The sequence below is a fragment of the Canis lupus genome, chromosome 36 (genome assembly GCF_011100685.1).
Source record: "Canis lupus familiaris isolate Mischka breed German Shepherd chromosome 36, alternate assembly UU_Cfam_GSD_1.0, whole genome shotgun sequence".
NCBI classification, from domain to species: Eukaryota; Metazoa; Chordata; class Mammalia; order Carnivora; family Canidae; genus Canis; species Canis lupus.
In genome coordinates this window covers 18,700,102-18,803,016 of record NC_049257.1, presented here as the reverse complement: position 1 = coordinate 18,803,016, position 102,915 = coordinate 18,700,102, and the positions used below count along the sequence as shown (strand labels likewise).

At 41.0% G+C, this 102,915-nt stretch overlaps 4 protein-coding genes across 6 annotated transcripts; 1 reads left to right on the top strand and 3 right to left on the bottom strand.

Moving 5' to 3' along the window:
• Positions 1-4,747: 4,747 nt before the first annotated feature.
• On the bottom strand, positions 4,748-28,061 carry SCRN3 (secernin 3). Of its 2 annotated transcripts, XR_005384750.1 has the most exons (9): positions 27,854-28,061; positions 25,114-25,287; positions 22,511-22,692; positions 21,058-21,257; positions 20,400-20,612; positions 13,298-13,460; positions 12,145-12,325; positions 10,662-10,829; positions 6,942-7,078 (listed from the first exon to the last, which is right to left on the bottom strand). XR_005384750.1 is itself a non-coding variant. In XM_038584885.1 (8 exons), the coding sequence occupies exons 2-8, from the start codon at positions 25,270-25,272 to the stop codon at positions 6,908-6,910; spliced, it is 1,269 nt and encodes a 422-aa protein (XP_038440813.1). In that variant the 5' UTR covers positions 25,273-25,287; positions 27,854-28,060; the 3' UTR covers positions 4,748-6,907. The 2 variants fall into 2 exon arrangements, 1 of the variants encoding a protein (XP_038440813.1); XM_038584885.1 differs by lacking the exon at positions 10,662-10,829 and having other exon boundaries at positions 4,748-7,078; positions 27,854-28,060.
• An 83-nt stretch (positions 28,062-28,144) lies between these two features.
• Positions 28,145-67,112, top strand: CIR1 (corepressor interacting with RBPJ, CIR1). 2 transcript variants are annotated; one of them, XM_038584883.1, is made up of 11 exons: positions 28,145-28,313; positions 32,553-32,647; positions 38,932-39,005; positions 39,820-39,830; positions 39,917-39,981; positions 40,367-40,415; positions 41,526-41,643; positions 52,326-52,421; positions 63,166-63,272; positions 64,593-64,678; positions 66,055-67,112. In XM_038584883.1, exons 1-11 carry the CDS (start codon positions 28,242-28,244, stop codon positions 66,803-66,805), a joined length of 1,524 nt encoding a protein of 507 aa, XP_038440811.1. In that variant the 5' UTR covers positions 28,145-28,241; the 3' UTR covers positions 66,806-67,112. The 2 variants fall into 2 exon arrangements, with proteins under 2 accessions (XP_038440811.1, XP_038440812.1); XM_038584884.1 differs by lacking the exon at positions 52,326-52,421 and having other exon boundaries at positions 28,147-28,313.
• A 3,556-nt stretch (positions 67,113-70,668) lies between these two features.
• LOC111094196 (collagen alpha-1(I) chain-like) lies at positions 70,669-74,906 on the bottom strand. Its single transcript, XM_038585088.1, has 5 exons — positions 74,873-74,906; positions 73,800-74,756; positions 73,171-73,319; positions 72,087-72,984; positions 70,669-71,357 (listed from the first exon to the last, which is right to left on the bottom strand). The coding sequence occupies exons 1-5, from the start codon at positions 74,904-74,906 to the stop codon at positions 70,669-70,671; spliced, it is 2,727 nt and encodes a 908-aa protein (XP_038441016.1).
• Positions 74,907-77,460: 2,554 nt separating this feature from the next.
• On the bottom strand, positions 77,461-80,132 carry SP9 (Sp9 transcription factor). The gene is made up of 2 exons (XM_038584512.1): positions 79,965-80,132; positions 77,461-78,897 (listed from the first exon to the last, which is right to left on the bottom strand). Exons 1-2 carry the CDS (start codon positions 79,983-79,985, stop codon positions 77,461-77,463), a joined length of 1,458 nt encoding a protein of 485 aa, XP_038440440.1. The 5' UTR covers positions 79,986-80,132.
• Positions 80,133-102,915: the final 22,783 nt, after the last annotated feature.

The window sequence follows — 102,915 nt, the reverse complement described above, 5'->3', positions numbered from 1 at the left end:
TCAAGGTTTTCTTAAATGGGTCTCCTGAGATTGTTCCATTCTTCATGATCTATGCATAGGGATCTATATGCACAGGATCTTGCTCAACTATTCACTCAGTAAGCACTTTTTATTAATAAAAAATGTGACAAGAGTCCTTTTCACATTTCATAATTTTTAATATGCAGGGTCACAGCTGGGAAAATTACCTGATAGAATTCTGGTTAAAATCTACCCCTTTTAGCCTGGCTGGCTCAGTCGGTAGGGCATTTGTCTCTTGATCACGGGGTAGTCAGTTCAAGCCCCAGGTTAGTTGTAGAGATTACCTAAAAAGAAAAAACTACCCCTTTTAGGCTAATATTCAGTATGGTAAGTTCTTTTCTTTGTTCTGATAAATTTCATGACTAGCTTTTATTTAAACTTCAATATTTTAAAAATAAGGTAAAGTGTGCTTGGCATTTTAAGAATAACAATTAATGACAGTAAGTTTGTAAAAGCAAGAAAAATGTAAAACTATTATTTTACATGTTTGCTATGCAGAATAGAGCTCTTATAGTTTTTGCCCCTTCAATTTTCATATGATGTAAAATATTAAATTGCCTTAGACCACTGGACACAGGTAGTCAAGTGATGTCTGATGGTTGGAACACAGTTCAGGATCAGAAGTGTTATCACCATTCTTCAGGAAAAGGTGAGATGAGAAATTTCTATGATTGGTGTGATAAAGCCTGAAGTAATTAAAGAGAGAAAACATTCACTCCATTGAATCAATTTTTGGCAAATTACACAAGTAGGAACTAAACTTCCAAAATTCTAGATTACATAATTGTTTCTGGGACAAGATTTTTGGTTGACCATGAAAATTAAAAGACAACCTACTGAATGGTGAGAAGATATTTGCAAATCACATAATTGAAAAAGAGTTAGTATCCAAAATATATAAAGAACTTCTACAACTCAACACACACACACACACACACAAATCAGTCCAATTAAAAAATGGGCAGAAGATGCAAACAGACATTTCTCCAAAGAAGACATACAGATGGTCAACAGGCACGTGAAAAGATGCTCAACATCACTCACTATCAGGAAAAATGCAAATCAAAACCACAATGAGATGTCACCTCACCTGTCAGAGTGGCTAAAATCAAAAAAAGAAACAAGTGTTGGCAAGGATATGGAGAAAAAGGAACCCTCTTACACTGTTGGTGGGAATGCAAACTGGTGCAGCCACTGTGGAAAACAGTATGGAGGGTCCTCAAAAAATTAAAAATTAAAAATAGAAAAAAAATTAAAAATAGAACTACCATATGATCTAGTAATCACACTACTAGATATTTAACCAAAGAATACAAAAACACTAATTCAAAAATCTATATGCATCCCTGTGTTTATTACAGCATTATTTGCAATAGCTAACCAATTGTCCATCAACAGATGAATGGATAAAGAAGATGTGGATAAAGAAGATATGTATATATATATATATATATATACATATATACACAATGGAATATTATTCAGCCATAAGAATGAAATCTTGCCATTTACAACAATAGGGATGGATCTAGAGAGTATAATGCTAAGCAAAATAAGTCAGAGAAAGACAAATACCATATGATTTCACTTATGTGTGAAATTCAAGAAAAAAACAAAAAAAAAAAACAAAAGACAAACTGTTAACTATAGAGAACAAACAGATGGTGGGAGAGTGATGGTGGTGGGAATTGATGGGTGAAACAGGTGAATAGGATTAAAAGTATACTTATCTTGATGAGCACTAATATCTGGAATTGTTGAATCACTATATTGTACACCTGAAACTAATGTAAAACTGTTAACTGGAATTAGAATAAAAAATAAAATTGTTTTGGTTGAAGATTAATACATAAATTGATGTTTTCACCAAAGATCAAACTATCTTTCTCTAAAGTGCTCAGTTCATTAGATTATTGATTTATTACATCATAGTAAATAATAACCACATCATTTGAGGGTTAACCAAAAACAAAACAAAACAAAAAAAAGCTTAATTTTGGCTACTATATTTTTTACTTAAGAAACACATGAATTTTAAGAAAACCTTAAATTTTCTAAAATATGCCACCAGGGATTAATTACCCACATAATTACCAAAATGCAAATACCATATCAGATTTATGAAGTGAAAGTCTCCCAAACTTTTTTTTTTCTTAAGATTTTATTTATTTATTCATAGAGACAGAGAGAGAGAGAGAGAGAGAGAAAGGCAGAGACACAGGCAGAGGGAGAAGCAGGCTCCATGCAGAGAGCCCGACATGGGACTCGATCCAGGGTCTCCAGGATCATGCCCTGGGCTGCAGGCAGCGCTAAACCGCTGCGCCACCAGGGCTGCCCCCAAACTTTTTTTTAAAGAATTTTTTTATTTTTTAGATTTTATTTATTTATTCACGAGAGACACAGAGGCAGAGACACAGGCAGAGGGAGAAGCAGGGGAGCCTGACGTAGGACTCGATCCCGAGTCTCCAGGATCACACCCTGGGCTGAAGGTGGCACTAAACCGCTGAGCCACCCGGGCTGCCCATCCCAAACTGTTTCTTAGTTAACTCATATATCCTTCTAATAATCCTTGTATTTAGGGAGCTGTTATTCCCATTTTGAATATGGAAAAAGGCAACAGGTTGACCTGTGACTTAACAAAGGTACTAAGTTGTACAGGTAGATTGTCAAGGTAATTTGCTCAACTTTACAGAGGACTATATAAATTATTTCCATGAGCACTTGAATGCTCATTTAACAAATATTTATTGAGCATCTAGCTTGTGCCAACACAATGTTGACTACTGAGCACACAATAGTGGGAACAAAGACAGTTCCTAACCTTATAAAGCTTCTATTATACTGTGAAAGACAGATGTTAGACCTATAATTACACTTGTGATCAGGATCACATGTGACTCTGAGAGTGTGTAACAACAGACTTAACCTTGTGGTGTGGAGAAAACTTTCCTGAGGAACTCATGTTTCAGCAAAATTCTAAAGGAATTTACATAAAGGAATTACATAAAGTGGAGCACATGAAATGAATGGTGCAAACAGGGTACAGCCATTGTGAAGGAGTTGGGCACATTAGAGGATTGGAAAGAGCAGCATAGGAAGAGCTTTTTAAAAGGCACCAGCTGGGGCACCTGGGTGGCTCAGTTGGTTAAGTGTCTGCCTTTGGCTTTGGTCATTATCTTAGTGTCTAGGGATGGAGCCCTGCTTTGGGCTCCCTGCCCAGTGAGGAGTCTGCTTCCCTTCTGCCCCTCCCCACCCCCACTCATGCTCAAGCGTGCTATCTCTCTCTCTCTCTCAAATAGTCTTAAAAAAAAAAAAAAAAACCGGGATCCCTGGGTGGCGCAGCGGTTTGGCGCCTGCCTTTGGCCCAGGGCACGATCCTGGAGACCCGGGATCGAATCCCACGTCGGGCTCCCGGCATGGAGCCTGCTTCTCCCTCTGCCTGTGTCTCTGCCTCTCTCTCTCTCTGTGTGTGACTATCATAAATAAATAAAAATTAAAAAAAAAAACAACAAAATTTAAAAAAAAAGGCAACAGTGTACAAGGGTTCCTTTTACACTGTCAGTGGGAATACAAATTGATGCAGGCACTGTGGAAAACAGTATGGAGTTTCCTTCAAAAGTTAAAAATAGAATTACCATAGGACCCAGTAATTCAATGACTGGGTATGTACCCAAAGAAAACAAAAACACTAATTCAAAAAGATATATGTACCCCTCTGTTTATTGCAGTATTATTTACAATAGTCAAAATGTGGAAGCAACCCACGTGTCCAATCATAGATGAATGGATAAAAAAGATGTGGTATATGTATACAATGGAACATTATTCAGCCGTAAGAATGAAATCTTGCCATTTGCACCAACATGGATGGACCCAGAGGGTATTATGCTAAGTGAAATAAGTCAGGAAGAGAAAGATAAACATCTTATGATTTCATTTATATGTAGAATTTAAGAAACAAAATAAACGAACACCAAAAAGAAGAAATGGACAGAGAACTGGTGGCTGCCAAAAGGGAGGTGAATGGGGAGATGGGTGAGGGATTAGAAAAAAAATGGATAAAAGTGTAGTAAGATATAGATGGGAAAGATCAGCAGGATCTTGTTGATAGTTGTAAAGGATTGGAACTCATCTCAATGACTCTTGAGTTTTAGACTCAACAATAAGAAAATGAACAACCTGATTTTTAAAATGAGCAAATGATCTGAACAGATTATCTCACTAAAGAAGACATACAGATGGCAAATAAGCATATTAAAAGATGCTCTGGGGACCCCTGGCTGGCTCAGTGGTTAAGTGTCTGCCTTCAGCCCAGGGCGTAATCCTGGAGTCCCAGATCAAGTCCCACATCAAGCTCCCTGCATGAAGTCTGCTACTCCCTCTGCCTGTGGCTCTGCCTCTCTCTCTCTGTCCCTCGTGAATAAATAAATAAAATCTTTAAAAAAAATGAAAGACGCTCTGCATCGTATGTTATCATCAAATTAAAACAAGGTACTACTATACACCTATGAGACGGCCACAATCCAGAACACTGACAATACCAAATGACAAGGATGTGAAGCAACAGAAACTCTCATTCACTGCTGGTGGGAATGCAAAATGGCAGTCACTCTGGAAAATAGTGTGGCCGTTTCTTATAAAACTAAACATACTCTTCCCATACCATCCAGCGCTCATGCTGCTGGGTATTTACCCAAATAAAATGAAAAACAGTCTACACAAAAACTGGCATGCAGATGTTTATAGCAGCTTTATTCATAATTGCCAAAACATGGAAGCAACTAAGATGTCCTTCATAGTGGATATCAGCAACCAAGATACCCAATGTAATATTACTTGGCACTAAAAAGAAATGAGCTCTCAAGCCATAAAAAGACATGGAGGACTCTTAAATGCATATCACTAAGTAAGTTAAAGAGCAAATCTGAAAAGGCTATATTCTGTATGATTCCAACTATATGATATTCTAGAAAAGGCAAAACTATGGAGACAGTAAAAAAGTAGTTGTCAGGGTTAAGCAGAGGGAGAGATGTATAGGTGGAACACAGATGATATTTAGAGCCGTGAAACTACTCTGTATGATACTATGATCATTAATACATATGATTATATATTCGTCCAAACCCATAGAAGGTACCATGAGTGAACCTGATGTAGACTATGGATTTGAGGTGATAATGATATGTTAGTATAGGTTCCTATATGTTAATATAGGTTCCTTGCTATATATAGCAAATATACCATTCTAGTGTGGGATGTTGCTAGCGGGGGAAATTGGAGGTGGGACAGGAGGTATGTGGGAACTCTGTACTCTCTGTTCAGTTTTGCTCTAAATCTTAAATTTGCTATAAAAAATATTTTCTTAAAAATTTCCAGGACAGCAATTCATGATTAGATTTACACTTCTAAGAGATCACCTGGGCTGCAGTGATCTGTATGAATAGAGATAAAAAACAAAAATGGGTGTAGAAAACAGCTGAAATTGTCCAAGTAAGAGATGGTGGTAGTTGAGTCTAGTTTGGTGTGGGAGGAGAAAGGGAAAACATGCTGGCCCAAGGGAGAGAGTAAGATTCAAGTATGTGTCTCTAGATAAATGAACAGCCTGCTTAGTTTCCTCATATTAAAAGAGAGATAAGAGGTGCAGGGGTTGGCCAAGGGTTTTCATGATTTGGAGAGAACCTAACACTGAACCATAACTGAGTACCTGAGATAAGTCTCTCTTTTGTAATGGCAGCCCTCAATTAAACAAGAGCAATATCAGGCAGATTATGGTTTTTATGAGGGAACTTTTTAAGAAACTTCCTGGGCACTCTTTAAATATAATGATTTACTGCTTTAGTAATAATCCTAATTACAATGATAGAAACCAGTAAATATAATATAATCAAGTACCTAAAAGAGATATTTATAGAAACCAATAAATAGTGTTATTTGGAGTTGGAATTTTCTTTTGTTTTAAATTTGCAACTTTGAGTCTTATTTGTAATCTCTATGTGACTTTAACAAAGTTTTATAAGCTTTGGGTAGATATTACTCAGTTACAATGCTTATAATACATTATACACTATAATGTTCTTAATGTTCATAATACACTAACAATTCTATTTCGTTGCCACTCTCACTCGTGTTGCTGTTTTCAAGTGAATAGAAATAAAATTTGAGAAAGATTCAAGACACAGAAAGAGTATTTCCTAAGGTCTTGGTTCCCTTAGCCATTTCCTAATCTCCAGATAAGCTCTTCTAAAAATATTAACATAAAAGCCTTTAAAGGTGCATAGCATAGCTGAAAAACTTTGATAATTAGAGGTAATCGCTCACTGGTCAGCCAAACTTTTTTTTTTTTTTTTTTTTGGTCAGCCAAATCTTGACAAAAAGCATGTTTGAGTTTAATAAAAGTGCATTTGCAGAATTAATACACTGTAATAAGACAATGTATAAACCTATAAAATTTTGCTAGATATGATTAGTATTTGCCTAATGAGAAAAAACTCATTACTCAAGAAACAATAATTTCCATTACTAAAGAAAAATCTGCTTTCTCGCTGTAATTGAGAAAATTATTTGAGGGCTATAATAAACATAAATCCATGCATTATTTCAATGTTTTATACTTTGTAGAATATTTAATTATTTTAATTTTTAAAAGGCATTATGGCTAAAAAAAACCCCACAAAATATCTGAAATACATCCTGACTATCCCATGATATATGTGACTAATTCCAATGTTTTTTTCTTTCTTAATATTTCAGCAAAGCTATATGTAGTTTTAATAGGCCATTAACATAAATTCTATTAAAGAATAATCAGATCTGCTCAAGCTAGGTTCTATCATTTACCAAAGTGATAGATTCAGACTTTGAAGATTGCTGACCATTTATATGACCACTAAGGACTAATGTTTGACTTATAAATTCTAATTTCATCTTTTACACACTGAGGAAAGAGATTAACAATTTTATCCCCATCAAGGTGCTTGTTTTGAAGAATTGATTCTATCTCTTTGAATAGTTCTTTCTCCAGTTTCCTCATGTTATCCAACAATGTTTTGGCTTTTTCCTGAAAAATTAAAAAATAAAAATAAATAAACACACACAAATGTACAAGTCTAACCAAATTCCAACTCACTTCTACAGGCAAGATTTGTTCATTCTAGTTTTCACTTCTATTTTAGTTCCCCTCCTCATATTCTTTAAATATAGAAGGAATGAAATTCTTTGGGAAAAATCATTGTTCTAGATTAAGTTAATGGATTAACCCAAATTTATTAGTTTTTTTTTTAAGATTTTATTTATTTATTCATGAGAGACACAGAGAGAGAGAGAGAGAGGCAGAGACACAGGCAGAGGGAGAAGCAGGCTCTATGTAGGGAGCCTGATGTGGGACTCAATCCCGGGTCTCTAGGATCAGGCCCTGGGCTGAAGGCAGCACTAAACCACAGAGCCACCCAGGGATACCCCTATTAGGTATTTTTAATAGAAAAGATAATAATTGTGTAGGATTAGTCTATAAGCAAGAAACCTAAAAGACAACAAGGACCATTGAAATTATGATGTTGTACATGGGGAAAGTTGCTGAAAATTGAGGCTAGGATATTTTTATGAAGTTAGATCTTCTATTTTTTTTTAAAGATTCTATTTATTTATTCATGAGAGACACAGAGAGAGAGAGAGAGGCAGAGACACAGGCAGAGGGAGAAGCAGGCTCCATGCAGGGAGCCCGACATGGGACTCGATCCTGGGTCTCCAGGATCACACCCTGGGCCAAAGGCAGCGCTAAACCACTGAGCCACCCAGGGATCCCAGATCTTCTATATTTAAAACCAGTTTTATCAGATTAAACAAAAGAAAAAGAACAGCAGTATTCAAGGCAAAGAACAACTAAAAGAAAAGACATTTTCTCTATGATTCTTCCATTTCAAGAAGTGGGGGTGGGGGAAGGCCATGGTTCTTACAGAATGAAGCAATTTTTAAGTTATTGATGAATTACCATGACCAGTTATAGGGTAGGTACTGAGAGAAAAAGTATAGAAGAAGAAAGTTATTAGAAAGTGAGCATAATTTTAAAACTGTGAACCATTATAGGGCAGAACTCCACAAAACAAAGATTCTTAACCTTAATGTATACTTTAAAATCAATTGTACCGACTTTTTCTGAAGAAATGCTACATTACATATCAGTAGGGAAAATGTATTTTGTCCACAAATGGTATTGAAATAATTGGTCAGCTCCTAGAAAACAAAGTTAGAATCCCTATTTCAGGGCAGCCTGGTGGCTAAGCAGTTTAGCGCCTCCTTCAGCCCAGGGCATGATCCTGGAGACCTGGGATGGAGTCCCTCATCTGGCTCCCTGCATGGAGCCTGCTTCTCCCTCTGCCTGTGTCTCTGTCTCTCTCTGTGTCTCTCATGAATAAATAAATAAAATCTTAAAAAAAAAATCCCTATTTCATAACATACACAAAAATAAACTTCAGACAAATTAAAGAACTAATTTTTTTTCAAATACACACATATACTAGAATAAAATACAGAAGTTATATTTATTTTGAGGTGAGGCTGGCCTTTTGAAGCATGAAATCAAGATGCCTTAAAGGTGAAGACTAACAAATATAATTGACTAGACTTAAGACTTCTGACAAAAAAGTTAATAAACTGAGATGAAAATTTTGCAGTATAACAAAGACTCAAAATTCACATATTTTTTTTCTTTTGAGGCAAAGACAAAAACAACCAAGAAACAGTTGAAAAATAGGCTATGGAAAAAAAAGCAAGTCATTTGAGAGGAAATACTAATGGCCAATAAACATATGAGAAGATTTTTAACTTCTTAGTAATCAAGAAATGTAAATTAAAACTACCAGTAGCATTAACCCTATCTAAGACATAAAAATAGAGGGACACTTGGGTGACTCAGTGGTTGGGCATCTGCCTTTGGCTCAGGACGTGATCCTGGAGTTCCGGGATCAAGTCCCTCATTGAGTCCCTCATTGGGCTCCTGGTGTGGAACCTGTTTCTCCTCCCCCTGCCTGTCTCTGCCTCTCTCTCTCTGTGTCTCATGAATAAATAAAGTCTTTTAAAAAAAAGATATAAGAGTAGAAACCGAGAAAGACAAATACCATATGATTTCACTTAGATGTGGAATCTAAAAAACATTGTAAACAAAAAGCAGAAACAGACCCATAAATACAGAGCAAACAGATTGATGGTTGTCAGAGAGTAAGGGAGTGGGCAAAATGGATAAAGAGGAGAGGGAAATAAATGTGTCCAGTTATGGAATGAAGAAGTCATGGGGATAACAGGCACATAAAGAATATAGTTAATGATACTGTAATAGTGTAGGGTGACAGATGGTAGCTACACTTGGGGTGAGCATAGTATAGGGTTGTCCAGTCACTATATTGTACACCTGAAACTAATGTTAACACTGTGTGTCAACTATAGTTCAATTAAAAATAAGTAGACTAGAACCCAGCTCTTTTACACTTCTTCCCTCAAATTCCATTGTTTTTCTACAACTTTCTGCTATCAATCAATATTTAATGCCTGCTAAATAAAGTCTAAAATAGTAACAACAGCTTTTAAATTTTAATTTCAGAATTAATTGGAAAAATGTCAATGAGCAATTTAACAAATATTTAATAAAAAAGTGTACAAAACCAACCTCCCAGAAGCAATTGTGGGGAAAAGGAAGCTGATAATTCTTGAGAGCTACAGTAAGCAATGAGTGCAGTATGGAGGCTGCTCAAGGAGGAATGAAGGAAAATCCCTCCAGAGCAGACACTCTGGAAACATATCACTCAGGAACTTGAGCAAAGGCTAGAAGAACCAGTGGACTCATCATTTTTCACAGGGGTGTGCTGAGTCTGGAGGGTAAGCCAAGCCCATGCAATGTATGACACCACGGCCACTGGAGTGGGCTCTCATCAGCACATTTAATGGGCTCCTAGAACAAATTGTTTGCCTCTCACTCCATGCCACCAGGCTACAAAAGTGTTTTGGCTCTAAGCTTCTTGTTGGTGTTGTTGTTTTAAAGATTTACTGGCTGGGTAGGGGCAGAGGGAGAAGAAGAGAAACTCTTAAGCAGACTCTGCACTGAGCAGGGGGCCCACACGTGGCCAATGCTACGCTCCATGTCAGGCTCAATCTTATGACCCTGAGATCATGACCTGAGCCAAAACCAAGAGTCAGACACTTAACTGACTGTGTCACCCAGGAGCCCCTATGCTCTAAGTTTTAAGTTAAAACAAAGATAAAACAAAAATAGTGTCAAGAATTCACAGCAAGGGGATCCCTGGGTGGCTCAGCGGTTTAGCACCTGCCTTCAGCCCAGGGCCTGATCCTGGAGTCCCAGGATAGTCCGACATCGGGCTCCCTGCATGGAGCTTGCTTCTCCTTCTGCCTGTGTCTCTGCCTCTCTCTGTGTGTCTCTCATGAATAAATAAATAAACTCTTTAAATAATAAAAAAAAAAAAAGAATTCACAGTAAATAGGTCTGGACAGAACTCTCTGCTTTAAGCATAAGGAAAGCAGGGGGGGGGGAATGGCAACCATTCTAACATACCACAGACAAAAGTAAATAAATAATTACCTGGAGGACAATTAATTTAATTCACTTTATGTGGAAAAAATGTAAATGTATATACCTTGATGAAGTTAAAGGAATTATAGGCAACAGAAATCAGGAGCTGGTATAAACAGGTGAGAAAAGGTATAAAATGGCCAATCTTTTCCTTCATTGAGGGAAATCAGTTGATAGTTCTTTAAAAAACCTTTAGGGTGCTCTTCCATTTCCTTCTAGTCTATTTTTATCTCTGGGGGAGAGAGGGAAGAGGATAAGAGGACTGAAGAGGTATGGATATTATAAAATTGTCAATCTATCCATGTATCTGTCCCCCCAAAAATGTATCTGCTTATTTCTAGAGATGAGATTTTGCATATGTTAATCTCCTATAATACCTACATTTAAAAAACACAAGCATTTATCTTTTTTTTTTTAACTCCAACTCATTATTATTATTTTAAGTCTAAGAGGTGTTAAGCACTTTGCATTAAAATTCATCTACGGCTATATGATTAAGAACGTTAACTGCCCTCCAATAGCTTTGTTAGGAGATATAAACTAAGCAAACTGCTTAAACTCCATAAGTCTCAAATTCCTTATCAGCAAAATAGACATAGTAATAGTAGTTACTCTTTTTTTTTAATTCTACAGTTTTATTTTTTTATTTTTATTTTTATTTATTTATTCATAAAGACAGAGAGAGAGGCAGAGACACAGGCAGAGGGAGAAGCAGGCATCATACAGAAAGCCTGATGTGGCACTCGATCCAGGGTCTCCAGGATCACGCCCTAGGCTGCAGGCGGCGCTAAACCGTTGCGCCACTGGGGCTACCCAGTAGCTATTCTTAAACTGGTTGTGAAGATTAAATAAAATACTCTGTGTAACAGTACCACGGTGCTGAGTGGATAGTAAATGCTCAGTAAATATTAGATACTGTTATTACACTTAATATACTAAATTTCCCTATAAGACTCAATGCATTCTTAACCATTATTTTTAACCTTTGGTTATAGCTCTCCTAGAATCTAAACTATTTTTAGCATCTAAAGCACCTAAACTTTTTTTTTTTTTGAGACAGAGAGACAGACAGACAGACAGACAGGCAGAGGGAGAAGTAGGCTCCATGCAGGGTCTGACATGGGACTCCATCCTGGGTTTCCAGGATCACACCCTGGGCTGAAGGTGGCGCTAAACCGCTGAGCCACCCGGAATGCCCATCTAAACTATTTTTAGGGATCCCTGGGTGGCGCAGCGGTTTAGCGCCTGCCTTTGGCCCAGGGCGTGATCCTGGAGACCCGGGATCGAATCCCACATTGGGCTCCCGCTGCATGGAGCCTGCTTCTCCCTCTGCCTATGTCTCTGCCTCTCTCTCTCTCTCTCTCTCTCTCTCTGTGTGACTATCATACATAAATAAAAAAAATAAAAAAATAAAAAAAATAAACTATTTTTAAACCTATTTTTACATAAAGGAAGGAAAGAAAGCTGAGATTCCAAAGTTCAAAATATGGATTGAATCACATTTGAAACTCTTCTTAATGATAAAACAGAATCTAATTTAGTCATACCTCCTTTTTATCTATTACTTCCAATGCCTGTTGATGCTTTTGGTAGAGTGGGTGCCTTCTGTCAGGCTTATGCTGGAAACGTGGCTTCTTCTTAACTGGATCTTCAAGTCCAAATGTTGGTGAACTGGTATCCAATAGTTGTGAAATATTTGGCACAAATATGAAAGGCTTAAAAACGGACCTAGAAGAAAATGTCTTCATTAAATTGGCTTGCGGTGATATAAAAGTATTAAGCATTATTCTAAATCTTTTAAGATTCCCTCTAGTTAGAAGTTTCTATTAATTTGTTACATACTAACTGTTCCTGTCATACTAGCTATACTCACATCGGTCTTTCCTGGTACACTGGGCTCTCTCCTTTGGGGCTGGGGATCGTACTTTCTTTAGCCCTGTATTTCCACGAACCTAACAAAGGGCCTGGCACAGAAACAGTGTCAAATGAAAACACAGCTCATCATTTTCTACTGCAAACTCCACAGGTGAACGGTAAGAGCAACCCACAATGTTATAGATTGAGGATTGGGATTTGGAATGAAAATCAACAGCAGTATTAATAAAGCATTCACAAGTCTCATTCCATCTTCTTGAAAATATCTTTAATAACATGAAAGACTATAACACTAGGAAATAGTGAACATAAGATCATTTCTAATGTCATGTGCATTGAGTTCTGTGGGAGACATTAATGACTAAAGATAGTCTGTATAAATCCGACTTTAGATATAACTTCAGCTACTGATAGTTTAAATTTTATATGCATGTATTTTCTAGATATGAGTAGATAAGTAACCATCTAAATCCGGCACAACTACATCATTTTATCTTTTTACTGTTATTAATCATCTAATATTGTAATGCTGAATCTGCAAAAGAAAACCATCTTCTTTTCTTGACAATTTTAAATATATTTGGAGAAAGAGAGTAGGGATAACTGCATACAAGAAACTATTAACATTTTTGTCCTATAAAAATGAGAATAGTTATGGCAATTATACACATATGGAAATGGCAGGCTACAACTTGAACAGAAAATGCTTCCAAAAATTATTGTCATTTTTGTGTAAGAAATATTTAGCCTGGCAAAATCACCAACAGACTAGTGACTACCCTACTCCCTGAGCCCTTGTTGGTTTACAGTATTTTATGACTTTACCTCTCAGGATCAGGAGTCCCTGTAAAGAAGTGAATGCAAGGAAGGCTGGAGTCTTGAGGTAAAATAGAAACCATGCTTGCAGTGGTCAGGAATTCTCCTTCCATATTAATGCCACTTGGTTTATCTCGGAGAATTTCCATCATTGTTTCAAAAGTTATATTTCCTAGGGAAATCATTTTAAAAATCACCAAATACATACGAATTTGCATACTGACGTAGTGTAAATACTAACTGCTTTCTTTCAATAATATATAACATGAGATAATGGTCTAGGTATAAATTAAATTAGAGATTGACTATAAACAAACATTGTATCATAACTATTAGTTTCATTCCACTGTCGTAGAAAGATTTTTTAGAAAAATATAAAATACAAAGTCTCAAAAACCATTACATCAAATAAAATCTGTAACTTCCTCAGAAGGAATAAAAAAATGCAAAATACATTCAATCTGGTTGCTCTTACAAAAATCTTTAAGGTGTATTTAGTTAGCATTACTGACAATATTCAGTAACTATTATCTGAGTGTATCCATTCTTTTTAAATCTTTAAAAAATTTTTTTTAGATTCTATTTATGTATTTAAGAGAGAGCGAGCACAAGCACAGGGAGTGGCAGGCAGAGGGAAAGGGAGAAAGAGGCTTCCCACTGAGCAGGGAGCCAGCCATAGGACTTGATTCCAAGACCCTGGGATCATGACCTGAACCAAAGGCAGACAACTGAGCCACCTAGGTGCCCTGCTTACCCTTGCTTCTATGGGAGAACATTTTTTTCAACCTGAAGAACGACCTTTAGTATTTCTTTATGCCAATTAGTGACAACTTCTGTTTTATTTCAACTTCATTTTTGGAGGAGATTTTCACTGGGTATAGAGCTCTAAATAGGTAATCATTGTTTTTCTTCTTCACTTTAAAGGCATCCTTTACAGTCTTCTGGATTCTTTTCCTTCTGTTGAAAAGTTATTTGTCAGTCCTATATTTGCCCCTTTGTAGCTTTCCCTCACTGCTTTTAAGATTTTCTCTCTTACTGCTTTTAAGATTTTCTCTCTATTGGTTGTTGTTTGGGTTTTTTTTTTCCTTCAGAAATCTCACTAGGATGTGCCCGGGTATGGTTTCTTTTTATTTCTTCTTGTGGTCTGTAGAGCTCGAAGCTGGGGATTAATGACTTTTATTAGTTTGGGAAAATTCTTGGCCAGTATCTCTTCAAATATTGATTTTGCCCCTTCATATTCTCTCTTTCCTTCCCTGCCGGGACTCCAACTCCATATGTGAGATCTTTTCACCAAGTCTGAGAAGGCTCTCACACACTTGTCTACATTTTCTAAACTTTTCTCTCTCCATTTCAACCAAGATAGTTTCTACTGACCTTCCAATTCACTAATTTCTTCTGCTATGTCTATTCTGTTATTAAACCAATTGGTATCTGTTGAATTCTTAACTTCAGTTATTAGAATGTTACAGTTCTATTATTTCCATTTGATTATCTTCATAAACTCCAGTTCTGTAATGAAATTCTCCATCACTTCATCTAATTTTTTGAATATCTAAAATATACTAATTTAAGTCTGTCTGATGAAGCTAGTTTATGGATACCAGTGGATCAGTTTCTACTGTCCACTTTCTCTTGGTTTTTAGTCATTTAGTCTAATACCTTGGCATGTCTGATAATTTTTTATTGAATGTTAGACACTATGGATGAAAATTTGTAGCAGCTCTTCATGTTTTCCTCAACAGAGGATTTAATTTTCTTCTGGCAAACAAACAGAATATAAGTAGATTACCTATTGGTCCAGTTGAGACTGGCCTAGTACCTGTTTCTTCTTACTCCTAAGGTGTAGCTTTCCTGGGGTGTTTCTTAGGCCTGGTTGACTATTAGATCTAAGTTTTGTCCCTAAGGCCTTGTGAGATTCCCAAATCTTACATAGCTTTTTAGACTTTTAGCAACTACTTTTGTCTTGATTTCTCAATGTCTCATTCTACATTTGTGCTACTTACAAGTCAACAATTGCTTTCAGGAGAAATTGTGACATAGAAGGTCAGGTGCTTCTCAAAGTGTAGCTAGTCATTGCTCCATCTCTTGGATCTAGGCCCTCATGTCCTGTCTTGGGTGCTCACCTATGTCTTCATATTTTATAGTTTTTATAGTTATTCTTTGGGGGGGGGGGGAGGTTAGCCTACGACCACTTATTCCTTGATAACCAGAAACAGAAATCCGGCTCAGTGCTTTTAACCACTCCACTATTGTGCCTCCCATCAGTCTCTTTTTAGCCTCAAATAGTATCAATTTTCCAATAATAGTAACAAACATGATAGGCCCATATTGTAACAAGCACAGTTAAAAAAAAATTTCCTGCCATCAGATATTTTCAGATACTTTATATTGGAAACATTTAACTACTGCATTAAAACTATTTCTAAAGAAACAAATAACTTTCATTTAACACAGTTGGTTGACCACAGGTATTTGTTTCCTCTCTCCTAATACCCTATGACAATGACTGTAAAGGAATAAAATATGAAATAACTCACAAAGACAAAGAGAGCATGAAAAGCAAGAATTTCCCCCTACCCCATTCCCATGATATATGGGAATAATTAAAAGGAAAAAAGCTTACAGGAAGTCTGTACTCAAAATGTGATTCTATGACATTTCAAATTAAAATAAAATTGACTTCCATATAAAATAATCTAATGTAACGCCCTCAATCATTACATGTTACCAACTGTTTTATGTTAATAGCAAATTTTCTGTTTCTCTTTAGGAGAGCTATGACTTCCAATTCAAGAAAAATAATTTATACATAACTTGTTATAAGAGCAAATTTTTCTGTTAATTTTGAGAAAATGCAGGGGAAAAAAAAAACAAGACTGCACCTGAAAACAGCCTTTAACTTTAAAACTAAACAATAAAGCAAAAGCCTGCCATCCACACCTATCTATCAGACATATAGCTTCTGCACCTAGTGAGATTTTAAAATGATTCAAATCTAAATTCCTGTAAATGGCAAGTTTTAATGAAAACAGTGTCAGAACCATAACACTGCGATAATACAGGTATTATGAAAATGTTTTCTGTATTCAAAACCTACAATTCTCAAAATGAAGGGAGGATTTACATGATCACTTGAGTAGGATAGCTATAAGTAATCCACTAGCAAGCATTGAATAAGTACTGAGACTGCAGTAGCAGGGTTCAGTAAAATGAATGCAAAACACAGGGTGCAATTTCACTGCAATTTAAACTAGTTATTTAAAATACATGAGTGAATACAGATACAATTTGGATATACATGCAGCACAGTTAATAGCTATCAGGTAGCTGAAAAGAAGAAAGATAGACTCTTCCATCTAGAAAAATCATAGGAAAAATTAACTATAATATGTACTAGTAGACAATTTTCTATGAAAGTATTGGAAAGACATTTATTCCTTTGGCAAGCACAGAAAGCTAGATGAACTGTACTTTATACTTGGGGAGAAAAAAGTTTCATGTCAGATGCAATTCTTGCTGTAATCACATATGCATTTCAAATCTATATATAATTCAATTATTTTGTAAATATAACAGAATTAATTATTATGATTCAGTGGCTAATTAATTTATTTATTTTATTTATTTATTTTTTTAAATTAATTTAGTTACTTCTACTTTTCTTTCTTTTGTCCAATTACTCTAAACCCTAGGATTCTTGACATTTTCCTCTCCACCTTAATTATGTGTTGTTATTCTTCATTTTTTTTTAGGAATACCTGCTAATTTATGTCCCAAGCCTCTAAGTTTATTGCCAGAAAAAAGTATACAACAGCAACCTTTGTTAAATTATTTATCTGTAAGTTACAACTTAATTTAATTCAATTAAATTTAACAATCCTGGGATGCCTGGGTAGCTAAGCGGTTGAGTGTCTGCCTTTGTCTCAGGGTGTGATCACCAGGGTCTGAGATCAAGTCCTGCATCGGGCTCCTTGCAGGGAGCCTGCTTCTCCCTCTGCCTGTTTCTCTGCCTCTCTGGTGTGTCTCTCATGAAAAAATAAATAAAATCTTAAAAAAAAAATTAACAATCCTTTGTTAACTTAATAAAAAAATACTTATTTTTTTTAAAGATTTTATTTATTTGTGAGAAATACACAGAGAGAGAGAGAGAGAGGCACAGGGAGAAGCAGGCTCCATGCAGGGAGCCGGACATGGGACTTGATCCTAGGTCCCCAGGATCAGGCCCTGGGCTGAAGGCAGCACTAAACCGCTGAGCCACCCGGGCTGCCCAAAAAAATACTTACTAAACACATGGAACATACTAATGCAAGACACTGAACTAGCTGCTGAGAGAATAGAAGCTCAAAAAAGAGAGTCTGGGGATCCCTGGGTGGCTCAGCGGTTTAGAGCCTGCCTTTGGCCCAGGGCGCAATCCTGGAGTCCCGGGATCAAGTCCCACGTCGGGCTCCCGGCATGGAGCCTGCTTCTCCCTCCTTCCGTGTCTCTGCCTCTCTTTCTCTCTCTATGTCTATCATAAATAAATGAATAAATCTTTAAAAAAAATAAAAGAGAGTCCATTTTTTTCAGTTTCATAGAGGAGATAAATGAAGAACAGTTTCCTCATTTGTGAAATGAAGGTAATACCTACTTCACATAGTTCCTTAGAGAAGATAATACAATCACTTAGCACAGTGTCTACCCATTAACAGCTTTTAACAAATGGGAATAGGTACTGCTACAATTGCTACTCAGTCTCTACTTTTACAATAATAGTAAGTCTAAAAATCCTTAGAATAATATATTTTAGCATTCTCTACATATCCATCACATGAAAACAAAAGATAGTCTAAATAATCTATTTATAAAATGACAAACTAACATTAAGAAATTTTATTTAAAAACCTTTCAAATGAAAAGACATTCTTCTGGAAAGAAAAATATAAGTAAAATACTAAATATTTTAAAACAATGATATTAAGGCATTCAAAAAACATTGTCACAAACTTTTTTCTGTCATACCAAATAACTAACATATTACTAATGTGTTTAATGAATACCTAAGAAGTAAATATCAATCATTGATCTATCTCGGAGCAGTTGCTTTCTGATTGGCTTAAAGAATCATTTTATCCTTCAAGTGAAACAGAATATATTAGTCACATATTTTGGAATACTGTGGAATGACCCATTAGTAGTTAATTGGTACCCAATAATCTTCTAAATACAAGTTACTTTGCTGGAGATATTTGGAAGCAAAGGGGCAAAGACACACTACAATTTTTTTTAAGAGTTAATAGTAAAAAATAAGTAAAATAAATAAATAAACAAACAAATAAATAAATAAGAGTTAATAGTAACTAAATTTAAAAATGGAAAAAAGACATACTAATAAAATACAATTTAAAAATTACAGCTTTTCAACAAACTTAATTCTAATTAAGAATAATTAGACAAGGGGATCCCTAGGTGGCTCAGTGGTTTAGTGCCTGCCTTTGGCCCAGGACGCCTATATCGAGTCCCACAGGCTTCTCCCTCTGCCTGTGTCTCTACCTCTCTCTGTGTGTCTCTCATGAATAAATGAATAAAATCTTTTTTAAAAAATGAAAAAATTCTAAATACATTAAATAGAATCACCTACATTATATATTGTTAACTAAAAAAAAATTATGTGCGGAAAAGTGTATATGGCATACTTCCATTTCTTTAAAAAAAGAGAAAAAAATTACATATATATTTTTTGTTTCATTAAGCATATATTATCTCTGGAAGAATACAGAAGAGATTGCCTATGGAAAAAAGAAATTAACATTTAGGGACAGGATAGGAGGAAATGACTTCACTGTATACTCCTGTGTGCCTGTGGATTTTGAATCATGAGAACATATTTCTATAAATAAAATAATGTCATGGAATATTAAATGACATAGGAAGGGGTTCTGCTTTCAATTAAGCTAAGTAAGCTCCTATCAGACCAACCCTCCCTTAGGTAGCTATAAACTTGGGACAAAAGACAGACTACCTAAAGGTTCTTTACAGTTAACAAAAGTAGGAAAATTATGGACAGGGCCTTTTGGAAGATGGGATGAAGCAGAGGATAAATTTCCTATTTTTGTTTTGGCTTCAGCCCAAGGGAAGGCCACAGTCAACAGTGTGCAATATTGTGCAATTATTTACAGAAAACCTCTGGCCTGAAGAACTAGAGGTCAACCACAGGTATTAGAAAGTGAAGGAGAAATCCCTTAAGAGACAGAGTTAGAGATAAACCCCCCAAATTCTGTGGGGGGAAAAAGCTACCCAAATTTCCATCTGTTTTGTGAATCAGGATGTGGGGTAGACTGTAAGCAGCCTGCTAAAGATAAAAGAACTGAGCTGACGTTTGAGCTGCCCACCAGTAGTTTGCAGGTTGAATACAACCAGTTGTCTAGCAGACAATTATCAAGAGTTACTCCTTTCTAGGTGAGTTTTGGTGGTTTGTGGCTTTCAAGGAATTAGTTCATTTCCTCTAAGTTTGTAATATTCCTGTCATTCTCCTAATGCCATTGGGGTTGATATTTTTCTTGCACATAACTTGTGCTGTCTTCCTTTTTTTTTTTTCAAACTGTCTAGGGTATATCAATTTTTAAAAAAGATTTTATTTATTTATTCATAAGAGACAGAGAGAGAGGCAAAAACACAGGCAGAGGGAAAAGCAGACTCCATGCAAGGAGCCCAATGTGGGACTCGATCCGGGAACTCCAGGATCATTCGCTGAGCCGAAGGCAGACACTCAACCGCTAAGCCACCAGGCCCAAAACTTATAATATTAGTTCACAAAATTTCAGTTTAGTAAAACTATGTCTTACTAAGAATAATTTCTTCAGGGACACCTGGGTGGCTCAGCGGTTGAGCATCTGCCTTCGGCTCAGGGTGTGATCTCAGGGTCTGGGGGTTGAGTCCCGCATCAGGCTCCTGTGGGGGAGTCTGCTTCTCCTTCTGCCTATGTCTCTGCCTCTCTCTGTGTGCTTCATGAATAAATAAATAAAATCTCAAAAAAAAAGAGAATAATTCCTTCAAAACCAGATTTTATCATACCAACCTTATATTCAGGCAAAATATAATTTTTCATTCTGATATTTTTTAAATGATAAAATACCTTTGTGTTTATTCAGAAGCCTGTAGCCTTCACAGTATCTGCCTGGTGAAATCTTCATCTTGGCTGTGTCAAGGTAAGAGTATGTTGCAGCAAAATCAAACTCCTTTTTACCATCCCACCAACCTTTCTGCTTAGCGTAGTTTCTCAGGTCTGGATGTTCCCGATCAATCTTGGTTGTTATAGAAAGCTGATTAGAAATATTACGAACTCCCTCTATTTTCAAAGAAGAGTGGAAGGAAAAAAAAATCACATTTAACATATTGTATTTATTTGTACATTATGATTCCTAATCACTATTTAAATGTGAATATAGACCTCTAAATTTTGTACCATATGCATTTGATGAACATCTATTACATACTCAGAAAGATAAAGAGGGTGCCTGGGTGGCTTGGTCAGTTAAGTGTCTGACTCTTGATTTAATTAATATCATAATATGAAAAAGAGAGAACACCACCTTTTTCTCTTTTTCAGAAAAGCTCTTTGTAGTACTCTTTCACTGTTACATTCTTTCAAATTTTTCATTTCCCCTGCAGTTCAACTCTGCATTACACTGGATTATAAATCTTGAGAAATAATTAAATGTAATGTCTGTAGTTAAGGGGTTATTTTTTTAATTGTAAAACAAATTTAAAAAATCATGAAAAGTAGTCCATACCTTGTACTTTTTCTGCTGCCCAGTACTTCCCTGCAGTCTCCAGAATCCAGGCTTCATTCCTATCAGCTATCAGGAAACTGTTGTGATAGCTAAATACCATCCTACCCTCTGAACAATTTCCACCCTGGCCATATTTTTCTAATAGATCAACAATGACATTGAGGGCTTTTTCAGCTGTATCAGCTCTTTCAAGGCCAAGTCTAAAATAAAAATATAAAAGTTTTCATATTAAAATAAATTTCCATCATTTTTCTTAAATAATTTCATGTACATGAGATTTTTTGTTTCTTTTTTTTTAAGATTTTATTTATTCATGATAGACAGAGAGAGAGAGAGAGAGAGAGAGGCAGAGACACAGGCAGAGGGAGAAGCAGGCTCCAGGCAGGGAGCCCGATGCAGGACTTGATCCCAGGACTCCAGGATCATGCCCTGGGCCAAAGGCAGGCAGGCAGGCACTAGACCGCTGAGCCACCCAGGGATCCCCAATTTTTTTGTTTATTTCAAAGTAAAAGTTCTTTTAAGTTAATGGATAAACTAAAATCCAACTTCTAAGCCATTCCTTCTGAAGTCAGTTTAGAATCATGAAAACAAAGTTTCTGGAGTCAAATAGATCAATGTTCAAATTCCAACTCGGCAACTTATTAGCAAGTTGCTTTATCTCAGAATCTCATCTATAAAATGATGATAATAATATGTAGTCTATGAAGTTACTGTGAGAATTAATTATGGTCTGATAAAGTATGTTAGGTATTTCATATAATTCACATAAATGAATCATAATTTTCAACTCTTTCCCTTCTCCCAATTAATAACCTTGAGTCTTCAAATTACATGCCTATATAGGCATATGTTGGAGATACTGCAGGTTCAGTTCTAAACCACTGGAATAAAACAAATAGTGAAAAAAAAATAAAATGAATTTTTTGGTTTCCCAGTGCATATTAAGTTATGTTTACACTATTCAATAGTCTATTAAGTGTGCAACAGCATTATGTGTAAAAAACAATTACATCCCTTTATTTAAAAATTAATTTTAAAATACTTTATTGTTAAAAAAAATGTTAACCATCATCTGAGCTTTCACCAAGTTATACTCACTAATCACAGATCACCATAAAAATATAATAAAAAGTTTGAAATGTTGTGAAAACTACCAAAATGTGACATAGACATGAAGTGAACAAAATCTGTTGGAAAAATGGTGTCGATAAACTTGCCTGACACAGCATTGCCACAAACCTTCAATTTGTAAAAAATGCAGTATCTATGAAGTATTATAAGGCAAAGTATAATAAGATGAGATATGTCTGTACTCTGGAGCATTTTAATACAAACTATAAAGGATCAACGTCCAAAATATGGGGAAAAACAGGAAAATAAAACTTATAAGAGTTACACCAAAATTAAAAATTTAGACAAGTTCTATACTGGAAAAATATAATTAAAAAATAACCTGACAAGGTCCATGCCCAGTAGCGCCTCTTCATCACAAACTTCTTCTCTCCCCCATACAGCTTCATTCCCAATGCAAACTCCATGCTCATTGGCTCCCATTTCTGCCCCCCATAACCAAGCTGGGCGACTAAGGACAACAGCATAGGTTTCAGGAACTTGATCAATTTCTATATAAGTACACTGTAAAGAAAGCCATAGCAACAACCAAAAAAGAAAAACTTATTAAATTCCAGAATCTTAAAAATCAAGCAGAAGACATGCCCATTATGAAATAAAGTGCAATTTAAAATTTTCAATCATAAAATCATTACCCTTTAAACATATTCAGAATTTACCCTGAAGCTTTTATTCATTGAAATCAAGCATCTCCTATCACAAAGCATTCTAAGAGATATGGTAGTTACAAAGATGAATCAGATACAGATTTCCTTTCAAGAAACTAAAACTTTTTTTTAAACAATATCTTTTTTTTAAAAGATTATATTTATTTATTCATGATAGACACAGAGGGAGAAGCAGGCTCCATGCAGGGAACCCGACATGGGACTCAATCCGGGGTCCCCAGGTCACGTCCTGGCCCGAAAGGTGGTGCTAAACCACTGAGCCACCTGGGCTGCCCTTAAAATTTTTTTTTTTTTAAGATTTTATTTATTTATTCATGATAGTCACAGAGAGAGAGAGAGAGGCAGAGACACAGGCAGAGGGAGAAGCAGGCTCCATGCACCGGGAGCCCGATGTGGGATTCGATCCCGGGTCTCCAGGATCACGCCCTGGGCCAAAGGCAGGCGCCAAACCGCTGCGCCACCCAGGGATCCCTGCCCTTAAAACTTATACATTAACTGAAATACAACAAAATATAAAGTATAAGGCCCATGAAGAAAAGTAAAATGAGGTGCTAACAGAAGCTTAAGAGAGAGATGGTTTCTAGTTGTGAAATCATGAAACATTTTTAGAGGAAGATGTATTGACTTAGGCTTAAAGAGAGTAGATCTCAATCTCAATGTCCAGTATTTCTTTTTTTTTTTTTTAATTTATGATAGTCACACACAGAGAGAGAGAGAGAGGCAGAGACATAGGCAGAGGGAGAAGCAGGCTCCATGCAACGGGAGCCTGACGTGGGATTCGATCCCGGGTCTCCAGGATTGCGCCCTGGGCCAAAGGCAGGCGCCAAACCGCTGCGCCACCCAGGGATCCCTCCAGTATTTCTTAATTAGTGACATAAGTTCCATATAGCAGCGCTTATATACAATAGAATTGCTACAGAAGCCTCTGTAACATGTGGAAGTCACCCATCTCGTGTGTCCACCATAGTGAAAGAATAAGAACCACTGGTTTACAGAACAGGAGAAATTTAAACATAAAGAGAGAAAGTGGAAATGGATTCAAGATGAAAAAATAGTCTCAGAAAATAAAAGGCCTGTATACAGAAAACATCTAATATTTAACATATTTTAGTATTAGAATATCAATAAAATGAAATCTAAAAAATATATACCTTAGCAATAAAAGCATAATATGAAACTTTTACTTTAAGTTCCGTGTTGAAAGGAGTTTTTTTGAAAGGATTTTTAATAAAAATTTTTAAAGGTCTTTTAGTTAATGAGTATACTACAAAATGACTGCATAAAATGCATGTGCTTTTTTTAAGATTTTATTTATTTATTCATGAGAGGCACATGGAGAGAGGCAGAGACACAGGCAGATGGAGAAGCAGGCTCCATGCAGGGAGCCTGATGCAGGACTTGATCCTAGGACCCCAGGATCACCACCTGAGCCAAAGGCAAACACTCAACCACTGAGCCACCAGGTGCCCCAAAATTCATGTTAATAGTGTTATCACAGGGCCCCAAAAGCCTTTTTTGAAGATAAAACTTTTATTTCCAGAGACTGTAATTACTTTCCCTTTTCTACACCAATCAGAATCCTTTCTGTCCATCAAACTCCAGCTGAAACCCTAGTTCCTGGTGAAGTCTTCCTTGATCTCTAATCTGAAAAAACTGCTTTCTCCACTGTTGTCACAACTTGTTGTTCAGAATTATTTAAATTTAGCATTTAAACCACCCTACTTTATAATGGGGTTAGTTACATGTACATCCTATTACTCTACTAGACTCTAAACTCTTAGAAGACAAAACTAATCTTGACAGCAGGCTTTAAATCCTTGCCCTATTTGACATGCTTGCATAAAATAAATATTCAAATACTTGATCAAAGAAATAACAACGGTTTTTATTGTTATTTCAGCTTCCTTCAAATCACTGAAATAAAAGACCAGATAGTATAGTTCTGATTCAAATTATTTTTCAAATTTAAATCCTTGAATTTTTAACTTCTATAATCTCTACCAAATAGCTAGCTAATGATCAATACGAAAGCTGTTTATGGGCAGCCCCGGTGGTGCAGTGGTTTGGCGCCGCCTGCAGCCCAGGGTGTGATCCTGGGGACCTGGGATCAAGTCCCACGCCTGCTTCTCCCTCTCCCTGTGTCTCTGCCTCTCTCTCTGTGTCTCTCATGAATAAATAAATAAAATCTTAAAAAAAAAGAAAGCTGTTTATTTTATTTTTAAAGAAAACTTGCTAACAAAACATGTACTTTACTTACCTGAAGATGTTCTCTCGGGTTATCATGAACTGCGGCAGGAAAATAAACTATCTCCTGTACTTCATCGCACAGTCTGTCTGAATTTTTTCCAAAAATAATCCTGTTATCAACCGTTGCCGGAGGTAATGCCACAAAAGTATCACAGGAACAAGGTTCCATTTTTTTTTTAAAAAACTATAAAAACACATAGAAAATTCAAAATAAAAAGAGAAAAACGTTTTTAGTATACACAAAATAGAAATTTCACTCGATGGCCAAGGGATGTTATACCTAATAAAGGGTATTCATTGAAGTTTTAAACTTTATGCTGTCTACAAAAATCAGTAAGAAAATGACTTAGGAATGCATTTTGTAGTACAAAAATCAGTAAGAAAATGACTTAGGAATGCATTTTGTAGTACAAAAATCAGTAAGAAAATGGCAATGACCAGTACCTTCTTCTAGTCTACAGGTCAAATTTATTCTCTAAGATCTTCCTTTCCTGATGTGTTCCCTGAATCTCCCTTCACTGTTTCCATACTCGGAAACCCCTGCACTTTACTACTATGTAGACCATATCTGTGTACACATATGCATTTCCATATCTGTGTACACGCATGAGTCTCCTTCTAGACAGTAAGGTTCTTGAGGGCTGGGAGTACGCTTTATTAATTTTTGTATTCTCACCACCTGAATTTATGAAAAGTCCCAGTATTTCCTCAAACGAGAATACCCACAGATTGTAATACTGAGAACACTGAAAGTTTAAAAGCTTTTTAAAAGCTGACTCGCTGAATCAGACAAATACAAAACCATGTCAGTAAAATTCCTAATTGTTGATACTTCCAGGAAGAAGCTCACAGAAATAATTTGTAAATCCTGACTGTAGAATTTAGTATCAAGATTGTGTCTTCATTTGTAACTTGGAAAATCTTAAACCCCTGATTTCCCATAGAACGTGTGTGCTTCCAGAGTGGACATACTGTTTTAGAGTTTCCTGCTCTCCTTTATTTTATAATGACCAAACTTTAGAATGGCTTTACACAAACAGATGCTAGCAATTTAAAACAGAATATAAATCTGGTAAATGTTTTCATTCGAAAGAGAACAGCACGACTCAAGAAAGAAACACCATGAGCCTGAAACTCTTAAAGACTTTTTTCTCTTTTCCTGTTATTGGAGGAGGGAGGTCACTAGCCGCTGGGTGAACTTCAACCTTTGTGTCCTGGATCGCCTTCTATTTGTGTTCTGAGCTTAGCTCTACCACTGCACAACCTGGGGAGGCTCCTTAATCTCCATCTAAGCCTTCCCCCTCGTAGGTAAATCCCTCAGGAGGCTCTTATTAGAATTTTTTTTTCTTATTAGAATTTAATAAGACAATGTATAAAGCTTTTTTGGATTTTTAAAAATATTTAATATTTTAAAAATATTCTATTTATTTATTCATGAAAGACACACAGAGAGAGGCAGAGACATGAGCAGCAGACTCCCTGCAAGGAACCCGATGTGGGGGACTCGATCCCAGACCCTGGGACTGCACCCTGAGCCAAAGACAGACGTTCAATCGCTGAGCCACCCAGGCTTCCCCCCGCCCGGGGGGGGTGCATATTTTATTTTATTTTAAAATAAAAATATTAAACATTTTAAAAAATATTTATTTATTTATCCAAGCTTTTTTGCATAGTGCATGGAACAAATCAATACAGGCGAGCTCGGTTCTTGTCTCTTGTAGTCCAAGAATGAATCTTGCGGACAAGAGAGCGAGCAAAGCGATGGAACTTTATTAAGCAGAGATACAGAGAAAGCTCTCAAAAGGGAGAGGGGTCCAGACAGGGTTACCACCCAGGGCTTTTAGGGTCTGTCTTTTATAGGAAAGTGACCAGGGAACTTGGTAAATTTCTTATCAATATCACGGTGGATATTTAGAAGGAACACAGTGGGGGCCTGTGAGCATCATCACAACAAGATGTTTTTGTAAATGTCACGAGCTCAAACCAGGGGTTCCCCTCTGGTTAGGATCTCCTCCATAACATCCCTCTACATCTGGATCTCTGGGATCGCTTAGCAGCCAGGTAAAGGGGGATAACTCCCTAACATTTTGGAGCTAGGGAGCTAGGTTTTGTTTTTTTTTTTTTTTCCTGTCTTCACCGTCTTATCTGTTTCCTCGGGGTGGGTAGGAGCCCGACTCTGGGGGCCTCTCCCTTATCCTTCCCTGCAAGCTGTTATTATTATTGGACAAAAGGGTAAACTGCTCCCAAGAGGTTTATTCTCGCTATCGCACCCCCCGCCTCCCTGCCAGAGGGCTTGGTTGCTGGAGCCCCTGCAGCAGTAGCAGCTCCGGGCACCCAAAACCCTGGGGTCTCGGGGCAGCCCGGGTGGCTCAGCGGTTAGCGCCGCCTTCAGCCCGGGGCGTGACCCTGGAGACCCGGGATCGAGACCCACGTCGGGCTCCCTGCGTGGAGCCTGCTGCTCCCTCTGCCTGTGTCTCTGCCTCTGTGTGTGTGTGTGTGTCTCTAATAAATAAAATCTTAAAAAAAACATGGAGCTGCACGACGGGGGTCGCAGGAGAGGCTAGGGAACAGGCCACCTCGTTGGTAGAGCAGTGGGGGAAGCTCGGGAGCCCTTGCCAGCTCCTAAATACGCATTCATCATTCAACAAATGCCTATGCACATCAGGCACACGGTACAGCCGGTAACAAAACATAAACCCTCTCGCTCCTTGTGGACCTTGGCAATTTCCAGGGCACAGGCTTTAGCTCACCGAGAGCTTTCAGAAGCATCCAGAGTTTGCACGAGAATTCGCTACTTCCACATTGCAGACGAGACAATCGGTGCGGAGACTTTAGGTAAGTCGAGTCAGAGTCCGCGGAAGGGACACCTTCGCACAGCCCTGCCCACCCGCAGCCGACCCCCTCCCGGAGCCCCCGGGCCGCCACGCAGCACCTCCCGGCTCGGCAGCTCCACTGCGCACGCGCCCTCTGACAGGGGGCGGGGCCTGCGGGGCGGGCGAAGGCGCGAGTTGCCGGAAGTGGTCACCTTTGACCGCGGAAGTTCCCGCCGCCCCAGGCGGCGCACTTCCGGTTAGGCGGCCGCGTTTGTTTACGTTGTTCTGAGACCCGGCGTCCAGCTTCCCCAGCTCGGGCTTTAAGATGGGGAAATCTTTCGCCAATTTCATGTGCAAGAAGGACTTTCATCCTGCCTCCAAATCCAATATCAAAAAAGTGAGTAAGAAAAAAAAAAAAAAAAGTGAGTAAGGGAAGCCGGGGAGGGTCCCGGCCGGGGGTGCCTGGGCTGCCCGGGGCTGCTGGAGCTGACCGTGGCGGTGTCTTGGGATTCCCGGGACAGTCGCCTCTTCCCCGGGCTGAAGCCCTGGTCTTCTCGCCCCTTCTCCTCCCCGGAGAAGCTCGCCGGCGAAGCTGGCATCAGCCAGGAGACGGGCAAGCCTTCGTCTGCTCGGTCGGCTCGTCAGCTAGAATGTAAATCTGTAAGATAACGAAGAAGTCTGATCGTAGTTACTTCCTCAAATGATTCTGGTTTTGTCTTTTCGGATCCCAGGGATCGTGGCTTCTGAGCTCTGCCATCCTGTCCAAAGGTGATTCCCTGTTTCCTTCAGATCTTGAAAGGGAAGTAAGATCACCTCTTGCTTCCCCTTTTTTAAATTTTTATTTTTTATCCCACCCGAAAATGTAGCGTCTGTCTCATCTCTTTGAAGTTGGGCTATTTTACGTAATATTTTTAAATTGAGGTGTACACAGTGTTACATTAGTTTCAGATATACAACGATGTTTGGCTTTATTTATGGAGTTAATGATTTTTTTTAAAGTAATCTCTGCACCCAACCCGGGGCTCCAGCTCACGACCCCGGAGAGGAAGAGTCACATACTCTGCGGCTGAGCCAGCCAGGCGCCCCTGTTGGGCTTTTTAAATGATCAGTTACAGGTCTACTCGGTGCAGTACGGAAAAACCCGTGCTGAATAGTATGGCCGTGGAAAGCAGAGTGGTGAAGTAGGAAATAGGAAAGTCTGACCTTTCTGGAATCCGACCAGGATTGTAATTATTTCAGTACAGTCACTTTTAAACTCCAGACCTTACACAAATATTTAAAATCCCTTATCCTCAGTCTCCTAATTTGTAAATTTAAAATGACAAGTATCCGTTACCACGAAATTGTTAGGAATAAATAAGATGGTGCAGATAAAGGCTGTGAAACAAAGCACCACCTAGCACCGGGCTCACCACATGGAGGGATTGCTCAATAAAGTATTAATTGCCCCCCCCCCCCTCCATACACACATTTATTTTTAGCCTGCTCTTAGAATACATATGTTATCCAGAGCTTCATCCTTGGCCTGTGCCTTACTTTGTTTACCTTATATGCTTTCCCAGACAGTCACATCCACTTTCATGGTTTTAACTACTACTTTACAACTCTGAAATCTGAAGTCTCACTTTTCTCCCCCAGCTCAAGGTACAAGACAACTGTATGATCTAGACAGTATCATCCTGGCACATTACAGGCATCTCAAACTCAGGATATCTGAAATGAATATGTATCGCATCCTAAATCTGCTTATCTTTTTATACTTCCTATCTCATATGGGTAGGAAATAGAGGTAGTAACACATTCCTTCATTCTGTTACCCAGGCCAGAAATTCAGATTCATCCCTTTTCCATCACCCCTTTATCTAGGTAGCTAATAAATTGTTTGTCTTACCTTCCAAATATCTTTTGAATTCATTTCTCCTCTTTGTCACTACAGCCTATTTCTTAGCTTAGACCTTCATTATCTTCCACCTAAACTTAAATTTCCTATAAATGGAATCATGCAGTATTTGGCCTTTATGAATGATTTTTTTTCTTAGTATGTTTTAAAAGTTAATCCATGTTGTAGAATGTATCGGTATTGTATTCATTTTTATTGCTGAATAATTCCATTGTGTGGATATAGCACATGTCTTACCCTGTATTTTCCTTGTCAAAATTTTGAACTTCTTCAAAACCCTGCTTAACATGTATAAAGTTACTTGTGTATGGGGTTATTTGTTGAAGCAAAGTTTATAATAGCAAAAGATTAGAAATTGCTTAAATGCCCATCAGTAGAGCGGGAGATTGGTTAAATAAATGGTGCGATAGCTCCACGGTAGAATGATATTCGGCCCCTTCTCCACCCAAAACCAAGAAAGTTTTTTTTTTTTTTAAACTAATCTAGAAATGATCTCCATAGTATTCAGTTTTATTTTATACATATTTTGTGTGCAAGTATGCAGTATATGTTACCATTTATGAAAAGATTGAGAAAAGAATGTATGTTTGTTACATATATTGGGTGTGTGTGTGTGTGTATGTGTATATATATAATCATATATATAAGATTATGTGTATATGCATTAGAACATCTTTGGAAAGATATATAAGAAATGATAACTTTGGCTACCTGAAAATATAGTTACCTAATTTAAAAATTAGCTTCTAGAGATACCTGGGTGGCTAGTTCAATATTTAACACTTGGTTTCAGCTCAGGTCATGGTTTCAGGGTCATGAGATCAAGCCTGCCATGGGGCTCTTCAGATTCTCTCTCCCTCTGCCCCTCCCCCCTCATGTGAGCATGCTCTCTCTTCTCTCTCTAAAATAAACAAATCTTAGAAAAATTAACTCTAAAAAGCAAAACTTGCTATAAAGCATTCCATTATACCAGCCTTCCTCCTGTCCTCCAGTCACTGTCTTGTTTTATTTTTCTTGTATATATTTCTATTATCCAGATATCAAACTTTATTATTATTTGCACAGTTCATTTTCTTATCGTGAAATAGTTTAAACATACAGAAGTTAACGTGATTTTTTTATCAGCATATTCTGAGCATTTTGAAGGCAAAAATGTATTTTATTTTTATTTCAGTCCATGGTACTCAAAATGTATTTAAGCACTTGAGCAATTGAGATTAGTAAAATAACTTTGTAAAATTTAGAGCTTTAAATAAATGGTAGTTATTCTGTTAGAAATAATATGTTCTCCACTTGAAAGTTATTATTAATGTGTTATTCTATGAGACAGTGACACCCTGCGTGTCTTTGTTGCAGCTGTTTTCACTTTGAGCTACAGTAAAAAATTCCAAATGTGCCTATCTTAAATGTAGGTGTTTCTTGTACTGTAACATTACATTGCTAAGTATGAAGTCAGTGGGAGAAACTTTCAGGGAACATACCAAAAGAAATTTCTGGTATATTCTGTCCCTGGAGAATTGCCTTTCCATTTCTTTTTTTTTTTTTTTTTTAACTGTATACTTTTTTTTTTTAAGATTTTATTTATTTATTCATGAGAGACACAGAGAGAGAGAGAGAGGCAGAGACACAGGCAGAGGGAGAAGCAGGCCCCATGCAGGGAGCCTGATGTGGAACTCGATCCCAGGTCCCCAGGATCACACCCCAGGCCAAAGGCCACGGTAAACCGCTGGGCCACTGGGGCTGCCCTGCCTTTCCATTTCTGTTTTTGCTTTTATTTCCATATGAATTCCTTCTTACCCACTTCTAAAACAGTGTCCCCTAGAACATTCCTATTTCATCATTATTAAAATACTGGTAACTACACCTGTTTTGCTTCTAGAATTTAGTAATGGCAGTCTTGTCCCACACTCTCCTCTGCATACCTATCTGCCCCCATATTAATAATTATAATTTTATCAATGTAAGTATTTGTCCTCCAATTTACCTTCCTAAAACAGCATATTTAGAGAGAAAGTCTTGACTTCTTGTTTACATTGAATGGTTGTCAAATACTGTGTCCTTTACTGTAAAGGCAGTAGGAAGGCACTGATACCTTTGAAACCAAGAAATAACCTGATTAAGTATTCTTGTATAAGTTGTGTGGGCTTTTTACCTCCAGTACTTTTATGATTTTGAGGATTTCACCTAGAGACACAGTCAGCCTGTGGTTTGATACCCTTGAGCAACTCAAGACATTTGACACATCTCTGTTACCTGTTTTCTCTCTTGTCTCTTTCCTTTTTTCTACAACTACCTTTCCATCTCTTTTTTTTTTTTTTTCTATTCCTTATCCTCCATTTCTCCTCTTTTGGAATGTCTGTGATACTCATGGGCATTGTTTATTCCTACTGGTTGTGCCGTAGGTGTTTTCTAGACTAGACATATTCCATATAGAGAGATGGTCATTCTCTTCTCTAGGATGATATGGAGACTGCATGCGAGAAGCTGTTGTACTACAGGTGCTCAAAGTGGTTCTTAAGTTTGATAGTTTTGCATGGAAGTTTAGCTATTTTGAATGACTAGATTTAAGGACCTGTATCAAGGCACAAATCAGACTTTTTAGCTGTTATTTTGTGGTGATGTCATTATGGCCAAAATAGGTTATGTTGTAAACCATATATGATAGCATTTTATATTTTGTTATAAAAGAAAAGAAAACTTAGTATTTAACTTAAATTTCTTACTTCACTAATTTAGGTATGGATGGCAGAACAGAAAATATCATATGATAAGAAGAAACAAGAAGAATTAATGCAACAGTATCTTAAAGAACAAGAATCATATGATAATAGGTAAGAAATTTCACTATGCTAATGTTTTTAGAATAATCAGTTGTATGAGAATAATCACTTACTAAATCATACAGTAAATGAGCTTTTTTGAATTGAATTCCCCAATGGTAGGATTCTATTTCCTGTGTACCCTCTTTACTCTTATATCTGTACATTGCCACTTTTTCCAGCCTTACCCATAATTCACATAAAACATATATTGATGTGACTCCATCACACAGTTGGTGAGCAAATCCCAACTTAGGTAAAGCTTGGAAGAACAATGAAAGTCTACACTCAAACTACTGAGATTGCTTACAAAGATACTTTTTTAGCGTACACCGAAATAAAAAGATGTACAGGACGCCTTCAAAAAGTAAAATGAAGTGTCTCTACTTGACCTGCATGTCATTGCCCTATTAATGGCAGAATCATAGTAGAGTTCTGTTTTGATGTATTCCAGCAGAGTACTTGCCCTTCATCTATTGTCATTTTATGTTTATATTAATATGTCTAACTCTGAAGCTAATTGCTCTTGATTAATTAAGCAAGTGAATGATAGTGCTTTAATTACATAGACCATACTATCTTCAGTTCATTTCTGTTTTTCATCAAACTATGGAACATAAGTGAAGTACTACTTAACTCTTACTAAATATTCTCTTTAAATATAGTATATCAAGGGGCGCCTGCATGGCTCAGTTGGTTAAGCATCTGCCTTCGGCTCAGGTCATGATCTTGGGTGCTGGGATCAAGCCCCACATTGGGCTTTCTGCTCAGCAGGGAACCTGCTTCTTCCTCTCCCTCTGCCTCCTTGTACTCTTGCTCTCTGTCAAATAAATAAAAATCTTTTTAAAAAAAGTAAAATAAAAAAATATAGTATATCAAGAGTGAAATTATAGAAATAAAACTTTTAGGTCAATTAAGTACTCTTCTCACTAATTCTATTTAATTTGGTTAACTTTTATTGAGTACCTAATTTCATGCAAGGCCATAAATAGCAGGCTGTTTAAATAGGGGCCTATACAACTGTGATATATAGTTTGTCTCTGCCCTCAGAAATATCTATGTACACATAGTTCAAAGCTGAATATAATAGCTTGACATATTAAAAACACAGTGTTTTAAAAACTATAGCATGCTAATGTAGGACAGATGATTCCATTTGGGATAACAAAGTAAAACTTCATGAAAGAAGTGACAATTGAGCTGAACTATGAAGAATGTTAAGGATTTAGATCATCTGAAGGCCATTATTTCCCCCCACTGGCCACACTCCTGCCAGGGGACATGTGACAGCATTCGGACACTTTTTTGATTGTCAGAACTCAGAGGTTGGATGCTACTAGCATCTAGCGGGTAAAGACTAGGGATGCTGCAAAATATCCTACAGTGTATAGAACAGTCCCACACAGCAAAGAATGATCTGGTCCAAAATGTCAGTAGCACCACTGTTGAGAAACCCTGATTTCCATATAGTAAAAGCTTATTAAAGATCAAAGTGGGAGAGTAGAGAGGGTGTTTGGGGAAGCAGTCAATAATTGAGTTAGGCTGATAAAAAGATAGTGGAGATGGAAAAGTAGGTTTGCAACAGACTATGCTGGCTCTTCTTCTTCTTTCTTCTGCGGATATCTTTCTTCTTCTGCGAGGAGATGGCAGCGGGAGGAGGAGGGGAGGAGGAAGAAGGGGGGGGGAGAGAATAGACGGAGAAGAAGGGAGAAGAATAAGAACTGAGGAGAAGAACGAAGGAGAGAGAAGAAAGTAAAGAAAGAAGAAGGGGAAGGGAAAATAAAGAAGAAGGGAAGAAGAGGGAGGAGAAGTAGAAGAAGAAGAGGAGACTTCGCAGGGAAAAGAAGAATTTCTCCTTCTCCTCCTCCTCCTCCTCCTCCTTCTCCTCCTCCTTCTTCTCCTTCTCCTCCTCCTCCTTCTTCTTCTCCTTCTCCTCCTCCTCCTTCTCCTTCTTCTCCTCCTTCTCCTTCTTCTCCTTCTCCCTCCTTCTCCTCCTCCTCCTTATCCTCCTCATCCTCCTCCTCCTCCTCCTCCTTCTCCTCCTCCTCCTTCTTCTTTCTTCTTCTTCTTCTTTCTACTTCTTCTTCTTCTTTTTTTCTTTTTTTTAATTAAGTAGGCTCCATGCACAGCATGGGGCTTGAACTCAGAACCCTGACATCAAGAGTCACACATTCTACCAACTCAACCAACCAGGTGCCCCCTGTTTATTCTTGATCTTAAAAAAGAGTTACTTTATTCTCTTTGTAATTAAATATTTGAAGCTATACAGATATCCTGGGTTTTTTTGAACATTTGTCCACTAAGCTAGCATTCACTGGTGGATATTGCCTGCATCAGTTATTACTGTGGTATTCCAATAATTCTATTCCTCTCATTCCCCCTATATTTTAAAATTTGAATTCCTCTGGAAAGAAGAATTTTCCCTTTCTCTCATTTAGTTATGTATGTAATTACTTCTACCAGTATGGACTCAGTGATACTTATTCAATGGATTATAATACAGTATTATTGTTACTTATTTTGTTGCTCAGATTGTGTCAGTTTTGGCCTTTGACTGCTCTACCAGCTTGGTTCCTAAATCCATTTCACATGCTGCAACCTTTTTTTTTTTTTTAAGATTTTATCTATTTATTCATGAGAGACACAGCGAGAGACAGAGAAAGGCAGAGACACAGGCAGAGGGAGAAGCAGGCTCCCTGCAGGGAGCCCAGTGTGGGACTCGATCCCAGGACTCCAGGATCACACCCTGAGCCGAAGGCAGGTGCTCAACCGCTGAGCCACCCAGATGTCCCGCTGCAACCTTTTTTTAAAACCACTTCCTGGCACCAAGATGGGCCAAACTTGTCTTTTGTTTTTCCCTGCTCTAGCATTGGAATCAACCAAGTTCCAAGGAACCTGGTTCCTTTTACTGAAGAAAGATATTTAGAAACCAGGTTCTGGATACTAGGAGTGTTCATTGCTTCTGGGTTTGGTTAGTTGAGTACAAATTTATGAGTAATTGGTGATTGCAAAGTTTTTTTTCCCCTTCATTCAAAATGGTCCTTTATAGACAATTTTATTCTTTAGTAATCTAATTTTTCTCTTTTAAGTTGTTACTGCCATAAATGATTCTTAATGTTTATGAATGTCAATTTGTACATACTTTTTTTTTAAAGATTTTATTTATTTATTCACAAGAGACACAGAGAGAGAGGCAGAGACACAGGCAGAGGGAGAAGCAGGCTCCATGCAGGGAGCCCGACGTGAGACTTGATCCCGGGTCTCCAGGATCATGTCCTGGGCTGAAGGCGACGCTAAACTGCTGAGCCACCCGGGCTGCCCTGTACAGACATATTTTTTTTTTAAGATTTTATTTATTTATTCATGAGAGACACAGAGAGAGGGGCAGAGACACACAGGTAGAGGGAGAAGCAGGCTTCATGTAGGGAGCCCGATGTGGGACTCGATCCTGGGACTCCAGGATCACGCCCTGGGCCAAAGGCAGGTGCTAAACCACTGAGCCACCCAGAGATTCCCCACCCCCCGCTTTTTTTTACATACTTTTTTTTAAAGATGACAGTCACATTTATTATTTTGACTGGATAAAAACAGATTTATTGGAATGTCAATACATTCACTCTGCATATAATCAACAGCAAAAAAATAATAATTTTTACAAGTTTTTAATTGAAATTAAAACAAAATGCCAGTATCATATCTTTACCTTTTATTTTGTTTACTTGTTGAATTTTACATGAAGTGGAAATTGGATTTTCCAGTTTTTATTTTATGTTATTTTTGTTTCAGTATAAACTAAATGTTTTTTTTTGTTTTGTTTTTTTTTGTTTTTTGTTTTTTGTTTTTTGTTTTTAAGATTTTATTTATTTATTCATGATAGTCACACAGAGAGAGACAGAGAGGCAGAGACACAGGCAGAGGGAGAAGCAGGCTCCATGCACCAGGAGCCCGATGTGGGATTCGATCCCGGGTCTCCAGGATCACGCCCCGGGCCAAAGGCAGGCGCCAAACCGCTGCGCCACCCAGGGATCCCCTAAATGTTTTTTTGCAGGGGTAAAATATATAGAACATTTTTAAGTGTACAATTCACTGCCATTAATTTCATTGACAGTGTTATGTTATCGTTACTATTTATTTCCAAAACATTTTCCGTTACACCAAATAGAAACTCTGTACCCATTAAACAATAATTCCCTATTTCCCTCTTCCTTCAGCCCCTGGTAACCACTATTTTACTTTCTGTTTCTATGAATTTGCCTATTATAGGTGCCTCCAATAAGTAGAATCCTAAAATATTTGTTTCTTTGCAACTGACTTGTTTCTCTTAGCACAGTGTGTTCAAGATTCATCCATATTGTAGCATGTGTCAGAACTTATTTTCTTCTTATGGCTATATAATATTCCATTGTGTGTATATACTGTATTTTATTTACCCATCCATCCATGAATGGACACTTAAGTTGCTTCTACCTTTTGGCCGCTGTAATGCTGCTATACACATTAGCATGCAAATATCCATCTGTTCAAGTCCCAGTTCCTTTAGATATATACTTAGGAGTAGATTTGCTAGGTCATTTGGTAATTCTGTGTTTAGCTTTTGAAGAACCACTAAATTCTTCCATAGTAGCTGCACCATTTTATATTACCACTAGTAATGCACGAGAGTTCCATTCTCTCCATGTCCTTGCCAACATTTATTATTTTCCTTTTTTTTTTTTAAATAACAGCCATCTTAATTAGTGTGAAGTGCTATCTCATGGTTTTTATTTCTTTTTAAGATTTTATTTATTTATTAGAGCACATGTGAGACAGAGTGAGCAGGGGCAGAGAGAGAGGGAGAAGTAGACCCCCCACTGAGCAGAGAGCCTGATGCTCAGTCACAGGACCCTGGGATCATGACCTGAGCTAAAGGCAGACACTTCACTGACTGAGCCACCCAGGTGCCCCTAATTTCTATTTATCTGATGACTAGTGATGTTGAGCTTTTCACGTGCTTGATTTTAACTTTTAAGATGGTGTTAATCTAAGATAAAATTTTTACAGTTGTTGAAAGTGTACATTGGCTTTAAGTATATATCATTACAGAGTTTGGGAGCCATCCTAATCTAATATCAGAACATTTTCATCATCTGAAAAAGAAATATTGTACCCGTTAGCAGTTACTTCCCATTCTTATACCCTGTGCCTTCTACTTCTCAGCCCTAAGCAACCATTAATTTCTTTTCTGTCTCTATAGATTTGCCTACTCTGGGCATGTCATATAAATGAGATTACACATATAAATGGTCTTTTGTGACTGGCTTCTTTCTCTTAGTATAATGTTTTTGAAGTTCATCTATTTTGTAGCATGTTTCAGTAGTTCATTCCTTTTTATTGCAAAATAATATTCCATTATATAGATAGAGATCCTGTCATCCTTTTGCTGTCTTTTTTTTATAGTTCCTTAAAAATTCCAATGGAAATAAGTGAAGAATTATAATTATGTAATACATCCTTTGTGATTGCCTTTTTCAAATATAAGAGGTGATTCTATTCACTCTTTAGCTTTCATCTTTATAATCAGTACTTTACTTGGATCTTATGAATTAAAACTTTAACTCAACCAGTCATTCAATTTATTGCAGAGCTTTTTAAAAAATTATATCTCTCTAAACAGAACTCAAACTGGGAACTTTCAGTGTTAGACTATAAGGAAAATGATTTTTGAGGTGCAGCAGACATTGATTCTATCATAGTGATTAACCTGTTGTAGGATCTCTTTAAACTGTTCTCTCCTCTGTGGCCTCATCAAAGAATTTGATTCTCCTATTGACTTTGACCCTTATTACAAGCACTAATTGGATTGACTTTCTAAAGAAATTCCAGAGAGACTCATTTTTCCAAATGGTTTGATCCTTCACAATTAAGAAAAAATGTTGGCACTATTTAACTTAATTCCAAATTTCTGCTGGAATATAGAATTTCAAAACTGTCATTATTTCCATAGCATTTCAGGGTTTAAAAAAAGTATGTGAGGGCGACCATGGCATTTTTCTCCTTTTCTGTTGGGAGGGCTAGGATCTCTCAGGTAATGAGAGAGTCTCAAAAATTAAAACCAGTTACTAAAGAGGCAGCACTGTTTGAATTTCCATTCATGTATTTCAGAAGTTATCTAATCAGTGAAGTAAAGTTTTGGAACTTTATCTCCAACAAAAATATTTTCTCTAAATTTCCTTAGAGTTTTAGAAGATGGAGAACAGTTATTCTGTAATTTTTTCCTCCTATATAAAATTGTTAATTTTATTTCTTGTTTTATTTAGGTTGCTTATGGGCGATGAGCGTGTAAAGAATGGCCTTAATTTCATGTATGAGGCCCCACCAGGAGCTAAAAAAGGTACTTGCCTCATTCCCTTTTTTTTTTTTTTTTTGTCTTTGATGTCTTTACAACTAAAGCTTGAACACTGTTAGAACAGACATTTTTTTAAAGTTGTTCTTCATCTTTGGGGCTCCTGGGTGGCTCAGTTGGTTGTGTCCAACTCTTGATTTTGACTCAGATTATGATCTCAGTATTATGAGATTGAGCCCCCACTTTGGGCTCTGTACTCAAGACTGCTTGGGATTCTTTCCATCTCCCTGCTTGTATTCTCTCTAAATAAATAAATACATAAATAATCTTTAAATAAGTAAATACATACATAGGTACATAAAAGTTGCTCTTCATCTTTAAAATTGCTATTTTTTCCTGTAAAGATAATCGTAAAATACTGAATTCAGTGCAATAGAATAAATACTAAAAATACCTGTCTAATCTAGTAATATTTTGTGACTTGACTTTTTTAGTGACTTGACCTTTGAGGAGGAAAAAATGTCAACATCAACAGAAGTGCATTTATTCTTTTATACTTTGTGTATACATCTTTAGTTCTTCCTGCTGAATATGCTTATAGGTAGCATAATATTTTTTCAATGAAAAATAAAAAGGTTTAAAAATTAGGAATTAATGTGTTATAACTATCTCACTCAATATTGTATTTATCCTTTTAGCAATTTGAATTTTATCTTGTGAAAGAAGAAAAAAAGTCAAACCAATAATTTCTTACAAGTTACAACTAAATACTGTGATATCATAATATATGATAGGAGACTTTAACGTTGAAGTTTTTAACTTGAGCTTTTTTTTTCTCCTATATCTTTGATATGCAATCAAGAAAACAAAGAGGTAAAGTACTATTTAATGTGCTTCAGTTTACTTGGCAGTAGATTGTAATTTTATGAAAAAATTGAAAGACTTCTTAATGTTTTTAGAAAGAAGAAACAGAAGGAGAGACTGAATACAAATTTGAATGGCAGAAAGGCGCTCCACGGGAAAAGTAAGAGCCAGTTTTCTTTTAAGATGAAATATATATCATTAACTTTATCTGATATCCCATCTTACATCGCCTCTTCGTTCACTAGAGTAGGTGACTAATGTAAAAAGATATTTTACATGATTTGTTTTATACAACTAATTTACTTGGTCATAGACTTTAATTTTACATAGTTTTCCATTTTTAAAAAATCACATATCATCAAACTGGATAATTAGTAATAAAGTGGTATTTGGAAATACTAAATATATTTCATAGTTCTGTGTATTTATTGAAGTTACACATTTTATAATGTATTTAGAACCATAAAACTATTTTCAGGATTACTGCTCTCTAATTTATTAAACTGTTCTTAATATTGTGTTTATACATATTCTCTACACAATAGATATGCCAAAGATGACATGAACATCAGAGATCAGCCCTTTGGCATTCAGGCAAGTGACCCATATTTTACTCTGTAAAAAATAATTCTTACTTAATAAATACTTCTTTATACTGTTGTCCAAAAGGTATTTCAGCTGAAACAGGGCTCTGTGGTTTTCATTTGTATCCAGATAGTAAAAGGACTCGGGGATAAAACATTAAATATAGTAGACAGATTAAAGATAGGAATCAGAAATTTCATGTCCATGTGGATTCTCTTTACATATGCCTATTAAATTTGATTTTCTCCTGGTAAAAAAAAAAGAGAGAGAGAGGAATCAAAGGTTTGTATTGAGGGTTATAATGATATGGGTCTCTGTAGTTTTCAGGAATTTGGAGAATTAGCTCAAAGTTAAGAAAAGATGTAAAACTATTTGTTTAGAATTGGGACAAAATATTACCAGAGGGCCAGGTTCTTGTTGGAAATAACATTTTTTGGAATCCTGCCTTGCTTATTCATTTACATATTGTCCGTGGCTTCCTTCTGCTACATTGGCAGAGTTGAGTAGTTGCAACAGAGACCTCTGGCCCATAAAGCCTATAATACTTACTATTTGGTGTTTTACAGAAACAGTTTGCAAACCTCTGGTTAGGCAACTAAAACTTCAAAGGTTAACTATTATAAATTAGAGAATTTAAGATTAAGCCAGGACATAATTCTTTTTTGATATTTTATCATTTCTTTTTAGATGACATTGTTCTATTGTCACCAAGTAACAGTCAAAAGGAAACAGGATTCAGGTTAGCTTTTAGGCAGAATTTATAGAAGATTTTAGTATTTATGTTAAATTACCAAATATAGTCAGGGAGTCTCTTTCCCTGGAAATCTTTTATGAATGATACTACTAAGAAGTAGGGATTTGAACATTTGTTAGATTCTTACAATCTGGGCAGCCCCGGTGGCTCAGCGGTTTAGCGCCGCCTTCAGTCCAGGGCGTGATCCTGGAGACCCCAGATGGAGTCCCACATAGGCTCCCTGCATGGAGCCTGCTCCTCCCTCTGCTTCTGTCTCTGCCTCTCCCTCTCTCTCTCTCTCTGTCTCTCATGAATAAATAAATAAAATCTTAAAAAAAAAGATTCTTACAATCTTAATAACTGAAATAATGTTCACGATTTCTCAGGTTCGAAACGTGAGGTGCATTAAATGTCACAAATGGGGTCATGTCAACACAGATCGAGAATGTCCTCTATTTGGTCTTTCTGGAATCAATGCAAGTTCCGTTCCCACTGATGGCTCAGGTAGGCACTAGACATGATTTGTTTGAGAATTTGTATCAAGGACAAACAAGGAAAGAACATTTTTCTTTTTTTAATCTCCCTGGGTGGTGGTTTCCTTTGGTTTGGTTTTTTTGGACCAAGTCATGTGCTCAAAATATGACCAGTGGGAACTCTGGTCATATATTTTGAATTTGAAATGCTGTGTATTAGAATTAAATTTAATTTTTCTAGCCAAGGGCCCTATAAGCTTGATTTTATTTATTTATTTATTTATTTATTTATTTATTTATTTATTTATTTTAAAGATTTTATTTATTTATTTATGAGTGACAGGGAGAGAGAGAGAGAGAGAGAGGGAGGCAGAGACACAGGCCAAGGGAGAAGCAGGCTTCATGGAGGGAGCCCAACATGGGACTCGATCCCGGGTCTCTAGGATCAGGCCCTGGGCTGAAGGCAGCGCTAAACCGCTGAGCCACCCGGGCTGCCCTATAAGCTTGATTTTAAAGGTAAAAGACAGATTAAGCATAATCAGGTTAGTAACCTAAAAATAGTTATTTTTCATATTCATGTCTCCAGAATTATAAATGTAGGCTAACTAGAAGACTCAGCAATTGCCTCATTTTAGTTCAGAGATAAAATCAAAACTGAATTTAAAAAGATGTTAAACATGTTAAAATTGAGTTTTACTTGAAAGTTATTTACCTTCCTGCATATTATTAACTACTTAAAAAAACTGGTCTAATTTGGTTTGGATCATTTGCACACTCAGATATTAAAGCTGAGAAGTTTTAAATTTGCAGTGCCATATTAGTATATTACTGATATAGCCACACTAATCCAACTGTAAGTCATAATAAATTATAAATAGAAATAACCAGAATAAATAGAAATAATAATACTTAACTGTAACCTTAAACAAGTTACTCCACTTTTATGAGCTTTACCTCATCTTAAAATATGGATGATAGTATAACTCAAGAGATTTTTCAGCATTATTTAAGAAACTGCAGAACCTTTTTAAAAAAGAACTCTTATGTGAAACCCCAGTATATAGAACATATATAAGGCAGAGCTGCTGTACTGAAGCAAGTGCTCTGAGCATTAAGCCCTATCCTTCTCACTAGCCCTGTGATGCACTTTTTTGGACTCCCTATGGCTTTCACTACCACCTTTGAGCCCAGGGTTCACTGTCAATCAGCATATGACCTTCAGCTTTTATTCTCTTACAAGAGATCCTGCTTCCTTCCAACAAGCCAGAGGCAGGCTTTATGATTCAAAATGCTAGTTCTCATATTAAGATTATAGGAATTTGATCCGTTGTCAAGTTTGACACTGGAGTTTTTGTTTTTGTGGATTTTTTTTTTTTTTTAAGTTTTTTTAAGGGCGAGGAGCCCAGTATGGGGCTTGAACTCATGATTAAGATCTGAACTGAAATCAAGAGTGAGAGGCTTAACCGACTGAGCCACCTGGGCGCCCCTTGATGCTGTTCTTAAATGGCATTATGGATATTAGAATGGGTAGAAGAAGTACACAGAATATTACAATTGATTTTTTTTTTAATCACTGCTCTAAAGAAGGATAAGAAACCACATTTTACATAGAGGGAAACCATTAGCTCAGTGGTGAGAGAGTATTAGTACAGACCTTGGTCTGGCAATCTCTGACAAAAGAACACTCCATGATGCCACTGTGCAGGTACTCTTATAACCCACATATTGATGTTCCCTCCCCTCCCCTGCCCCCACTAAACTGGTGAAAGAAGAGGGAGAGGTCCCAAAAGAAAGCCCCAAAGAACATGAGGGTAGACTAGGTCATATATGAAGAACCCATTGTCTCAAATATTTCTGACTACAGTTTTAGTAGTCATAGGAATCTAAGTTATTTCTGAAAAGTATATATGTTTTTTGGAAGGGGTTGCATCATTCTCGTTTTTCCTTACAACTGCATGACTTACTTCTGTATTGGCTAGGGGCAGACAGTAGTAATGGCTGCCTTTGTAATCCCTAGCCTCATTTTACTTTGATCCTGCTTCTGAGAGGATGAGTAGGATAGACTCCAGACTTAGCCTTTTATTGAGTAATCAGTAGACCTGCTTTGTCTTGATTCTATATTAGGGAATATAACAACCCCTGAAAGAACATACGCCATTGACTTAACCTCTTTTTAAGAGTATTGGATGGTGAATTCAGATACAACAAAGCTGGTTATTAGCTCTTCTCCAGCCGTCTGTTTACATTCATAGACTTTAAAGTATAATCATTCATTTTATACAAAGTTTTTGGAGCGCACTTATGGTGGGATTATACTGTAGTTCTGTTCTTCAGTCAAATGAACTTTTTCAAAATAAAGTGAACCAAGTAGAAAAATACACTATTTGTGGCTCCTACTAAGTCTTAATATATATGTAACCAAGCCTGAACTGTCTACAAATTACTATTACTCTGTATCTAAATGAATTGAGTAGTGGGTGATAGAGGTTAAAAATGTATTAACTTTTTTGAAATACTATAGTTGATAACCCTAATATATAAAATGCTCTTTCGGGATGCCCAGGTGGCTCAGTGGTTGGGCGTCTGCCTTTGGCTCAGGGCATGATCCTGGAGTCCCCGGATTGGGTCCCACGTTGGGCTCCCTGCATGGAGCCTGCTTCTCTATCTGCCTATGTCTCTGCCTTTCTTTCTCTGTCTCTCTCATGAATAAATAAATAAATAAATAAATAAATAAATAAATAAATAAATAAAATCTTTAAAAATAAATAAATGAACATACAAATGGGAAAGGAGCAAAAGATATAAATACAGGTAGCTTACAAAAGGAGGACTGCAAATGGCCATGAAACCTATAAGGACATTTTCAACAGCATTAATAACCAAAGAAACGAAAACTAAAATAATATATTATCTTTTTGCCTATCAATTTTGGCAAAGATGGATCCCTGGGTGGCGCAGCGGTTTGGCGCCTGCCTTTGGCCCAGGGCACGATCCTGGAGACCCAGGATCGAATCCCACATCAGGCTCCCGGTGCATGGAGCCTGTTTCTCCCTCTGCCTATGTCTCTGCCTCTCTCTCTCTCTCTGTGACTATCATAAATAAATAAAAATTTTTAAAAAAATTTTGGCAAAGATTTATTTTTATTTATTTAAATTCAGTTAATTAACATACAGTGTATTATTAGTTTCAGAGGTAGAGGTCAGTGACTCTTCAGTCTTATATAATGCCCAGCACTCCATTACAAAGATTTATTTTTTTATTTTTTATTTTTTTTCCATTACAAAGATTTAAAAGAAGTATACATCCACTGTTGAAGCAAGTGTGGTAAATGAACATTTTAATCCACTGTTGATAGATTGGAATCGCCTTTTTTTAAATATTTTATTTATTTATTTGAGAGGGACTGAGAGAGAGAGAGCGCACAGGCAAGGGTATAGGGGCAGAGGGAGAGGGAGAAGCATTCTCCCCTCTGAGCAGGGAGCCTGCCTGATGCAGGCCCAGTCCCAAGACCTCGGGATCATGACCTGAGCCAAAGGTCAGGATGCTTAACTAAGCCATTCAGGTGACCCTGGAATAGCCTTTTTAAAGAGTCATTTGATGATATGTATCAAAAGCCTTAAATGCATGTCCTTTTACTTAGAAATTCAGCTTCTAGGAATTTAGAAGAAAGTGATAAGAGGGGCGCCTGGGTGGCTCAGTTGGTTTAAGTGTCTGACTTGTGATTTCGGCTCAGGTCATGATCTTAGGGTTGTGAGGTTGAGCCCTGTACTGGGCTCCCCACTGAGCACTGTGGGGAGTCTGCTTGAAATTCTCTCCCTCTCTGTCTGTTCTCTCACCCTCTGCTCACAGGTGCATTCTCTCTTAAAAAAAAAAAAAAGTTAAAGATAAATATTGGTTCCCAAGCCCCTTTCAAATCAGAGTCCCGAGAGAAGTCTGAGACTGTCACCCCTAGAGGATGATCATGATCTGAAATTTTGGGAAAATGAGCTTAAGCAAAAATGATGCCATGGAATATTCTCTGTGGTGTGGTATGTGTTCTTTTTGGAAGCAGGATAGTACAGTGGAGAAGAAAAGATGGTAATGTGCTGAAAAACCTTTTTTTTTTTTTTTAAGGGAAATGTTCATTTCAGCATCATTTCTTGTTTTTCACTATTATAAATTAAATATCCAGCATTAGGGGAATGCAATAAACTGTTGATATATTTAGTGAATTAAGGAGTACTAAGTGAATCTACATTATTTTGGTAATGTAAAACTACATGCATATATATTAGGACTGGAAGGAAACACAGAAGAATGAAAATAGTTTTATAATTGATGAAATTACAAGTAACTTTCTTTTATGTTAAAATTTGTGGTTAAGGGGATCCCTGGGTGGCTCAGCAGTTTAGCGCCTGCCTTCCGCCCAGGGCGCGATCCTGAGTTCCGGGATCGAGTCCCACATCAGGCTCCCAGCATGGAGCCTGCTTTTCCCTCCTCCTGTGTCTCTGCCTCTCTCTCTCTCTCTCTATCATTGAATAAATAAATAAATAAATAAATAAATAAATAAATAAATAAATAAAATCTGTGGTTAAAATTGGGAAAGAAACTTAAAATTTAGGCTTTACAGATGCTGAATATCTCATGATATGCTTCAAAAGGCAAATGTTTTCCTTTGTACTCCTATATTAGATTTATTTTCAGAATAGTTGTAACAGCTAAAGGAAGCAAAAAGTTACTGGTATGTTGTAAACAGTATGTTTATGATGAGAAATATAAGTAGCAGTCTGAATTCTTTGCCTCATTCTTTTTTATTTTTTTTAAGATTTATTTATTCATGAGAGACATAGAGAGAGAGGCAGAGACATAGGCAGAGGGAGAAGCAGGCTCCTCACAGGGAGCCCGATGTGGGATTCAATCCTAGATCCCAGGATCATGACCTGAGCCGAAGGCAGACGCTCAACCACTGAGCCACCCAGGTGTCCCTCTTTGCCTCATTTTTTATAGAAAAAAGTATTAGGAAAATTTCCATTAACAGTTTTTCCTTTAAAACTGGCAAATGGGGATCCCTGGGTGGCGCAGCGGTTTGGTGCCTGCCTTTGGCCCAGGGCGTGATCCTGGAGACCCGGGATCGAATCCCACATCGGGCTCCCCGTGCATGGAGCCTGCTTCTCCCTCTGCCTATGTCTCTGCCTCTCTCTCTCTCTCTCTCTCTCTGTTACTATCATAAATAAAAAAACAAAAAAAACAAAAAAACTGGCAAATGTAAGTGTGAGAACAAATACTGACAAATACACAGGATATTTTTTATTTCTTTTAAATCCTATATCTTACTCATCTGAGAATATCTCAAACCTCTGAACTCTGTGATAAAATTATGGTAAAAATGGATCACTAGCTTTCACCATCTGTGATACCCCAGAAGATGATGAAGATGATGAAAGTTACAATCTATTCTAATGCACTATGAAGGTTGAGAACCATCAGCTTCAGCTGTGTATAAGAACAATTGATATGATAAAAAGACTTATTAATGATATTGATGTCCTTAACATTTGGTCAAATAAAAAAAGCAAGTTCTAAAACATAGTAGCTACCTGGATTCCATTCCTGTTTCTCTTGCTATCTTTAGGTAGATATATAGACAGATACTCGTGGGAAAATGTCTGGCAGGAAGTAGATGAATATATTAACATTGATTGTACACTTATAAGTTTTATAAGTGAATATTAGAAAAATTAAAAATTTTGTACATAGAAGTAAATTATTTAAAATTTTATTGCTCAGTTAAAACATTTGAAGTTTGACCTGAATTTAGCAGTGCCACTTAACTAACAGTAATAGAAACTCTTAAAGGTTTCTCAAAAACAAAATAAAAAACTCTACAGTATCAAATAGAAAAGCAAATAATAAAGATGTATTCTGAATTTGAATGCAATGAAAAATAAACTGGCCAATTTCCTAATCCACTTGCTGATTCAAGCTAAAAAATCTTTTCATTTTAAAAAATCACCTATTGAATAATGTCTCACCAGTGAATAGAGCTTATTTTTGCAATAATGCAATTTCAGTGGATGTGGTTATCATGGGATAATCACACCCCTGGGGTACAGCCTTGTGCCTGTAATCTCCCAGGAGTGTAATTATTTCATGATAACCGCACCCCCTGGTGTTGCATTATTTCTATTATGAAATTCTTAGTTTAGTATATAAAGTAACTTACTTTGATCACTGGAAACTGCAAGGTGCTGTTAGAATGTTCCAGCTGTGAGGTTTACAGAGACCAGCTATAAGATTTACTTCTCCTTTACAAAGTTAAATTAGGCAATCAAAATGCTTCTTTTGGCTAAGCTGTTTAGAATATCTTTTCTACGGATAAGATCATCTTAACTTTGTAAGTTTCTGTGCACTCTAAATACATCAGAATTATATATAAAACTTGCAAGCCTCAGTGGTGACTGAATTTTTATAAAATATTTTTATATTACAGTACAATCAAATGGCCTGCCCACCTTCCTTTTATCTACACTCTTGGCCCTTAATTTTATCATTGACTCTTACTATCTGTCATTTAAGTTTTTAGTGTATACTGAAATTAAACATTTTTTAATCCACAGTGACAGTTTTCAAAGTAAGGAGTATTTTTGTTTTTGTCTTTTGCTTTCTTAATAGATTTAATAGTTACATATATCTGTGTGTCTCCTACTTAATCTTTTTGTTTTGTTTTTTGTTTGTCCTTTTAATAGACTTTATTTTTTATAGAAGTTTTAGATTCAGAGAAAAATTGAGAGGGAGGTACAGATTTCCCATAGCACCCTGCCCCCACAAATGCATAGCCTCTCCTATTATCACCATCCTCTATAAGAATGGTACATTTGTTATAATTTTTTAATATTTTATTTTTAAGTAATCTTTATATACCCAATATGGGGCTTGAACTTACAACCCTGAGATCAAGAATTGGCACACTCCACCAACTGAGCCAGCCAGGCACTTCACGTCTATTATAATTGATCAGCCTACACTGACCTATCATTATCTCCCAAAATCCGTAAGTTTACATTAGAGGCACAGAAACAAAACCAAACATGAACTATTGGGACTTCGTCAAGATAAAAACTGCACGGTGAAAGGAAACAATCGACAAAAGGCAGCCTGGAGCCCCTGGGTGTCTCAGTCAGTTAGGCGTCTGACTCTTGATTTCAGTTCAGGTCATGATCTCAGGGTCATGAGATTGAGCCCTGCATCAGGCTCTTCACTCAGCATAGAGTCTGCTTGTTCATCTCCTTCCCTTTTTGCCATGCCCTCTATTTGTCCTCAAATGTGTGTGTGCGCGCTCTCTCGCGTTCTCTCTCTCTCTCTCAAAGAAAAAGAAAATTTTCGAGGATTTAAAGACTCCCTCTGAGGAACTGGGGACAAAGTCTAGCCAAGTTCTTTTTCATTTAGTTCAAACTATTTTAAATTTTCTCTTGAGACTTCTTTAACTCATGTGTTATTTAGAAGTATGGTGTTTAATCTCCAAAATACTTTGGGATTTTCTGACTGTTACTGATTTCTAGTTTAATTACATTTTGGTCTGAGAGCTTTGTTTGAATGATTTCTATTCTTTTATGTTTGTTAAGGTGTGTTATATAGCCCAGAACCTGGTCTGTCTTGGTGAATGTTCCATATGAGCTTGAGAAAAATGTGTATTCTGCTGTTGATGATGAGATAGTCTATAGATGTCAACTAGATACAGTTGAAGGATAGTGCTGTTCAAGTATATCCTAATTTATTTTGCCCACTGGATCTGTCTACTTCTGAAAGAGTGGCACTGAAATCTCCAACTATAATAGTAGATTTGTCTATTTCTAAAAACGTTATCAGTTTTTCCTTATATTTTGATGCTGTATTGTTAAATGCATACACATTAGAAATTGTAATGTCTTACGGAGAATGAACCCCTTTTTTCGTTGTGTAATTGTCTCTATGCTTGATAAATTTGCTTGGTCTGAAATCTGCTTTGTCTGAAATTAATATGTATACTACAGCTTTATTTTATTAGTGCTAACATGGTATATCTTTCTCCATTACTTTAATCTATTTGTGTCTTTATATTTAAAGTAGGTTTGTGGGCAGCCCTGATGGCCCAGTGGTTTAGCACCGCCTTCAACCCAGGGCGTGATCCTGGAGACCCGAGATTGAGTCCCACGTCAGGCTCCCCGCAGGAAGCCTGCTTCTCCCTCTCCCTGTGTCTCTGCCTCTCTCTCTCTCTCTCTGTGCCTCTCATGAATAAATAAATAAAATCTTTAAAAAATAAATAAAGTAGGTTTGTTGGGATGCCTGACTGGTTCAGTTGGTAGGGCGTTCTACTCTTGATCTTGGGGCAGTGAGTTCAAGCCCCACATTGGGCATAGAAATTACTTTTAAAAATTAAAAAAAAGTGGGTTTGTTATAGAGAACATTAGGTCTTATATATATAATAACATATTAATCACACAACTGAATTAAGATCTATTATATCTATAATCATTTTCTATTTCTTGCCCTCATTCTTTGTTTTATTTTTTGTGTTCTGCTCTTTTGCTATTTTCTTTGGTTTTAACTGATTATTCCATTTTCTCTCTTCTCAGTGTATCAATTTTACTTTGTTTTGTTTTGTTTTATTGATTGCTTTAGGATTTGCAATATCGGGACACCTGGGTGGCTCAGCAGTTGAGCGACTGCCTTTGGCTCAAGGCGTGATCCCGGAGTCCTGGGATCAAGTCCCACATCGGGCTCCCTGCATGGAACCTGCTTGTCCTTCTGCCTGTGTCTTTGCATCTCTCTCTGTATCTCTCATGAATAAATAAGTTAAATCTTTAAAAAAAAAAAAAAGTTTGCAGTATAAGGACACCTGGGTGGCTCAGTGGTTGAGCATCTGCTCAGGGACACTGGGATCAAGTCCCACATCAGGCTCCATGCACGGAGCCTGCTTCTCCCTCTGCCTGTCTCTGCCTCTCTCTCATTGTGTGTCTCTCATGAATAAATAAATAAAATCTTTTTTAAAAATTTGCAATATGCATTTACAACTAATTTGACTTTAAAATAGCAGTGTACCACTTCACAAGTAATACCAGTACTTTATAACAGAGCAAACCAACTCCTTTATATAATACAATTCCTTTTTTCTGTCCCATTTAACATTGCTGTCAGACATTTATTCATAGGCTATAATCGTCCAATATATTGTTGCTGTTATCATTTTCAAAAAGATATTATCTGTTAGGTCAGTTAAGAATAAGAAAGAATATTTTTCATTTATTCCTTTTCAAATGCTCTTTATGTAGATCCAGATTTCTGATCTGTGTCATTTTCCTTCTCTCTGAAGAACATCTTTTAATCTTTCTTGCAAGGCAGGTCTATTGGTGACAAATTCCTCAATTTTTGTTTGTCTAAGAAAGTCTTTATTTCTCCTTCACTTTTGAAGGACAGTTGCACTGGATACAGAATTCAGTGTTGGTAGGTTTATCTTTCAACACTAAATATTTCTCTCTCCTATTGCTTGCATGGTTTTTTAAGAGAAGTATGATGTCATTTTTATCTTTGTTCCTTTCTAGGTAAGGGTTTTTCCCCCTGTGGCAACTTTTAAGATTTTCTCTTTGTCTTTGATTCTGCAGTTTGAGTATGCTATACCAAGGTGTAGATTTTTTTGGTATTCATCATGCTTGGTGAGCTCTGAGCCTCCTGAATCTGTGGTTTGTTGTCTGTCATTAGTCTTGGGAACTCTTATCCATTTCAGATGTCTTCATTTCTCTCTTTTCTCTCTTCTGGTATTCCTGTTGTGTATATGTTGTACCTTTTATAATTGTCCCACAGTTTTTGAATATTCTGGTTTTCTTTTTTTCATTTTCTTCCCCTTTGCTTTCAGTTTGAGAAGTTTCTATTCACATATCTTAAAGCTCACTGATTCTTTCCTCAGCCTTGTCCAGTCTACTGATCAGAGGCATTCTTTATTTCTATTAAAATCTTTTATTTCTAGTATTTCCTTTAGATTGTTTATCTTAGTGTTTCTATCTCTGCTTATATTACTCATCTGGGTTTGTTTGTCTTTTTTTTAAGAATTTATTTATTCATTTGAGATAAGAGAGAGCATGAGCAGGGGGGAGAGGCAGAAGGAGAGGGAGAAGCAGACTCCCCACTGAGCAGGGAGTCCAATAAGGGGCTCGATCCCAGGACCCTGAGATCATGACCTGAGCCAAAGGCAGGTATTAACCATCTGAGCCACCCAGGCGCCCCTACCCATCTGTTTTTACATGTTGCCCATTCTGTCCATTAGAGCCTTTAGCATATTAGTCTTCTTTAAATTCACAATCTGGTAAGTCCAGAATTTACATCTTAGCTAAAAGTCTGATTCTGATGTTTGCTTTGTATTTTAGCATACTTGTAATTTTTTTTGTTGAAAGCTAGACATGATGTATCATCAGGTAGATGAAACTGAGGTAAATAGGTCTTTAGTGGGGATCCCTGGGTGGCTTAGCAGTTTAGTGTCTGCCTTCAGCCTGGGACGTGATCTGGAGTCCCGAGATCAAGTCCCACGTCGGGCTCCTTGCACGGAGCCTGCTTCTCCCTCTGCCTGTGTCTCTGCCTCTCTCTCTTTCTCTCTCTTTCTCTCTCTCTCTGTGTGTGTGTGTGTGTGTCTTTCATGAATGGATAAATAAAATCTTTTTAAAAAATAGGTCTTTTTTTTTATTTTTTTTTATTTTTTAATGATAGTCACAGAGAGAGAGAGAGGCAGAGACACAGGCAGAGGAAGAAGCATATGCCTGGGAATATTTCAGAATGATTACTTTTGTTTCTTACTGTTGGAAGGTAAGTACAAGGAGATATTCATAGTGGGAACCTGGTGAGGCTCCTGGAAGTAAAACTTCTAGAAGTGGTTTTAGTCCTCAAGCTAGTCCTTGCTCAGTCCAATGTTTCCCTTTTAAGGATTCCTAGTAGTTGCTGACTCTATTGGTCGTTCCTGGTCCCATTAAACTGTGATTCTGTGTGTCACCTATCTCCTGTTTTAGGGGCAGTGTTTTTACCCTGTGGCCTCAATTCTCGAATACCTCTAAGAAGATTTGTTTTTTTCACCTCTTTGTTGTTGGAAAGATGAGAGGATTTTAAGGCTCTTTATATATTGTACCAAAATCTAAAAGTTGTTAAAGTAACATAACAGTGAATAAACATTGAGTCCAAATTTGTTAACATGAGTTTCATATTCTACTAATTACTTGACTTTTGGTTTTTTAGGCTTAAATTGCTATATATGTAAAGTACTTTGCCTTTTTTTTTTTTAACTTAGCTATGATTTTTTTTTAAATATTTGGGCTTTTTAAGATTTTATTTATTCATGGGAGACACGTAGAGAGAGAGAGGCAGAGACATAGGCAGAGGGGGAAGCAGGTTCCATGCAGGGGGCCGATGTGGGACTTGATCCCGGAAGTCCAGGATCACACCTTGAGCCAAAGGCAGATGCTCAACCACTGAGCCACCCAGGTGTCCCGATTTTTAAAATATTTGGAACTGACTTTATATAATATGGCAAATTACACATTTTTAATAAAAGTAAATTTCAAATTCAAAAAGGTGTCACTGGATAATTTTGATATATACAAAAAAAATTTTTTTTTTTGGTGTGTTAGCATTTTATTTCTTAAGCTGAGGATGGCTTTACAAGTTTCTGTTGCAGTGTTCTTCAGACCATTTTGAAATCTTAAATGTTGCAGACAATTCATTGTCATTATTAATGATGCATATATCAAGATAATATATAAAAGAAACAGAAATCACCCGTGTTTCTGCCAACATGCACAGGAAATACAACTTTTAACATTTTGGCCTATGTCCTTTCAAGATTTTGTGTTCTATTCTCTCTATATATGGTATATGTGTTTATTAACATATATAGTTCCCTAGTGAAATTTATTCATATAGAAAGAGACAATATACAATACATAAATGGGCCATACTCTATATTCCATTTTTATAACTTTTTAAAAATTTCATTGTGGAATTAGTTATACATTAATAAATATGACTGTATTATCATTATAATGGGTACATATTACCCTACATATGGGTAATTAACATATATTGTATTATTGGTTTCAGAAGTAGAGATCAGTGATTTATCAGTCTTATATAATACCCAGTGCTCATTACTTTATGTGCCCTCCTTAATGTTCATCACCCACTTATCCTATCCCACCATCCCCTCCCCTCCAGTGACCCTCAGTTTGTTTCCTATGATTAAAAGTCTCTTATGGTTTGCTTCCCTCTCTAATTTTGTCTCATTTTATTTTCTCATTTAAATTCTACTTATGAGTGAGATCATATGATAACTGTCTTTCCCTGATTGACTTCTTTTGCTTAGCATAATATCCTCTCGTTCCATCCATGTTGTTGCAAATGGCAAGATTTCATTTTCTTGATGGCTGAGTTGTAGTCCGTGGTGTGTGTGTGTGTGTGTGTGTGTGTGTGTATACACACACATATACATACACCACATCTTCTTTATCCATTCATCTGTTGATGGACATCTGGGCTCTTTCCATAGTTTGGCTATTGTGGACATTGCTGCTATGAACATTGGGGTGCAGGTGCCCCTTCAGATTATTACGCTTGTATCTTTAGGGTAAATGCCCAGTAGTGCAGTTGCTGAGTCGTAGGGTAGCTCTATTTTGAACTTTTTTAGGAACCTCCATACTATTTTCCAGAGGGGCTGCACCAACTTGCATTCCCCAAAATTTCTTTTTCTTTACAATGTCTACGCCTGAGAACTTAGCCACAAATGGCTGAAATGATGTTAGGTGGGTATTTAATGTTTCACATGTCTCTATCCAGTCTTGTTTACACGATAGTTTTTAGTGTGTTTCATTCAATATGAAAATGAATAAATAGTTTAAATTGAGGAATGTATTATTTTACACTTATTGCAAAGATTCGTTTGCCTATGAATGCTCTTTTCTGGGACACCTGGGTGGCTCAGTGGTTGAGCACCTCCCTTCGGCCCAGGGTGTGATCCTGGAGTCCCGGGATCGAGTCTCACATCGGGCTCCTTGCATGGAGCCTGCTTCTCCCTCTGCCTGTGTCTCTGCCTCTCTCTCTGCCTCTTTGTCTGTGTCTCTCATGAATAAATAAATAAAATCTTTTTAAAAAAAAAAAGAAAAATTGGGGATCCCTGGGCGGCGCAGCGGTTTAGCGCCTGCCTTTGGCCCAGGGCGCGATCCTGGAGACCCGGGATCGAATCCCACGTCAGGCTCCCGGTGCATGGAGCCTGCTTCTCCCTCTGCCTATGTCTCTGCCTCTCTCTCTCTCTCTCTCTGTGTGACTATCATAAATAAATGAAAAAAAAAAAAAGATTTAAAAAAAAAAAAGAAAAATTCCATTGACATTAACAAATTAATTGTTGTGATCCTGTTCTATCAGTAAATGACTCTGGTCTGTGTTAAAGTCATGTGTGGGGCAATGGGGGCTACACTTTCCATAATCTCCAAGGGGTATTACAATTTTCAGATCACAGTCGTAACTCTCTTTTACATGATTCTTCCTATTAACATCATTCTGTCTACTCAAGGTCTGCCAGCTTCAAGTAAAGGAAATTAGCTAGTGATTACCTGGAAAAGGAAAACGAATGAAATGTAGTCCACGTAGTAAATATTAATTCTACGCAAATCAAACTTAATGAAGTTAACAATCTTCATCATGTTCCACTCACTTAGAATGCCATACTTTTTGCCTTTTCCAAAATTGTATGACAGTTTGAAAATCAAATTCAGTTTCTTGTTCTTTCCTGGAAAGTCTAAGTTTTTCTGAATTGGGGACTGTATCTTATTTATCTTTGTATCCCAATGCCTTGTACAATGTACATGCTTAATAAATAATAGTTTACTGGTTGAATGGAAAGGTTTTGCTAACTATTATAAGCATCACTGTTTATCATCTCTCAATATATCTTATAACACAGATTTATAATTTATATTTTTCCTGTTCTTTGATATGAACTAGTGTTCCCCAAAAGCTTATAAGCTTGAGGACAAAAATTAAGTTCTCTGTTCTCTAAGAGGCCTAATGAAATAAAATAATCTTGGATTCCTGGGTGGCTTAGCGGTTGAGCATCTGCCTTCAGCTCAGGGCATGATCCCAGGGTCTAGGATCAAGTCCTGCAAGTCCTGCACCGGGCTCCTTGTAGGAAGCCTACTTCTCTCTCTCTCTCTCTCTCTCTCTCTCTCTCTCTGTAACCCTCATGAATAAATAAATAAAATCTTTAAAAATAAATATTTAATAATAATAATCTCTCAATAATACATGATTTTTAAAATCACTTTGTATGTTATATAGGAGGGATGAATAAGTTGAAATTCCCTATGCCAGACTCTCTCCATAGTTAGAGATGTAATACAGAAATGTAGTTAAGAGTCTATAATTGAGTAATTACTGTTGACTGGTTTAAAATATCATTTGTAACTTTAAGCCAAATGCACTGGTTCTTAAGTGTAGAGTTCAAGTCTGACTAATGTTATGTACCCATGTAACCAATGTCTCTGACAAAGATTCAGAGCATAGAGTATTGCCATAACCTAGACAATCCCCTTCTGTCCCTTACCAGTCAGCCTCTTCCACCCACAACTGCTGTTCTTATATCTAATTTCATATGTTAGTTTTACCTGTTCATGAACTTCATATAAATGGAATCATACAGCATGTATTTTCTGTGTCTGACTGCTTTGATTCAGCATAATGTTTTTGAGGTTTGTGAATGAATAATTTTCAAGAGCTCTCATATTCTCTCTCAGGAGCATTCATATTCTTAGAACTTAATTAAAACATGGTGCTAACTTCTAGCACTTCATGTTCATCACAGCACAAATGATTTTTCTTAGTCCTCTATGGACTGTGAATTCACTTTATTATCACTGGATATAGCATCACTAAAGTATTTGCATGTAAATTAAGTTGAAGATATAAAATGTAAGTCATATATTTTTAACTATTCTGAAAGGGAAGGTTGTTTTTAATAAATATTGTTCTTTACTGACATACAATAAGAGAAGTTTTATCTTACCTTGTTTCTGTGTATTTTCCAGAGACATAGACTAAAATGAAATGTTCAATTTTTCCTTTACGTTGTATGTTTTAATATAGATCAAATTAGCTGTCTTCAGTATGAACTTGGGATAGGGCAATAAGAAACCCTATTGTTTCCAGCCTCCACTAAGCTAAACTGGCAGTGTGTCAGGAAAATTCCCAGTATGGAGCAGTTTTATTGCAATTCAGTACAATTGGTTCTTGCATAACCTTTAGAAAATCATACATAAAACATTCTCATCTATATAAATAAAAATCACCCACACACTTTATTAATAGCTTTGTTCACTGTTTCCCTGGGACTTGTGCTGCATGTTCCCACTGTGCCCCCTTTTTCAGTCTTTTTTAAGATAACTTTCTATAAGCTTTCTTAAAAGCAAAAAGGTTAGGTAATATTAGGAGTCATATATGAGATTCTTGATAGTTCCCACTAAACACAGATCTCCCTCTCAGTTGTGTACTCTAGTGTCTCTGTGTATCCTTTTTACATTTAGTAACAAGGAGTGGCTTTTTTACTAGATATAGTCAATTTAATTTTAGGAAAGAAAGAAGGTTGTACTTTCACAGAAATACAGATCATATTTTATTTGTGATAATGTTAGGGGGGTTATTTTAAAACACATATTTTGGGGATGCCTGGGTGGCTCAGCAGTTGAGCATCTGCCTTTGGCTCAGGGCGTGATCCCAGAGTCCCAGGATTGAGTCCCACATCGGGCTCCCTGCATGAAGCCTGCTTCTCCCTTTGCCTCTCTCTGTGTCTCTCATTAATAAATAAATAAAATCTTAAAAAAAAAAAACACATATTTTTAAGGTTCTACCACTGTCACTATGACTACATGGTAGCACCAAAACATACTGGTTTGAAGTCTCAGCATTTTTTCCCTTAGTCTAGTTCATTAACCAGAAATGTGTTTCAACTGTCGTTTTTCTAAATCTAAATTAAAGAATATTTTCTATGTATTCTCCAAAGTATATGGTATACAGTGCCAAGGTAATTTAATAATAAACCTCTAGATCTAACTACCGACTTATAGAAAATATAGTGACTAGAAGAACACATTAAATGACATCACTATCCAGAATATGGAAATTTGCAGAACAAGTGACCCAGTTTTCTCAACAAATGAAAGCAGGTAGAGGGTAAGGGTGGTGAATTTTTTTTAGATTAAAACAGACTTAAGGTATGTGTCACTTATACCTCAATTTAAAAAGTGAGAGGGGGATTTAAGAGATACATGAACTAGATGCAGTGTGTGGACCCTGCTTGGATCCTAATCTGGACAAACCAACTGTGAAAAGATACTTGTGAGACAACCTGAATGATGACTGGATATCAGATGATATTTTTAAAATGCCAATAGGGACAGTTGTAATAAAGGTATTAGGGTTTTGTTTTTAAGATATACTCCTTGGAAAAAAAAGAAAATGAAATACTCTTTGGTGGGGCACCTGGGTGGCTCAGTCAGTTAAATGCCTTCGGCTCATGTCATGATCCCAAGGTCCCAGGATCAAGGTCTTCATCAGGCTCTCTGCTCAGAGGGTAGCCTGCTTCTCCCTCTGCCCCTCCCCCTGCTCATGCTTGTGCTTTCTCTTTCCCTGAAATAAATAAATAAACAAACAAATAAATAAATAAATATTTTTTTTAAAAAAACGCCAAGATATGGAGAAATACTCCTTGGGGGACCTGGATGGCCCTGTCAGTTGAGCATCTGCCCAGTTCAGGTCATGGGATCAAGCCCCACATTGGGCTCCCTGCTCAGCAAGGAGTCTGCTTCTCCTCTCCCTCTGCCCCTCCCCATGTTTGTCCTCTCTCTCAAATAAATAAAATCTTTAAAAAAAAAAACACCTCCTTGTTTATTAGTAATTACCAAAGTGATATCTGAGATTTTATCTCTATCAAATAAACTTAGCTCTATCAAATACTCTTATCAGTAACTCTATCAAAAAGTAAAGGAAGTTAGAAGTAATAAGAATGGCAAAATATCGATAATTGTTGAAACTTTGAAAGGAGTACATAGGGTTCATTACATTATTCTCTCTAGGTTAGGAATTCTTCACTGTATAAAGTTAAAATCAATGGGAAGGAAAAAATTATCATTTTTTAAAAGATTTTATTAATTTGAGAGAGAGGGAGAATGCAAACAAGCACAGGGAGTCGCAGAGGGAGAGGGAGAGGGAGGGAGGGGCTCCATCTCACGACACTGTGATCTGAGCCAAAATCAACAACAGAGGCTTAACTCTGGCTGAGCCACCCAGGTGCCCCTACCAGTTTTTTTTTTCTTTTTTAAGATTTTTTTTATTGATTTTAGAGAAAGAAAGCATACCAGTGGGAGAGGCAGAGGGAGAAGGGGAAGGAATTCCAAGCAGATTCCGTGCTGAGCCTGAGCCCAATGCAGGACTCAGTCTCATAACTCTGAGATCACAACCTGAGCGGAAAGCAACCTGACACAACCGACTGTGCCACCCAGGCGCCCCATCACACTTTAATAGCAGCAAAACTATGTTCACTTTAGGAATAGCAGAGATTTTTCAGCAAACAGTAACATCCCATAAATTAAATTGATGTGTTATATTTAGGGGAAGGAGGAAAAGGCATTTGTAATACAGCCTTACCTAACCTACTATTATTCAGTGCCCTCCCTTCTCCCACTTAATACCATGAAATTGTAGAATGCTTCATTTGAAAGGAATGATACATCTGTCCTTGGGAAGAGCAGATGGACTGTGCTAGCAGTGAAACACGTGTCTTTTCCTTCACCATTTAGCTTTCTCCTTGGGAGTCACTTGGGACTGCTATCCAGTTTTGTGAAGTCAGTGATACGGCCTTTCTCAAAGCCAGAACTTTTGGCTTCCTCTGTTATTCTCTGATAAAAATATCTGTTTTACTATGGAATACTTTTTACCTTCCATTATTTTTACTTAGTTCTATAAAAAATGAATGCTCTAAATGAATAGACTAGGGCCTTTACATGATTTTGTACAACATAATTTGCCGCCTTTTTTTTCCCCAGAGACACTGACTGCATGGTATTTTCCTAGTAGAAAATAGTCTAGGTCTAATTGGGACATAAACTGAATACATTAATCACAATCAGTATTTTGACGGTTTCATATATCACAGCAAAGAAAGTTTGCAAAATTAGTGAAAGTTGAAAACAGTTTCTAAGTTGTAACATTGGTTTTCATGCTGTGGAGGCTTATTAACCCAACCTGACTAAAGTGATCTAGAAAGGAGCCCTAACAAATCTACATTTTAAAGCAAAACCCTTTTCCTGAATTCTCTAGAATTATTCAACCATAGCAAATCTAAGAGCAAATCAAACATTCCTGAACCCCAAATCCAGTTGTCATTTAAATTATTAAGGCACTACACATGAAAGTAGTCATTTTGCATTTGAATATATTTTTAAAATCTATTTTTCCAACATATCTGTATAATCTATTGTATCAACTAAATTTTGAGTTCTCAGAACTAGAGTCATTTATGTCAATTTAACTCTTCATAGCCACTGTCACAATAACGGGAAAGTATAAAGATATCTTGCTAAATATATCTTCATTAAACCTGACTTGTCACATCTTCTAAACTCAGAACTTTTGATGATAGAAGGTTTAAGTAGGGGTGCCTGGGTAGCTCAGTTGGTGAAGCGTCTGCCTTCAGCTCAGGTCATGATCTCGGGGTTCTTGGATCAAGCCCAGCATCAGGCTCCCTGCTCAGTAACAAGTCTGCTTCTCCCTCTTCTCTCCCTCTGTGATCTCTGGCTCTCACTCTCTCTCAAATAAATAAAATCTTAAAAAAAAAAAAATAGAAGAAGAAGGTTTAAGTATTAGAATATGTGAATAAGACTGAATTATGGGCAGCCCTGGTGGCTCAGCGGTTTAGCGCCACCTTGGGTTCAGGGCGTGATCCTGGAGACCCGGGATCTCGCGTCGGGCTCCCTCCATGGAGCCTGCTCCTCCCTCTGCCTGTGTCTCTGCCTCGCTCTCTCTCTGTCTCTCATGAATAAATAAATAAAATCTTTAAAAAAAAAAAAAAAACACTGAATTTTAAGAAATACTACTCTAAAAGTACTTTTTAAATTTTAAAGAATATGTCAAAATAATTAAATGTTTTATAGGTACTGGTAAAAATAGTAATTGTTACTGTTTATTGAATATGATTTGTCAGGTAGTTCCCTAAGTATTTAGTCTTACAGTGTAGAAGTATATGCCAAGCATATGTACTACACAGAGTTCACTTGAGGTTTTGGAGCAATATAAATGCTGGAAGAATAATGTTTGTTTCATAACCTATATAATCTGTCAGACTGGCTAAAGGGAGGTCATTTTCTTGAAGTAGTTTTAACTACTGTAATGAAAGTGTAAAAAGCATGTTTTTTAAAAAAATTATTAAAATTACCCATTTTTTTAAGATTTATGTATTTATTTATGATAGACAAAAAGAGAGAGAGAGAGAGAGAGAGGCAGAGACACAGGCAGAGGGAGAAGCAGGCTCCATGCCAGGAGCCCGACACGGGACTTGATCCCGGGACTCCAGGATCGCGCCCTGGGCCAAAGGCAGGCGCCAAACCACTGAGCCACCCAGGGATCCCCTAAAATTACCCATCTTTTGATGAAATTAGTAGCCTCTCATCATAATGGCCAAGCTCTTTGGCCCTTTACTGGAGTAGTTTTTATCCTAAGTCTTAGCAGGTTTGTTTTCTGGATTCGTTTGACATCTAAAAAAGTTGTTAACAAGGAAATGTAGTTTTGATGCTTCAGAAACACATTTTCTTTTTTTTTTTTTTAAGATTTTATTTATTTATTCATAGAGAGAGAGAGGCAGAGTCACAGGCAGAGGGAGAAGCAGGCTCCATGCAGGGAGCCCGACATGGGACTCAATCCCAGGTCTCCAGGATCACACCCCGGGCTGCAGGCAGCGCTAAACCGCTGCGCCACCAGGGCTGCCCGAAAACACATTTTCTACTTTATAAAATTATGTTCCTACTTTCAGTTGTTCTTGGTGGTATGAATAGAATAGTAAAGCCCATAGATTCTAATAAAAGATAGTAACATACACCTGAACTTTTCTGACCAAACTTTTTATTTTTTTATTATTATTTTTTAATATTTTATTTATTCATAGAGACACACAGAGAGAGGCAGAGACACAGGCAGAGGGAGAAGCAGGCACCCTACAGGAAGCCTGACGGGGGACTTGATCCCGGGTCTTCAGGATCACACCCCAGGCTGCAGGCGACCGCCGCACCACCAGGGCTGCCCTGACCAAACTTTGTAAACAAAGATGTTACTAGCATTTGAGATTTGAATTTTGTCTTTTGTTTTCCATGGTAACATGTAAGTGAACATGCAAATAACTAGTAAAAGATCAATAAAGTAGTGAAAAGACACACAGATGAAGTATTTAATCAACAAACTAGAGAATCTGTTTCTAAAGTTTATCCCCCATCCTCCCTTATGAATTCCTTCTTGGCAGGAACTTTCTTATTCTTCCTTATATTCTGGATAGATTACCCAGGGAAGTTCATTTAAGACAGTATAGATAATTTAGGCCAGAAACTTCAAACAGCTTCATAAAATGTCCTTATATGCTACCTGCAGCAGGGAAAACGAAACTGAAATAATATGAAAGAAAGAGGAAAGGATCTCTGCTTCCATATGTTAAAGATAATAATGTTAAGCAAAGGGCACAGACTTTTTTTTAATTGTTTTTTTAATGTTATCTATCTTTAGTCCATGTTATTTATCTTTAGTATATACTATGTGACCCAAAAGAAGCTTGCTATTCAGTTTGAGATTTTGTAAAAGTGGAAACAGCAGCTTGTGAAAAATATAACACACACACATACACACACACACACACCTATAGCCAGCCTAAAATTATCATCAACTCCAAATTAATAACTAGAAATTTCAAACTCTGTATATATGAGAGATTAACAAAAGTGCTTAATAGTGATGGATAGTGTGCGTGTACATGCCTGCATACATACGTGTTTGTGTGTGTGTTCTCTTGATAATTAGCAACTACATGGCAGTGTATTCAGTATTGGTACTTGATAACTAAGGGTGAGGAATTTTGAATTGGAAACTACAATAACAAATTGCTCATATACCTTTAAAAGTATGTTTTTTGAATTCTTACTATGAGAATAACTATTAAAGTTTAATCGCAGTTTTTTACTATTTTTCTTTGATTTTATCCTAAAAACTGCCAAGCAGCTAAATGTATCTTTTTCAATGTGACAAAGTTTCATAAGAAGAGAATCCCCTAGCACGTAAAGAAAAATGCAATTATTTTCTATTCTGAATCTCCAGACTGCTGTTTTAGAAAATCATATCTGATTATTTGCTCAGCAGAAGATTATTGAGTTGATTTAGCTGTGATTTTACTTAACAAAGCTTCAACTGCATTCCTACTGTGGAGTCCAAAAAAGGTAGAGAGATATAAATGATACATTCAAACTGCGATTTTTGTGAACAGGGCCATCGATGCACCCCTCGGAGCTAATAGCGGAGATGAGAAACAGTGGGTTTGCACTGAAACGAAATGTACTGGGGAGAAACTTGACCGCAAATGATCCATCACAGGTAATGATCTTTTTATCGGTAAGCTGAAAATGTCTATAAATCTATATGTGATTGCTTGTGAATTGCTACTTAATGTTTTCCAATATGCATATATCCATAGGAAAGCAAGATAGAGCAAAGAAAATGCCTAAAATGTATTTTGATTTTGGTTCTTTATTATTTTAACCTAAATGAGAAATTGTTTTTAAACCTATATTTTAATAAATGAAACTGCTCCTCTAGGTTTGTGTGGATAAAATCGCTAACTGAACTGGTGATAAGGTTGGTTTTTTTCCTTCCTGCTAACTTACATTAAATAGAACGAAAGGGAAGAAGTGTATGGAAGCAAACTCCTAAAAATTATTGAAAATATTTTAAATTTACTTAATTTATCAAACTGGACATAGATCCAGAAAAATGATTGCATTTGAAGGATTGTTGATATCCTAATGCAAACTATTTTATTTAATGAGGAAACTGGAGCCCAGAGAAGTGAAATGATTGCCCTTGTGGAGCATGTGGTTGTTGAGAGACAGAACCAACGTGAAAATCCAGACTCCCATTGGCAGAAAGTTGTGGTACTGTGCAAAGAGGCACATTACTTTCCAGGCACTGCTCGGGACTGTACATATAACCAATATAGTCGTTTATTTGTACTGTTTGATACATTGGTATGTGTTTGATAATCATATATTGGATAATGTACTGTTGAATTTATAAAGGCTAAAATTGTGGATGGTTTGACCTTCTTATAAAAGTTCATGGTCGGGATCCCTGGGTGGCGCAGCGGTTTGGCGCCTGCCTTTGGCCCAGGGCGCGATCCTGGAGACCCGGGATCGAATCCCACGTCGGGCTCCCGGTGCATGGAGCCTGCTTCTCCCTCTGCCTGTGTCTCTGCGCCTCTCTCTCTCTCTCTGTGACTATCATAAATAAATAAAAATTAAAAAAAAAAAAAGTTCATGGTCTTCTTGGCTTTAACATTTCATTAAGTTAAAAATAAAATCTTAAACACTTAAGTGTTTAAATTCAAATGCAAGAGATGGAGAGCAGAAGCCATGCTATAAATGGTTTTGTCTGTTTCTCTATCTTCCTCTTCCTGGGAAAGTTTGTTAATGCCAACAAAGCAGTTATCTCAACCTCTTAGCGTGTTATAATCCTCTTTGGCAGGCAGACTATAAAACATTTTTTAGTCTACCCCCCACCCCACTTCCCAATCCAGGATGTCATACTCATCTATAGTATGTCCCTAACACAAAATTTCTTATTTGTAAATGTTTTCCTTCCCATCTGATAACTAATCTGTCTTGAATCTAACAATTTATTGATATTTTGTCGACTCAGGAATATGTCGCAAGTGAAGGTGAAGAAGATCCAGAAGTCGAATTTTTAAAGTCACTAACAACCAAACAAAAACAGAAACTTCTCAGGTAATTAAAAAGTGTATATTAAATGAATTCAACTATTTTCTCTTATATTTCATCTTAGAATCCTATTTAACCCTGATCCTAAGAACATATGAAGCTACTTTAAGCCACGCAACACATCTTTGATTTGTTCTTCAGCTTAGAAATACAATTTTGTCTTTCTTTCAAGGAGTGTAAGATTATATACTCAGATTATGACACAAATTCATTATACTTTTTAGAACATTTAGTTTGGAAATAGCTTTATTTGTAGGTTTTACTTTTCATAAAATAGATTTGTATATATCTTTGCACACAGTTCTCATAAAATATAGGGCCATGGATTACTCTTTTTGTAAGATTTTATGAGCAATGCTGAAAAATATTTAAATTTAAGGTAAATATGAATCTTGTTAAACAGACTACCGCTGGATTAAAGAATCCAAGAAATGTCTGCTGAGTCCAATAGAGGGAGCTCATGATGTTTCCAGTCTGTGAATTTTGAGAATGGCCGGACAGAACTCAGTGAAAACATTTATTTCAGACTAACTCAAACACATAAACAAGTTACTCTTCTGAGATGTGAAGTACTCTTCAGAAATTCAGACTGACTTAGTAAAATTGTCCTAATTATTTTTAAATCTAAACCGTTATTGAAAACTAGTATGTGATTATTTTATATAACAAAACCAAGAAACAAAAAAGTGTAAAGTGTATTCTTTTTTAGAATTTCTGGAGAATATACCCTTAAGTTTTGGTAATGTAATATTGGTTAGTATTTCCATACTTTAAAATAGTACATACATATAATTAATTTTTCATCTGATTATAGCTATATATTTGAGTTTACGTTACCACGTAACTAACGTTATAAAGCCTCCTTGAGGTCAGGCTGACCGTTCATTCAGAGTGCTATATAATTTCAAATTCTGATTCAGTAAGAATTTTCTTTAATAGTCATTACCATTGAAGGAAGTATAGTGAGAGAATTGGGCCTAATGCATTTAATTATGTGTGTGACTTGAATAATTTAAAGAAAGAAAATTGTTATTTAATAAAGAATGCATTTATATTTGAAAACCACTTTCAATAGTGTCAAAGAAAATATATCGTCTATTTAAAATTTTGTATTTGGGGCAGCCCCGGTGGCGCAGCGGTTTAGCGCCGCCTGCAGCCCGGAGTATGATTCTGGAGACCTGGGATCGAGTACCACGTCAGGCTCCCTGCGTGGAGCCTGCTTCTCCCTCTGCCTGTGTCTCTGCCTGCCCCTCTCTCTCTCTCTCTCTCTCTCTCTATGAATAAATAAATAAAATCTTTAAAAAATAAAAATAAATAAAATTTTGTATTTGTCCACACAAGGACTATTTTTACATAGTGTGTTACTATTTTCCCAATAACAGGAAATTGGACCGACTTGAGAAGAAAAAAAAGAAAAAGAAAAAAGATAGGAAAAAGAAAAAGCTTCAGAAAAGCAGAAGTAAACACAAAAAACATAAAAATAGGTCTCCCTCCTCCTCATCCTCCTCCTCCTCCTCCTCCTCCTCCTCTTCTTCCTCCTCTTCTAGTGAGACTTCAGAAAGCAGTAGTGAGAGTGACAACAAAGAAAAGAAAACACAAAAGAAGAAAAGAAAGAAAAATAAGTGTTCAGGGAATAACAACGATTCTGAAGAGAAGGACAAGTCTAAGAAGAGAAAACTTTATGAAGAATTTTCTAGCAGTCATCATGACAAGGATGAAGCCAAGGAAAAGCCTAGGTTTTTAAAACAAGAGAGTGCTAGGGAGAATAGCAAATGGGGCCATTCTGATTCCGACAGAAAGTCCAGAAGCCATAACCAGAGCCCAGAGAAGAGAGGATCTGAAAGAAATGAGAGGAGCAGCAGGAGCCAGAGCAGGGATGAGAGGGGTAGGAGAAGCCGAAGCAGAAGTCACAGCAGTTACAAGCAAAGGGAAAGCAGAAAACGGCCACAGCGAAGTCCCAGTGAAAAGCGGAATGGAAAGAATGATACCAGGAGCCATGGCACAGATGCATATAGAGGAGGAAAAACACACAGGGAGAACCCAGGAGATAAGCATACCAGAGTGACACAAAGAGAACGAAGCAGAAGTAGAGAGAATAAAGAGAGACTATATGTGACGATTACCTGGGAATAAAAATATCTCCACTCCCTCACTGAATACCTGTGGCAAGGGCTAAATTATATACTATTGTCTTTCTAATAAAAAAGCTCTGTTTTAATTTTCCATTCCTGAAAACTGTCATATCAAATACAAAAACCATAGGAGTCCTGTAAGAATGAACTCTGCAAATATTTCTAAGTAACCTCTTTTGGGGCTGTAAAAATACCTTCTGTTGATGAATGTTTCTTGTGCTCTATACTAGATTAAAAAGCCCATATAACTCTGTAACATTTTCTTTGTTCTGAAACATCATTAAAAGAATGACAGTACACTGAATTGATTTAATTTTTGTTTTTTTCTGTTCAAACTTAGTATTTTTAAGATTTGAATTTACTTGAAGCAAAGTATAATCATTGCTGAAATTCTTACAGTATGAATTCAGTAGTGGAATTTTTAAGGTTTTATTTATTGGAGAGAGAGCACAAGCAGGGGGAGCAGCAGACAGAGGGAGAAGAAAAAGCAGGCTCCCTGAAGAGGAGGCAGCTGACACAGGGCTCCATCCCAGGACCCTGAGATCACAGCCCAAGCTGAAGGCAAACGCTTAACCAACTGAGCCACCCAGGCGCCCCTCAGCAGTGGATTTGATCAGTGTTTCCTTAAAACATTTAAGCTCCCTTCAGGTGTTTTTGTTCTCGTGTTTACCTAGGGATACATCCTAGTTTTCTGTGCTACCATAACAAATTACCTCAGACTTCAAACACCACCAATATACTGTACACTTCTGGAGATCAGAAGTCCGAAATGGGTCTCCCTGGGCTAAAATCAGGGTTCAGCAAGATTGGTTCCTTCTGGAGGCTCTCGGAGAAAATCCATTTGCTTGCTTATTTCCAGCTTCCGGAGTCCCGGCTGCACTCCTTGGCTCCTGGCCCCTTCTTCCATCTTCAGCACTGACAAGGGCAAAGTTAAGTCCTCACATCTGATCATTCTGACACTTTGATATTCTGCATCCCTCTTGCACTTTTAAGACCTTTCTGATTAGATTGGTTCCACCGGAGAAACTCCCTATTTTTTTTTAAAGATTTTATTTATTCATGAGAGACACAGAGACAGAGAGGCAGAGACACAGGCAGAGGGAGAAGCAGGCTCCATGCAGAGAGCCTGCCTGACACGGGTCTCGATCCTGAGTCTCCAGGATCAGGCCCTGGGCCCAAGGCGGTGCTAAACCGCTGAGCCACCAGGCTGCCCAGAAACTCCCTATTTTAAAAGAAACTGATTAGCAACCTAATTCTGTCTGCAACCTTAATTCCCCTTTGCATGTAACCTAACATATTTACAGTTCCAGGGATGAGAACGTGTACTTCTTAGAGGGCCCATTATCCTGCCTACCACTGATGGCTTTTCTGCTACTAGCATAGACTATTAAATATTAAACATTTTACTTCTAAAGGTTATGCATTTATATAATGTCATGAACGGACTATTATAAACTATTAAATCTATTTCATGAGCATAGGTGTATAAGGCATATTTAAATTTAGCTGCAGATTTTCCCTTGTGCTTCAAAGGATACGGTACAGAAAAACTGCAGAAAAAAAATTTCTTAGTACAAATTACAAGTAACATGCAATTCCAAAAAACATGTAATAAAACATTTCGGACTTAGTATTTCTGTTTTTAAGGTTCCACATTTGAAAAAACATCTGTTATTTAATACAATTTTAATACAATCCGAATATTGGTTAGTTTGGATGATTTTAAGGGATGGCAGTCATAATTTCATAAATTCTGTAAGTAAGTTTGAAAGGAGTTATCGCGCCAGGTAGCCTGATAGATATGTCTTTGTCATGTATATGCACACACACAAATGCCCTCTTATTTAGAAGAAACTAAAGGCATAAGGAGCCCTTTGATTACTTTAGATTTTTAAGAGAGTTGGTGGGAGAATTTGAGTGCCTTCTACAGTATTCCTTACTTAATAACTTAAACTGTGCACCTCAAAGATCCCTTTCCTTCATTTAAAAAAAATATGCATTTGAAGTTGATAAAGACTGCTAATTTACACCTTGAGTTCATCAGTGTTGCACTGATTATTTTCTATCTTCCGCCTTTTTAGACTTTATAATTTTTATAATGTCAAAACCTATGCAATACTTAACTGCCTCAAAGGGTTCCTGAACCAGTACAGTGTTCATGAAGAGAAATGTCAAAATGCATCCTATAATTAAAAGTGAGTTAAAGAAACACACTGTCATTTCTTACACTTTTTTCATTTGACTTTCACAAAAGTGTGATCCACTTTTTAAGAACTTTGTAAGTGGCCATTAAAAACAAAGTGGCTGTGAGGATTTTTTTTAAATCTCTGGTTTAAAAATCCTTCATTGTTGAGCTTGAGAAACTATCAAGCCTTACCAACAGCCCCAATAATCTTGCCCATCTCCTGGTGAGAAAAACTCCTCTGTGGTTATCAAAGATGTTGATTTGCTGTTTGGCTCTCAGCTTTGGTCACTGAAAGGTGCTGGACAGCACCCCGGGGGCCAGCATTCCAATTTTGCAAACTTAAAACCCGAAGGGAGGAATTTTCCCGTAGAATCATAACATGGTAATGGCTTTAAAGAGGTTCATTTGTCCTTCCTACTTGTAATGATAAGGGTATAAGGCACTGAGAATGATTTTTTTAATAAGAAAAATGTTACACATCTAATTCTGCTTTTGTTTTTGAAATACAAGGTAGAAAGTAAACACCACAATGAAAAGGATGTCTAGTTGTATGTGTGGAGACGCCCGTAAGTTGTGAAAGCCAAAGAGGCAGCCTCCAAGTTCAATGAATCCATGATTCAAGAACCCAAACAAGTCTTCAACGGTGACATACTGTAGAAAACCACCAGAAAAGTCTGGTTTTAATGTTTGTCGTTCTCAGCCTTACCAGAGAGATTCTTGTCAAGAAATGCTGGGTGTGCCTCGAGACGTCTACTTGTCTGTGGGCCTGACACGGGGCCAGCTTCTGGGGTGCGCTCCCCGCCCCTTCCCCTGGCCTAACATTTAACATAATTTAACACTAGCAAATTAATTCCTGTAGGAGGTGCTGTCGATTTACAAATGGCCAGGAAAGCTCAGGTTACTGGGTTAGGACTTGTTTGTTTATCTGAACGTCTCTGTGGTAAGTTAGTCCTGACTCCATTTAATGAATGTGCCCAATAGGCCGAGGCCGCCGCAGCAGAGCGGCAGGTCCGCTTACCTTGCCCTGGGAAGGGGGAACCTTGGTGTGAGCCACGCGGTTCTAAGCCGAGGGACGCCTTTTCTCTGCAGGGCCCGGAGACACCTTTCTGGCCGTTCTTCCTTGAGACGACGGCGGCGGCGGCGGCTGCTGCTGGATCGGATCAGGCCACGCTGCCGGCGGCCCGCCTTTCCCAGCCTCAGTCACCGAACATTTCCTGTTCCTCACACCGGAGCTCGAAGACTGCAGAATCCCCCCGAGCCGTCTCCCTCTCCTGCCTGCGCGGTGCCCACGGGCCCGGGTCGCGGGGGGCGCCGCTCGGGAAGGCCGCGTCCTCGGGCCTCGGGGCCGCGCTCCGGGTCAGGGAGGAGGCTGCAGGGCCGCTTCAGGAGCCGAGGGGCGCGCAGGGACCTTTTTTTCTCGGTTTCCTGAAAGAAAACCTTGGTAGTTACCACTTCTTAAAAAGAAAGGCGTGCAGTAGCTGCAGGCCTCGGGGAGCGGTTTTTTTGGTTTTGTTTTGTTTTTTTGTTTTGTTTTCTGACTAACAAGGAGAAACGCTTTTTAAAAAGTTGGGAGAAACAGGACGGAGGGAGGCCTGGGGTCTGAGAATTCTCCCGCCCGGGTTCCCGCCGCCACAGAAAGGGACGCGGATACTCCTCACCTCCGCCGCCTTCTCCTCCCTTCACGCGCCCCGCGGCTTCCCTCGGGAGGCAACCGTGACGGCGACGGCGACGTGCGGGAGGCCAGGGGCGCCGAGGACCCGCCAGCCCGGCGCACCGCCCGCGAGCGGCCTTCCCGAGGGGGCGGACGCGCGCAGGCCCCGGGCTCGGCCGCTGCTGACCCGCCGACCCGAGGGGGCTCCCGGAGCGGGGGGGGAGGGGGAGGGGCCGCGCCGGGGTCGCCCGGGGCCGCCCCAGGGGCCACGCCAGCCCGCGGGCGGCGGCGCTTCCCTCCTGGACGCGCGCCTGGCGGCCTTGTGATCGCACCTCAAACCCAAATGCAACCCGGGGATCGGGGGGCGCATCTTGCCCCCTCCCTGGAGGATGCGCCGAGAGGCCGCCCCGAGTGTCACGGGGAGGGGCCCCCGCCGGTGCCCCCCCCCCCCGCCCGGGAGCGGTGCCCCGGCCCCTCTGCCCGCCGCGCCCCGCCCGCCCGCGCTGCTCCCGCGGAGGCCGGACGGCGCGCTCGCCCTCCGGGGCTGGGAGAGCGAGGCCCCCGCTCCCGCCGCCCCGCTCCGCAGGTGAAGAGGGCGCTGGGGGGCGCTCCTGCTGCTCTCGCCCCGCGCCCAGGTGGACGCGGCGAGTCCCGCCCGCGCTCGGCCGCAGAAAACCGCCGGGGGGAGACGGCCTGTCCCCGCGCGTTCCTTCCTCCCTGCAGGAGCCACCCAGAAACGCTTAGGGGCCCGCAAAACAATGCAAAATCCCTGACAGGCGTTTCCCAAGGAAGAGAGCGCAGGGAGCTTAGAAAAATCTAACAACTTCGGTGTTTTTCCTTCCCGGGTCTCAGGGAACAGGCCCCGGAGGAGTGCGTCCCTCCGGACACCCTGAAACCTTCCCCTTCGCCGGAGTTGCAAACACACTGTATATATATTTATATCAATAACATATAGGGTAGGCATGTCTGTATGTATTTACCTCATACATATTTCTATAAACTCCAGCGTCTAGAAGGGGTGGGGGGTAAATAACACGGAACGGTTAAAATTATGGAGAAGGGATAATAACTGATTACTAATTTGAAAGTAAATAAACAGGTGACTTTTTCAGATCAAATTCCTCCTTGGATCGTTACAATAAATATCTCTGAAGGAAGCTCTCTATTTATGTTGTCATTGATTAATTCTTCACTACCTCATTTGATTTCGATTTAGAACGATTTGATTCTAATTTAATTAGCATGTAATTTGGATGTACATAATTACTGTAATTATGACATTCAGGTAAGGCAGCTTTAGGCTGAAAGGCAATTTCAAATTTTCTAGCAACCTACTTTGTACTGGGAAATGGACAAGGACTTTGCGCCCTGCTATCCAAGTAGTAATTAGCACATCTTTGAAATAGGCAGTGCGGCGGGGTTTGTATTAAAACAGCAAATACAAACCCAGCCGAGCTCCTCGCCGCAAAGGTGGCTGCGAGTTCCCGGAAGCGCACCGCTTCCCCCGGCTGCAGAGCGGGGGAGCCCGGCGCCCTAGCGCCTCGGCGGACTCTGGCTGGCGCGGGCCCGCGCTTTGGGCGCCCTGGGCGCGGCATCTGGAGGTGTAGCTTTTAAGATCAAAATACAATAAAGGCGCGGGGGGGGGGGTTCGGGGGGCGGACGGGGGGGCAAGAAAGGAGGGGAAGAAGCCACCGCGCGACGTCTGAAGATGAGGGGTGGGGTAGTGGCCTGGGGAAGAGGAGGGGAAAGGGACGGCGGGGGGAGGGCGATGCACAGCCTGGAGAGAAAATTGGTCAACGCCTCCAGCTGTTATCCGATTTTTAGATTTGGGTTTCCAAGGGGGAAAGGTGGGGCCCCGAGGGGTCCGTTTCCGCCCGTAGGCAATGCGGACCCTCCAGGAGGGGCTGGGGCGAGGGGTCCGGGGGGCTCGTGGCCGCCGTCGGGGGGGCCCTGCGTGCGCCTCCAGGCCCGGGCCTGCTCGGCAGCCCCCCAGCACCCATCTCGGGCGGGGACGGCTGCCTGCAGGGCGCCCGCGAGGCAAGGGGATGCTTGGGCCATCCCCGGGCGGCAAGAGGATGCTTGGGCCTCCCCGCGGGGGCCGTCTGGGGACGTGGGACGGCCTGGTGGCCCGGCTTATCCATCTCGGCTGCGGTGGGTCCCGGGGAGTCCCCGCGGACGGGCCTCGCCGACCGGGAGCGCTCGGATCCCGGGTCCTCGCGCCTGGAGCCCGGGGGGCTGTGCCCACGCCGGGGTCCGCGCGGCCGCCGACAGCGCCCGGCGCGCCCACCCGCGGGTGCGGAGACCCCGCCGCTCCCCCGAAAGGCGTGTTTACGCGCGACCGCGTCTGCGAGTGCGGCCAAGCGGGGCGTGCGTTTTGCTGGTTTTGTTTGCATTCTCAGTTACTGCGGCCCCAAAACGACCTCCTTCCCGGAAGCGGTCGTACCGGGCATGGCTAAGTGGCGCCCCCCCACCCCCCAAGAAGCGGGGCTCGTCCGCCTCCCCCTGGCACATACACACACAAAAAACTCGCTTTTCTTTGCCCGCCTCGCTGGGCTGCGGCGTCTCCCGGCGCTGCCAGCGCGACCAGGCGGGCGGACGGCGCGGCCTTCCCGACCCCGAGCTCTAGGTGGCGCCAGCGAGCCGCACTCGCCGGGCTCCTCTTCAGGGAATCAAGAGCGACTGTCAAACATAAAAGCAAATCAGAGTTTTCAGTTTTTTTAATGTGTTAAGAATGTTATTCCTTAAGAAAATTTGTAGCTAAATTATTCTCACTTAAAATAAACACTTAGTATACCAATTACACAAATGGGCGGGATTTATGTGAGATTTACTTCATCTGCATTTTTGTAGTGGGAGAGAGAGCCTTGGTGAATACAGATAATAGATGCAAATAAGATTAGAGTTAAAATAAATAAAGTTTCCATCTGAATAACAAGAAATTCAATTTTACACGACTTATAGCTATTCGACGGAGTGTCCAGACACGCCGCTCAGGTGCACAATCTAATCTCGTCAAAATAACGTGGCTGTCTCTCCTTGAGGATAGAAAAATCTTTCCCTTTTCTTCTCTTTTTCTCTTTTCCTCAGCAGGTAGGCTCCAGTGCATTCCACGGTGGGGTGGGGGGGGGCACACAAATAAGCAGACCCAGGAAAGGTGACCTCGGGGAGGTGGGGCGGTGTTGGGGGGCTGGGGGGGCCGCAGGGTGATGAAAAGTCGCTCTGCGTTCCTGTGCTGCGCGGGCAGCTCAAGATCAGGAACCGCTTGGGAGAAACCGGCTAAAGCGAAATCGCATTTCAACCTCGGCCCGGCCGCGCGGAACTCGCAGACCGCGCCCCCGCGCCCCCGCGCCCCCGCGCCCCCGCGCCCCCTCCTGCAGGCCGCTCCCGGGCCGGTCCCGCGGCCTCCCGCTCCTCCCCGGCCCCGGAGCCCCGAGGTGGCCCTGGGGAGACGCGGCCCCACCTCGGGCGGACCCCGAGCGCGTCTCCCCGCCCCCGCGCGCTGCAGCCAATTTGCTCGGCCTCGGCAGGTCGCCACCCGCTCGGGTCCCCGCGTCCCCGCGCCCCCCGGGAGCTCAGGGTGGGAAGGACGGGGGCCGGGGGGGTGCCGGGATCTGTTTTCGCCCGTCGGTTTGGCCGGGGGTGGGTGGAGGTGGGGTGGCGGCGGCAGGGGCCCCGCTTCCTTCGGGTGCAGCCCGGGCGAGCGCTGGTCCCCGGCTGGACGCGCCGCCCGCCGGCCCGGGAGCCGCGGTGATGGACGTCCGCTGACCCGCGGGGCAGAGGCCTTGATCACTGGGCTGCGGAGGGAGCCGCGCGGCGAGCGGACCTGCACCGCCAGGCCCTTTGATCTGCCTTTATTATCCACGAGAAACAAAGCTGCCTGGGACAGACGCCCGGGCGCCCTCCCGCTCGGAAACCCCACCGCACGCTCACCTCCGGGCCGCCGGCGCGCGGCCCCCAAACCGCCGGGCACCCTCTCGGCCTCCAGCGCCGCGGCCCGACCCCCGACCCCCCCCCCGCCCCCCGGAGCAGAGGCTCCCCGGGCGGCGTCTGCAGGAGGCCGGGCCTGCCCCGGGAGGCGCGCGGGGGGCTGGGCTGGGAGGTCCTGGCTCTGAACTGCTTGAGCGGGGAGACAAAATGGTCAAAGAGAAGGAAAACTCGAGGAAGCAGAGCGGGGTAACCGAGGCCGTGGGGACCGCAAGAAGGAGGAGAGGGGCGAGGACACCGAACCTCACGCTGCAAATGCCCCTCTGGGGACCTCAGCTCCATGTGTTATCGCTACTTTGCTACTTGGCTTTGCAGAGCAGAGTTTGCGAGAAAACATTTTGTTGGCTGTTAGTGACAATAATTTCTTTTTTTTTTTTTCTTCCCTAAAAATCATACCTCCATTCAAGTTCCCAAGATGGACAATAATTAAAAAAAAAATTCCACTGGGGGCTGACTTTGCTTGTGTTTCCTATTGTGTGGGGAGCCTTTCAGAAATATTTTTATTCTGTAAATATGTACTTTATTTTCTAAATTAACATTTTCGAATTGCAAAATTATCTCATTTACCAATTTTCTTTTTCGTCTCTCCCTCACTTCTCCCTCTCTTTTAAACTGGGGCTGTTAAGTTGGTGGTCAGAAGACAAAGAGAGTGAAAATAATTTTCATTTCAATAATTGCCTTCTGGTCAATTTAACTGTGCCTTATTTTGAAAGAGACTGTCTAAATGAGATTCCTGTCCCAAATGTGTTCCCAGGCCTGATCCCAGCCTTTAATTATTCCTGAGTTTTTTTTCTTCAGAATAAGACGCCGCACTGAGTAATCACAAAGAAGTCAGAGAGCATCCTTGAACCTTTTCAGAAGCAGTGCCACTGATATTCAAATAACCTGCGAGGGCCATTTGACGGCGCGGGGACCTAGGCATTTCCAATTCACTATTTGCATAGATCAGCCGTCTTTGAAAAGGAAAGGAGCAGTTGTCTTCCATAACATTAAAAAGCCTAGTTATCAAATCAAGTGCTTAGTTTGGGGGCTTTTAAAACGTTTACATTTTATCTCAGGTTGCCCTTTACCGTTTGACATGCAAATTTGGTGCAGTTAATTTAGACAATTAAAAAGATCTTCAAGGGAGCTTTGTCACGGAGAATATTTGGAGTTTTCCCCGTGGACCAGCTGAGATAAAGTTGGCCAGAACAAATGATGTCTAGGAGATTAATTAGATATTTGATAAGACATGAATCCCTAATAAGGGAATACAAGGCACAGGGGGCTGCTGTGTGCTCTAAGTCAAAATTAATAACATTTAACAAGATTTTCATTTAGGCATGAAATGTCTTTTCCGGGGTATTGACTCTAGCGATTTATTCCCCTGAGTCGCCTCCCAACGTAGAGGGCCTTGGGAGCTAAAAGACTTCTTTTAAAAAGCTTTTTCCTTTCACAGATTGTTTTTAAATCGCTTTTTAAAAACAAACAAACCCACTGGAGTTTTGTCCGACCCCTCCGGGAGGTGTAGCCACCTCCACAGTTAAAGCTGCCAAGGATCTTTGCTTTATTTTAGGGGCTCCAGAGTTTTAAAATGTCACCTTTTGAGAGCTGTCTCGTTAAGTAATACAACTACACGTTCTTATAACCCAATTTAATTTACGCTATTGATATACAAATAAATAATTTTGACTTCTCAAAAATGTATATGTATTATGGCTTTTGTAACTCACATAAAACCTTACATTACCTAAAACTAACATTAAGGGAATTTTTTCCCCAACAACAAAAAAAAAGTCGACCCATGTAAAGGTTATTGACAGGGGAACAGGATTAAAAAAAAGGAAGTGTATTGTTCAGAGTCCTTTAATAATACCAAAATGAAAATATGATGTCAAGATTTTCTTCATACAGATAAACGCATTTAATTTCTTTAGATGACCTTAACTTACGTGTTTGTGAGTGAAATGATAACTCAACATTTTAAATATCTTTTACATATATACTGACTTTCACAAAGTGCATCAGAAAATTAAAAAAAAAAAAACTCCCTGAATTTCAGGAATTCACCAAAAAAAAAACCCTCTATTCGAATGAACATTTACAAGAAAATAAAAAAGAACACAATCTTTTGAACCCTATTTATACAGATGTTATGAAATACAGAGAAACTGTCACTAGACTTCCAGTTTAATTTCTCACCTTAAGCCTTTTTTTGATGCTTCCTTTTTTAGGAAAAAAAAAAAGTCTCATTGTAAGTAGATATCAAGCAGGACTTGGAGCATTTTATATATAATATAATCCACACAAAGGGTCTGTTTTTATAGGTCCCGTTTGTTTTCAAATGTTCTGACAGTCCTTTGCAGAGTGGTGGCTTGGGTTTTGTTTTTTTGTTTTTTTGTTTTTTTTGTTTTTTTTTTTTTTTTGAGAAAAGGAAAGAGAAGGGTAGTGGAGGGGAGGGTGGGCGGTGGGGGAGGAGGGAGCGTTTCTGTGTATTGCTCTTCGCTGGAGAAGTTTGTGTGAGTGTTGTGTGTGTGTGTGTGTGTACGCGCGCGCGCGCACGAATGTGCGTGCTTGTGGTTGTGGGTCTCCGGTGTGTGTGTCTGCCTGTGTGTGCAGTTTTTTAAAGTGGTGTCTGTGTCGGAGGATGGTTTGCTTTTGTTCCTGGACCACGCGTTCGATTCCGGTCGGGGCTGGGCCAGCGAGCAGGGCCGAGGGGCCGGGTGCCGCTCCCCTCCGCGCCGGCCCGGGCGCGTCCCTGGAGCCCCCGCCCGTCCGTGCCCCGCTCGCTGGCCCCCCGAACCTCTCGCTCGCTCGCGGCGTCTCTACTCTGTCGCTCGCGCTTCCCGGCCGGCCTCTAAGAGTCGTTGGGGCCAGACGCGCCTTCCTTGCCTCCCGCCGAGGCCGCCGCGGCCGCCGCCGCCGCCGCGGCCGCCGCCGCCGCAGCCGCCGCCCGGGCGGCACTGACGCTGGAGTCGTGCAGGATGAGGTCGGGGGACTCGGAGCGGGGCGTCTCCAGGTTGCTGGCGTCCGTGTCACTGTCGCTGCCCTTTTTGCCCCCGCCGCCCCCGTTGTGCGTCTTAATGTGTTTGCTCAGGTGGTCGCTGCGCATGAAGCGCTTGTTGCACACCGGACAGGCGAAGCGCTTCTCGCCCGTGTGAGTCCGCAGGTGCCGCTGCAGCTCGTCCGAGCGCGTGAAGCGCTTGCCGCAGAAGAGCCAGTTGCACACGAAGGGCCGCTCGCCCGTGTGCCAGCGCAGGTGTGCCTTCAGGTGCGACGTCTTGCCGTACACCTTGCCGCAGCCCGGGATGTGGCAGCTGTGCAGGCCCTTGCGTCGCAGGCTCGCTCCGGCCGGGCCCAGCCGCTCCGCCTCCTGGCAGTTGGGGCAGTCGCAGGTGGCGCGGCCGGAGTAGCGGCGGGCGGAGCGCGCCGAGCTCCCCCCGGCGGCCGCGGCCGCGGCGCCCGAGATCATGGCGCTGGCAGCTGCAGCCGCCACGGCGGCGCTGGAGTCCGAGTAGGAGGGCAGCACCGGCTTGAAGCCGTCCTGGGCCAGCAGGTGCTGGCTGGTGGAGAGCAAGTGCGAGGCGGCGGCGGCCGAGGAGCCGAGGCCCGTGGAGCTGAAGGCCGAGTGCGTGAGCGAGCTGAAGTCGGGGTTGTAGGTGCCGAGCTGCGAGTGCAGCGAGGCCTGGGGGGCGCCCGAGTGCAGCGAGCTCTGGAGCCCCCCAGCGGGGTTCTGCACCTCCAGCCACGAGCCCGGGCTGCTGTGCACGTCCCACCACGACGACGCCGCGCCGTTGGTCACCTCGCCCGCCGCCAGCGTCGAGTGGAAGCCTGACTTGTACCACGACTCGTACGGGTGCGCCATGCCCACGCGCGGGTACAGGCCGTCGGCCGCCGTCGTGTGCACCTTGGAGATGAAGGCCGACTGGCCGCCCGCCTCCTGCGGGGACACTCCGGCCGCCGCCGCCGCGGCCGCCGCCGAGTTGGAGAAGAGGCCGCCGTAGTCGCTGCTGAAAGCGGACGACGTGGGGGACGTGGAGGCCAGGCAGAAGGCGCTGTTGGCTGCGCCCGAGCCGCCCGCCAGGCCGCCCGAGCCGCGGCCACCGGTGGCCACGGCGAAGCCCGAGAGGCTGGAGCCGAGGTTGCAGCTGGACGAGGAGCGCTTCCAGGGGTGGAAGCCGCCCTTGGCGAAGGCGCTCGACTCCGGCAGCGTCGTCAGCGGGCTCGTGTTGCCGATCTTGTTGCAGGTCGCCGCCAGCATGGCCAACGGGGTCGTTCCGAAGCGCGGCTCTTCCTGGAGTGGGTGGGGTGAGGGAGGGAGCAAGGAGAAGGAGGGCAGGAAGAAGTGGGAGGAAGACACAAAGTGCACCCGTGAGCAGCCTCGTTTCCCCGCGGCTGGTCCCGGGGGGTCGTGGCTCCCGGGCTCGCGCCTCCTCCCCGCGCGCTCGCCAAGGATGCGCCGCGCCCCGCGCGGGGCGGAGGCGATCCCAGGGGCGAGGGGCCCGGCGCTGCAAAGTTGTGTGCTTCGGTGGGGGCTACAGATCAAAGACGTCTCCGTGCTCCCCGGCTCGGCCGCTGCAAGCCCTACCCCGGGCCGGACTGGGGCCGCTCGCCTCCCGCGCGCCGTGAGCCCGCTCCTCTCCCCGAGGCCCCCACATCGCCCTTCGGAGCAGAGCGCGGAAGTAAACACAACGACGACCAACGCCGAGTGAGGGCGGAGGCGGCCGACACTGCGGCTCGGGGGCTGGAGAAACTTGGGACACTGCTTCCCGGCGTGGCTACGGCTTGACTCTTTTTTTTTTTTTTTTAATAGAAAACACTGGTGTGTGTGTTTTCTTTTTTTTTTCTTAATGTTTACACCCCCGCCCCCAAACCCTCGATTATGAAAACAAGAATCCGCGAAGGGGACCCAGCGATGGATTTCAAAGTCACAGGCGAACTGGGGAGCCAGAGAAGTGTAGATGTTTGTTAACGTGACTACACGGACTGCAAAAACGATTAAGGCTGTTTTCTGGAAACACCACTGTCGCGTAATTGCAACAATCCCCGGAGCAAGGGGGGATGGGGTATAAATCACCAGGGGGAAGAAAAGAAACCTCTGGGTTTTCTTTAAAGCCACATTAAAAAAGGAAAAAAAAAAAAAGACTTGCTTAACAAATCATTTCCTTACAAAGGCATCTCCTAGGTTTCAATAACTTGGAAAGAATCAGTCCCAGAAACGTGGAAAGTGCTAAAAGGAGCTGAAGCTGCAGCTTGCAGTCCGGCAGCAACAGTTTCTCCAGAGCCGCGGACGCGGAGAAGCCATAACGAAAATTCACTGCAGTTAAAGCAAGCAAGCGCCTTGCCGCACTTCCGACTTACCCCGAGTATAGACGTGGCCATAGCAGGTCCCTTGGGCTGCGCGGCGGGGCCGGGAGCGGGGCTGAGCCTGGCGGCTGCTCCGGAAAGCTGCTCGGATCCCGCGCAGCTCCCGCGTCCCCGCGCTCGCGCCGAGCGGACTCCGGGCTCCCGCCGGCTAAACTCAGCCTAAGTGCGAGGAGCGCCCGCTTTGAAGTGCCGCTGGCTGCGCCTCTCGCCCAATGAGGGCGCAGGCGGAGCAGACGGGAGCTGCCCCGCAGCCAATCAGACGCGCCGAGGGGCCCAAGCCAGGGCTCCCGGCGCGTGCCAGTCAAGGCGGCTAGCGAGGTGTCGGGAGGGGAGGGGAGGGGAGGGGAGGGGGGGGGGCGCGGGCTAGAGCCCGGAGAAATTACAGTGCAATTAAACATTTACACACACGCACCAAGCCAGGTTGAAGTCGCGCCGAGACCCAGCCACAAGCCCCCCGAACCACCCCGAGATGATGCAAGTTAGAACTGACAGCCCCGCTCCACTCCCCACTTGTGGGAAAGGAGGCAAGAGGGGAGGGGGCGCCGAGGCGGAGGCCGCAGCAGCGAGGCCTAAGTAAAGACGGAAATGTCAACGCTCACTTGGTGTGTCTAGGCTCTCGCCTGCAAAGCACAACTTCAGCTGGAATCCATCATCCTCGCTCGCAGTTCTATCGTTGTCGTTTGTCTTCTACCCAGTTCGTCTCTCCCCACCCCCCACCCCCGGTCCCCCCACCCCGCAACTGGGATTCGGTTTTACCCACCCCGGAGTCACATTGAGGAGAGGGCGCGAAAGGACAGCTCCTCCGAGAGGAGAGAAATAGGCCTCTCGGTCCAGGTCTACACCCACAGACTTGTTGGGAGGGCCTGGAGCCTGCGCATCCCGCTCCTTCCCCCAGAGGTCTAAGTGACTTCCTAATTGTCGCTCTGGCCTCTGACCCGGGGGGTAATACAAGTGCCACTCACACCAGAAGCTTCTAGTGGTAATTGAGGGCACCCTTTGTACCGTTTCGCCAGCGCCTAGATACCAGGTTAACCCAGTTGTCAAATACGACTAAACAGTGGGAAGTGCTGATTATCTGCCGGGTTTCGCAGGGGGCCGGCGTGGGGGTGGGAGGCATCAACCCATACAACACGCTGCACGAAGCCGCTTATTTTCACGCTGTAACAACTTTGGAAACATAGACCCGCGCGAGCTGCGCCCGCCCCCACCGCCACCCCCGCCGAAGCAGCAGCTTGCTCCGCTGTTTGTTTAACCCGGTGAAGATTTGCACGTCACGTTTCAGCCTGGAGTCGAGTTTTCTTGCCCCAGCTTCCGCCCACTCCCAGCCCAGACCCCCTGGGCCTGGAGGCTCTCCTGCGCAGCCCAGGCACTGCGTGCAGAGATGGGCTCTCCCCACGCAGCGCCCTGCTTTCGTGACCGTGCTCCTGGAGCCTCTCCTGGGGACCTCCATCCGCCAGCGCGGGGCACAAGGCCACACGTGGGCGCCTCCGCATTTCGCAGGCTGGAAGCATCCTGAAGTCCTCTCCGGATCTTGTCGGTGTGCAAAGAGGTGTCCCCAGGCAGACAACTGCGCGTGCTGGAGCCCCTCAGCGAGCGCTGAGCTGGTCGCTTTGCTCTCTGGGTCTCGCTTTCTCTTTCTTCTTCAGGCCAGTTGGAGCTGCTTTTGAACCAGAAATACCAGCGTCCTCGGACAGACCTGGGGGCTGGTTTTTAATGTACCACATTCCCCCCTCCAAACCCACATCCAGCTTTTCAGAAGACATTGTAACCAGGACACCCGAATGCTTGGGTGCAAGAGAGGAGTCGCTGCTGAGGGGACCCAGTAAGGAGGAGTGGAAGCGTGCCCCGAACTGTCTTCTCTCCTCTTGGCAGTATGGCTTGGCCCAAAAGTGCGACCCCTGGGGCTCTTCCCTGTGCCCTAAGATGGAGCCTGCGTGCATCCCGGTGCACTCGGTGGGTGGGAGGGCTGCATAGGTTGCTTTCTTTGCTTTTCGTTATGATACCTTTGCTCAGAATGGTCCCCCCCCCCAACCCCTCCACATACACACATTGTTTTAAGGGGGCGAAAGCACCGAGGAGATTGTGAAGGAGAAAGGGGAAGGAGAGGAGAGGGGAGAGAGTGAGGAGACCCGCGCGGCTATCCCGAAGCACTGTGCCCTGGGGGACTGCGGTGCAAGGGAAGGGGGGGTGGCCTTGGAGAAGGTGTCAAAAGCCCCTGGGGGACTCAGGCTGGAAGGTTAAGGGGCGGGGGGGCATCCAGGCAGCCTGGAAGAGCCGGGAAGCCCGGCAGGGGGACCCGGGAGCCGTTCCCAACAGGTGACTTCTGCCCTGGAAGGGGAGACTGGTGCTCGGCTTCCCGTAGAGTCTCCGCGTCGATTTACTAATAGGGGGATTGTTAAGTGGCAGCGAGGCGTTTCCGACTCACCCACTGCAGCCGGGGTAGGAGAAGCGCGGAGGTTTCCCCTTACCACCTCCTCCCCCACCTCCAGCACACCCCCTCCTTAAGGAAACCTGACAACGTAATAAATAAGACAATCCGAAAAGCCACTTAGCACTAGTGACATTTTCAAGTCAACCATTTAAAACAGCTCACGCTGGCACCTCGGGCTCCGGGAGCCCCGGCTGCCTTCCTCTTCTTCTTCTCCGCTCCTCCCCTCCCCCTCCTGCCGTTTCCAACGTGGTTCCAGCTGTCAGACTCCCTACGTGGGCACTCGGATATTCCTTTAGATGCACGCGTCCGGATCACAATAAAAGTTAGGGAAATCTTCCAAACGAACGCAGGCGGACACCCGGGCCACTTCAACTCTAAGGTGGGGCCCCAAGGAAATCTTCCCAAAGAAGTCCAGTTTTTTTTTTTTTTCCGTGTGACAGATTTTTTCATCCTCTAAAAAATCTAGTTTTTAAACAAAGATCAATGTGTTATGCTAAAGTGTTGAGCTGACTGTTAAAACATTTGGGGAAATAATGACAATGTAACAAAGGCCTGGTTTGGAGTGAATCATCACCCTTTTAAAAGTTAAAGCAATTTTCGGGAGAATAGCTTTCAGCAAACGCTTTACATTATTCAAAACGGCCAAATAATGCTCTATTATAGCGCCTGAATGCTGCCAGTCAGCCCCTAAGTGCAATTTGTGCAAAGGCCCCGGTGCCTTATCTCCACTTCTTTATAAAGAGGTGAATATAAAACAATTTCTTCCAAACCCAGACAGAGAGCACGAAAATTGCTTCCCTTTCTGCAATCAGGGCAATTTAACTGGAGTGCAATTAGCACTATTAAATGTCGATTCTGCATAAACAAATCTGACTGAGCAGCGAAAGTGGGGTGAGAACCTCATATACACTGAAACTGATTTTTTAAAATTATGTATCCGGGTCCTTTACAATTGATCCGTGACGTTTTCATCTTGGAATATATTTACATCGCAAATACACTATGGTTAAATCAACATAATTTTTTTTTGCAAAAAAAAATTCAATAGGAATCCTAATAAAGAAGAATAGGGTAATTAAAGGGAAGAGTTCACTTCCTTTGAACAAATATTGTTTCTCCCATCTTGCCTCTCCCGAGAGCTTTGATCTGAGCAACTGCTCAAGTTGCTGCGTTTAGAAGGCAGAGCCGGGGAAACAATTCCGTCATTAGCGCTGATCCGAAGGACTGGAGCTCCTACACTACAGGGGGAAAAAAAAAAAAAAAAAGCTTCTCCCCGAAGCACAGGAAGCAGGGTGGGGACGGGAGGACCATCTATCTTCTGAATATTTCGAAATATTAGGTGTCTGCCCAGACTCCCCGGGGCTTCGGCCACTCGCAGAGTTAGCAGCGCACGTACAGCACCAGGGTGTGGGGGGGGGGGGGGGGGGGACTTGGGGAGACTTGAAGATGTGGGCGGGAGAGGAGGCGTTGGGGGAGGAGGAACCGAAGGTTCTCGCACGGGCCCTGCTGGCTGCTGCCAAAGCCTCGACCACCAGGACCGGGATGCCCCGGGGGCGGAGACAGGGGAGAGGGAAGAGAGAGGAGCCCGGGAAAAGCATTTATCTGACCTGTCCTCCTCCCACCTGCCTTTATTTACTTATTTGGTAAGCCACGGCGCTCCCTTTTTGAATCATTTGCTCAGTTAATTATGCTTTTCATTTGCATGATCTACACTAGAGCAGTGATTATCAGGTCAGCACGATGTGGGGATTGGGGAGATACATTAATAACTTGGGTTAAAAAAAAAAAAAAGCTGCCCCCTGTGTACCATAGTCGCCTGCCACGAACAAGGGCGAAGGAAACGGGTACAGACGGAAGCGCCTGTTGAGTGCAGTGAATCCTTTCCACAGTTGGAGCTTGCCAGTTGTGGGTGCAAATGAAATGCAGCTTTTGATTAGAAGGGAATCTTTTCTAGTTAACACATATTTATATTTTAAAAAGCGCAAGGCTTGAGATCAAATGAATGGAGAAAATTAATTGAAAATTGAGGAACTCTCCCACAATTTCTGCTGAGCTTTCATTTAATACTTGTTCTATAACGCCTTAATTCCAACCCAACCCTCGCATAGAAAAGAGCCTGGAAGGATCTTTTCTCTACCTCAGAAGTGATACTGCTATTTAGGGGTGGCAGGAGATGCAAATCCTTCTTGCCTGCGAGGTCTACTGGAGAAAGTGAAAACCCCTAGTGTATTAAGTACACTCCAAACATTTGCTACACAACTAATTTTCTGCTGCTGGATGTATCTGGGCCTTATATTTTAAGCCTGCCTTGATCTGTTTATCTGAGCCAAAAATGCATTAACAATTAAAGGAAAGACTCTGGTGTGTCAAAGGAAGGAAGGTGACTGTAGACTGTGTGATGATTTTAATGACTGCAATTATTGGAAGATTATTCAACAAGCATCATAGATTTGTTTACTGCATTACTCGGAAACTATGGGGGGCCTATTCGGCTAGGAGTTTTACCTTCCTCCCTCCATTACCAACTACCACAGAGGGGTCTCAGACCTAAGCAAATGTGTCATTCGGTGTTGGCTTTCTTCTTTTTTAGAGCATCTCTATTAAAATAAGGCACAATTTGTTCAATTTGTTGTCTCAGCCAACTTAAATGGAACCATCTTGGGAACATTAATCTTTCCAGCTAACAAAAAAAAAAAAAAAAAAAAAAAGCCAAAGGCCAGAGGATTCCGATGATCATCGTTTAGCAACTTCCAGCCAGGGTACCAGTTTCCTCAGTTAGACTCTTTCATAGGCAACTTTTGAGGATACTTCCAACTCAACCTTCTCCCTCCAGGGCTTGGAGGAGACACTACAAGCACAGGATGTTAAACAGGAGTGTAGGCATATCTCCAGGACTCCATACTGGAGAAAGTTTGGCTGCTTCTTCCTTCTTTTTAGCATGCCCCTCCCCCCCTATGATTTCCTATCACAGCTTCCCGGGGTTACCATGTTAGAAATAAATAAATAAAAAGAAAAGGTATGCCTAAGACAATACCAGTGTGCCGCCAAGGAGATTTTTACTGTACAGACAGACATAAAGGATGCAAATAAGGAAGGTTTCTTGTCTGGTATAAACAATAATCAATAAATCATAGCCTGGGCTTCGCTCATTAGAGAATTAGTAATTTGTTAAAGAAAAGGAGAGAGAGAGAAAATTGCTAATTTGGAAGTGGGCTTTGAAAAGAAAAGAAAAAAGAAAAGAATAGTAAATATCTCCAGCAAGCCCCCCCCCTCCCCTCCTCCCTCCCCTGAGGCACTGAGACTGCAGTGGCCTGGCCACTGTGGTGCTCTTCCTGGGTCTGTAATCATCCAGCCTCAGGATTAAGGTGGGCTTTGGCTGGAACCGAAACCTTCCCTGTTCAAACAGGAACCTGCAGAACCCTGCAAGTGGCAATTAGGAGCCTATTACAAGCCATTAGATTGATCAATGTACCTTAAACAATGCGAATGATTTATATGGCTGATTTACAGGGGGGAAGAAAAGGGAAAGGCTGGGGGAAGGACGGCTCCAGCTTCTTTACATCCATTGCACTGTTCTGCAGAAAGCCCCCGGGTTCAGCCTCTGTTCATCACCGCTTGGAACCACCAGAGCAATTTATTTAGAAAACTTTTCAAGCACAGACACAGGCTCGCCTGGCTTGTCCGGTGGGTGGCGAGATGCACATTCTTTGCCCCTTTCTCTACTTTCTAAGGAAGAGCTTAGAAAGACCGAGGCCGGGAGGAGCAGCCGGGGGTCACAGCGAAGCCACTCCCCCAACGGAGGACACCGCCCGGGGCGGTCCCAGCTGCCGTCCTTCCCCGGGTCTGTCCCCGGAGAGGGGGAGGAGGACTCACATACTTGTGTAACGCAGTGCTGGAGAGCTGTGTGGCCTCCTAATTACGGCAGGAACACAGGACCAGGAGCCCTTGAAGTTTCAGGCGCGACTGGGGAGGAGCTGCGACCCAGCTCCCCGCGTGCACAGGACGCGGGGGTGGAGGGGTGGGGGGGAGGGGACTCCGCCGAACAGAACCCCTAGCTAGGGCTGACTATTTTGGCTAATGTGGAGAAGACAAAATTACAACAGAGTTGAAGCGATCAAAGCTGGCCCCCGCCACCCCTCCTCCCGCCCTCCTCCCGGCCCCAAGTCTGTTTGTAGTTGTCTCCACCGCTGCAGACGCCCGTCGGTCTTCTCACGACAAGGAAATTCCTGCCAGTGTTTCCAGAGCCTGCAAGGAGAGGACAGATGCACTTGGCCCTTCCCGGAGGAGAATTCCCTTTGTCTTATCTCCCCCTCCCCCAGTCCGCTCGGGCTCCGCGGGCGAGGGAGACCCCGGGCGCCCAGGGGGGCGGCTGCGCCCAAGCCCACGTCCGCGCTGCCCCTGCTGCTCCCTCCTCTTCCTCCTCCCTCGCTGTCTCTTTCCCAACCTTCTCTCTTCCTTCCGCCTCCCTCCTCGCGCTGCTCTAGGTCCTCTCACCCCTCCAGTCTTCTCCCGGGTTCCCACTCCCGGAGTTGGGGCAGGCGCTGCTTGTCTCCCAGCCTTCCGTGGTTTGGCGGGAAAGGGCTTCGTCCTGGCTTGCTCGTGGACGTCTGGAACCAATCCTTGAACGTGTGCCTAAATGTGCAATGGCAAGCAGAGCGGGCTGATAGTGGGGCTCAGAGGGAAGAGGGAAAAACAAACAGGGAAACCACTTGCTTTGGGAGAGTTGCTACCCGGGTCTTTTGCAGCCGGTATAAGGTGGGAATCCTGGGTTCCTTAGGAACCCTTCTAAGGGGATCACGATTTCACACCCCCACCCCACTACCAACTGCTCTCATCTGCCCTTTATTTTTTTTTAAGAATTTATTGATTCATTCATGAGAGAGATAAAGAGGGGGGGGGGCAGAGACCCAGGCAGAGGGAGAAACAGGCTCCGTGCAGGGAGCCCGATGCAGGACTCGACCCCAGATCTCCAGGATCACGCCCTGGGCTGAAGCTCGGCGCCCAACCGCTGAGCCACCAAGGGATCCCCCCATCCTCTGCCCTTTATTACCCCAGATCTCGCTCTCCTGAGTTCTGCTCTCAGTTCCTTCCAATCGCCTGCTTCCAGGGATTTCTCAGGGCCCTCCTCCGGCTGAGGAAGGAGTTTGGTTATAAGCTTCCCACCCAGGAGCCCTGTACTGTGATATCCCCGGGAACAGGCCAGTCCGGGGGTTGGAGGGCGGCACCCGTCCAGGCCCTCCGGGGTCCTCTCCTGTCTCACGCACCGAGGGATGTCACACCCGCCCCCGGGGCGAGACCAGACTGACCCCTCCACCCCGACTCGCTTCCAGGCGTACACGGGGGCAGAGGGAGGCCCGCACACAGCAGCCACGTGCGCCCCCGCCGCCGCACACTTCCGCGGGCACGCGCCGGCCTGGGGGCAGGTGACACCGCCGCGGGGAGGCGGGCTTGGCGCTCCGGGCGCCTCTCCGGGCGCCGAGACCTTCAGGTCCCGCAGAGCCCGCCGCGCCCCCGCCCCCGGCCTCGCCCCCGCCCCGCGCGGGGCCCTGCACCTCTGCCCGCGGAGCCCCCAGCGCCCCTCTTCCAGAAGCCTGCGCCCGCCCCCTGGCCAGAGGCCCGGCCACATCTGGGATGCATTGCCCCCTAATCGCCAACCCCATTATTGTGATCAAGCGAACGTCGCTAATCTCTACACTTATTGTTTAGGTAAATAGAGGCTGCGTTTAATCAATACGCAGGGCCCCAGCCCTCGCTGCGCCAAGTAACTTAAGTCAACGGTGAAGATTTCAGCGTGTGCGCAATTACCGAGCCCAAGGAATAGTCACTCCAGCCTAATCCCACGGCCCCCTCCGGGCCCCGGGGGGCGGGAGGACGCCACCGGGGAGCCTCCACCCTCCACGGGATCGAGGGGCCGCTCCCTCCCGGGAAGAAAAGGATCTTGCGGCCGCGACGCCGCTCGCCCTGGCGCGGGGGCCTGCGGCTGACCTGGGGGCCGCCCTCTCCTGCGGGCTCCGCGCTCCCGCCACTCGGAACCTGCAGCTGCGGGGGGGGGGGGTGCTCCGCCCCCCGGGCCCGGGCGGGCGGGAAGGCCGAGGGCGGGGCGCGGGGGCGGGGCGGGGCGCGGGGTGCAGCGCGGCCCCCGCCCGCAGTCTCGCTCCCCCCTTCCCCGCCCGAACTCCAAAGCCGAGCCTGGGCGCGCGCAGAGCGCGCTATTTGTGCAGCTTCTTAAATAGTTATTGTTTCTTAATTAAGAGGACTTTAGCCCAACCCATTGGAGGGGGCGGGGGGGTGGGGTCGGGGATCCGCAGCGGGGGGTGGTCGGGCCCGGGGAGGCCGGCTCGGGAGGCGGGCGGCTCGGGCGCAGCCTGGCTGCTGCAGCGCCTGAGAGCGAGGGCGAGGGCCTCGGGGCCACGGCAGGGAGAGTAGGTCAGTGGGAAATCTGCCCGGGGGCTGCAGAGAGAGCCGAGCTCGCCCGCCGCTCTGCACGGGGGCCCAGGAGGTTAACCCTACAGTCGGAGGCACTAGCGCTTTCTCCTGGGGCATTTCGTCGCGGGCCTCATCTGTGTCTCCTGGTGCCTCTCTCTGCCGCTGCATCCCCGGGATGTTGGATATAAACAACCAATAACTCCGGTTGTAATCAGATACCCGCCCTTCGTGGAATGGGCCCGCTTGATTTAAATAGGCCGGATTCTAAAGTCAACTCATCATTTGCAAGTTTAGGGTGTCGGCGCAACCACCGAACTAAATCACAGCTGGAGCTGGAAGGAAGGCCGACAGTATTGGATGGCGCCTGGCTGTTTTTAATTTTTGGATTTGAACAGTTCTCCTATAAGGTATCTCTCTGCTTTCTCTTTCCCTTAAAAGTTAAATAGCATTTAGAACACGAGGAAAATTAAACACAAATGTCAGTGCAATCCTGAAATCCTTTTTCTCTCTGTTCCTTCTTCCTGAGTCTCCCCTCTGCGGGCCCCCAGCTTCCACCCAAGCCCGTGACTCTCCTCATCAGACATTCAGATCTTTCACCACCCTGTTGCCAGTTAGTCCAGAGGACATAACTATGACTTCAGACTCTTAATTGGGAATATCGACTTAACTTTTTCTGGGCTGTGGTTGTTTTTAAGCTAGGACAAGGAGAAGAGAGGCAAGGGGGCTGAAGGCCAGGACTGCTCAGCCCTTTGGGACTTTTAGGAGCTCCATGTGAGTCAAGGTCCACCACTGGAGGCTGTGATCCTGGGCAGACCAGGAAACTTCTCAGTTTCCTCCTCTCCTAACAAACTAATAATTTAGACTTGGAAGGATTGTTACAAGAGTTAAATAAAACTATGTAGGACGATCCTGGCAATATGCTCAAAATGTAATAGTTGAACTTTAAAAAAGTTCTTGCCTCCTATTTTCCACTGAAATAGCATTCCCACCTAAAACTCACTGTGGAACTAAAGCCAAAACCAATAGCTTACCTTAAGATAGAACTTTTGTTTGTGTGTGGAAAGCCCAGGGCCTAGTACAAAATCAGGTTGGGTGAAGATGAACATAGAAACAGTTCAGAGTTTCTGTTTCGGAAGGAGTGAGGTTTTAGCTGCTCCAATCTGCAGCACATTTCATGGGCCAGCTTTCAGGTCTGCACATGGAAGAGAGGAGGCCCTGTCTCTACTAGAGATGGCTAACATTTATCCAGCACTTATTATATGCCAGGCACTCTGCCAAGTGCTTTACACACAGCATTTCATTTAATCCACGTAATAAATCTTATCAGGTGAGTATTATTGCTATCTCTCTTTTTAAAGTTTTATTATGGAAAAGCTCAACTATATATTTAAAAGTAGAGGAAATATGCTAATGAGCCCCTCTGTATTCTTCAGCCAGCATCAACAATTGTCAGCTCCTTGCCAACCTTGTTTAATCTCTACCCCATCCATATCCTCCTCCCATATTTTAATGCAAATCTCAGACGTCATATTATTTATTTGTAAATACCCTAGTACGTCTTAAAATATCAAAAGACTCTTTTAAAAAACCAGAACCGTACTACTACGTTTTAATCGTACCTGAACACATTTGAAATAATTCCTTAATATTATCAAACATCAGTGTTCAAAGTCTCCCCAGTTGTCTCATAAATGAGTTTTTACAATTGCTCTTTTTCCTTTCAAATCAGATCTAAGCAATATCCACACATTTAGTCTCTCAAATCTCTTTTAATCTATAGGCCCTTCTCCCTCTATTTCTTTCCTTGCAATTTATTTATTGAAGTAACCACATTTGTCCTGATATCCTTTTTATAAATGAAAAAACGGATCAGCAAAAGGTAGAAAAGGAGTTCAGTCCTAGCTATGTCTGACTCCAGAGTCCAAGCCCTAATGGCTTTATTATATTCCCTTTAAATCAAGTGATGAAAAGCAAGACACAGGAAAATACAATCACCCATTAAAGATTTCAGAACATGCATGACTCTCCTAAGTAACCAGTTCCTTTACCAAGTGCCCACAGAAAACCATTCACTTAAAACCCAGGCAGGGTTTGAAATGTGGGAAAAGAAATTGAAAACAGGGTAGCTCAGTATCCTCCTTATGTTTTGAATCTAACTAAATAATTCTTGTATGCAAATGTATCTGTAACATGGTGAAAGGATTTTTATTTCCAACCAATATTTGGCGAAGCAAAAACATCTCTTGAATCTACCAGTTTCCTTTTCCTCTCTTTGCTTCCTTTAGTTTCCTGCTATTCTCCCCTTTTTTTCTGCCCTCTATAGCTAGATAAGGAGAAAATATCTCTTTTAAGTAGTTATTTTAAAATACCAGTCAAATTAACAATTTGGTAGTTTGATATGTGATATCTGGCTTTTGTTACAGTAGTTTTGAAACCACAGTTACCCTAGCAACTGTGAATACATTTTTTTCTTTAAAAAATTTTTAGCTGTCGAGGAGAAAAAAAAGAAAAAGAAAACTTCTTGCCAGAATTTTCCCATAATAGCTTCCATTAACTGCAGTGACTTCTATTGGAGAGGCCAGCACTGCTGTCTCCTGCTGTCACCAGTCATTCACTGATCTAGCAGATGTTTTGTTTGATAAGGCCAATTTGAGCTTTATAAAACATTTATTTTTTCACCTCCAAGGAGCAAATACCAGTAAGGATGGGATTCAGTGTCTATCACTGCATACCCTACAAGGGCCTCAACCTGCCAGTGGAGTTTCTAGGTGAGAAGAAATACTAAAACAAACCTAAAGGCTTCATTTATTTTTTTTTTTAAAGAGGGGGGATGGTTAAACACATTAGATCAGTCCCTAGAGACTTAGCAAGAGGAAAAGAGTGAGAAGAGCCAACAGTCTACTATGGAATCTTTCTGGAAAACACCTGGTGGATGTGTGCCCAAAGGTGATGCTAGTTAGTGAGATGAGGGAATAAGATAGAGAGTGATGCACATTGCATTGAGTTTTATAGATTCGAAAAACCGTGTGTTAGCATTTCCAGGAGGTGAAGTAGAGAAGAATCAGCAAGGGGAAAAGGTGTCCATTGGAGCTTTGGGAGCAGTAAACTTTGAGCATTTGTGAGAATATTCACTTGCTTTTGAATAAAATTCCTCTCACAATCGTGCTCCTAACACACGTAGCTCTAGATTACTTTCTTTTTTTAAAAGAATTTATTTATTTATTCATGAGAGACACAGAGGGAGAGACAGAGACATAGGCAGAGAGAGAGAGAGAGACAGAGAGAGGGAGAGAGAGAGGCTCCTCACAGAGGACCTGCTGTAGGACTCGATCCCCAGGACCCCGGGATCATACCGCGAGCCAAAGGCAGACTCAACCACTGAGCCATCCAGGTGCCCCTAGATTACTCTTTCCAAAGAAACGAAACAAACAAATTAAAAGAAGTGCTGGGTGGTTCTGTTCTTATTGGTAAGGTGCTTCCTTTCATGAGTCTTCTGTGGGATTGTTTATTTTGTCCTTCTGCAGAAGACCAAATAAAAGAAATCTGGTTCAGGAAGTCCAGAACCTCTGCAATATAATGGCTCAACAAAATGAAGGTTCCAGTTCTTCAATTTCACTTTAAATTGCTCTACCTAGGTAAAATAATGTGACTTGAGGGGCACCAGGGTGGCTCAGTCGGTTAAGGATCTGCCTTCAACTCAGGTCATGATCCCAAGGTCCTGGGATCAGCCCTACATTGTCCCGGCTCCTTGCTCAGCAGGGAATCTGCTTCTCCCTCTGGCTCTGCCCCTCATGCTGACTCTCTCTCTCTTTCTCTCATAAATAAATAAAAATCTTTAAAAAAAAATCTTTCAACTCGAGGAATTACATTTTTAGGCAGGATGAGAACTAAAAAGAGAGAGGAAGAGAATATCAATTCCATTTGCAGAAAATGTAATTTCTCTACTGTAAACTCATCCTGAACAACAACAACAAAATTTTTGCAAATATATGCACATTCCTCTCTAAGTCAAAATAGAAGATTTAAAAAAAAAAAAAAAGCAGAACCGGCAATGTCCTAGTTAGGGCTTTTTCTTAACTACTTGAACAATTAAAGAAATGTACTGCTTCTTTTTTTTCCCAGCTTCTTTGGAGATATAGTTGACATATAAAGTTGTGTAAGTGTAAGGTGTACAACATGTTGATTTGATGCACAAATATATTGTGAAATGATTACCACAATAAGGTAACAGTTAAGATATCCATCACCTCGTGTAATGTGAGAACTTTTAAGACTTACTCTATTTTAAAAATTTTTTATTTTATTTTTTAAAATATTTTATTTATTTATTTATGAGAGACACAGAGACACAGGCAGAAGGAGAAGCAGGCTTCCTATAAGGAGCCCGATGTGGGACTTGATCCCAGATCCTGGGATCATGCCCTGAGCTGAAGGCAGATGCTCAACTGCTGAGCCACTCAGGTGTGCCAAGATCTACTCTTCTAGCAACTTCCAAACATACAATACAGCATTGTTAACTACAGTCCCCACGCTGTACATCCTTAGATCCCCAGAATTTACTCATCTCATGGCCAGAAGTTTTACCTTTCCACCAACATCTCCTCATTTGTCCCCCAGCCAGCCAGTCAGGAATTCAGAGAGAGTACAGTGGGGAATGGATGACTTGTCTCTGCTCCACAGAGAAGCGTCAGCTGAGAAGCCTCAAGACTGAACTGGCATCTCCTGGATGAGTCTTCATTCACATGTCTGGCAGTTGATGCTGGCCCTCCGCCAGGGTACCCATATGTGGTTTCTCCTGGTGGTTTCTCTGCATGGGCTAGTTTGGGCTTCCTCACAGCCTGCATATGAATTCCTGGAGTGAGTGTCCCAGGAGAGCAGGATGGAACATGTGGCATTTTTGTGATCATTCTGCAGAGCTCTGTTCTTTGGGGCAGTCACAAATGTTTGCCTAGTGGTTAGGGGAAAGGACATAAACTCTTCCTCTCCATGGGAGAAATGTTTAGGTCACATTGTAGAAAGAGCACATAGGATCCGAAATACTGTTTCAGCCCCTTTTGGAAAATATCGTCTGCGACAAGGTACGTATATCTGTGTAAAGGAGCCTCCTAACAGACTGCAGAGAGTTGACATCTGAGTGCTACTTTTTATTGCCTGTGGCAGTTGAAAATTAAATTTTTTCCTCAAAGACTGAGACATAAAGCAGGATTTTACATACTCCCTATGCTTTCTTTTATTTTTTCCCTATGCTTTCTTTATTAGGGATTATTTTTCACTAGTTTCTTAGAAGTGTAAAATTTGCAGTGTTTTAATATTTTGCTTTCACCTGCACAATTAGTAAGTACATTACAATTCTTTAAATTTCTTTTTTTTTTTTCAATTCTTTAAATTTCTCATCAGCAGATAAACAACCTCAGGTCCAGACATTTCTATACCTATGGAAGTTTCTGTTTTGGCTCAAAACACTGCAATGAAGAATGAGGATATTGATATAATAACTCCATTATTCACATCTCTTTAAAATAAAATTTGACAGGGACCTGGGTGGCTCAGTGGTTGAGCGTCTGCCTTTGGCTTGGTGCGTTGTGTTGGGATCGAGTCCCACATCAGGCTCCTCTCAGGGAGCCTACATCTCCCTCTGTCTATGTCTCTGCCTTTCTCTGTGTCTCTCATGAATAAATACATAAAATCTTTAAAAATAAAATAAAATTTGACAGACTGCTTTAATAGAGGATTATTGATAATAGGAAAAATAATGCTCAATTACTCAGCTGAGCTTTTTTTTATTAGCTTCTATTTGATTATATAATGCAGAGGTTTGGACTATTGGAAATCAGCCTACATCTTTGAAAGAAACTTTAATAATTTTAATAATTTTCTTTGTCACTGCAGGTCTTTTATAAAATATATATTATATATATATATTTATAATATATATTATAAATATATATTTTATAAAAGACCTGCAGTCATATATAAATATAAATATAAATATAAATATAAATATAAATATAAATATAAATATATATATATATATAAAAGACCTGCAGTTAAAAGAGACTGAGGAGATGTCCTAATGTTTGGTTAACAAATTAAAAACCCATGTTTAAATGCTTTAATATCCTGGTCCTCTTTCACTGTGTCATCAGGGGTTGATTTACTAGCTGTAAAATTACATAAGAAATCTTTTAAATGTAGAACTGTTGACAATGTTTACAGTATTTGAACTTCTGTACATATACTGTGATCTTCTGATAATAACTACATCAATTGTGACAGCTCACTTTAGCTCACCCAGACTAGCTCTGAAATCAGGGATGCATTTTCAGAGATCTGAGACGGATCATGAGGCGGGGTTTGATTTCAGTATCCAATGCTTGTTATAAATTCAACAGTTCTGGCCTTTTCCACCCTTCTCCAAGTCCTTTCTGCAAACTTTATGAACAAAACACCTCTTTTAAGAACCAAACCATTGGTATATTTGGATAACCTATCAAGTAAGAAGGCAGAAAAGATGTTGATTATATAGCAAGAACAGACCCAAGGGAAAGGAATTTTGGAAGCTGACGGTCTATCACTTTAAAACATTAAGTTGAATGTAATCCATTTCAGTTAATAGTTATATCAGATGAGGAGACATTAGCTCAGAGCTAACCCATTTTTGCTATATGCCTAACTCCACCATAATGGAGAAACAGAGAAAGAAGTAACAGAAATGTGAATAAGTTCCGATTCATTTGGTTACATGTGTCAAAACAATGAGAAACCAAGATAAATGTATTGGCTTGAAGTTTAGAAAATAGAAGTTTACTTCTAAACTGATATGGTGGAAAAACAAACGAACAAACAAACAAACAAACTGATAAGGTGGGATCCCTGGGTGGCTCAGCCTAGGACGTGATCCTGGTGTCCTGTCCTGGGATCGAGTCCTACATCAGGCTCCCTGCATGGAGCCTGCTTCTCCCTCTGCCTGGGTCTCTGCCTCTCTCTGTGTGTCTCTCATGAATAAATAAGTAAAATCTTAAAAAAAGAAATAACCTAAACTAAACCTGATCAGGGATTCAACTCCTCTCTTTTTTTTTTTTTTTAATTTTTTATTTATTTATGATAGTCACACAGAGAGAGAGAGACAGAGGGAGAAGCAGGCTCCATGCACCGGGAGCCCGACGTGGGATTCGATCCCGGGTCTCCAGGATCACGCCCTGGGCCAAAGGCAGGCGCTAAGCCGCTGCGCCACCCAGGGTTCCCTCAGCTCCTCTCTTGATATCTCACCTACTCAGTATACAGTCTTAAAGATCAAGATGCTTAAGTTCCAGCTACTGATTCGACATTCTGGTCAGCAAAAAGAAGGAAAAGCAAAGGGGCAACCCTGGTGGCTCAGAGGTTTAGTGCTACCTTCAGCCCGGGGCCTGATCCTGGAGACCTGGGATCAAGTCCTGCGTCAGACTCCCTGCATGGAGCCCGTCTCTGCCTGTGTCTCTGCCTCTCTCTCTCTCTCTCTCTCTTTCAGGAATAAATAAAATACATTAAAAAAAAAAAAAAAAAAAGAAGAAGAAGAAGGAAAGGCAAAGGAAACATATTCCCTCCCCTTAACAACAACTTCCCAGGAGCTAAACTCAACACTTCAGTTAAGACCTCATATAGTAGAATTTACTCACATCCAGGTGCAAAGAAGACTGGGAAGTAGTCTTTATTCCTCATGGCCATGTCTCTAGCTAAAAAAAAAATCTGTAACCAAGGGAAAGGGGGAGATGACACACAGGAGGGCAAATAGTGTACCCTACCACAAAATGAGTGTTTTGGGGGAAGAGGGATGATCTGGAAACCAAGAACTTGCTGTGCTGAGACAAGTTTATACTCCATTTGTAAACTTCGTTCTATCCAGTTGAACATCCAGGATTATATCTAAAGGAGACAAAGTATTATCGATGTTGGTAAGTGTGAAAATGGCATGTGGTCATGTTAAAATAACTCTCTTTTTAAAAAATTTATACTGAGGGATGCCTGGGTGGCTCAGCAGTTTAGCGCCTGCCTTCAGCCCAGGGCGTGATCCTAGAGACCCGGGATTGAGTCCTGCGTCGGACTCCCTGAGTGGAGCCTGCTTCTCCCTCTGCCTGTGTCTCTGACTCTCTCTCTCTCTCACTCTCTCTCTCTTTGTGTGTGTGTCTCTCATGAATAGATAAATAAAATCTTTTTAAAAATTTATATTGAGATTGTGAAGAGATGAAATAATATGATCTCTGGGATTCACTTAACTTTTTTTGTTTATTTATTTTTTTGCAATCTCTACACACAATGTAGGGCTCCACTCAACCCCGAGATCAAGGGTCCTATGCTCCTCCAACTGAGCCAGCCAGGCATCCCTGTTGGATTTGCTTAAAACAGTTCTGCAAGGAAAAACACTGGTGGGGTAGAGGAAAATGAAGGAAATATGGCCAAAATATTGATAATTTTAAAATCGGGTTTATAGGTATATGGGATTTATCATCCTACTATATTTTAGTATGTTTGAAATATTTCACAATAGAATTTTTATTTGTAAATAACCAGAATCGAAATTTCTAAATCCTAGATGGTAATATGGGTTCCTTATAGCCTTGGCTAAATTACTGAATGTTTCTGAGTCTCAGTTTCTTCATCTGTAAAATGCGGATGATGATACTTATTCTAACCAGTTAACAGCATTACACTAAAGGTCAGATGTAAAAATCCTGAAAGTGTTTCAGAACCTATAATGTAGGATGGTATCAGTTGTTAATGATATGCTTGCTATCATTTTTGTTATCATTCTTAATGTGAGAGCAGAGGGCATGTCTCATTATTCACTGCCGTGAATCATTTACCAGTGACTAGTAAAATGCCTGACACAGAATAGATAGGAAATAAATGCTGGATGTGTAAGAACAACAATTGTTAAGAAAAAAAAATAGGTACCTGAAATTGACAGGGATAGAAGAGATCTGAGAAATAATCAAATAACCTCATATGACAGTTGAGGAAACTGAGGCCCAGAGCAATTAAATGGTTGGCTTAAGTGACGCAGGATGACAGAGTTTTAGTACAGTGGAAGAGGCAAAGGCATAGTCTGTCTTAGAATCACAAGGGAAATACCAGAGACCCAAAGAGAATTTTACTCCCTTTTTCGCTGCTTTGGGAAAAAGTACCATAATATAATCATGCTACTTCTTGTTACAGTTGGAAAGAACAGTGCGTTCTCTAGCAGTACTCAGAGTTTGTTCTCTTAACTACCGTTTCCAAACAGGAGGCTAACCAGTGGGAACTCATAAATCCTTTTGTCATGCAAACCTGTTGGTTCTAATAATGGCCCCATCATAAGAATTGGTCTTGTAGTAGGAACAAGTATTTACAATCTTTTCTTTAAAAGTTCTCATAATACTGTTACATAATCTTTGTGGTCAAAGGCTGTGAATTTGGTCCAATTCTTTCAGAGGAAATTCTCCACTTGAACATGTATCTGAATTGATCATTTCACCAATGTCCTGTCACAACAGGGCTGAGTTAGGACCACATTTTCAGATGAACACTCTGTTTTAATATGTTGGATACGGATGCTCAACACTCTCTGAGAGAATAACAGCAGATAGCAACCATCAAGTAGCCAAGATTCCAATAATAGAAATGATCAGATATTATTTATTTTGGCATACAATAAATATGTATTTTTGCTCATGAATCTATGGTTCAGTTAGGTAGTTCTGCTGCTCTGAGCTGGGCTTTGTTGGTCTCATCTGGGTTCACCTGAATCTGTGATCAGCTGGCAGGTCAGCTTGGAGCTAATTGGACTAGGACGGTCACGGAGAAGGTGACTTATTCCTGCACACTCGTTCCCTAGCAGGCTAACCCTGCTTTTCCATCATGTGAAAGCAGATTTTCAAAAGCACCAACAAAAGCATGGAAGGCTACTTGAGTTCTCAGCTCAGAACAGACACATTCACTTCTGCTGCGTTGTATTGGTTAAGCAAGCAACAAGTCCAGTAGAGTTTCAGAAGTAGGGAAAATAGATTCCACCTCAGGATGGGAGAAGCTCAAAGTCATATCATAAGAGGCATGGATACTGGGAAGAGAGGAATTGAGGCTATTTTTTGCTATCAGGCTACCATAACAAGGATGGGATTGTGCTAGGGATACCTTAGTGAGGTTTCTCCTTGGAGTAACCAGACACAGCTTTCAAAGTGCTTTACCTCTTGAGTTAGGAGAAGGGGGAAATTTCATGGGAATAATGGAGAAAATTTTAAAGTCAGGCAGTCTGGAAACAGGTATAAGACTTTAGAAGGTTACAAAAATAGGCCCAGGTGTTATTTTTCTGTGCTTTCCAAAGCTTGCCTATAGCCAATAACAACATAAATTTCTGTGTTCCAGGCATTAGCTCTTTGCAAATAGCAGCTCATTTAATCCTTATAACCACCATATGAAATATCATTATTCCTTCCTTATGGAGGCTTGGGAAGGTTAAAGACTAAGCCGACTGATCAAGGCCTCTCAGCCCTAGCAGAGGGAGTATGGTTTCAAACCTCCTGCACTCTTACTTCAAGGCCAGTGGGAGATAGTAAACACTATGCTGTTTAGTTTCGTAAAATGCAGAACTTCCTCTACTCTGCAAATAACATTGCACATCTATTTGGAGGTACAGAAAAAAACCTGACAATCTCAAATAAGTAATAGAATTTCATCTGCAGTTAATATAGTAAAGCAGGTTGGTGTCAAATCAGAAAGCAGGAGTCAACAAACTTCTTTCCTTTTTTAAAAGATTTTATTTATTTATTCATGGGAGACAGAGAGAGGCAGAGGCAGAGGGAGAAGCAGGTTTCCTGTGGGGAACCTAATGGGGGGGCTCCATCCCAGGACCCCAGGATCACAACCTGAGCCGAAGGCAGGCATTTAACCACTGAGCCACCCAGGAGCCTCCAACAAATTTTTCCTATCAAGGACCAGAGAGTAAACATTTTAGGCTTCTGGGTCATATGGTCTCTGTAACAACTCTCAAGTCTGCTTTTATAGTACAATTCAGCCAGAGACAATGTGTAAATGAATGAGTGGCTGTGTGCCAACAAAATTTTATTTACAAAAATAGGTGGCTAGCCACATTTGTCATAGAGAATTTGAAACCAAGCCAGGACTTAGCAAAAATGTACTTTGTTCCAAAAGACAGTTTGATGTGTTCTCCAAATCCTCTCAAACATAATAATAATAATCATGCACATTATAATAATTTATATATGCTACTAATAAAAGATACTTTTACAAATAAGACAAAATCATGACTGTCACACAAGTATTAAAAAATACATGTCAAAGATTTTATTTAATTTGTTAGTTAATGAGGGAAACAGTAAGAGGTTAAAATTCTTTTAAAGAAGAATCCAAAGAACAAACACATATGACAGCATTCATGAATGCTGACATTAATTTGTTAGTAGATTAAAAACTGATCAATATTTACAGAGAACAAAATTTAATGTTTGGAATCATCTCTTCTGTAGAATAACGGTCAATTGCATCCTATAAATAAGTTGTACCTGAAGCACAACTTATTTATGGGGATATAAGAATACCCGTCACCCAAGAAAGTAGAATTCACAATGTAAATAATAAAGTGTATCTAATATAATAATTTAAAAACTCTAAGATGTGAAGAAGCAGGAAAATTATAAGGAGAAAAATCAATAGAAATGGGGGGAAATGACACAGATGATAGAATTCAGTAGGCGAAGACATTGAAATAGTTACCACAACTGTATTGCATATGTTGCAAAATCTAGTAGTAGTTTTCAATAGAGGAGTGATCCTCCCTCCTGCCCCCTAAGTGACATTTGGCAATGTCTGGAGACAATTTGGTTGTCACAATTTGACAGAAGTGGTGCTACTGGCAAGTAGTAGGTAGAAGCCAAGGTTGCTGCTCACCATCCTACAGTGCACAGGACAGCCTCCACAGCAAAGAATTATTCGCCCCAAAATGTCAGTAGTGCTGAGGTTGAGAAACCCTGAACTAGAGGAAAGATTGAATATGTTAAGTAGAGACATCGAAGGTCTGAAAAAGACACAAATTGAATTCGTAGAGATGAAACAATGACTGAGATGAAAAAATAGACTGGATAGGATTAATTACAGGTTGGATGTTGCAGAAAAAACAAATGAACTTGAAGACATGGCAATATAAACTACACACAATGAACTCAGACAAAAGCGAGTCTGGGGGAACAAAAGGAACAGCATCAGTGAGCTGTGGGGCAACTTCAAGTGGCCTAATAGACGTGTAATTGGAGCCCTGACAGAAAGAGGGGTGGGAGTGACAGGAAAAAAAGTCTTTGAAAAAATAAAAAGCCAAAATTTTCCCAAATTTAATACAAACTAGATCCAAGAAGTTCAACAAACCCCAAGCACAAGAAACATGAAGAAAACACCGAGGCAACATCATGATCAAATTACTTAAAATAAGTTATTAAGAGAAAATACTAAAAGCAACCAGAGAGGAAAAAAAAAAAAAGATGTGACATGTACAGAGGAACAAAGATAATGATGACAGAGCATTTCTTGACAGAAACAATAAACAATGAAAAAAAAATTTAAAAATCAACATCTTTAAAGTACTGAAACAAAAAGCTGTCTTAGAGATACTACACTAAAATATCTTTTAAAAATGAAGGCAAAAATGAAGACTTTTTCAGACATTAAAAAGATGAAAGAATTGATCCCGGTGTTATCTACATTGTGAAAAATGTTAAAGAAAATCTTTTAGGCAGAAATATGAAAATACAAAAAGGGGCAGTCTGGGTGGCTCAGCAGTTTAGTGCCGCCTTCAGCCCAGGGTGTTGATCCTGGAGTCCCAGGATCGAGTCCCACATGGGGCTCCCTGCATGGAACCTGCTTCTCCCTCTGCCTGTGTCTCTGCCTCTCTCTCTCTGTGTCTCTCATGAGTAAATAAATAAAATAAAATAAAAAACAACAACTGAAAGTTCAAAAAGAATCAAGAGCATTCAAAGTGGTAACAATGTAGGTAAATGTGTTAGGTTTTTTTCTTATTATTTCAATCTTTTAAAAAGATAATTGACTGTTACAGCAAAATAATGTAATGTGGAGTTTGCAATGTATGTCGAAGTGAAATACATGTCAGCAATAGGACAAAGTGCTGGTTTACTTGCAGGGGAGTTAAAGGGGGCTGATGTCTAGGTTTCTTGTCTGCGACTGACTGAATTGTTAAACATAGTAGAAGTATTAGAAACCGTGTCTGGCCTAGAGGCTGAGTCAAGCTCCCCCATTTGGTAAGTATGATATTTCTTTCCTAAAGAAAAGAAAAAAATGAGGCCAGGTAAGACTGATTGGACAGGCACTGAATATAAATGTCTTTTTTTTTTTAAGATTTTATTTATTTATTTATTTATTTATTTATTTATTTATTTATTTACCAGAGAGAGAGAGAAAGTGAGCGAGAGGGAACACAAGCAGGGGGAGGGGCGAGGGAGAAGAAGAAGCCGACTTCCCACTGAGAAGGGAGCCTGACAAGGAACAGACCAGAGCCAGGAGGACATGGCTACCAGGATACTCAGATGGTAAAGCCCAACCTGTCTTAGTGGTTCTGCCGCCCTAAGTGAAGCTAATGGGCAGATAGCCCCCTCTATGCAAGGCCTGAATGCACTTCCCAAAGTTTTTTTATTTGTCCCCAATATGAGAACCCAGAAGTAAATGATGTATCTCTTTACAATCACAAGGAGGCAAAGATATTTCTAAATATAAGATCAAGGTCAGAAATGAGGAATGTGGCCTCGTTTTCCAGTCCTTGGGATTCACTTTGTGCCAACATTTATCAAGCAACTGATTTACTGAACATTTTCATAGATTTGACCAATCATTGTGACATTGTGTAGATACAGAATTTGAAATAATTTCTGTCTTCAAAAGTGAGGCTACAGCATTTGGCCTTAAAGATGTCAAGCCTAGAAATTGTAAAAATTGGATTCTCCGGGTAAAATATAACTGAAAGATAAACTTATTATGGTGTGGAGCTTCATTAGCTATAAAATCCCATAGAAAACTGTCCGGTTCCTAGTGCTTCTGTGCTCTCTTCTAATATAT

Bases quoted from the DNA above. Each gene is read 5' to 3' on its own strand.
- SCRN3 (XM_038584885.1), bottom strand. From the start codon at position 25,272: ATGGAACCTTGTTCCTGTGATACTTTTGTGGCATTACCTCCGGCAACG. The intron at 22,693-25,113 runs GTAAGTAAAGTA...CTTTCTTTACAG, and splicing joins ACCCGAGAGAACATCTTCAG to TGTACTTATATAGAAATTGA. The intron at 21,258-22,510 runs GTTATTTTTTAA...TTTTTATTTTAG, and splicing joins CTGGGCATGGACCTTGTCAG to ACTTGGCCTTGAAAGAGCTG.
- CIR1 (XM_038584883.1), top strand. From the start codon at position 28,242: ATGGGGAAATCTTTCGCCAATTTCATGTGCAAGAAGGACTTTCATCCT. The intron at 52,422-63,165 runs GTAAGTACAAGG...TTTTGTGAACAG, and splicing joins TTGTTTCTTACTGTTGGAAG to GGCCATCGATGCACCCCTCG. The intron at 63,273-64,592 runs GTAATGATCTTT...TTGTCGACTCAG, and splicing joins CCGCAAATGATCCATCACAG to GAATATGTCGCAAGTGAAGG.
- SP9 (XM_038584512.1), bottom strand. From the start codon at position 79,985: ATGGCCACGTCTATACTCGGG. The intron at 78,898-79,964 runs GTAAGTCGGAAG...CACCCACTCCAG, and splicing joins TGGCCACGTCTATACTCGGG to GAAGAGCCGCGCTTCGGAAC.
- LOC111094196 (XM_038585088.1), bottom strand. From the start codon at position 74,906: ATGGAGCTGAGGTCCCCAGAGGGGCATTTGCAGC. The intron at 74,757-74,872 runs GTGAGGTTCGGT...TCCCCGCTCAAG, and splicing joins CCCAGAGGGGCATTTGCAGC to CAGTTCAGAGCCAGGACCTC. The intron at 71,358-72,086 runs GTTTGTATTTGC...TGGCTCCTGCAG, and splicing joins GCGGCGAGGAGCTCGGCTGG to GGAGGAAGGAACGCGCGGGG.